The 104,733-nt window shown below is 42.0% G+C and overlaps 3 protein-coding genes across 4 annotated transcripts in view; 1 reads left to right on the forward strand and 2 right to left on the reverse strand.

Annotated features, from left to right (window-relative positions):
• Window positions 1–17,733: 17,733 nt before the first annotated feature.
• On the reverse strand, window positions 17,734–53,600 carry USP21 (ubiquitin specific peptidase 21). The gene is made up of 15 exons (XM_033924967.1): window positions 53,445–53,600; window positions 48,807–48,907; window positions 47,503–47,596; window positions 43,836–44,661; window positions 39,467–39,526; window positions 38,641–38,764; window positions 38,190–38,301; window positions 37,190–37,327; window positions 33,753–33,817; window positions 27,934–28,037; window positions 27,579–27,665; window positions 26,433–26,511; window positions 25,265–25,372; window positions 20,246–20,360; window positions 17,734–18,159 (listed from the first exon to the last, which is right to left on the reverse strand). Exons 4-15 carry the CDS (start codon window positions 44,634–44,636, stop codon window positions 18,069–18,071), a joined length of 1,884 nt encoding a protein of 627 aa, XP_033780858.1. The 5' UTR covers window positions 44,637–44,661; window positions 47,503–47,596; window positions 48,807–48,907; window positions 53,445–53,600; the 3' UTR covers window positions 17,734–18,068.
• A 6,746-nt stretch (window positions 53,601–60,346) lies between these two features.
• Window positions 60,347–71,328, reverse strand: UFC1 (ubiquitin-fold modifier conjugating enzyme 1). Its single transcript, XM_033925360.1, is given in 9 exon segments — window positions 60,347–60,649; window positions 64,104–64,195; window positions 65,825–65,899; window positions 68,846–68,909; window positions 69,543–69,610; window positions 71,203–71,232; window positions 71,234–71,272; window positions 71,274–71,303; window positions 71,305–71,328. Coding segments are annotated over 7 exon segments (291 nt in total). The 3' UTR covers window positions 60,347–60,649; window positions 64,104–64,195; window positions 65,825–65,863.
• Window positions 71,329–89,984: 18,656 nt separating this feature from the next.
• TOMM40L (translocase of outer mitochondrial membrane 40 like) overlaps window positions 89,985–104,733 on the forward strand; it is a 16,544-nt gene continuing 1,795 nt past the window's right edge. The window contains exons 1-9 of one of the 2 annotated variants that reach the window (XM_033924142.1): window positions 89,985–90,181; window positions 90,929–90,996; window positions 92,824–92,916; window positions 95,849–95,950; window positions 96,341–96,446; window positions 97,956–98,078; window positions 100,037–100,113; window positions 100,226–100,337; window positions 100,544–104,733. The exon at window positions 100,544–104,733 is cut by the window's right edge and continues 1,795 nt beyond it. In XM_033924142.1, the coding sequence (XP_033780033.1) occupies window positions 90,100–90,181; window positions 90,929–90,996; window positions 92,824–92,916; window positions 95,849–95,950; window positions 96,341–96,446; window positions 97,956–98,078; window positions 100,037–100,113; window positions 100,226–100,337; window positions 100,544–100,683 (903 nt within the window). In that variant the 5' untranslated portion in view covers window positions 89,985–90,099 and the 3' untranslated portion in view covers window positions 100,684–104,733. The remainder of the gene's footprint in view (window positions 90,182–90,928; window positions 90,997–92,823; window positions 92,917–95,848; window positions 95,951–96,340; window positions 96,447–97,955; window positions 98,079–100,036; window positions 100,114–100,225; window positions 100,338–100,543) is intronic. The other variant, XM_033924143.1, reaches the window with a different exon arrangement.

Below are 104,733 nucleotides of genomic sequence, written 5' to 3' on the forward strand. Positions count from 1 at the left end.
GATTCAATTTAAATTTTTTAGCTATTTCTGGGCAAGAATCCAAATAAATCAGTTAGCTTAGTGGGGTTTAAAAAAGGTTTGGATAACTTCCTAAAAGAGGTACTTGGGACCTGGGCTTGATGGACCTTCCCTTTCTCCCATATGGCAGTCCTTATGCCCTTATGGAAATTATTTATAAAAGCAATTATTGTAGAGTTTTATAAGCGCTTCACTTTTACGGTTCTCCATTTTCTTACAATACCGCCAGGTCTTTGATTGCATCTTTCTTATATTGATTCTAGAAGAGATCAAACTGGTTATGTCACTCTAAACTAAACTAAACTAAGCCTTAGGTTTATATACCGCATCTTCTCCACTGAAGTGGAGCTCGACACGGTTTACAGAGTTTAAAAAATATGGGAAGAGAGAAGAGAAAGAGTTTACAAAGCATAAAAAGAGGGGATGTAATCAGGAGAAGAGATTATTATATGCTAGAGAAAAGCCAGGTTTTCAGTTGTTTTCGGAATAGTTGGAGGGAGTCCAGGTTCCGCAGCGGGACAGTGAGGTCGTTCCAGAGGCCGGTGATTTTGGAGAGGAGGGATCTACCCAGTTTACCTGCGTGGAGGATGCCGTGTAGAGAGGCCCAAATGATGAAATTACGACCGTCTTATTTTGGTCACACCATCAGAAGAGAGAGATCACTGGAGAAGGACATCATGTTTGGGAACCAGGCGAAGAGGGCGACCTGCAATCACATGGGAGGGGCTTTAAGTGCCTGGGCCAATCAGGGCATTAGGCCCCTCTACGGTGCATCCCACGATGCACCGGGAAAGGGGAAGGCCCGCCATTCAGTGGAGGCGGGCCTGCTGGCCAGAGGAAGTAAACATCCCTTCAGCCGGCCAACTAAATAAGGTGCATGTGGAGTCCAGGTGGGCGGTTCTGGCAGGAGGGACTGGGCATCCCTACTGAAGGGAGGTGGGGGGGGGGGTGTTTTCAGCAGGAGGAATTGGGCACTGCTATGGACATTCAGGGGGTAGGAGGGTCAGTTTCAGGGGTTCTGGCAGGAGGGACTGGGCATCCCTCTTGCCGGGGATTATTTTGGGGTTTGCGGCAGGAGGGATTGGGCATCCCTACTGAAGGGAGGTGGGGGTGTTTTCAGCAGGAGGAATTGGGCACTGCCACGGACATTCAGGGGTGTGAGGTCAGTTTTGGGAGTTCCGGCAGGAGGTACTGGGCATCCCTCTTACTGGAGATTATTATGCGGTTTGCAGCAGGAAGGATTGGGCATCCCTACTGCTGGGAGGTGGGGGGGGGTGTTTTTGGCAGGAGAGACTGGGCATACTTCCTGCCAGTGGATGTTTTGGGGGGGTGGCAGCAGGAAGAATTGGATACTGCCATGGATATTCGGGGGGGGAGGGGTTGGGGGTTCTGGCAGGAGGGAATGGGCATCCCTCCTACCGGGGATTGTTTTGGGGTTTGCAGCAGGAGGGATTGGGCATCCCTCTTACTGGAGATTATTATGCGGTTTGCAGCAGGAAGGATTGGGCATCCCTACTGCTGGGAGGTGGGGGTGTTTTTGGCAGGAGAGACTGGGCATACTTCCTGCCAGTGGATGTTTTGGGGGGGTGGCAGCAGGAAGAATTGGACACTGCCATGGATATTCAGGGGGGGAGGGGTTGGGGGTTCTGGCAGGAGGAAATGGGCATCCCTCCTACCGGGGATTGTTTCGGGGTTTGCAGCAGGAGGGATTGGGCATCCCTGCTGCTGGGAGGTGGGAGGGGTGTTTATAACAGGAGAAATTGGGCACTGCCATGGACATTCAGGGATGGGGGGGTCAGTTTAAGGGGTTCTGGCAGGAGGGACTGGGCATCCCTCCTGCCGGGGATTATTTTGGGATTTGCGGCATGAAGGATTGGGCATCCCTCCTGCTGCCGACTTCGCGGTGGGATGGGTTCCCTGCTGTGGCCTAAGCTCGCCTAAGGCCACTTCCTGGCAAAACTACACCCACGCCTACCCTTGGGTGAGCTTAGGCAACCCTACGTGCCTCCCTAGGGATGGGAAAATGAGTTCCCACGGGGACTCATGTCATTCTGTAATACTACCCACCAGCAGATGTAATTAAGGGCCCTATTTACAAAGCCGTGGTATCGAATCCTGACGTAGCCCATAGGAATTTCATGTGCTGGAGTTGTTCAAGGTGAGTTACATTCAGAGGGCCTGTAATCTGAGTTTGTCTGAGGCCGCACTGGGATCTGAGCCCTGGCTTTTCTGGTTCTCAACTTGCTACTGTAACCATTAGGCTACTCCTCTGCTCCAAAACCTGATTAAATGATATTGGGGATCTAAATGAAGTATTGCATAACTGCTGCTCAGTAGGAGGTTACTCTGGCCTGGAGGAGAACCAGTTTCCCACCTATGAGATCATTCCGCCAACTCATCTGAGGAAACCAACAGGCTCCAGCGATTCAAGGCCATTTCACTGCCCAAAAGTCATGGCTGAATTGCACAGGGAGAGGGGGTTGTTTTCAGTTTCTTTGCCAATGCACTATGGGCCAAACAAAGTGTGTAAACATTTTAGCCTGTTCAGGTTTCAGCCTTTTGGTATCTGGAGCCTGAGGAACTCCTGCAAATGCAGAAACTGCAGGATGGTCCTGGGTAACCTTTGTTTTCTTTCACCTTTTTTTCTTACTTTTGATTCATCCAGCTCAGCTGAAATCAGAGCTGGGACACCACCTCTTCCATAGGGGATTGATTTCCCCAGTTATTTTGCCTATTTATATTTATTTTTGTAAAATAATTACATTGCTTGAGTACCTGATTGTAAAACCGTTTAGATAACTTTGATAGGCGATTTATAAAATCCTTTTAAAACTTAATAAACTTAAACATTAAAACCACCTCATTTTCCTTTTGCTATTGTCTGGTGTAATACAGCCTTTTTGTTTGTATTTTGCTTCATATGGTTCAATAAAGCTTATAAATTAAAAAATTAAAAACACCTACTCTGAAATACATTATAAAGTGAAGTTAGCTGAAAAATCTGGTTTACTTAAGAAACCTAATAAAGGTTCTCTTTTACTAAACCGCGGTGGAGGGCGTTAAGTGCTCCGATGCTCAGAGAATCCCTACCGCAGCCAAAGTTTGAAAAGCCTGTTGGTAGTAATAGCTGCAAATTGAATCAAGCTTTTGTAATATTATGACCTGTTATCTTTACTCAGAAGACTCATTCCACCCCCCCCCCCTTCACAAAGCTGTTATGCAGTTTTTAGCACTGGCCGCGGCAATAACAGCTTATAAAAACATGACAGCGGATAAAAGCCAAATGGCCCATCCAGTCTGCCCATCCACAGTAACCATTATCTTTTTCTCTCTCCGAGAGATCCCACGTGCCTATCCTACACTTTCTTGAATTCTTCAGACACAGTCTCTGTCTCCACCTCCACTGGGAGACTGTTCCACACATCTACCAGCCTTTCTGTAAAAAAGTATTTCCATAGATTACTCCGGAGCCTATCACCTCTTAACTTCATCCTATGCCCTCTCATTGCAGGGCTCCCTTTCAAATGAAAGAGACTATCATATCTCCCCTCTCCCGCCTTTCCTCCAAAGTAGACAGATTGAGATCTTTAAGTCTGTCCCCATACGCCTTATGATGAAGACCACCGACCAGTTTAGTAGCCTTCCTCTGGTCCAACTCCATCCTTTTTATATCTTTTTGAAAGTGCGGCCTCCAGAATTGTACACAATATTCTAAATGAGGTCTCACCAGAATCTTATACAGAGGCATCAATACCTCCTTTTTCCTACTGGCCATACCTAATCTAATCTTCCATTTGTGAGTCGCACAAACCTATACAGGCTCAAGGCAACAGATCAAGGAGGAAAGAGAAAGTAGTAGGGGAAGGGGGCATGGAGAAGCAAGAGGAGGGACCTAGAAGTAGGGGGTGCTATGGAGAAGCAAGAGGAGGGACCTAGAAGTAGGGGGTGCTATGGAGAAGCAAGAGGAGGGACCTAGAAGTAGGGGGTGCTATGGAGAAGCAAGAGGAGGGACCTAGAAGTAGGGGGTGCTATGGAGAAGCAAGAGGAGGGACCTAGAAGTAGGGGGTGCTATGGAGAAGCAAGAGGAGGGACCTAGAAGTAGGGGGTGCTATGGAGAAGCAAGAGGAGGGACCTAGAAGTAGGGGGTGCTATGGAGAAGCAAGAGGAGGGACCTAGAAGTAGGGGGTGCTATGGAGAAGCAAGAGGAGGGACCTAGAAGTAGGGGGTGCTATGGAGAAGCAAGAGGAGGGACCTAGAAGTAGGGGGTGCTATGGAGAAGCAAGAGGAGGGACCTAGAAGTAGGGGGTGCTATGGAGAAGCAAGAGGAGGGACCTAGAAGTAGGGGGTGCTATATAGAAACTAAGACAGTTAATTGTCAAAGAGGTGAGTCTTCAGGTTTTTTTCTGACTGTGGTGTAGTTTGTCTCTTCCCTGATAGCTTCTGGTAGGTCATTCCAGGTTTTTACACCCAGATAAGTTAGCATAGAGTGGAAGATTCGCTTGTAGTGGAGGTATTTTGTGGATGGCAGGTTTAGTTGGATTCTTTTTGATGTCGACCAAACAGTAGAGAATAGTTGGATGAGAGGGGTTGCTGAGTTTCTGTATAGAATCTGGTGTAGGATACATGATGATTTGACGATTATTCGGGATGATATTGGCAGCCAATGTAGTTGCCTGATGAAGGTTGTGATTGAATCAAATTTCTTTAATTTGTAGATTAGTCTAACGGCTGTGTAGTATCCTTCTAGCTTTCGCTGCCACCTTAAGATCATCACATACAATCCCACCCAAGTCCCGCTCTTCCATCGTGCACAGAAGTTCTTCACCGTTCCCTCAGGTTTTTGCAGCCCAAATGCACGACCTTGCATTTCTTAGCATTAAAATTTAGCTGCCATAGAAATTCTTTGAGTGTCAGAGCTGTTACCACTGTGGCTAGCACCATATTGGTTCCCTATGTTATTTCTCTACATGACCAACATAGACTGATTCGCCATTTCTGTCCAGTGTGTCTTTCATAATGAGATTGTAAGCTCTCTCGAGCAGGGACTGTCTCTTGCTGCCTGCATCTGGTAGTGCTGTAGAAATAATAAATAGCAGTAGTAATGTAAATCTACTGCGGAAAACTATGTGAATTATAAAAACGAGCGACGCAGACAGGAATAAACCGTTCAGATAGATGGACCAAGTTTCAAGTTTATTTAACACCCCACCCCCTATTTTTTTACAAAGCTTCACTAGTGGCTGCTGCTGCGGTAACTGCCACGAAGCCCATAGAGATTTAAAGGGGGGGAGTTGTGTTTCAGTTAAGACGCTGCCAGTCTTCTTATGCCGCGTTTGGATTGAGTCATTTAGTGCAGTTTTTACAAGCCGAAGCCATTCCCTTATATACACTTCTCCCTCCGTATTGGCGGGGGATGCGGGCAGAACATAGCCGTGAATACCGAAAAACCGCGAATAACGTTTTGCATGTTATTCACGGTTTTTCGGTAAAATAGACCTGAAAAAGATGAATAAACCGTGAATAACCCGACCCACGATTTGCTCCGTAAACTACCGGGAGCAGCGATTTCCAATGTGAAATGCTGGGTTCAGTGACGAAAATTAGGGAACGGAGTCAGCAGCCGAAAAATCGCGAATAAGCGAATCCGAGGATATGGAGGGAGAAGCGCCACCTACTGAGGAAAGCTTTCTAGTGGAAGCTGAAACATGGACCGTTTTGGGTCCAAAGATATGTGTGAAAGGATTCTATATAAGGCTTGGTGTTCTATATATGTGATATCTTTTTAAGATTATTTTTAGTAAATTGTTAGTGCCCTGAAATTTGATGTGTACAATCCGGTCCCTTCGCCACTTGTTTTTTGCTCTGTTCTGCTTTGCGTGGGGTTGAGTTTTCCTGTCTCGTGTGGAGGGTTTAGGGCTCCCTCTGACCAGGGGGGGCACTTGCCCTAGTTGCCCTCCCCAAACACTATTCCTGCCATGTGTGACTGAAATATTCTTTTAGCTTGATTTTTCTATGTAGCATTCTGTGGTAATTTGGCTTCAGCTTTCTCGACAGTGGAGGGGATATTTTTGAGGGGAAGGGAAGGGGAGACAGGGATTTTGTTGATCCTTGCTCTGTATTATTTGTGATTTACAGAATATTTCTTTTTATACTTTAATAAAATAAATTCAATATAAAATCATAACTATTCGAGGCATGTGTGGATGGGATAAGATGGTTTGTGTGGAGATGGGACAGGAAGGGGACCAAGCTCACGGAGATGGGGATGGAGCTCGCAGGGATGGGAACAAACTTTTTCCACGCATCCAGTCTGCTAGATTCTTAGAAGGGAACCGAAATATACTATAGTCTAATATTTCACTACCAGTCCTAGGGGACCTTAGGGTACATATTCCCATTCTCTTAGCAACTTAACAAAGAAATTGGCCCATCCAGTCCTTTGTACCAAGTTTTACAAGGCAATTATCTGCTAATTGTTGAGAAGTCATTTGAGTGTACTCGATGCAAATAGCTCCTAGCATTCAGAGAACAGGTCCAATCGCTTGAGGCTAGGGTGACAGACTTGGAAGAGCCGAGAGAGACAAAGGTACATAGAGGAGAAAGATTCTAGCTCCAGTCTGGCAACCTCTGTGCTGCCTTGTAGGAGAAATGTCTCCTACTATTATGAATTATTTCTATAGTGCTACCAGACGCATGCAACGCTGCACAGAGTCACAGAAAAGAAGAAAACAGTCCCTGCTCCAAAGAGCTTACAATCTAAACAGGATGTCATGGATACAGTTAAGGGGAACGGTTAATCAGCTGGCTGGGTTGGAGGGCAGAGGAGTAGATTGAAGGATTGAAAGCTACTGGTATATCAAAAAGGTGGGTTTTCAGTCTGCTTTTAAACAAGGGAAGGGACAGGGCTTGACAGTCTCCTAAAAGAAGAACATCGCCATGAAGAGGCAGGAACTGATCCTGTAGCAAGGATCTACTCTCCAGGGAGTGCAATATCCTCTTGCACTGGGGATGTGTCTCCAGAATCTTCTGCCCAGCAGGGAAGGTTTAGTATGGCCATTGTGGTAGGAAATTAGATCATTAGACTTGTAGATAGCTGGGTGGTTGGTGGACTTAAGGATCGCTTGGTCACTTGCCTGTCTGGTTAAAAGGTGGCAAACCTCATGCGTCACCTAGATAAGATTTAAACGGTGCTGGGGTTGAACCTGCGGTCTTGGCGTATGTGGCTAGTAATGACATAGGGAAATGTGATAGGGAGTTTCTGGAAACCAAATTTAGGCTCTTAGATAAGAAGCTAAATCCCAGAACTTTCAGAGTAGCTTTTCCGGAAGTGCCTCCCATTCCATGCACAGGATAGAGCTTCGGAGTCTCAATGCATGGATGAGGCAGGGATTATTGTAACCCTCTATACTGTAATCACCCTTAAGAGATTGCAATTGCTCCAGAACAGCAGCTAGACTGATTTTTCATATGACCCAGTTTCATAAATACAGTTAACTCAGTTGTCTAGCCCCCCCCTGGGGATTGCCAGATAACTGTAGTTTCTGGTTGCTTGAGAGTTACTCTACGAATAGTTTTGTCTCCCTTCCCAACTCACTCTCTTCCTCTCTCTATCATCCCCCCTCCCGCACCCCACCCCCAGACACTTGTAGGTCCAGCATCTGAAACTCCCTTCCCACCCTCTTTTCTGGTCTGGGTCACTTTCCAATCCAATCCTTAGTCATATATATCGGGTCATTCCCCAAACCGGTTAACGGAAGTTCATTCAAAGTAATATTAGGGAACAATAGTTGGACAGGAAAGTTCATCTATTACCATCTCTTATTTGTCTTCTAAAAATTTACTGAACAGACATGTCAGAGGAAAGAAGTCTGATTTCTGAAGGAAGATCATTCCAGATTTTCACCATGGTAAATGCCAGAGAATGGGAAAGTCAACCTAAAGTTTGAATCCCTCTAGTAGAAGTTTACATTTATGTTTCCAACACTTGCCATACTAGGTCACAAGTACCTGTAGGAGTAAAATAGATTTTATGCTGCTTATCCTAGGAATAAGCAGTGGATTTTCCCAAGTCCATCATAACTCTTTATGTGGCATTGTGGCTCAGAAACAATGTCTTCTATGGCTCTTATGGGAGGTTGGTAGCATGGAACATAGCTACTCTTTGGGTTTTGTCCAGGCACTAGTGACCTGGATTGGCCACTGTGAGAAAAGGCTACTGAGCTTGATGGACCATTGGTCTGACCCAGGAAGGCTATTCTTATCTGTATCTCCAAATGCCTGTTTCTTGGCATGTAAAGCAGGTATTTCACCATCTGCCAAGTAAAGGGTTAATATTGTAGTATCGTGCAGGAAGGCTGGATGGGGTGAGACATGGGGTAGGCTTTCTCTGCACAGGGAATAGAGCTGGACAGTGGGAGAGTCAAGGATGTTTCTCCTAGATGTTTGTGATGGGCACATGAATCAGGTTATGTCTATTTTTTTTAATTTCATTTGCTTTTTCCTTCTATTTTTCTTGATTATGGTGAAGGTAGTGGATGGGAGAGGGGAATAAGGGGCTTCTGAGGAGGTCTGGTGCTGCGTTGGAGTTGTTTTTAAACGGTTCTCTTTGATGTTGTTTCTTGATATTGTCATAGCAACATCCTCCAAATCAGCAAGGTGTTGCCCTCCGGATGAGTGCATTGATTCCACTCTGATCCTTGTACTTCTGAGGTCTTCTGTCTACTAACAGGTTCCTCTGTATGGCTGAAGTAGGCCGCTGTCTAGGCCTACCTCGTAATGGAGACTCCACACACTATATACTGGTTTCAATAGGTATACATTTATTAATAAATCAGTAACAGCTTACAAGAATAAATCATTCAGCATATAATGGAACAGATGTGATCCTCAGGCCTGAGGGTCCTCTGATGTCTGTTCTAATTACTTCTGCTTATAGGCCTGGTTTTATACATTTCTTGGTGGTCAATACCACGTTAGCCTAAATCACATGATACATCTTTATTGGTTATTTTTCTTATACGTCAATACATAAGTAGATTCATTTATTGGCTTATCTATTTGTGTCATCTTATACGTCTGTTCAGTTTGCCGTAAGGCCTAACCCTTTCCTGCAAATGTCCTTTTCCCCTTACCATATATGCAATTCCGAGTCCAAAATTCCTTCTCTGCTGTGGTAACACATGATATATCTTGCTAAATAATGTTCTTGAGTACTCTGTTTTTCTGACCATGAGCTGTGTTCCTCTTTGCATAATATCCGGCCAGGTGCCATGCATCGGAATTTAAGTCTTGTTTCTTACAAGTTTTTGCTTACCATAGCTAACTCAGAAACAGAACATTTCTCAATCACTATAGGCCAGCTGGCAAGTGGGTTATGAAATATCTTTTACAGTTCATATACTAATTTATTAGAGCAAGAGGGAGGGGAGGGGGTTTTTCTCTTATGAGGTCTGGTTACTTCACCTTTATCCAAAGGACTTGTTTTGCTTCACCTGTATCACACCAGGTCTTCTTCTTCTTCGTCTCATCCTCTTTTCCCTCTCATGGCTCAAGGTGTTGCCCTCCGGATGAGTGCATTGATTCCACTCTGATCCTTGTACTTCTGAGGTCTTCTGTCTACTAACAGGTTCCTCTGTATGGCTCAAGGTGTTGCCCTCCGGATGAGTGCATTGATTCCACTCTGATCCTTGTACTTCGGAGGTCTTCTGTCTACTAACAGGTTCCTCTGTATGGCTCAAGGTGTTGCCCTCCGGATGAGTGCATTGATTCCACTCTGATCCTTGTACTTCGGAGGTCTTCTGTCTACTAACAGGTTCCTCTGTATGGCTCAAGGTGTTGCCCTCCGGATGAGTGCATTGATTCCACTCTGATCCTTGTACTTCTGAGGTCTTCTGTCTACTAACAGGTTCCTCTGTATGGCTCAAGGTGTTGCCCTCCGGATGAGTGCATTGATTCCACTCTGATCCTTGTACTTCTGAGGTCTTCTGTCTACTAACAGGTTCCTCTGTATGGCTCAAGGTGTTGCCCTCCGGATGAGTGCATTGATTCCACTCTGATCCTTGTACTTCTGAGGTCTTCTGTCTACTAACAGGTTCCTCTGTATGGCTCAAGGACTTACCAGCAGTTAGGCAAGATGCTATCATTCCTCTCCCTGAAGGTTACCCATCCCTCTGCATACAACAGCACAGAAGGTCCTGATTTCTTCCTACTTTTTCAATCAGGGTGAGAGAAAGTAAAAATGATCAATTCATCAAACAGTCTACAACTTAACTTTTTCTCAATTTTCCTGGGAAACATTATCTCAGGACTGTAACGAGTATTCTTATATCCAAGCAACTGGTTGGCTGATTATGCAAATTTAGTCTTTTATGTAGATTTAGTTTGCAAGTTCACTCAGAGGCAAGCAGGGTTTGGCCAGAATAAGGCCAGACACCGTACTCAGATGAAAACTGTCACTCAGGTTGTAAGAATACACCTGACCATCCAAGCACGGAGTCTAAAGGGAAAAATTCACCACCCTCAGAACAACTGAAAGGTTCTCCTCCCCATACTCCCTTTTCTCTTTGGATTGTAATTCCTAGATTATGGATTGATTTCCATGTCCCATTCCTGACTTTCTCCCTTGCCTACCTCCATGGATGTTTCATGTTCATCAGTGGAGGTTCCCATACCATTTCCTCCTCCCCCCCTGGGTAAGCTTCTCTTCGCATTCTGGTTCCTTGCCCTTCAAGGGTTCTATTTTTGGCCCTCGGTGTTCCTTGGAATAGTTACACCTAAAGGGAGACCCTACATTCCTTGGGCTAGTGGACTTTCAGTAACTCTTTTGGCCCATGAGAAGTGTATGGGATAAAAGCTTGGGGATTTCCCGTGAGGTCTCTAGTAAAGAGGTGGGACTTCTTTTCTGTACCTTCTAGGGGTACCCTATCTCCTTCATCACAATGTTTATGTTTATGACCTGAAAACTTATAAAAAGTCCAAGAACTGGGGCAAACCTACTTATTGAACTTGGTTATACGTGAGGTCTCTGGGCTCCTGTAAATCTGTGACTATGGTCAGGTCCTGGAGGCTATAGCTGGCTGAGCTGCATGCTTAGGGTACAATCCCCCTCCGTATTGTTCTGCTGCCAGGACAGGTTGAGCAAGAATGCCTTGGGCTGGGTCCTGTTCCTTTTCTGTCTAGGACCAGGTTGTCACTTTAATAACACTGGCATCTATGACACCCTAACTCAACCCCTTTATATTCCAACCCCAAACCACCATAAAAGAATTGTGGAAAAACATTAATCAGTAAGGTACCTGACCCAGCATTCAGGCTCTTAAGAGCTATCAATAATAATACAGGCAGTCCCCGAGTTACAGACACCCAACTTAAATACGACTCGTACTTAAGAACGCAGTTGCGTCTTCATTTGATTTCACTGAGCACTTTTTCCAGTGGCCGAGACTCCTCCACTTCTCCTGCAGCAGATTCAGGAATGATGCATGGCCACATTAAGAACAGTGTGTGGTTGTGAAGCTGTACTTTAGAGGAAACACTGGTAGGGACAGTCGGCCCTTTTTGCAGCTGGGAGCAGAATCTTAAAATCTACAAGTTCTGAGTTACATACAAACCCGACTTAAGAACAGCTTTAAAAACGTAACTCGTTCTTAACCCAGGTGCTGTCTGTACTCCCGGACTGACCATCATTCAACACACAGGTCGTTGCCTGTCCAGTGGCTGGTGTGGCCACGCAAGATGCAAGGGAAGGACATTCTGTCCATCAGTTTCCCTCACTGTCACCAAAGTGGGCAGCATGAACAGTTGAGGACATGGGCACATTTGCCACCTACCAGGCTCTTACTTCTGCCATGCAGCAAAGGAGGGACCGACTGAAGTACGGGGGATGGAGCCCTCCCGCTCCTGCACACTCAGATTAGTATTAGAAGGGGGGGGGGGGAATTCAGCAGAAAGTAGGGTGTGAGAGAACTGGCTGTGAGATGCGATTCAGAGAATGACACAGGGACAAATTTGTCCCCATCCCCGCAGGAACTCAATTTCCCCGTGATTTTTCTTGCTGTCCCTGTCCCATTCCTGTAAGCTCTGCCTTAACCACACAAGCCTGGAACACTTGTGATTTTAAAGTGTTTGAGGTTTGTGCAGATGAGGACGGAGCTTGCAGGAATTGGGCAGGGACAGGAAAAGACCTCTCGGGGATGGAATGGGAAAATTAGTTCCTGCGGAGACTGGGAAAAATTTGTCCCAGTGTCATTCTCTGAAGGGATCAGATGAGAGTGGGAGTTGGGGATGAAAGGAACCTGGCCCAGGAGAGCAGCTCCAGGTGACGAGGGCTGGCGAGATATGTGCATCTGAAAAGGGAATATGCGTAACTAAAAAGATCAAAAATAAAATATGCAAATACTTAAGAAAATGACATGCATGCTATTTCATATGCAAATCTGTTCCAATTTATGTAAATTGTAGCAGCATATTCTTTTGAACTTTTGCTGCCTAATTTATCCCTGAGCTGATTACAGGGAATCTCTCTAGAAAACAGAAGAATTCAGCTGGAGTTCCCTAAATGTTTAGTGGTGAGTTGCCTTTCAAAGGATGCTTTTATTATGATCACTTCTATAGCAGTGACATTGCAGTGAACATTCAGATGAAATAAATGTTGGTTTTCATGGCATAAATTCAAAGACTTACTAACGCTGCAGAAACACTCTCTCCCACTCATTTCACGCCAAGAAATACAAAGGAGAGAGAGGGAGGGAGGAGGTGGAAGGACAAAAGAGAGGGGAGGGAGGGAGGGAGGGAAGGAAGGAAAGGCAGTGAAAACCTAAGCATCCGGAATCTGCTTTCACTAGACAGTAACACAGAAAAGCATTTCCTCTTACACTGTGCAAAATATATCAAAGATGCAGGTAGATGGATTTAAATGCTTCCCTTAGAATCAAGTAGTTCGCTGCCTCAGTTGCTGTGCTGGTATCCAGGACTGGAACCCTGGTGCAGGAAAGGGGAACCGGTCCACCCCGGGGCAGGCACCTCTCCTTGCCGCACGCCTGCACCTATTCCCTTCCCTCGGAGCTCTTTAATTTTTCCTGCATCAGCAGCATTATGAACTTGCTGCCCGCGTCGGAAGTGACGTCAGAGAGATAGCTGACACGATGTGGGCAGCAAGTTCATGCTTTTGCTCTTGCCTGGAAAATTAAAAAGAGAAGAGGATGCACTTGTGTGTGTGTGTGTGTGTGGGGGGGGGGGTGTCACCGCCCCGGCTGCCACTTACCCTCATGAAGTAAAAGCTGCTTTGTTTACCTCATTGAAATGACTACTAAACAGCATTGTATGTTCCAAAAACAGACAATATTTGTTTATTGTTAGTATAAAAACTTTTAAAATTACAGCAGCAAAGGCATAGCAGAAAAATATATTGTCAGTTCAGAATATGCAATGGAGAGAAGAACTTGCACCCATATGCTTAGCAGGGGGCTATCAGTTCCCCGTAGCATAAGTAAGTGAACTGGGTCTAGAATTGATTCACATCTTGTTGGTCCCTGAACTGTCTTTTTTCTTTATTTTTTTTTGCCCAAAGTTAGACAAGTTCCTGCTGGTAGGGCTAGTCTCAGCTGCTGGGCACGATGGACCACTGGTCTGACCCAGCAGCAGCAGCAATTCTTATGGTCTCTTTAGGTCTTCCCTTTTTCTTTGCTGTTTTGCTCCTGTCTCTTTCTTGTACAACAGCCTAAAACACATCTTCCCTTTGCCATCTCTTTCTCCTTTCCCCCTCCTCAAGTACCCACTTCCTGATCATTATTCAAAACGCTGACTCTGCGTTCCCTCTCTATTACACTTCTCCCTCCGTATTTGCGGTTTCTGTATCTGCGGTTTTGCTTATTCGCAATTTTTCGGCTGCTGACTCCGTCCCGTTCCCCCCCAAACATCATCACTAAAGTTTTTTCCTTTTACTGTACAGTACCGATGAAAAAGTTTATCACTTACCATTACTGTGTTCAATACTGGTCGCCGTACCTTAAGAAGGATATGGCAACACTCAAGAGGGTCCAGAGAAGAGCAACAAAAATGATAAAGGGCATGGAAAACCTTTCATATGCTGAGAGGCTGGGGGCTCTTTTCCCTGGAAAAACGGAGACTTAGAGGGGACATGATAGAAACTTGTACGATCATAAAGGGTATAGAGAAGATAGAGAGGGACAGATTCTTTAGACTGGCAGGGGAAACAAAAACGAGAGGGCACTCAAGAAAATTGAAGGGAGACAGATTCAGAACGAATGCTAGGAAGTTCTTCTTCACTCAGAGGGTGGTGGATACCTGGAACGCGCTTCCAGAGGAGGTGGTAGAGCAGAGTACGATTTTAGGCTTCAAAAAGGGGTTGGACAAGTTCCTGAAGGAAAGGGGGATTGAAGGGTATAGTTAGAGGGGTACTATATAGGACAAAATGTCTTAATAAAGGATCACTTACAGGTCACGGACCTGGGGGGCCGCCGCGGGTGCGGACTGCTGGGCATGATGGACCCATGGTCTGACTCGGCAGAGGCGATGCTTATGTTTTTATGTTCTTATGTTTAAAATGCTTTTCATACTGTACTGTAATTCATTTTCCCTAGAATGGGTGGAAGCTAACAAACATGGAGTCTTGCAAATCTCCTTTTTTGACACTGCTAAAACTTGAGAATCCATATTTAAATTTGAATCCAGGGTGCATTTTTGGATTGAGGTGTTTAAGAACATAAGACTAGCGATGTTCCATGAAGCCTAGTAGCCCGTTCTCATGGTGGCCAATCCAGGTCACCAGTACTTGGCCAAAACCCAAGGAGTAGCAAGATTCTGGAACCAGCGGCCTCCCCCATGTCCCTCTCAATAACAGACTCACCAGAGTCCTAGTTTCTTTTTTCTGACCCATAAAAATCTGTTTTATTTGGTTTCTTTTAAGTTCTCCCCTCCTTGTGCCCATAATTGCTTGTAAGCAATTTGTTTAGTCTCCATCCTGGTCTTTCTGGATCATTCCTTATTGCTGTATAGTTTTGATATCATTTGTAGCTATTGAATATTAACACCATCAATTCTTATTTATTAGATTTATATCCTGTCCTCCCCAAGAGCTCAGAACGGGTTACAGTTCACATTCAGACCCACTGAACAAAAATGTACTAAAAGGGGTTACAAATAATGAGGTAAAATCTCTAAAAGGGTAAATATTTTATGCAACTACTCTTGGCTGTCATTGTCATTCATTTCACTTCCTCTCTGATTAACAATGTTCTCTAAGGCTCATGTGGAACAGGGACAACAAGGATTCCTCTGGGACTCCTAATTAGAGGCCTGAACTTGAGCATCAATCGTCCAAATAACTCTTCTTTCATCAACTGAAAAAGAAGATTTTTGAACCATTGAACTGTCTTATGACTTGGTTCCAACCTCCAGTACGTACTCCTGAATAATATTACATGTCAAAGGCAGCTGGTGAACTGTTTGAGATAAGTGGTTTCCTGGTCCAGATCACTGCGCAGGTCATAGACTTCTGTCTCTGTGATGTGGCCTTGCCTAAAGCATGGATAATTCAATTTATCTAAGAACTCTAAGTTGGAGGGCCACATCAGTCTGCCTACCATTATAATTAGGCTCTTCATTTAATGAAGGTCATTTTTTCAAAATAAGATGACACTCTGCTATCTTTAATACTAAAAACCTCTCTTTTTCTTTCAAAGAAGGTGGAACGAATTGCATAATTGGATTTTATCAGCTATGATGGGCAAGGGTTGAGGTTAGCCAGCTCTGTGGGTGCTTGGCATCAGTGGCGCAGCGAGGTTAAGTGGCACCCTGGGTGGTGGTGCCCTACCTGCCACGCATGTGAATCCCCCCTTCCCTTCCCCCGTACCTTTTTAATTTTCCAGGCGAGAGCAAAAGCACACACCTGCTGCTGCATCCTGTCAGCTATCCCTCTGACGTCACTTCATAGCCGCAAGGCCCGGAAGTGACGTAAGATGCGGGCAGCAAGTTCATAACGCTGCCTGCGCTCAGAGTGGACCACCTCCTCCCACACACCCCTTACTATGCCAGTGCTTGGCATTCTTTACCAGTGACCATGAAGAAGTCATTTTGAAAAGATGGCTCCTATGAAATTGGGTATCCTGCTACGCAGGCCACGCAGATCAGCTCCAGTATTAACTGTCTTATTTGATTCTTTACCGTGACTTAGGTAGAAAGGAAAGGAGAGAGGGAAGAAAACATCAGGGCCCTAGATGCCATTTTCCCTTCCCATCCCATCCCCCTCAATCCAGTATTTTCTCTTCTCTTCTTCTCAAACCCTAAGGAGGATAAGCCTGCTCTGCTCTGACACTGAGGCCTTGATGTTCTAAACTTAACGTTAAAATCCTGTGGGTCGTTGTAGTGCCGATACATTTTCCGCTTAAAAAAAAAAAAGAGCGACGCTGCAAAAACCACATGCAAATGATCTCCATGGGAATTGCATCTGATCAGTTGTTGGAGAAAGCGACTAACACATGCGCAGAATAGTCCATGGGAAAAGGCACAAATGTGCGCATGCACCCATGAAGGTCAATCGTAGGAGTGCCTTCTTGTAGCCCCGTCACATGCGTCAACTGTCGTGAGGTGCTTGTGTTGCAAAAGCCATTTAAAAGGCCCAGGGCTTTGACGACGTTTTCCCTGTTGTTGCATTAGTCACAAAAGCAACTTAAAAGGGGGTCAATGGTATGGGCAGACTTGATGGGCTGTAGCCCTTATCTGCCGTCATCTTTCTATGTTTCTATGAAATGCAGTCCCAGAGTACTGTGGTCAAACCAAGAGAATGAGCTAGAGTTCTGGTGAATCGTATGTCTATGAGAATTTTTAATGACTTTTTAAAAAGTCGCAGCTTTCTGCGGGCCAGAGGAACCAGTGGTGCAGTAAGGGGCATGTGGGTGGGGGTAGCATGGAATGTTGCTACTTCTTGGGTTTTGGCCAGGTACTAGGGACCTGGATTGACCACCGTGAGATCCGGCTACTGGGCTTGATGGACCATTGGTCTGACCCAGTAAGGCTATTCTTAGGCTCAAGTTGAAGGACCTTACTCTGTCCAGTCTTTCTATTCACTTTATCATTCTTGTTGACCTTCAACGTTTTCCAGTTCTGCTTATCTTTTATCGAGATACGATAAACAGAAGCGCACACAATACTCAACAGACCAGAAGTGTGCAAGCTATTCAAGGTGCAGTTGCACCTGGATCTACAGAGAAACTTGATGAATAAAACCAAACATCATGCTGTGACTTTGGATCTCCAGCATGCTGGCAGAAGACGGGAACCCCTGGCCATGTAGTGTGCCGCCAGGGCTAAAGCTGGCTCTAGGTTCATCCTCCTTTTCTCGACTTTCTGACAGATAACTTTGCTCCGCACAGGTAGATATTTAGAATCTCCCTCTGATCCCTTTTGATTAGAACAGAGGTAGGCAATTCCAGACCTCACGAGCCGGAGCCAGGTCAGGTTTTCAGGATATCCACAATAAATATGCATGAGATAGATTTGCATCTCAAGGAGGCAGTGCATGCAAATCCATCTCATACATATTCATGGTGGATATCCTGAAAACCTGACCTGCCTGTGGCTCTCGAGGGCCGGAATTGCCTACCCCTGGATTAGAATACTCCAACTGTGGGACTTCATTGCCGACAATGTGTTTTGAAAGGACACAATAACAAAATCAGAAAGCACATGGTTATTTCTTTTCTAGTAAATTTAATCATAAAAGTTAGTTACAGCCTCTTTGCTATTCCATAATATTCCAAAAGAATTTTCGGAAGGTGGTTGGTTTATTTACAGATAATGTTCCTTTTCCTGGTCACGGACCTCACCAAGGCTGTCTTCACTGCAAGGGCAGGATCTCAGAAAAGATCTCTTAATCACTTTAAAAAAATACTTATATACAATCTATACAATACCCAGAAAGAGTTCCTCTTAAAAAAAACCCCCAAGCAAATATCATTATAAAGACATAAAAATAGATGTCTCTGAGGTAAAATTTCAGATACGCTCATGATTTAATACTTTTATTCATTCTATTATTGTTTCTTCCACTGAGAGTCATCCATCTCGTAGAAGAGAACATAGCCTTCGCAGGATTGCACCTGGTTCTCCCGGATTGGAGATACCCTGCCACAGAGGAAACCAGAGAAAAACAAATCACTATAGCATCAGATCTGACCATTTCTATCCCAGCCCTATCTCTTCCAAGACCCCAGTCATTTCATTTCTGTAACATATCTAGGCGGATTCCAGTATCAAACATTCCTAAAATTCCATAAAATCCAAAGACAGACAACATTCATTATCTAGGGGAATATGGCGGCCATATGACAAAGGAAGATGGGAATTTTTGTAAATCTTACATCTAAGCTTCAACATAGTTTCTTAAAGTTAACAGCGATACAAAACATTTTTGGTTTTGTAGTTACCTAGTGCACTCCCATTTCCTTAATTGCTGTTAATCTCATCCCCCCACTGATCTCAATGTCCTTCCAGATGTATTATTTCAACTTCTTTAGTTCCATGTGTACAGTGCTGTATTTCTTTACAAAAGCACTAGACCAGGGGTTTTGCTCCTTGAGGGCCGCAATCCAGTTGGGTTTTCAGGATTTTCCCAATGAATATGCATGAAATCTATGTGCATGCACTGCATATTCATTGGGGAAATCCTGAAAACTTGACTGGATTGCGGCTCTCAAGGAGGGACTTTGAGATCCCTGCACTAGACAAATAAAAACAGAGTTGCTTACTTGTAATGAGTGTCTCCTAAAGGAATTTACACGCACACACACACTTTGGCACAGTTAAAGCATGTTTGTATTTCTGAACTGCTGCTCCTAGACTTGCTTTGCATGCAAATGTGAATCGGTTCGGCTATCTACTTTGGAATCGATCATTTGATTTGATGTGAATGTTGTTGTGCCTTGATTTACTGATATTTTATATTGGGGGGATGTGTATGATGTTGTCCAGACATGTCTACGTTCTATGTGGAAATCGTAGGGAAACAAGATTTTTATGTATGTGATTTGGAAACCACATAGTTGGTTTTTTAATAAATAAATATGCTGCCTGCCTGTCCTGGGCTAAACTAGTATTACTGATTACCCTAGCCAAATGGAATTTAAACAAAGCCCAAGTCATATTAAGACAAGTGGCTCTTTCAGCTGGGCTTCATTTCACTGCAATTTTTAAGGGCTTGTCTCATATGGGAACGTGTCCTGGGGGTCCATGACTGCAGCAGTTCTTGCTGTAATAACCCTCAAGATCAGCCATTTCAGCTGAGTCATCTGCTGCTAAGATAGTTCACTTTCTTAATACCCCTGTTACATTTATGTTCTCATTTTGATTACAAGAATAGGAGAGATTAATTGTTCATGCCATTTACTTTGATTTCCTTTGGCTGGTTTGCTTCAGGAAGGTGGTGTCTTCAGCTCAGCATCAGGATATTAATTCAATTTCACCTACTCAAGTACCCTCACTTCCTCTCTGACAAAAGTGCTCATTACAGATTCCACTGCAACCAGCCATCTGTCAATAAGTGGAAGTTAAGGAGAGGGAGAAAATGCTGACTATTCCCTGTCAGGGCTGAGTAGTATTTGCTTATTGGAGTGATGGGCTTCAACTGGATTTGGGGTAGTTTCAGCATTCAGATGGATAAATGGAGGAGTGGCTTAGTGGTTCGAGCAGCTGCCTCAGCATTCAGAGGTTGTGAGTTCGATTCCTACTGTAGTTCCTTGTGACTAGGCATCGCTTTGATTGTGGAAAAGTTCCATCCCTTGCCTGAGATGTGCTGTTCTTGTATTTCCAACTAATGTTAGCCAAAGAGGAAATATGTGGTCCTGGAGGTGATGTTTTTCTCCATAATCAGTTTCTTTTTAGAATATTCAGAAAACTTTTCTACAGGTCTCTGGGAAACTAGCCATGGAGTGGAGTGGAGGAGTTGCCTAGTGGTTAGAGTAGCCACCTCCACACTTAACACTTCATTGCCCAGGTACAATAGAAGGAGCTGTCTAAAATATGTCCACAGAAAAGGCGGTATATCAAGTCTCATCAAATAATATTGCTCACTTGTGTAGCCAATAGATCCAGCTTGCTCTCACTATAGAATAATCACTATCGGGACAAAACTTTGCGGTTTACTGCCTTGTCCACAAGGCGATACTGTGATTCCATATTCAACTCAGATAACAGATTCCAGTAGCACCCTTACCTGGAGTCATTGTAGATGTACCAGTTGGATTGATCCCTGCAGTAGGCAGTATAGTGACCATAGTGGACACTGCCAGAGTGATTGCACAAGGCATAAAGGTTATATACCGGACTCCCTGCAAGAGAAAGAGGAAAAAAATCAGTTCTTCAGAACTAAACCTTGCTAGAGGCTGCGCGCAGTTCCTTCTTGATCCCTGTTCCTTCTAAGCTGTGTATGAGTGCATTTGCACACAGAAAAACATAGCATACAGAAGACCATGCTTATTTAGATTCAAGGCAACTTACAAATCAAAAGCTTTACAACAATTAAATATAAAGTAAGCAGTATTTGGCTCTCTGCTGCAGGCCACTGAGATCTTGCTCCTCTTTGAAGCTTTCCCACACTAGTTCTCCATTGTTGACCATCAGGGGTAATCCTTCGTTCAGGCCTGGTCAGGAGTCAGCTTCAGGACACCTTGTGGGCTCCTCTATCGCAAGGGAATAATGTGCACTTACCAACAACTAGTGCACAGATATGGACTTAGTTAATAATAATAATTCATTTTATTTTTATACCGCAGTGCCTCTCAGTTCTATGCGGTTAACAATAATGAAAAGCTGGACAAAAACAGCAATAGCTTTAAAATTTGTGATAGCATCAGACAAATTGATCAAAAAGATAAGTTTTAACATTTTTCCTTCAACTCCAACACTACATCTGTTCTCTGCAGGTGGAAACTAAAGAAACTCTTTATCTGGAAGCACAATCTGCGATACCTCTTCACTTCCACCATAAATTTCTATTGGAGTCATCACCAAGTATTGACTTTACTTCTTTGGGAATGAAGGGGGTCGGCTGACCGGTCCATACAGCGTCTCAGTCAGTATTACAATACAAGATGATATTGCTTTGATATATTTCACCAGCTAGGGCGCATCAAGCTGACTTGCCCCCAGGTTCCTGCGACGTTTATTCTTGTGCCGAGATATTGCACTTTTGGAAGCTTTTACACGCTTTGTGGAAGACTAAGTGTGGCTTCTTTTTTCACTTTCCATTTTGACGCATGCTATTCCTAAGGGCCTGAGGAGTTTTTTTGCAACAAGTGCTTTTGTTGGCCAAGAAATGGATTCTGTTACATCGGCTGGACTCTGCGCCTCCCTCAGTCTCTGAATGGCGTATGCTGATGCTCCATCAATTGAAAATGGAACGGATGGAAGTCACTGATATGGATTCTTTAAAGGGTTTTCAGATCCAAACAGTCTGGGAACCCTATTGGTCTTCTTTAACTATGTATGCTCGTAGCAATGTCCTGAATCTCTAATTGAGTGTTTCTATTTTGCCTTTTAGCATGGATGCCCCTCTCTCTCACTTCCTTATTTATAGGGGGGGGCGGGTTTAAAATACACCTTGTTCAAACACATTGCTTTACTATTTTTTTTTTTTTTATTTCTATTATTCAACAAAATTTTACAAGAATACATCTTGTTACATTAAATACAGGAAAGAAAAAACAATACAGAAGTATTACAGATTCATACTTATAAAAATAATTTTTCCTTTCTTAGACCACCATAATAGTGGGATGGTCAATCGGAACTTTTTGAGAGAAATTTAACGAGGAACTTAATTAAACGATTAGGCTTTATGTTCTAAACACCAGCTATTAATTTCTATTTCCCCTCAGTCCTTGATGATTTTCTTTACATCCAAGAATTCCTTCAGGTGATTAGGAGAAAAAAATGTATATTTAACTCCCAAATACCTAACTAAGCATTTACAGGGGTATGCTAACAAGAAAGTTGCTCCCAATTTTATAGTATCTTGACGCATAGAAAGAAATTCTTTCCTCCGTTCTTGTGTAGTCTTTGCGACATCAGGATATATCCAAACTTTTTGCTCCCCAAATAATTTCTGTGAATTTTTAAAGAATAGTTTCATAATCATGTTCACGTCTTGCTCAAAAACGAATGATACTAAGAGCGTAGCTCTAACTGTATCAGCAGTAATTGTTTGTTCAAGAAGAGCAGTCACATTAGCAAATTCTATTTCATTATTTTCCCTCCTTATCTCTTTCTCAATCTCGTTTTCTCCTTCTTGTCTTCCGGGTGTCTTCTTATTTGGTAAATAGTAGATTTTATTTATAGGGGGAATACAATTTGACGAAATCTTTAAATTTTCAATCAGGTATCTTTTTAATAAGTCCAAAGGCAATATACCCGGAATTTGAGGAAAATTTAAAATACGGAGGTTCAAACGCCTGTTGAAATTTTCAAATTGCTCCAATTTCTTATTTATAAGGAAACTATCTTTAATTGAAGCCATCTTGAATTGTTGTAAATGCAATATATCCTCCTGCATCTGCTTAGTTTGAGCACTAGAATCCCTTTTCATTATTTCCACAGTTTCAGTCAGCGAGTCCAATTTTTCAACTATTTTTGTTACCTTTTCAGATGATTTTTCCATTTTTGACTCCATCCGCTGAAGCAAAGACCAGATGCTTTGAAGAGAGACCTCCGTCGGAGAGGACAAATCCCCCTCTCTCTTGTTGGCTTCCATCAGCAAACTGTCTCCAGACGCTGTGCCCTCGTCGGGAGACCCCGCGCCTCCACTTCCGGGATCGGGTGTCTCTCGCCACATCGTTCCGGCAGTTGCTGGACACGGAGGAGTGTGGGAAACCGGAGGAGACAGCGATGTTTCTATGCCCGAAAGGGCAAGCGACTCCCTCTCTTCGCCGCCCAACGCCGGGCTCTCTACTCCGGATATTGCTGGTGCCGGAGGAGCCGAAAAGAAGCTTTCCATCGTTAGCTGCCGGGGGGTAGACGCCAGGGCCGGCGAGGAAGGTCCCCTGACCACCCCTTTTCTCTTCGGAGGCATAAAGAAAATGAGGTAAATAATTCAGGCAAAAGCTAAAGCTAAACGTGGAGAGATCTTAACGCGTCTCTCACTGCTCCTCACATCGCCGCCATCTTGACCTCCACCCATTCATGTCACATTTCAAACACTGTCTGGACATTAACCCTATGTAAATAGAGAAGGGAGTATAGTATATACTGTCCCACAGTTTTGTTTTCAGTCTCCACCTGCTGGTCATGATTGGATATACACCCATTCGTAAAGATTAACCTCTACTGGTCTGGAGAGTGCTAAAGAAAAGAGATTTGAAATAAAGTAAGTAGTATACTATGAGGTAGGAACATAGAATAGTCTTACTGGGTCAGCCCAATGGTCCATCAAGCCCAGTAGCCCATTCTCATGGTGGCCAATCCAGGTCACTAGTACCTGGCCAAAACCCAAAGAGTAGCAACATTCCATGCTACCAATCCAGGGGAAGAAGAGGCTTCCCCATATCTTAATAACAGCCTATGAACTTTTCCTTCAGGAATTTGTCCAAACCTTTCTTAAAACCAGCTACGCTTTCTACAACCTCTGGCAATGCGTTCCAGATTGTAACTATTCTCTGAGTGAAAAAATATTTCCTTCTATTGATTTTAAAAGTGTTTCCCTGCAATTTCATCGAGTGCCCCTACTCTTTGTAATTTTTGACAGAGAGAAAAACTGATCCACTTGTACCCATTCTATTCCACTCAGGATTTTGTAGACTTCAATCATATCTCCCCTCAGCCTTCTCGTTTCCAAGCTGAAGAGCCCTAACCTTTTTAGTCTTTCCTCATATAAGAGGAGTTCCATCCCCTTTATCATCTTGGTCGCTCTTCTTTGAATCTTTTCTAGTGCTACTATATCTTTCTTGAGATAAGGAGACATTACATTACATTAATGATTTCTATTGAGATAAGGAGACCAGAACTGAACGCAATACTCCAGATGAAGTCACACCATGGAGCGATACAGAAGCATTATAATATCTTTAGTCTTGTTAATCATCTTTTTTTTAATAATTCCTAGAATCTTGTTTGCTTTTTTTGCCACCGCCGCACATTGGACAGAAGGCTTCATCGTATTGTCTACAATAACACCCAGACCCTTTTCTTGGGTGCTAACCCCCAAGGTGGACCCTAGCATCTGGTAACTGTGATTTGGGTTAGTCTTCTCAATATGCATCACTTTGCATTTGTCCACATTAAATTTAATTTGCTACTTGGATGCCCGGTCTTCCAATTTCCTAAGGTCTGCCTGCAATGCTTCACAATCCGCATGCATTTTAACAACTTTGAACAGTTTAGTGTCATCTGCAAATTTAATTACCTCATTCGTCATTCCAATTTCCAGATCATTTATAAATAAGTAAAATAGCACCGGTCCCAGTACAGACCCTTGTGGCACTCCACTGTTTACTCTCTTTCATTGAGAAAAATGACCATTTAACCCTACCTTCTGTTTTCTATCCAATAACCAATTCCTAATCCACAACTGAACTTTGCCACCTATCCCATGTCACTTTGATTTTCTCAGGAGCCTCTCGTGAGGAACTTTATCAAAAGCTTTCTGAAAATCTAGATTCACTATATCAACCGGCTCACCTTTATGCTCATGTTTATTCACACCTTTAAAGAAGTCAAGCAAATTTGGGAGGCAACCCATGCTGACTCCGTCTCATTAAATCATGTTTGTCTACGTGTTCCACAATTTTATTTTTTCTAATCGTTTCCACCATTTTGCTCAGCATTGAAGTGAAGCTTAGCGGTCTGTAATTTCCCAGATCTCCCCTGGGGCCCTTTTTAAAAATCAGCGTAACATTGGCCACCCTCAAATCTTCAGGAACTACAGATAATTTTAGCAACAGGTTACAGATCACTAACAGCAGGTCAGCAATTTCATGTTTGAGTTCTTTTAGTACCCTGGGATGTATACCATCCAGTCCTGGCGATTTATCACTTTTTGACTTGTCAATTCACTGTGGGTATCCTGAAATTCTGACTGACACCAAAGTCATCAAATAGGATTGGGAAGTCCTGCTTTAATGGCTGGGCTAAAGGAGGAAGGGTATAAAGATGAAGAAAACCCCTAATATGTAAAGAACAGTTTAATAAAATACTTCAGCATCGAAAATCCATTTTTTAAGATGTGGGAATGTATACTTACCTGCCTTTTCACTTGCAAACTCTTTCAGATTTAGCTTCTGGAGGGGGAATTCTACATGGATGGAGCATTTTTTGATGGAGAACCTGGTTGTGAAAAACCTGTTCAAGTCTGCAGAGAAACAATGAGTTAAGGCCATAAGAACTTAATGATAAATATTATCCAGTATCCTACGGGATGTGTCATAGCAAGATATGCATGTTTCCCTGATGCCGTGCTCTTGAAAAGGGAGGGGAATAGTTCTATTAATCATATTATCCATTTTCAACTGGGTAAGCCTAAGCATAGGGACGTGTCATAGTCACATTTTGATTGCCAGCAGTTGATTTGAACAGGCCAAGTTTAACTTTAACTTAAGTTCTCCCGACCTTGATAAAGATATGCGAATCGCGTCGGGAAGGGGAATATTTGGCTATAAAGCTAAGTTATGAATTTATGCACTATAAAACCAAGGAATAGATTGTAGATAACTTAATTGGAAACAACAAGCTATAAAATATGAATCAGTAATGCTGTATTGGGAATAACATCAGCAGGAGTTTACCGATTCAGTCTTCAGCATTACATGTTCAAATATAAAAGTAAGAAAGTGAATGCATGGTAAATTCAGCGCCATTGTGACACAGTCACAGTGTGTCAGGGGCCAAACAGAAAAATAAAGTGACTCCTTCCCAGGTCACTTGGAGAATCCATTTCACCTAGGGGCATAAAATTCTTGTGAAAGTTGGAGAACTAAGAGAAACGCTTTCGGGCCTGGCAGCACAAACAGATCATATGATATCAATGGATTAGAAGGCTAGCTCCAGAAAACAACACTTGTAAGTAGTCAAGCCTCTTCCCTTTTACATAGGGTTTCCAGACGGCCGGGTTCCCGGATGGATTTCCAAAACCTTGCAATGTATCCAGGTTTTGTTAGTCCCCATGTCGACGCGATGATGTCATATACATATGCACATTAGTGTGTCATCGCGTCAATGTTTACACACGAGCAGAGGATCTCCAGGTGCAAGTAGAGCGGAGGTTTGTGTGCGTGTGGGGCTGGGGGTGGGGCCAAGTGTCTTTTTATTTTTTTTTTCAGAAGAAATCTAGCAACCCTACTTTTAGTCCCCTTTGCAGCCTAAGTTCCATGTAAAAAGCTAGAAATGCAGGTCAGTGACCTAGAAAAGGATACGTAGTACGAGGATGCGAGGGAAGCGCTGGATGGTTAATTTTTTAGTACTTTTCGTCCTCTGCTTGCATCGGTCACAGATCTGCTCCAGGAAAGAGTAAAGAAAACATTCTCAGTGTGTGGGACATGTCAGAACTTCTCAGTGAGCCTCCAAACCTTCCTTCGATTTATTGGATACCAGAAGCAGCAATCAAGCTTTGCACCCTTCAATCAACTTTCAGGGCCAGATTCTCCATAATCAGCGGCTGCTTACAAAAGTGGTGCCGATTATATGTTAATCGCACAATGACGCTGTTTGGAGAACATATAGGCCAGGATTTTAAATGCCTACATTGACGGTACCTAACCTTTGATGGCTTTAGGCACCTCCTTATTCAGGACAACAGCACCATTTTTAGAGGTGCCTTTTTTTACGGCATTTTAATCAGTGCAGTCAATTACTGCACCAATTAAACCAATTAAAACAAATTAGGTGGTTATGGCGCTATTATTAGAATCAGGGCCTTTAGTGTAACATGTAGTAACCTCCAAATCAGTGCATGTTAAGAAATTTTTATTATAACAAAATGGGAGATATGAACTGACAAAGTCTTGATTTCTTTCTTTTTAGTATTTATATACCTCTTAGAGCCTAAGTGGTTTACATTCAGGTATTCTGTCCCAGTGGGCTCACAATCTACCTGGGGTAATGGGAGGTTAAGTGACTTGTCGGGATTTGAATCCATAACCTCAGGGTGCTGAGGCTGTAACTCTAACCACAATGTCCTACACTCCCACAGGGAGAAAATTATTTTGTTTTATATACATATACAATGAGGGCAGTTTCCAAAAGCAATTTGCCTAGGTAAATTGACTATTTAAAAATTGCTTACCCCTCCTGTGTGTCTGTCAGGACCTATTGAAGTGCTTCCTAATCTTTTTGTGCCGTGACTCCAAGATTGAAGCCCCCCCAAATTATATGAGCCCCCTGAAAGTGCAGAATAACGATGGAGAGCCCATTTGGGGTCCTGACCCATAGTTTGAGAAGCTCTGACTTATTGTTTTGCTTTACAAAGGCCTTTAAAAGCAACCACAAGCCAGGTCGCTGCATCCAACAGTATCAAATAAATCCATTGCCGAGCCCCCTAACGTGCATCTGCTTGAACTTACTGGTGCATTTTCTGAATTCAGCTCCTCCTCTTTTGTGAAAAGGGTAAAGCAGTCCAGAAGCGACACCTTTCCACCTGTGAAACCTTTCTGCAAATAGAGGATGGAGAATGGTGATGGCATTTTTAGCATTCTACTACCTAAGATTTTTTCTCAAGACCCCGTCCTTCTCACATGCTTTGGCAGGGCTGTCACTGTCCTGGCACTTCACTTTTATGCTAGCACCTCTCAGAGAAGCTCAGCACTCCAGTGAGGTCTCCTGGCCTAGCTGGGCACGCAAAGAACAGTATCTGCACACCTCCTCAGACAATGACCTGTTCTGAAACTCTGCATACGCATGCATTAAAAGGCACTATACCTTTGGAATTGGAAGCGAGATATCACAGAAAACTTCAAAGGTGGGGGAACGATAGCCACAAGATTGACACTTGAGGCAGCTTTTCAACTGGCCAACAAAGAGATCTAAGTGGAAGGAAGAAGAAAAAGTAAATGGTCCATTTATTCTCTATTTAAAGATATAACTCTTGTTCTGATTTTCTTCCAACCTTCAACATTCACACTGCACTGCTGTACATAGTAGTAATTTGAAGAAGTTGGATTTAGGTACAGTGGATATTTTCCTGATCCCAGAGGGAACAAACTTTGTATCTGAAGCAATAGAGTGTTAAGTGATTGATCGAAGGATCTGAACCCTGCTTCCCTACTCTAAACATTAGATGTTGTTATCTTTTTGACCAATGGCTGATGAGTTTGAGGAAATAGACTGTTTTAAGTTTAAAGAGTCTGGAGAGACTATGTTTGAATTGGAGGGTGAAGAACCAATGGTGAAAAAGAAAGCATCTGTTTCAGAGACTATCCACTCATTCTACCTCTTTGCTATTTCCATTCACCACATTTTCAACAATTTTCCTACTTGCATCAAATTCATCAGACACATATATAAGGATCAATTTGTACCAAAACCCCCTTGCATTCTCCAATTAATCCGCTTACCAAGTCTCACATTCTCTGAACATATGAACAATCCCATCACTTATATATAGTTCATTTAAAAAATTAATCTACAATTACGTGAAACAAACAACTAGCCATAGGCCGGCCAGCAAAGATCATTTTGGGGATGAAAGGTATGTTCTAAAAAGGAGGCTAGCCTGTAGCAGTGGCTATGGCAGTATTGGAGGACTGGGCTACTGTTTCGGTTGAAACAGAGTGCAGATTTTGGTCTCCTCTGTTCTTGATTCTATTCACTGATATCATCAATCTCTTCTAGGTTTGATAAATCTGTGCCCATGCCTTCTCCCATTTTGCCACTGAAATCTAAATCCAGTGCCCTCATAGGTGGAAATAGGGAGTCCTTACCCTGCATAATCACTCTATAGTAATCATTTATTACCCTTTGCTGTGCCTTATATTTCAAAAGGGGTCTTCTCCTTCTTGAGGTGCTGGTAATACAGTATAATGCATTAGAGATCATTCTCATTAAGGCCAAACTTCCCTTTCCTAGTAATTGACTTCCTGTCTCCATTTCCCAAATGCCTCATACATTCCACCCAGTAGTAAATGATCATTCAACCGAACAGTTGCTTTTCTGCCATTTTCATTTCTTGTGAAGGGAATCTGAATTTCCTCCATTTTATTCTCTAGTCTGAGTATCCGGACTAACTCCTGGTCAGCAGCCAGTGACAATGATGTAAGCATGACTGAAATGGGCACTGCCAGAATGCCAACCGAAATGAAACAGTGCTTGTGAGAAGCCAAGTATTATGAAGCTTGAAAGGAAACTGTTTTATAGTTTGCCTTAAGAAAAACTGGCACTGGTTAAGGTTGTTTGTTGCCAAACAAGAAGAGCTGTGCAAGGCAATTAACTAATCAAGAAGTCTGAGACAGAGGCCAGAATAGTGTATGAACTCTGCAAGTAAGCCTAGAACTGTTGGAAAAAGGCAAACTAACTAAATGAAGTAACTCACTGCTGTAAAGTTCTAATGGGATACTAAAATACATCTTGGGAGGGATCTACAAGCAGATCAAAGGGTGGAATGATCCCATATGCTGGTTTAAACCAGTAGAGTGCTTCAGATGAATAGCTGAAGTGATGTAAGCCAGCAGGGCTTGTGAGCTTGAAAGTAAAGAGGCAGAGCTAAAGCAAGTGGTATAGCTCTGGGCAAGACTTGTTGTAGACAGGTCCAAGAACTGTACTTGTGAAGAGAAGTATTTGTTTTCTGTTTGGATAAAGATTAAACACAGTTGTGCTATGTTATGAACTGTACTGAAGCCAACAGCACAAGTCTGCAAGAGGAAAAGATCCTGTATTTTTGTTTGTTGCCTTGAAATGCTTCTGATGAACAACAGTGAATATTGCAAAGGCAAGAAAGTGAATAAAACTGTTTTGGTTTATTCATTTTGAGTATCTGCTTGTTTCAGACAGCCAGTTCTACCAACTCCATTATTGAACATACCGCTTGGTCAACAATCAGTGACCGGGTCAACCCCATTAGGTAATGCCAAGGGCCAGCACCCGGCCACAACTGGTATCTCTCCTATTGACCTTTGTTCTAGGTTAATCCACTGTTTGGGGTCCCCTTAAGCCCTCCACTGAAATACTCCTATTTGAGCACTGCTTATATCATCACTTATTAATTTCTTGACGCATTCAAATCTAAGGAGAAATTATGCTTACCTCTTAATTTTCTTTCCTGTAGTCCTACTAGATCAGTCCAGAAACTAATGGGTTATGCTCATCAACCAGCAGATGGAGACAAAGACCAAAGATCCATGGACTCTGCCCTGTAACAGCACAGTGTAGCCTTAGGTCTTCAGTATTTTGAATGATAAAACAATGGAAAGTAGAGTTTTCCATTTCTTCTGAAATTTATAGTTAATAATATACTTGGATCTAAAATACTAAACTTTGAAACAGAAGAAGAAACTGTTCATTTTACAACAATAACATAATGAGCAGAACCAATAAAATATGAACATAAGAGTATATATGTTTGGGTTGGGAGGATCTCTAACCTAGTCTGGAAGGACTATAGGAAAGAAAATCATTTAATGCCCCTCGTAATTTATCTACCTCAATATGGTCCCTTGATAGTTCCATACACTTCATCCACTCTTCCTGCAATGACTTTAACCCCTTTGAAAAGAATTATTCTGTTTGACCTTCAAACCAGGACGTCACAGCTTCATTGATGTTTGCATCACTTGAAAAATGCTGTCCACAGAGATTAAAAACTCTGAACAGGAAATACAAGGGGGTCAGGACTGTAGGGTAGATGGTTCAGCTGCTGAAACCCACATTCTCAGATGGCAGCCTGTGATTGTTGTGACATGTGCACTGGCGCATTGTTGTGAAGAAGCAGCACACCTGCTATGAGTTTTCTTCATATTTTCTCGTTGATTCCCGCAAAGCGATCACTGTGTTGGCATAACTCTCCCCGGTTATGGTTGTCTTGTGTTGCATGAACTGCTCGGATTCCATGTGACTAGGAGAGCCAAACCCATTTGCCAATGAAGGCAGTAAATGAAAGGCTCTCTGGTGGGACGCACCTCCTTGGAAGAGGTGGAGAAAGATCTGATATAATACCATAAGACTCATTCACAGATTCTTCAACCTCAGAAAAATGGAATGGGAGGTTTGAGTCCAAGGGCTCCTTTTGCTTCCGGGTAGATTGAGACGTCGAACATCAAGGAGAACGTCGAGTTGATCTGGAATGCCTCGATCAAGATGAGGAACGCTGGGAGGAGGCTTTGGATGAGTGTCTGAACGAGTGGTGAACGCCTGGAACTCTCTCCCGAAAGAGATGGTGGAGGAAACTACCATTCTAGGATTTAAGGGAAAACTGGACGCACATCTTCTTGCAGGACACATTGAGGGATACGAGTGACTAATGTATGCACCAGGGTACGCCTGGTTGAGCCTCCCCGTGTGCGGATCACCGGACTGGATGGACCCCAGGTCTGATCCGGTGCAGGAATTTCTTATGTTCTTAAGATCCGTGAAAAGAGCGACATCTGGAAGGAGTTCAATACTTTGATGTTGACAGACATATGGAAAATGGTCGATGTCGTGATGTGGATCAATGTAGATGGCTTAGGAGAAGTTCAGCAGGTTCTGGTAGCCTATTGTCAGACTGGGCTGAGGCTGTGGCCTGCTGCGTCAAAGGAGGCAATTATCTCGAAGAAGGTTGCCAATTCCTGCTGCAACAGCATTTTCAGCGTTTCCTGCAGCGAAGGTGCTGGTACCAAAGAGGTCAAAGTCAGCTTTGTTGGATGTCAAGGTGCTGGGGATTTGGGAGTAGAGGGGCGCCTCAATGGAGATAACACCTGTAAAGAAGGAAAGCGCTTTGGACACTTGAGGTGTTGATGCTGGAGATGCTTTATAGACTTTTTCCAGATATCATCGGTTCCTCGACGAGCCGAGGAGAAAGAACCAGAATCTCCTTGAGAACTGGTCAGCAGTTTCATCCCCGACACAGGAGTCGACATCAATGGAGCTTGAGATGTCAGTACCAACTCCAATGATGTAGCTGATGTGGAGCCAAAAAAGCTTCTCAAACTGAAGGTGTCGAGCCTTAAGCGCTCTTTTCTGCATACAACTGCAGAGGGTACAAGAAAGGTCCCGATGCTCTGGGCCTAGACACTGCATACACCAGTTGTGAGTCCGAGATGGTTCTATTGCGTCGACTACAATTTCTGAACTCACTAGGTGTTGGGGGACATGGATGGAAAAACCATAGATGCCAAGTCAAATGGGAGGTCAAATGAAATTATAGCTGAAAACGAGTTCACGCTCCCAGCACAGCTGCCGCCAGAAGGCCCAAAAACACAAAATTGTAATAAAAAGAAAAATACTGAAAGAAAAAAAAATATGTAGTAAAAAAGAACAGGAAGGCAAAAAAAGTACAAGAAATGTACCGCACCAGGGAGTGTGAAGAAACACTACTACTTTGCTCTGTGGAAGATGAAGAGCTGTCGGTCCTGTGCACACACATTTGGTTCAGGCAGTACTAAAGTTTAAAGTGACAGTACATTTTGGTATATGTCCGTGCTGGGCTCCGTGGATGACGCCACCTATATGTGAGAATATACTGCCTGCACATCCTTGGAGAATAATAACACCACATCATAAAAAAATTAAAACACAATGTCATACTTACAGCTATTTCCCCCCCAAAGCATACATAGAGCCAAGTTTCTAAGGCTTTGTATAACTAATTTCTTGTGGCATGGAATTCCACAAATAAGAACCAGAATAATCAAAACTGTTTCCTAACAGAAGAGTTTAACCTGAGAAAATGAAAGATTTTCCAACAAAACCTAACTGCTTTGCAGTATCCTATTTAATAACATTGGGACTCCCATAGGAAAAACTTTAAATAGCAGACAAAGTTTTGAGATGTATTCTCGCAAGCACTGGTAACCAATGGAGTTCCTTTGCTAATTTATCTGTATTTGACTCTAAATCGCTTAGATCTGTGATACGCTTAAGCGGTACATCAAATGTGAATAAAACATAAACAACGTAACTCAGCCAGAACCAGATTTTTATGATCAGTTTCTCTCTTTTTCTGAAATCATTTGGGCTGCAGTACTTTGAACCAGCTGCAATCTTTTTAAACTGCCTTGAAAAAGTGAATTACGGGACAGGAATCCAATCTACTTGTTATAAGAGCATGTGCAATTTTAAGTAAATCTGATCTGAAAATAAAAAGACGACCATATCATTAATCTGTAACTTGAATTTCATCTGAATTGCAAACTGTTTCCTCTGTAACATCAGCTTTGATGCCAATGGATTAGTTATGAAAAAACTACAGCTGCAGATTTTGCTATGTTTAAGACCAATTCTTGATTATTTAATCATTCTAATAGTCGAGCTGTTGGCTTTTGTGCTATACACAGTGGAGAATGATACGGGGACAAATTTATCTCTGTCCCTGCAGGAACTCAATTTCCCCGTCTCATCTCCGTGAGTTTTATCCCTGTCTCTACTCCATTCCTGTAAGCTCTGCCTTAACTGCAAAAGTCTCGAACACTTATGATTTTAAAGTGTTTGAGGCTTGTGCAGGAAGTGGGACGGGGAAAAATCTGCCCCTGTGTCATTCTCTAATACACAGTAAAGGAGGAGATCTGGCCACTGGTCCTTGACTCCACTATAAACACAAAAAGTCTTACCTACTATTTTGCTGTCTTCCCTCTCCAAGTAACGTTTCCACATGTGACTGGCTCTTTCATCATCGCTTTAAAAAGGAGAGAATAGTCAAGTCTATAAATTTATAAATGCAAAAAGTCATGTCGCAACTTTGAATCATTCGGAATTTATGGCCTTACTGTAGTCAAACTGAACTAGCAACTCTGATTCATGCTCTGATAATGAGACACCAAAATTTCTATTACTTTCTGCTTGGTTTTTTTTTTATTAAATCTTTATTCATTTTATTTTCAACATCAAGTGTACAAAAATTTCAACAATAAGATATCACATCACTTGAATATTTCAATAATTATTAAAATGAGCTTTATCCCCCCTCCCACCTATTTCATCTTATATCCCATATATTAAAATAGACAATAATAATATCCAATTTTTAATATTAAAGTATCCTAACCCACCCTCCCCCCCTTTCTTCCATTAATATCCCATAAGGAAAAGAAACAAGTAATCATTAATTATTATATCTTATTAATGGCCCCCACACATCCTTAAACTTATTAAAATAACCATTTTGTACTGCAAGCAATCTTTCCATTTTATATAAATGGCATACTGAATTCCACCAGAAACTATAATTTAATCTAGAACAATTCTTCCAATTATACGTTATTCCCGTAAGGATCATAAAAAGCTTATTGTTAGCAGCAGAAATTTGACACTTAGCCCTCGTACTCATTCCAAATAAAACCGTATCATAAGATAGTGCCACATGATTTTCCATCATAAGATTAACTTGGTCCCAAACTGAATACCAAAAGGCCTTAATGAATGCACAATGAAATAATAGATGATCTAAAGTTCCAATTTCAATATGACAATGCCAACATCTATTAGACTTAGAGCAATCCAATTTTTGTAAACGAACAGGGGTCCAGAGTGCTCTATGCAACAGGAAAAACCATGTTTGCCTCATAGATGCAGACATTGTACATTTCATTCTCCAAGACCAAATACGTGGCCATTGAGATGCATTAATCTGGAGATCGGAGGGCGGAGCTTACCTAAGATGGCGGCTTGAGGCAACGCGGAGACGCTGTTGGCAGGGGAAGCGTTTTTCCTTAATTTACCTGATGGTAAAAAGAAAATCCAAAACCCGGGTTTTCCTGGGTGAATCTTCATTACCTGCTGGGCCGATGGATGCCTTTGTGGAGCGCAGTGCCCGAACTCAGATACCGGAGGAATTCCTGGCAGGAGGAAACGCGCTGGCTGAGGCGTGTGGTCACTCCATTCAGGACACCACCTTATCCCCGGAGGAGCGGAGCCCACCAGTACGTCCCAGTTGGAGGCGGGGCCGGCCCGAGACGTTCCCCTGTTGCACCACCAGAGCGGGGAATCCAAATCTGAGTGGTCTCAGGAGAAAATTCCATCATTATTGGTGGGGGAAGTGGATACAACACATGGTGACGATTTTACAAAGATTTCAATGATAGCTGCTGCTCAAGGAAACGCGATTGCGTGGGAGCTCAAGATGGAAATTACTCCACTGCAGAGACCTAAAGTCTTCACTATAGAAACAATATGGGAAACGATCTCAAATCTTCAGTCTTCTTTGGGCAATCAAATACAGCAATTATCCAATCGGTGTACATCAGTGCTATCTGAACACTTGGAATTAAAAAATAAAATCTCAAGCTTGGAAAACAAGTCGTTGGACTGTGAGACCAGGCTGAAATCCTTGGAAGCGCAATCCCTGGTCTGGATTAAAGACAGTGGTAATGTATGAAATGCTAGAGAATGCAGTTAGAAGATGGAATCTTAGGGTTATAAATTTTCCCAAAGTTGTGTCTATCCCTGCACTGGACATGTTTTTGAAAGAAATTTTGAAAGTACCAGAGACATCATATCCGCCTATATCCAAAATTTATTACCTCCCTAGTAAGGCTAAATCTCAGAATCTTTCTGCTGATAGTTTAGACTTGACTAATTTATTGGAGAGGTCGGAAATGGATGTCCAGGTACCAGCAACATTGCTTGTTTCTTTTGCTATTGATTCGGACAGGGAATGGTTGCTAAAACTTTTCTTCAGATATAGAGAGGTTTCCTTTATGACTTATAAAGTGAGAATGTACCCAGATGTATCTAGGGCTACTCAGAAAAAGAGAAAACAGTTTTTGCTTTTAAGACCACAGGCTTTGCAGTTAGGAGCGACTTTTGTCCTGCGTTACCCTTGTAAATGTGTATTGGTATATCAGTAGAATAGATATGTTTTTTACGAATCACAGCAATTATCTAAGTTTATTGTTTCTAAAGGTCGGATAACATCATCACCGTGAGGATTGAATCTAATAAGTCTGCTCAATGATACATAGTTCTGGGACTATCAAGCTGAATCTTTGTTTTCCTTTTTTCTTTAGTTTTCTTTATAATGTTTCTCAGTCAATTCTTTAGCTCCGTTCTCTGTAATTGTGGACTAACCATACCTTGATAAGTTCTTATTATCCTTGAAGTAGGGATCATTTGTCTTTTGACCCTTTATGATGAATTTGTTTCAGTTTATTGTATTTTTTCTTTTGACTGATAATGTTGTCAAATGTTTGAAAATTATAAATAAAGAATTAAAAAAAAGAGATGCATTAATCTGATGCTTAATCTCAATGCTCCAAATATCCCTAAGTCCATTTTTGGGCTTCTGCTTGGTTTTAAAAAAGAAACAGCCGATTAAACTACAATACACACAAAATATGTTACCTTGCATTCTTATGGGCTTCAAATTACATGTATATAGAGTATAATATAGGTTTTATGTTATTATTTGTGTTGTTTATTGAATTTATTTGATTATTTTTGTCCTTTGTGAATTCAATATATAATTTGGATTTTCTCCCATGTTTTTCCAACAGTAAATCTCCACTGCTTTCCAATTAAAGCCAGAATGTATTTTAAACTGTTCAAAAAGAGCCTTAAAAATCAAAGGCCACAAAGTCTTAGCTAAGAAATAGGTTAAAAGCTTATATTCCCTTAATTCCTTAAGATCTCTGCAGGAACTACTCTTCTTTTTCATCAAAGGCAAGTTGACATTAGCCAACATTCTTTCATTAGAACATAAGAACAGCCTTACTGGGTCAGACCAACGGACTTTCTTTTCCTTAATTAGATGTTTATTGTACTTTGCTGTGATCCTAGTGGGCTAAGTGGTAGCCTTATTTATTTATTATAACAAAAATTGATTTGAGTTCTCACTGAACCAAACCCAATGGCATAAGTTCAGCTGACTTCCAGTGGGCCATGCTCTAGGTTTTGTGTCTTTACTAGTTAGGAACCAATCCAACTACTTTGGTTTGAAAATGCTCATGAGAAGGGAGATGCTGATGCAGAACTGGGTGTCAAGAAGCAACCAGGAAAGGAAAGCAAGATCATCAGCACAGAGCAAGCTCAGATCCATCTGAGTCTTAGTTACCTGGGGGCATCTGAGAACTCCAACAAGGAAAGGCGCTTTGTATCAGACAGAATGCTGGGAGTTCTTCGGCCTTTCCTGTTGATTTCCACATGCAGCCGGTCCATTAAAAACTTGAGAAATTCCTGAGCATCCTGTTGACTGCAAGGACAGAATCTCAATGTGATTATTGGCACACCTTCTAAGTTTTGTTCACACCACAAAGAATATGTGAGATAGAGCTCATTAAGTGTAAATTTGTGTGAGAACATTAGTGCATTATTAGGGGATCATTGTAGGATCCTATTTTATAAAGGCAAATAGGCACATTTTTGAAAAGATACTTTTATAAAAGCACTATATACACCAATGAAAATAACTACACACACATTTAGACCTGCTCTGACGCAGGTATAATTTATGTACAAGCTTGTGCCGTTATGAATCAGCACGTGTGTGTATTTTATAAAGTGTGCACATAAGTGCCAATCCCACTTCTGTTACCCTGGCCGCTCCTTGCCCCCATAACCCCCCACAAAGGAATGCATATGTTTGCCTAGGACAGTCAGGAGGCTTTGTTCCCTCCCAATCAAACTGCTTTGGACTAGAAGGAGCAAGGCCTCCCTCCTTCATACAGGGGCTGTCACTTTAATCCGTTTTCCTGCAAATGCATAAAGTTCTGGTAAGCAATTGCTCCTTTCTTCCATGTACTCATCTGGATTATATCGCTTCTCATGTTGCCAAAAGATAGGGTTACCTGGACATAGTCTCTTTTTAGAGGGCATGTCCGGGCATCCGGATGGCTTTTCAAAACCTGGCACTTAATACTGATATGATTATATAAATCATTTGTTGGACTCTAGTGACAATGTAATAATGAAGTCACTACTCCTCGTGTGCAGCACGGTGTAACAGTGAGTGGGAAGGTATGTATGTGATAGCTTCTCCTCTGATTTCTACAGCACCAAATCCCTGGTTACAAAGCATGTGGGCAAAGTAAATGCTTCTCTTCTTCATCCTCTACCTGTATCCTGTGAAGGAGGGAACATATCTCTGAAAGAGAGTCTTAAACCACCCGGGATTCACAGCTTCTGAAGTGTCAGCATTCCATAAAGCAGTAATAAGATCAGCAAATGCTAGGAGAGAAGAAACATACCACTGTGAGTCTCAAGTGCACTCCCCCATCCAATACACTCTTCTGAGCCTCAGTACTATCCCTCTGGCCATTTCACCCCCTGATATTGAGCAGAATGGATGGAAATGCTTCCCATGGCCAATCTGTTGCAAGACTTGGTGCTCTGTTCTAGAAAATATACCACACTAAGCATCTATAGCATTTTTTTCTGATATATTATACACATTCCCTCTTGACCTCTAATCCACATGCTTCCTGTTCTTGGCCAGAGTTCACGTGGAACCAGGTGTGCTTTATATTTCTAGATGCTGAGTGTCATACTCCTAAGAAGACATCCCACCTTCTGTGAGTTCCTGCTGCGAATGGGAGATGCCAGGTTGCTCATGACGGTATTCTCTCCGCAAGAAGTAATCTCGGAGGGCTTGAGTACTGCTCAGACACTGAATTACAGCATTCATGAAGCACTATCAGGAACAAAAGCAAAAATAAATATATATCTGAGATACATTCAGCCAGGCTTGGAGCTAACAAAGGTATCTTCCAATGCCCCAGCACCCACCCTGTGTTCAATGTTTGCCTTATTTGGTGGCAATTTTATGGTCCAGTGGTCTGTCTTTTTCCCATTTTAACATTGCCATTCCAAAACCCCAAATATGCCTGGTCCCAAGGATCTCGTACCTGGATTTGCACAGCTTTCTTCTGGAGTTTATAGCAAGTAATATATACCGGCAACATAACAAGCTCTTTTTAATCAGGCCAGGGGCATCCTAAACAATTGGAATTATTTCTCTATTATTCTGCCACATTTTCTTATCTCCGGTGCTTACTGCAGACATACTTTTTATTTTCAAACTCCCATCAGCAACTGTATAAACGTCCATAATTCAATATATAGCCAACATTTATCCATTAATGTTTAGAAAGGGCCAAAATTTATTTTTAGAGTGTCATATTCAGCAGATAAATGTATCTGGTTAGGGGTTATCTTCAAAAGGACAAGTTATCTATTAAAGTTTAGATTGCATATTCAGCAGTCTCATGGCGAATCACCTGCAGTGGCTATGACTTTGAATCTTGACATCTGACTTCCCAAGAACATTCACTTAAAAAACTACCCCAAGATGAAGGAAAGTGAAGTGTTAAGCAAGGAGACCAATCTTACTTACTGTGTTACCTAAGTTTCTAAGTCCTATTCGGCCCGTCCCCAAGACAAGAACTTGCTGTGTCTGGGAAAAGAGAGGAGAGCAAAGATTTGTCACAAGGCAAACATTCAGTGGAAGGACTCTGCAACTACCACCACTTTCATGACACAGGATCTGAACCTGTAGCCTTCTTTCTCCTAACCACTGCTGAGTAAAAAGGTTCAGCTCCTCTGACTGAGGTATTAAAGGATATCTACATCACAATCCCATTAAATGTCATACTGTCAGAGCGGATTTGTATACCTAGAATGGAGGTTCTCCACAGACAGCAATAAAATACAGCCATCCACGTGGGTGATATCACTTAGGGCAGCAGCCACTTCACTATATTTATACTTAAAAATGCTCGTCCCACATGCAAATGCCTTAATCTATATCTTAGTGCTCCTTTACCGAGCTGGAAAAGGGCTGATTTTCCATTTTCTCTACTAATGGCAATGTGCCAATGTTGCCATTAGTGTGCAGTCATTAGAATGAGTTAGCGCGTGAAACACTTACCTACTGTAAGTGCTCCTGTGCTAATCTGGTACTAATCAGTTAGACTACAGACATGCCCACACTCCACCCCTCAGGGAAAAATTCCAAAACTTTTTTAGCATGTGGTATGCACATGCAGTTGGAACTCCCCACAGGACGCCCGACTGTATGCCAAGGTAAGCCCTTTTAAGCTGCGGAAATCACGCACAGCTCAGTAAAAGAGCAACAACGGGTGGCAGGGAATGGCTGCATTTCCTGCTGTGTACAGTGAACTCCAATTATAGGCAAATGCAGCCAACAACATGGACGATTCCACAGCTGAAGCAAAACTGCAGCCCCGGGAAATTGCAAATTGTGTAGATAGCAGCTTTGAAAAATGTCCTGCACCAAAGAATGCACAATGCAATGATTTCAGTTGACCAGGGGTGAAAAGTCTGTGCTTGCTTGCACTTAAACCAAGACTAACAGACAATTTCCTAATAAAATTTGTTCTCCCTTAAAGAGACGGGGCACATGGGGCGGGTGAAGGGGGGATGGATTTCTGTTTTCCTTTTGGAAGGTGTTGGCTTCACTGTTGTATGCTGAGGAAGTACTTATGTTAGCTTGAATTCTCCCCCTTTTTGCGAAGGGTGGGGAGTTATGACTTTTGCGTTGTTTTCATTGTACTTATGCTGTAAAATGAAAATAAAACATTAAAACAAATTGTTGTCCCCTATGTTAGCAGAGATTTGGGGGAAACACTGTTCCACATAATAATCAAAGTGATTTATGTTAAATCTTTTGTATTAAAGTTCAAGAGCAGAGAACATTTGTAAAGTAAGCAGCATGCTATCATCCAGGGCCAAGTCTCTGCTCGGTGTTTGTCCTGAAGAAAAACTCCTGCTGGCATTCAAACTTGGCCTTCAGTTGGTTATTTCATTGTCTTCCTCTTTTACTTTTTCAGTTCAGTACTCTGCTTTTTCAGCAAAGTCAGTTTAGAGTCTCTATTAGGGTTTTATATAAAAAGTGTTTTAGGCTAGACTGATATTTTAAGTTGCATTTCAGATCATAAGATAAGATCAGATTAGAGCACAGATAGCAGCTGAGGAAAGTCTCTGTTTAATAATAGTTTATTTTTATATACCGCCATACCCGGGAGTTCTAGGCGGTTCATATCAATCAATCATAATACATACAGTACAAATAGATATATAAAATTGAAATCATCTAAAAATTCAGCAAAGTTAAAAGCTTACAGTAGGAAGATACAAACAATTTAAAATGAGATAAAAATTATTAAGTAAGTAATAAGATACATTAGGATGCCAGTCTGTTGAATAACTGGGTTTTTATCTGTTTTCCAAAATCAAGATAAGAGGAAGTTTCTAAAGCAATTTTGGCAAGCCTTGTATTCAGTTTGGCCACCTGAAAAGAAAAGGTTATGTCGAGGAACCTTTTGTAATGACAGGATTTTATTGAGAGATATGCAAACAAGTGTCCGCTTCGAGAGCTCTTATTAATGTAACTCAGGGTAAGAAGACTCTGGATTCCAATGGCAGCCAATGAAGCTTGTGATAGAACGTAGTCATATGCTGCCAGCCGTATTCTGAACTACTCTCAACTTTTTGAGAATTTTCTTAAAAGCACCCAAATATATGATGTTGTAGTAGTTCAGAATACTTAAAATGGAAGACTGAGTTAACAAGCGAAAAGAGGCTTCATCAAAGTACTTCTTAATGGTGCGCAGCTTCCAAAGCACCAAAATGCTTTTTTTAAATATTCAATCAGAATGTTTATCCAAAGTTACTCCCAATATTTCTAAAGATTGTTCGATAATGTAATCCATCCCATTTACATGTATCATTGATTCTTTGATTTTTTCATTGGGAGTTGCTAAAAAAATGTGTTTTTTTCTGAATTTAATTTGAGTTTGAAGGCAGCCATCCAGAGTTCAATCTGATTTAAAATAGTTGATAATGAATTTGTAAACTCAGATGACAGACAAGTTAGCGGGATGACTATAGTGATGTCATCCACATAAATATAGAATTTAAGCTTTAAGCTCTGTAAAAAATTTCCCAAAGAAACAAGATAGATGTTAAATAGGGTGGAACTCCGCAGGAATGAACCCAGCGGTAGGACAGAATATCGTCCTTAAGCACCTGATAAGATCTTTTGCCCAGTTCAGGACATTTCCCGAAATTCCAATGGATTCCAAGCATTAACTTAAAAATTACAGCTAGGAAAAGTTTCTGTTTAGCGCTTAACATTACGTAGTTTAAAAGTACAGCTAAAAAAAAAAAGAGTAGCCCTACAGAACACTTTTTTTAGAAAAGTGAAACCTAAAGCTATAACGATAAGCTCAAGGACTTATTTTATTTAAAGTACTCTGCAAGATATTGGGCTGTCGGGTCTAGTCCTTCAATATATTTCTTCATTTCTCCATTTACAGTCCTATCTGGCTGTTTACCATTGTCCTCTGAGCTGTGGTGTTCCCCTTCTTATTTAAAATCTTTTTCAGTCCATTGGCTACCATCATCCAAGATCTGGGATTCAGCACATTTTCTATGCAGAAGAAGTAGACAGAGATTTAATAGTAGACATTCAGAATATAGCTATAAAAGGGGAAGTATTACTAATAGACGATGTTAACACGCCAGATGTTGATTGGGATATCCCTATTGCGGGGTCTTCTAGAAGTAAAGAGATCCTGAATTCTCTTTAAGAAGATCTGTTCCAGCAATTGGTAATGGAACCCATGTGGGATGTAGCCATACTGGAATTAGGTCCCAGTGATCTCAACTCACTGTGCCTTCACTCCTTCCCTCCATCCCAGGCTCTCCACCCTGTCCCCCCTTCCCTGTCGTACCTCCTCTGCCACTGGAATTCCTGGTGGTCCAGGTGTGTAGCAGGCAGGAACAAGCTTTCCGTGCTCCTGCCCGCTGCTAATCCGGTCGGTTGCTGCCTACTGCGAGTTCTGGCCTCCAATCACTGAGCTGTACTGAGCAAGAGCATGCTTTGGCACTGCTGGTCGGCGCTAAGCGGCTTCCTGAATGGTTCCTGCAAATTCTCGAATTCCGGTCTCCAAACGCTGAGCCGTGCTGAGCAGGAGCGCGCTGGTCAATACTAAGTGGCTTCCTGAATGGCTCCCGCGAATTCTCACATCTAACCTCTAATCTCTTATTTTGTTTTGCAAGCCCTCCCTTCCATTCCTAATCTTACATTTACCCCTATCTGTGATTAATTCAGAAGAGTTCACAAGAGGTTTAGACAAGCTCTTGGAGGAAAATTAAAAAAATGATTTGCCAGGCAAAATAATACTCATCCTTGAAAATGAGCTATTGAGAAGTTAGAGCTATTTTTTGGGATCTGCCTTTGTCAAAGACTGGATGTTGGGATTGATCAACCTTTGGTTGACATTCTTATGTCCCCCCCATCTTCCTTTTCTCCTCACCTCAATGATAGAAATTCATCGGGACATATAATTTGCAGCCTCTGCTCCAGCCTTTTCCCTTGCATAGCTAAGCTCATGAGAAAGAAAGGACAGAACCCTACAGGGCCTATGAGTATGTGTCAGCTCACAGGTCCAAACTGCTGTTGCAAGACCTCTGCCATTGAAATTACCCTGAAACCGTTTCCTCTTTCTTCCATGTATGAGCCTAGAACGCTTAATAGTAAAACCAACCCTGCCAATGGATGCAAGCATTTCTCCTGCTTGTCTTCACAGAAGAGGAAAAGCTATTTCAAAACCTACAAAAAAGTATACAAATTGAAGAAAATGACCCTCTTATGCCACCTTATATTTGAGCCTTGTACTACACCTTCTCCTGTGCCTGCCTCACACAATTACACTGCAAGGACACTTTATCCTACTTACAGTGGCAGTCCTCTCTTCAGTTCTGCTCCCCTCAGGAACCAGGGGCTTGCTGGTTGGAGCACTGGTGGATGTATCATGATGTAGAACAGTGTGTTCAGCCTGGGGATCTGGGGTTTGTGTCCTACTGAAGCTGTCAGCTCGAGTAGCTAAGAGCGTGGCAACCATGTTCAGCTTGGTCCTTCCTTCCAATCCAGGCAACACATTAAGTCTCTTTAGCGAGGAGCTTCTTTTGAGAGAGGGGGCCTCAAAGATTCCCTTGCGACTGGAAGGAAAACTGAAGTCCTTCAAGGTGACCTTGTCAAAACCCCGACATAGGTCATCCCTTTTATCCAACAGCTGGCTCAGGTCCCCGTGGCTGACAGACTTTGAGCGGGTCAGGTTGCCTTTTCTCCTCTCTGACTCTTGGCTCCACCCGGAAATGGCAGTGTTTACAGGGTTTAAAGGCGTGCTCCCCAAAACCATGCCGTCCTGCGGTGGGCTGGGGACGCCAACTGTGTGATCTGCTTTCATGGGCCCTCGCCGCGAAGTTGTCGGGCCTCGTGATGGATTGCTGCGTTTTGAAGCACGTCCTCTTTCCTGTTTTCCCCGGTCGTCCAATGGGGTGGGCCTCGGCGGCAGAGGGCGGAGTTTCTGTGCAGATGAGACTCCATTGGTTAGGACAGTGGGAGTAAATACAGAGCCCTGGCGCTCTTGGCTCAAAGTTCGTTGGGCACCAGGGACCTTGCTGAGGGTTTTGGGCTGTGTAGAAATGACTGCTGTCTCTCTGGCACGAATGCCTCGGGACTCAGAGGCCTGAGGCATTGTAGGAGCAATATAGAGGAAGAACCTAGTAGGGAGACAAAAAGCAAGAAGCAAGCTTTCAAAGAAGGCCGAGCTCTTAAGGCCAACTGGGAATACACAATCTTGAACTCTCTGCTCTAAATATCACAGTTACTATAATCACTTCATTCTTCAACACAAATACTCTGGACAAAGATTCCCAAACTTTCCAATGGATGGCAAAGTATGCCCTCAGCACTCTGCCTCTAAGAAGTAGACCCTGCTCCGTGTCACTTACAATCTAGTTAAAATGTGTACTAATCAGGAGGCCAACATTTACTGGACAAAGATGTGTCACAATCTAAGAAAAGGTACAAGTTTTAGTGCATGCTTACTTGAGAAAGAAGCACGAAAATAAGAAAACAAATACCGTATTTTTCACTCCAAAAGGGGGTGGAAATCTCAGTTCATCTTATGAAGCGAAGGTACAATTTTGTTACCCCTCCGCACCACCTTTTTAAATCCACCCACCCGCTGCCACCGCCACTGCACCATCTTTTTTTAAAAACGCACCCCCCTGCCCACCCGTCGTCGTTGTCCTCCCCTGTTAACCTGGCGGTCCAGCGTGTATCCTTTGTCTTACTTCCCAGCCTGCGGCGCAAAGATCAGCAGCGCAGACGGCAGGAGCAAGTTTTACGCTCTCCCGCTCGGCACCGCACTACTTTCCGAATGGCTGCCGTAGGTTCTCGCAGGACTCATGAGAACTTACGGCAGCCATTCGGAAAGCAGCACGGAGCAAGTGGAAGAGCGTAAAGCTTGCTCCTGATGTCCGCGCTGCTGCGAGCACCGTCTTCAAGGTAGGTGCTGCGGCAGGGAGGGAGGGAAGCCAGCTGGAGCTGCTAGGCCCATGAGCAAGGGAGGTGGGCTGGATTTAAAAAGGTACTGGGGGGGGGGGGCTGGCTGGCCTGGGACTGCCTGGTTTGGGGCTGACTGGATGGGCTGGGGCTGGCTGGCTTGGGGCAGCCTACCATTAGAGGTGCCCACCACTAGATGTGCCCTGTACCCTGTCCCGGCCTACCACAAGAGGGGGGACAGGGTACACCATTTGGTTCAGAATTTTTTTTCTTGGTTTTAACTCCTCTAGAGGTGGGTGCATCTGATGGTCAGGTGCATCTTATGGAGCGAAAAATACGGTAGATCTATTACTAATGCAATCTATGTGTGTCATAATATGATAGGCTAAAAACATTTTTAGTTGTAAATAGAACCCAACTGACATTGTTGCCTCGTTTCTCAAGTAAGCGCACACTAAGACTTTGTACCTTTTCTTAGACTGCGACACAGATAACTGAATAATTCTACCCAATTATCTTTATGCAAATATTCAGCAGACCTTATTCTGCCAACCATTCAACTTAGAGCTGGTCAAAATGTATTTAACTTTACAAAAAAATAAAATTTAAACCTAAATGATCCTGTTAACTCTGAAAATCAGAGATACTTAAATTAAGGCTGATAGCATTCATGATTTCCCATGTTCAAATATTGTAAAGAGGCTCACCAAAGCAAAATGGGATCCCTGGCCTACCCCCCACCCCTCAAGACCCCCATACCAGCCCAATGAGCACAAAAAAGGTATCTTAAGATGAACCAGCTCTGTATACTTGGTTGCTTTGACAGTGCTAGAATCACAGCTGATAATGTCAGAGCAACCGGGTATGCTGAGCTGGCAGGAGGAAGAGTGAATCCTCCCAGCTCCCTAAATACTTTTTAGGGGCTCCAGAGGTTGGGAAGGACTTCAATAGGGAAAGAGAGGATCCCTGCAATATTTTCTTCAAAGTGTATGTTGGGGAGGGGGGTCTGGCTACTCACATATTGGACTAACATTGCAGCCCCTACATTTAATCAAGCACAGGTAGCACAACAAATCAGTGATAGCTTCTGAATTTTCTTCTCCTACTCCCATCCAGTTGGCCTTGTAAATTTGCAAAAGATTTGATCTAGTTAGCCAAGTTCTTTAACTGTCTAGATTTCTTTGAATACTGATATCTTAATACAATAAATACTGTATGTTAAAAATGAGAAGGCTAAGATCTGGGAGATCTGTGATGGCTTATTATGAATTTTGCAAATATATTTTGTAAAATATAAATATATTATGAAGAATCAGTGTATTTGGATTGAAAAGCAATCTTAAATTGGGTCTTTAGGCAGCATTTAATATAGCCAGAGAGAAAATAATTCAGAAAGGCTAATCTGGGTGGCACACACAAAGGAGGGATTTTATTATTATTATTTTTATTAAAGTATTTATTTATTTAAGACATCTGTATTCTCATATCATCATCACATCTATGTGGAATGTTCAGAAACATTTATGTGCCTTTATGAAACAGCATCAGAAGTGCATAAATCCTCAATCCACAATTTATACACAATTCAAAAGGTGTAAACATCTGCATTAGAGGATAAAGAAAATCAGTTCTTTTGGTTTCAGCCAACACCAAAACCTGTGGCCGAAACGGTAGACCGCTTTTTGGATTGTTAGAGCATAGATATTATAAGCCCAGAATGCAAATGAGGTTTCTCTACCTCAAATCTTGTGGGAAGGAATTGACTACCCTTGTGTTCAGGAATGATGTGCCAAGGATATTAGAGCGAGAAACCTGGAAGTGTAGCATGGATGCTAAACTCACCAAGGATAAGTGAAGGAGATTAGGGTTTGAGAAACAAGGAAAGCCAGGAGTCAAAGTCAGTGAGGCGTGGAGAGAGACTAATCAGGGGGTTGGTAAATGAGTGCTTCCCAGAGAGGTACAGGAGCAAATAGATGGATGGAGTGGACTTCAAAGGAGGTTACAGTGTGAACCTACCAAAATGAAATTTAAAAAAAACAAAAACCAAACCTTACCTCCCACAGAATGCCAGATCCTACTGTCAGTGAGACCTGGGCTCACATTGGATACGGTCAGTAGTTCTCCAGAGGCTTCCCAGTCACTATGTCCCTGAAGCAAGACAAAGGAAACAAGACATGCCACTTAAAGCAAAGAAAGAAAACCATACAACAAAGTTGTACTACTTGCACTATCCACTCTTCTGGGCAAGAATACACAATTACGTACATATTAAGGACAGACATTCCGTTACCAGATACCCTAGCAGGATTCTTCCATTATTACATTTAAAAATAACAGCATATTATATATTAAATACTTCTTTTTTTTCCAAAGTCTTTATTCATTTTTCATCTTACATCAAGTACACAATATTACATCATTGGTACTTGTACACATCACTTGAATTTCTTTCAGTTATTATCTTAAATACATGTAATTTATTCCCTCCCCACCCACCCTTCCCATAAATAATTAAACATAAATTTCGTATAAATATTACATTCTTATCTAATGATTAAACCTTAAATAGAACTTTATACCACCCCCCTTCCTCATATTATAAATGTACTTTCAGTGGAAAATGGCATCTAATCAATGCAATAAGTTGTCAATGGCCCCCATATCTTTTTAAAATTGTTATAATTTCCTTTTTGTAAGGCAATTGTTCTTTCCATTTTGTAAATATGGCACAACGAATTTCACCAAAAAGTATAGTTAAGTCTACTCTAATTTTTCCAATTTTTGGTGATATGTTGTATGGCGACTCCTGTCATAATTAATAAAAGTTTATTATTGCTTGATGAAATTTGACTTTTTATTCTCATTAAATATTTCTGAGAAAAAAACATTTCCGAAAGGTCTTTTACGTTTTCCTTGAAGTTATCTTTTCTCTGATGCATACTCTCGAGAATAACGAGTTGTGCTTTGGGGATCTTAGAAGACAGAAGAATTTCATTTTGTTTTTGGGTTTGTCTATATTGTGTATTTTAAATATGTTTTAGATTGTAAGCCACCTTGAAGGTTTTCCCTAGGGCAGGATAGAAAATTTTAAATAAACTTGGACTCAGTGTGTGTTGAAAGTTAAAATAGGTCCAGGAGAATCAGCAGACAATTCTTCCAAACCCAAAGAAACTTTAGTAATTCAGTCAGATATTCTGTTTACCATGATTAGACCTAACTGACAATCCTGCAATTTATGGCTGCAACCAAATGGTCATTCAGTTGACAGATACTCTCCTTTTCAATTTATTTACAATGGCTAATAACTAGAAACAGAAATACTGGCCTTATTCCTCCCCCCATTTCAAAATAGGCTTACCAACTGCATTCTACATCTGCTGAAGGAAGCTACCTTCTCTTAGAGACTCATTCACAATAGCAACAAGCTGAGGGATGTGATGCTCTCAGAAGCCTTTCACCCTAAGGAATAGAATGAATTAATTGAACAATTTACGATGCTAATATTGTCTCGATACCAATAAATTCATCTCAACACTGTGCTACAAGAGTCTGGATGCATGTCATAGAGAATTGCTGTGGCGTGATGTCACTGCTCCTTTATCTACCATACCTGAATATAACTCACCTTGAACTACTGAGAAATGCTTGAGTTAAATTTCAATTCAAATCATATTTATTCAGTCCTGAATAAATGAGTTAAAAACTGACAATTTTGTGAGATCAAAAATATTTATTTGGATGTTTCATTCTGGGCTTCAGATCCTACAGAAGAGCAAATATCCCAGTGAATGTGACACGTTCTACATCTTTAAAGCAGTATATTCATCATACAAGCAACACAGGGTGTTTCCCACAGATTTGTCCACTTGCAGAGCTGCTGAAAAATCACAAAAGATCTAAGAAATTTGGCCGGGGCACCGTAGTGCCTGCAACTAGGCAGATAGGTTCATTGCCCTGGAACACTTCCCATATTTAAAATCATAAGGCTGTATATTGAAATTTAAAATAAAACAATCTTTATTGAAACATATCCTCTACGTTTTACCTGCCTTTTTAATACAAGCAATCCCAGGTGAAAGCATGGAGACATCCTTCCAGTATGCATTATGGTTTAATTTTATTTAATACACTACCATTCCATAGGGAACAACTGCAGTTTACAAGAATAAAAATCATAAGATGAGAAAAGAAGAAAATTATCAGCTAAGACTAAGATGGTGGAAAATTGGAACTTAGGGAATTATAGATAGAGCCTAATACTATGTTAATGAGAATACTTCCAGTCTGCGCAACTCGCCACAAGGTCACTAGCAATTGGCCCTCTTTTTATATTTTACCTTCTTTATGGAATTCTCTTCCCAGTGTTGTTTGCCTGGAGTCACCTATTTTAAAATATTTTTTTTAAAGATAAGCTTTCAAAAGAGATCTGAATTTAACGTTGAGCTGGTTGATGCAGATGTCTTAGTAACATAGTAAATGACGGCAGATAAAGATCATCCAGTCTGCCCATTAGTTAAACCCATTAAAAAGACATGATTAAATGAACTTTTCTCTTCTTTGGTATTTCAGGATCATAGAAAGTCCACCTGGTATTGTCCAAGCTCACTCCAGCTTATCCAACCATCCTGTGTGCAGGATATCTACCATAAAGTCTGGCCAGTAACATCCTCATGTTCCAAGTTAGTGGAGTTCCCTTCGATGCCCTCCCCAGCCCAATCCTACACCAAATCATCGCAAACTGTGTGCTACCGCAAATTCCAGGTGTGCCAGGAGATGCCGGTGAGGAGGAGAGGTGCTGGATGGCAACGAAAGGCATGTCCTGTAGTCAGTCAGCTGGTGCCTGCACCTTTCCTCACCAGCGGCAATAGGAGGCTCAGGGCCGTGGCTAGAGGACATCTGCACATTTCCAGGTGCCCTCCAGCCGCAGCCCCGAGACTAGTGTGTTGCAAACTTTTTAAGGGTTTACTAGAGTTACAATCTGTTTGTTTTTATTTTACTTTTATGTGGGGTTTTCTGTCTATCCTTTGGACGCAGCAAATGAATCCAAAGACAAGTAGGTTGTGCCCATCTATCGGCAGATGGAAATAGAGTACTGATTTGCATTCTGGCTTATTGGATGGCAAGCTTCCTGGCCATTTAGCATTGCTCCTCCTCAAGCATGTGAGATCTACACTGTTATAGACTCCTTTCCCACACTAGCAATGGAAAACCCAATCACAACAAGGAAGGGACGATTTTCAATTTTAATATCTGGGTTTGATAAGACTTCAGAGTTTTTCTGCATAATCAGAATTAGAAGTGGTTGCCGAAGGATTTTTGATCTTGAATTGATGTCATTCTTCTCACAGATTGTCAGTTTGGTTTCTTTTTCCATAAGTTTGCTCATTTGTCTTTTCTTTATCAATATCTATCTGCAAAATCATGGGCACTGCTTTGGGCACCAGGATGACACCTCTTTATGGAAGAGCTGGAAAAGACATTTCTAGATATGTATCAGACTAAACCCCTAAAATACTACCGATATATTGATGACATTTTTATAATTTGGACTGAGGGAGAAGAGACTCAACAATTTTACAATTCCTTCAATACATACCATCCTTCTATCAAATTCAAAAGGAACTACACTTCAGAAAACATCAACTTTCTAGACACCACAGCTTCTATCAACAATGGCCATATACAGGAAACCTACAACATAGCACATCTGAAATAGTCAACCATTAGTGAATGCTAAGAGAAAGCACAAAGCAAAAGGAACATATACAAGTGCATTGTGCTACATAGGTGGTTTGTGGTTTACTTTAGCACACACTCATTAGGCATTCTGACAAATCATACTAACCACAGAAATGGGGAGTCAGTGGGAAAGTGGAACTGCAGGAAACCAGCTGAAGTTTTTGCTGGTCTTTTTTGCCTACTAGTCAATTTAATGTCTAGTATTGCACCCTGCTCTTAAGACATATACCTGCTTGAGATTCAATAAAGCACTTCTCCAAATTTTTATGTCAAACACTCTAACAAGCAATGATAAGATAACAGAACCAAAACAAATCCCAGTTCTCCTATAGGCAATGTGGTCTCATTTGAAGTTGAATGACTTGACAGTTTCCTTGGCGTACAGAGCAGACAAATGTTATTATAAAGACCTTTACTTAATAATAACAAATATATTTGTTACATGAATCTTCTGCTATAACTAATATTGTACAGATCCTAGAGGAAAATTTGTTTTCGGGGTCATTTTGTAAAGCAGAGAGATTAACTTGAACTCTTCTGACTTATACAGCAAAAGTGCATAAGAATATAAGATGTCCTATGTTAATCAAGCCAAAACTTCATTTAGACTAGTATCCTGTCTCCAACAGCAGTCAATTCAGGTCACTAGGAAATACCCAGCAAATCTCAAGAATAGATCCACTCCTTGCAAATCCCTCAGGACAATTTGTTCAAAGCCCTTTTAAATTCAATCCCAACTATGTTAGAACACGACAACTCAAAATGAACATGAATAAAAGAGTCCTATTATGCACATATATTTATGTTGTCCTTATACTGTAATAATCCTGTAGCTGACCCGACACGGTTCATGTTTCGGCCTCCTAATGGAGGCCTTCCTCGGGGGTGTGGTTGTTGTTCCGCTAGGTGTCACTCTGGTGCTGGAAATACACACTTTTAAAGCCTAGAGCTAGGAACGTGTATAGGACTTTGTGAGAAAAATGCAGCATATGCTTGAAAACAAGGTCCACAAAGTCTCCTAGGAGGATCGACAACCAGCCCCCTGAAGCAGGCCACCATTAGGAGGCCGAAACACAGACCGTGTTGGGTCATCTACAGCAGTGGTTCTCAACCCTGTCCTGGAGGAGCACCAGCCAGTCAGGTTTTCAGGATAGCCCTAATGAATATGCATGGAGCAGATTTGCAGGCCTGTCATCTTCATTATATGCAAATATCTTCCATGCATATTCATTAGGGCTATCTCTGCCTGACTACAGGATTATTACACTATAAGGATAATATACATTTATGTGCATAATAGGACTTTTTTATTCATGTTCATTTTGAGTTTATATAGATAAATATTGTTTATCTCAAGGTTGACGTCTTCTATCCCCACTTGCTTTCGTTTGTTTGTTGGATTTTAGGGGGGGGTTTTGTTCCCTTTCTTTTGATTTACGCTTGATCTCATCGGAAGAAGATAAGTCCCATAACAGTTTAGGGGGTGAAGAACTTATGTGTACGACAGAAGAGCGGGACTGGGGTGTGATTGTAGGTGATGATCTTCAGGTGGCCAAACAGGTTGAAAAGGTGACGGCGAAAGCTAGAAGGATGCTAGGTTGCATAGGGAGAGGTATGGCCAGTAGGAAAAAGGAGGTATTGATGGCCCTGTATAACAGTCGGGTGAGACCTCATTTAGAATATTGTGTACATTCAAAAAGATCGGTCCAGAGGAAGGCTACTAAAATGGTACCTGGTCTTCATCATAAGGCGTATGGGGACAGACTTAAAGATCTCGATACGTCTACTTTGGAGGAAAGGCGGGAGAGGGGTTTAAATTCCTACGTAATGTCTCTTTCATTTGAAAGGAAACTCTGCAATGAGAGGGCATAGGGTGAAGTGAAGAGGTGACTCTTTTAGGGAAAGGGCGGTAGGTGCATGGAAGAGTCTCCCGGAAGAGGTGGTGGATCTCTGAGGAGGAGATGGGACATTTGGCCTTTATCTGCCCCAGCCGCCACCTCAGAGCTGCTTCTACCCTAATGCATGGTGGCATTCCTCCCATGCAGCCATTCAGTGCCCCACTACAAGTCCCAGCATGCACCGGGGCAGCTCTAGCTTCTCCCCACAAAACCCCAAGATAAGAGAGAGCCCTGAAACTGGCCAAAGGAGTGTCATGAAAACAAATGCCCTCCCCCTCCCCCGGGTCTACCAGAGCTGCCCCCACAGACGCTCTTTCCGGTCCCCCCAAGTGGGGCGGGAGCTCCACGGACCCTCTTACCTTCATCCATCTGGGAAGCGGAGGCGGCGAGCACAGGGATTCAGGGCCTGCTCCTGCCGGGCGTCATGGCAACTACAGCCGCCGCCATCTTTGACGCTCCGCCCCGCCGGGCTTCAAGCGGCGGCAGTGCGCATGTGCGCACGGAGGGCGTGGTAGCCGCTTCCTCCGCCAGAGTCGTTTGTTTACGGCCGTCGCCTGGGAAACCCCGCAGGCCGCCCCTCCCACGTGCCTGTGGTGCGTAAGGGGAGGGGGGACGGCTTACGGCGGGGCAGGTGACGTACGGAATGAAGAAGGCCTAACTGGACTAGACTCCTGGGGTCTCCTGTTGCATAACCATCGCCTTCCTCGGCACCTATTGAGGAGGGACTTCTAACATTTTCTAATCTAAATAATCTTTGCAACAAACATTGAAGCAACTATGATCATGTCCTAAAAGAGAAGTCCATAGGCGGCTCTGGGAAATCCACTGCTTATTCCTAGGAGAAGCAGCATCAAATCTGTTTTGCTACTTAGCCACGGTTGGAAACAGGATACTGGCTTGATGGACCTTCGTTCTGTCCCTGTATGGCAGCTCTTATGCGAGCCAAATCTAGGACAATCAAGCCATTGTGACATCACTGCTGAGGTTGGCTCTTAGGCATTATGACATCACAATCTCAGCTCTGGAATGTTGCTTCTCTTTGGCTTTCTGGCAGGTACTTGGGACCTGTGTTGGCCTCTGTTGGAAACAGGATCCTGGGCTTGATGGACCTTCAGTTTGTCCCAGTATAGCAATTCTTACATTTTTGTATGAGCCATTTATAGGACAATTGAGCCATTGTGACATCACTGATTAAGTTGGCTCTTAGGCATTGGCGGAATGAGGCATTATGACATCACAATCCCAGCACTGAATTGTTGCTAATCTGGGTTTCTGGCAGGTACTTGGGACCTGGGTTGGTCACTGTTGGAAACAGGATACTGGACTTGATGGTCCTGTATGGCAATTCCTATGTTCTTAGTTTCAACAGTCCCAGAAAAACCCCCACGTTTGTCCCCAATCCCATACATAGATGTTCTATCTCTGAACTATCCCATTGCTCCTCTTCTCCCCTCCTTAATCTCACATTCCCTAGATAAGGCTGCCCTCTCCTCTAATCTAGAGGAAAATTCTATAAATGGCACTGAAACTTGGACATCGACAAAATTTGGCATCACTCACTATTCTGTAAAGGGTGCACCAGGCTGGAGTTGATTTAAATTATTTGGGTTTTGGCCAGGTACTAGGGACCTGGATTGGCCACCATGAGAATGGGCTACTGGGCTTGAAGGACCAATGGTCTGACCTAGGAAGTCTATTCTTATGTTCTTAAATCAATTTAAAGCACTAGTCGGAAAGACTTTATTTAAACCATGGCCCTGACATTATGAATAGATTAATAGAATTCATTTACAAAAATAAATTTTTTAAACATTACATGAATATACAGCATATCCTACATAAGTAAAATCCTTTATCCTTATTTCATGAATAACATAGTAAATGACGGCAGATAAAGACCTAAATGGTCCATCCAGGCTGCCCTTATATGCTCTATAAATTAATTTAATTTAAATGGTCCTTTTTCTTAGCTATTTTGGGGCCAGAAACCCTGAGTTCTGCCTGGTAGTGTTCTTAGGTTTTATCTACTGGAGTCTCCGTCAAAGCTCATTCCAGCTTATCTAAACCATCCCAGCTATTGAATACTTATTATTTTGTAATTAAAGATCCTGTGTTCATTCCATGCTTGTTTGAATTCTGTCACTGTTTTCCTCTCAACCATCTCTCTCAGGAGTGCATTCCAGGCATCAACCACCCTTTCCATAAAGAAGAATTTTCTAACATTACTTTTGAGTCTACCACTCCTCAACCTCAAATTATGTCCTCTGGTTTTACTATTTTCCATTCTCTGGAAAAGATTTTGTTCTCTGTTAATACCTTTCAAGTATTTGAACATCTGAATCATATCTCTCCTGTCCCTCCTTTCCTCTAGGGCTTCCGGTCTCTCCTCATACGTCTTTTGGTGCAAACCTCTTACCATTTTCGTCACCTTCCTTCAAGTTTTCTTATATCCTTTGCCAGATATAGTCTCCAAAATTGAACACAATACAACTTTTAGATTATAATGTATCTTAAATAGAAAATTATCTTTAGAGATTTTTCCTCAAAAAAAGCATTTTATTTTTTTTAAAAATTCCAATTTTCTTGATTTTTATCCACCCTGGCGTGCATGTCTTATATAGAATAGCACCCAATTTTGAACTCTGGCCTTACATCTGCTGAAACCAGGTGTCCCTGGCCAAGCTTCCTTTTCAGATACACACTAAGAAAGGCATTGAGCCTTATAGAATATGTAGCATGCAGCCAGTTGCACATGCTAATTCTAATTGATGCTAATTAACTGCAGTAATTAGTTAACTAGCAATTATTGGGGACTAAAAGCTCTATGTCCAATTAAAGTTGCACACACAACTTTGGACACCATATATAGAATTCTACCTCCTCCCTATATGCCCAAGTCCTTCCTCTACAGTATTTCTCATATTGTTCCAATATCTTAACTATGGTACCATTTTGTCTCTTTATAAATATAGTTTTACCATCACCCATTCCTATTCTAGTTTCAAGTTTATTTGTTCTTGATGAATCGCCTATTTAAATTACTAGGCGATGTACAATATAATAAAATTTACAAATAAAATGTTAGTATTAACATATAAAATAACTACACTTGGTCCCCATCCAAACCTGGAAATCGCCCAAACTGTTTCTTGACCTGTCCTCTCAATACTTCTTGTGGAAAGTGTACCACTCTATTCCAATATCCAGTCATCCCAGGGCAGTCCATACCATATATGCAAAAAGATCCCCCTCCTAACCACATCCCTACCATTCCAAAAAAATCTTGCCTAAACTGTCAGTAATGTAATGTAGGTGCATATAGATGTTTAAAATGGCTCTAAGAGAAGACCTTTTTTCCCTAAGTCTGCTGCTGGTAAGAGCGAAGAGGGAACAGAGCCACTGCTGCCCATTGAAAGACTGTGTTTTCCTCCATCCACTGTGTATTATCCTTCATTTGGGTAAGAAAAGCCCCATGAGTAGTACTTTCTGTTTCCTCCTCTGCAATCAGAGCTACAGGGGATCCAACTGGTAGGGTTTCTTAACCACTTGTTTATCAAAAGAATTAATCCTGAGCAAGCAGGAACAGCTTATATTATTCACCATTTGGTGAGTGCCAGGATTGGGGAATACCGGGTTTTAAAACATCAAATAATCCATACAAAGAGAAAATGAAATCCTACAGCAAAGCACCATTGCCAATGCTACGATACTCTGCTGCCAGGAGTCTTCATGCCCAGCATGCTTTCAGGGGAGCACTGGTACTTTCATGAATATGTAAGTGCCACCCAGCTAGGTGGAGGAAGGGCATGGATATGCTGAATCAGCGGAGGAAAGGCAGTGTCATCCTTCCTGCCGTTATCCTCTATCCTGGAACTCCCCAACCCCTACTTCCTCCAGATCCTCCCAAATTTTTAAACTATCCTTCCCTTCCATAAAAGGTATTTCCCATGTATGCAAACTTGGGTCATCCCTCCCCTTTAGAATCACTGAGATCTGGAATAACCTCCCCTCCCCTCTCCGAACCTCAAGCTCCCTCCAACTCTTCCGCAAACACCTAAAAACCTGGCTATTCTCAAAACTGTAACACTTCCCCCCTCTTAGGCCTCTCACCTTCCCCCTTTACACCTAACTCTTTAATCTCTCCACTGTAGTTCCTCTCTCATCTATTCTTCCTGTAAACCGTGCCGAGCTCCGCATTCGTGGAGATGGTGCGGTATATAAACCCAAGGTTTAGTTTAGTTTAGTCATCCCTACGCACTAAAATATTCAGGTTGCTTCTTCTGTTCAGCCAGTCCATCACACAGGGGAAGAAAATGTGCTGAGATCAAGCACAAACTTCTAACTTTCAATCAGAATTAGGCATTTTGTAGGGTCATTTATATACATTTAATATGCTTCATCTTTAATTTCCATTTCTTATAGGACTTTCTACCCCAAATAAAAAAAATACAATCAACTTCACTTCAGCAATGAGAAAATTACATCTGGACAGATTGTGCTCACCCCCGAAAAAACATAGAAAACATGACTTGCAGATTAAGGCCAAATAACCCATCTGCAGCTTCTACTATCTCCTCCTGTACGGGTATCTCTGGCATTACCCTTTGGAGGCTTGAAGTTTGGCTAGACTATCTTTTGTGAACCATCATTTCTCCACGAGGCATCATGGATTCCGTCTGATACTTGTCTACAAGTTTCATGCTCACAGTCAGTCATTCACTTATGATGGGCCTCAATAGCTCCTTTGAATATGTAAAGTGTGTTGCACAGGGTTTGTTATGAAGCCCTTCTTGTTCTGTTATCATCTTGGTGGGACTCTGTCTGGACAAGGGGGTTCAACAAGAATCTTATTTACCCTCATGTGTAACCGAGCATAACCTGCACCGATCCTGATTACCCATGTTGTCACCTGGGCACAAGTGGCATGAGTCTGCGCCAGGCTGGACTAGAAAGTTCAGGGAGAAAGATCTGCTAGTCAGAGAGGGGTGCATTTGTCTGTGAGGCTTATGAACTTTCTCTTTCTGTGCTAAGACCTGTCCAGGAAGATTCTGCAGGGGACTTTACTGACTGGACTGTTCCTTCCTGTCTTTCCAAAGTGGTTTCCACTTTCCACGTGAATCAGGAAGTCCGACTTCTGCTTTTGCTTTCTCTGGTTCGAGGAAACAGGACCTTGCGGATATTGTGGGATGTGCACTGGATCTTGTTGCAGTACCTGGAGATCACCGAGTTTTGTCTCTCTGACCATCTGTTTGTTCTGGCGGGTCCTGCCAGCAAGGATAGACCATTACCAGGTGGATTGGATTCATATGGCCATTTCTATGACTTATGTGACAGCTAGAAAGAAGCCCCCTCCTTGCGGTGTGGGCAGAGTCATTGGGTGTTTCTCTGGACGAGATTTGCAGGGCCGTTAACTGATCCTCCTTGCATATGTTCACCAAGTTTTACAGGATCAATGTGGCAGCCAAGCAGGATTTTGCTTTTGATTGCCTGTTTTGGCAGCGGGCTCATCAGTCCACCCTTAATTTGAGGGGCTGCTCTGTTACGTCCCACTGGTTCCGGAATAAAGTGGGGATTGTACAAAAAATGAAAGATTAGGTTCTTACCTTTGCTAATCTTCTTGTAAATCCACACTTATTCCGTGAACCCGCCCTATGCTGATTCGATAACTGTCTGCCTTTACATATACTGGTAAGGCCAGATTTTTGTTTCTGACCAGCCTTTCTAAGGGTGCCATTAGAATGGGTTTAGAACTTAGTTTTGGAGGTCCCTAGTTCAGGCGCCCCCTTCTGACAGCGCAGATTGTTTGCCTTGTAGCACAATTTTGTCGTTCAGGTTTCTAATGTTTCATTGTTAATTTTTCATTGTTGCATTTGTTGATATGAGCAGGAGTGACTTATTTGTCGGGGAGTGTCCATGTTTCCCTTTTCTCTTGTTCTTATCCTCTACAGATATTCCTGGCTGCTTTAAGACTAACTGATGTTCACAGGGACAGTGATAAGAGGAGGAAGGGTTCAAGCCTTCCTACAAAGTTCTGGTAGGTAGATAAAAATAAGCCAGTGTTCCTGGAACAAAGTGTGGATTTACAAGAAAGAAGATTAGCAAAGGTAAGAACCTAATTTTTCGTTACTTGTGAGGAATCTCTACATCCTTACAAGTATATATTAGCACCTCTCTACACTCCTCTCCCTATGAGATCACAGGCACCTGTTTGTTGAATTCAGACAGTCTTTTGTCTCCATCACCTCTACTATCCTTTCTGTAAAAAAGTATTTCCTAGATTACTCCTGAGCCTATCACCTCTTAACTTCATCCAGAGCCTTTCACTCCAGAGCTTCCTTTCAACTGAAAGAGACTCGCCTCATGTACATTTATGCCACGGAGGTATTTACATGTCTCTAGAGATAACTAATACTACAGCTGTATTAGCAACAATATGATTAAATAGTTCATCTGACAGTTATAATGACAAGAAATGTATGATCCACCTGTTCATTTTTAAACTTTATTTAATATATTGAGATACTAAGGCTCTTCTTATTGTAATGTTTCCACCATTATGAAGATAAATGAACTGGGGTGGGGAAGGACGACGCTGAGCTGATTATTATCAGTGCCGCATGCAAGCAGTAACCGAGGAGGACAGAGGGAAAGGAGCACTTAAATATCAGTGGTGTAGCTGTTAATAAAAACACAATCCTATTTTTAACTGAAAGACCCCCCCCCAAAAGTAGCAACAGAGCCAAGACTAGTAAGGATGACAGCATGGCAGTGCCCTTTTAGTCCAACTGACTACATAGAAATAAACCATTAAAACAGTAGCTATCGAGGATACCTTTCTATTTGGACTACCCCAGCTTATCTGATGGTGGATGTGGAAGAAAGGGAGGAAGAGAAGCAGCCACCTGGGTTACCATACTGCAACCGCTGTCATTAGGACAGCAGTGAAACTCAGCCTAAGCACAGCCCGGGGGGAGAAGGGGGCTCTTACCACTGATGACACAACTACTTGGACACTGTGAAGCCCCTGCTAGGTAAGTCAAAACTATTAAGTTAGTCCAATAAAAAGGGTTGCTGTTAGAAGTGTTTGTTGGCCTTTACTGTTCATGCTGCTGTCCGTTCCATGGCTGCAAGGCAGACAGCTCTGTTCTAAGTAAAACTGAAGCTAGACCAGCTGGGAAAACATGAATTATGAACACTTGTGAGAGAGAAACAACAAAACCACCTCTTCATAAAGGCAGTTAATATATCCCAATAAATAAAATAAAGCAAATTAACAGATTTTTTTGTCATGTTAAATTTCCATTCTGACATAACTTGAGGCAAGGCAGCTGTCAACATATTACATGGTCTAATAATCAAAGGAATGTTTCTGATGCTGGGAAGTGCCTGTTGATTTAACTACACAAGCAAAGAGGCACTGCCACGATATTCAGGCTGTGACATTGTTAGCTTTATTTCCCCAGGCCCTCCTGCCTGGCATCCGAAGAGCATTCATTATATCTTTGTGTTCGATCAGACCTTTGGCAATGAGGTCTGGGATCTCTACCGCCAACCATGGGCCCAGCTGTAGTAAGAAAAGAAAATAGTAAGGTTCACTATATGATAGCGCTTTAATCAAGGTAATGAGAGAGTAGGTTTTTACCTTGCTAATTTTCTTTCTTTAGAAGACATGGGATTCTGTACTTTAGCTGTTGCTTCCCACTAATCACAAATCTACAGAAGGGCATCACTTTATATCTCTGAACTCCTCCCCTTCTGCAGTGGAGCACAACTTCCTCTTCAGTTGGTACCAAAGCAATCAGAGTTCCACTGAAACAGAAGAAAAGGAGGGAGGGTATATAAACCAGCAGTTCTAATACTGGAGCAACAATTATGCACATGAGTAGCTAGGAACCAACCTGCTAAGTGCAACCAGTAGGGACTACAAAACCCTCCAAAAGAGAAAAAGGAATAGGGGCCCTCGTGTTCCTGTGGTAATGTCTCTGCTTAGTTTTAGGAAACAGAAGAAGAGGTCCCGAGACTGCCACTGACATCATCCAAGGCAGAAAATCAGGTGAAAAAAAAATCCGTACAAAGTGGGCCTTATGGAATCCCATGTCTTCTAAAAGAAAAGATTAGCAAGGTAAGAGACCTAATCTTTCATTCTTTAGTGAAGAACATGGGATTCCCTATTTAGCTAACATACCAAAGCAATGCCAGACTTCTAGGAAGGGACAGATAAGCCTGCTCGCAGAACTGAGGACACAAAAACGGCATCCAGCTCAGAGCTACCACAATCCACTCTGTAGAACTTCAGAGAAGTGTGGAGAGTAGACCATGTAGCTGCTCTACAAGGCTCATCAGTGAAACTGCCTGGACTCTGCCCAGAATGCAGTCACACTTCTAGTTGAAAGAGGCTTTGATGGAGATACAGGGCTGTTTAATAATAATAATAATTTTATTTTTGTATACCGCCATACCTAGGATTGCTAGGTGGTTCACAAGCAGGTTAAATGCAGTACAAAACAAGAGTAGTTGGAATTGAAGAACATAGCTAGGCAATCATAGAGTCAAACAATTTATACTGTCTAGCAATTTAAGTGAAGGGGAAAAAAAGGTACATACACGCTAATAGGAGGGAGCATACAATCTAAAAGAAGTGGGGAGGGATAGTGATGGAGAACGTAAGGATTTGGTCTGTTGATAAAGTGGAGTTTTAATCGTTTCTAAAAATTGAGATAAGAAGAGGCATCAAGCACAATTTGGGCGAGCCATGAGTTTAGTTTAGCTGCTTGAAGAAGAGAAGGTTCTTTCAAAGAATCTTTTAAGATGACACGATTTCAGTGAGGGAAAAGCGAACAGATTATTCTGCTTTACCACAGGCAATAGTAGAAAGATGAAAATTGCCATGAAAATCCATTTGGCAATTGAGGCCATTGGAGGCTGGCTTGCCACATCTCAAGAGGCTAAGTAGGCACAAAAAGATGATCAGAGAATCGTGGGAATTAGTCCTCTCCAAGTAGTGGAGAACTCTACATTCATCCAGCCTATGCAAAATCTTGTCCTGTTTTGCTGAACCTGTGGGATGATAAAGCAGGTAAATGATACCTCGATTGATATGGAAGGCAGAGACTGCCTTCGGAAGGGAAGGTAGGCACGGTCCGCAGAGAAAACACCCGACTCCATAAACCAGGGGAAGGGTTCCCTCAAGAAAGAAGCTCTGTAACTCTGGATATGTCTTGCCAAGACAATGGCAACCAAAAAACATAATCATAACAGTATTATTCGAAGGGACACATCTGCAGAGGGCTCATACAGAGCGCTGAGATAGGCCCTTCAGAACCAGCATTGGCCTGAGCAGTGGGGGGCACAATCTGAATGCCCCCCTCATAAACCGTAGGTGGATAGATGCTAATGACTGCATGCCTCTGAGGGCCTGAAGAACACAAAAAACAACCAGCTAAATTGCACCCTGACACACAAAACCGCAAGACCTTTTCAAGACTGGTCTGTAAAAAGGTTAGAATCACCGGAATAGGAGCCTTCTAATGTATTCCACCTGCTCCTTGGTGCACCATAACTGAAAAGCCTTCCAGATCCTCACATAAGCCACAAACGTTGCAGGTTCTTCACTCTAAGAAGAGATGTAATGATGACCTCTGAGTAACCTTTCTGAATTAGGGCCAAGCGCTCAAGGAGCCATGCCATAAGAATCAAAGCACTCTGGAGTTCTCCATGGGAAACTGGTTGCTGACTGAGGAGCCCCAGGTTGAACCGCAAACTTGAGAGACTTTCCTATCTGGAGAAACTGCCAGATCCGTATACCAAGGCTTGCAGAACCAGTCCGGAGCTATGGAATCGCCAGAACCTTGATGGGTTGCTACCTGAGGATGATTGACCCACCATAGCCCACAGAGGAAATACAGGAGAAGGAGATTGGGTGGTCAGAGCTGAACAAGGGTGTCCAGCCCTACAGTTTCCTTGCTTGGCTCTTGTATAAGTAGATCTGCCTTTGGTTGATATTTGTCTTTGATGCGACATATATGTTATATATAATTTGATTTGATATGCCGGTACATCTGTATAGTCCTGACATGGGGCAGCCATTACAGATGATCCCTCAGCAAAACGAGGGGGTTTTTGAGGCAGAAATAGGAAAAAAAAAAAAATCACTAAAAATCCAAGATGGGTGCTGTCAGAAAATATGCACATAAAAACGGCTCATTGAAGCCAAGGGCAAAGAGTGAAAAGAATAGCGATTATAGGGGTTTTGGAGGTGAAGGAATCTAACTCTAAACCCAGAAACCCTCAAAACTGGATTTTTTTACCCTTCCAACCCCTCCCCCAACCCTTGATTTTCCCCATAGGAATAATAGCAGTAATTTCTGGTGCCTGTCAGGTTAAATCAGTCTGCTCGCAGGGAAAGGATTTCTGCCTCAGAGATTTCTCAGCACAAGTCCATCGATGGAGATCTTCTGGCTGCTGGACCTCGACTACAGACTCTCACCTCCAAAATCCTTGCGACATGCCGGGGGGAGAAATTTTGCAGCCAGCTCCGATACCCAGAGGTCCCACAGTCTGCCCTCAAGCCTGAGTAAATCAGGTGAGCAGCTCCTAGAGGAATGGACCCCAAGCTCCTGAAGAGGCACAAAGCAGGCTGACTCCAAAGGTACTCGATGAGATTGGTCTGGCAGCTGCATTCCACCTACATGGGACTGCACCGTTTCCCCAGCGGAATAAGCCCAAGAAGGGGACCTCTGTGCATCGAAGCCACGCAGAAAACAATTTGAAGAGCTACAGCAAAATCACCTGTAAATAACAAATAGAAGTCAGATAAGTTCAGAACACACCTTCTGAGTTCACTTGCACAAGGAAAAACTGAAGAGGGAGCTGTCTTCTCACTGCAGAAGAGGGAGGTGTATCAGAGATTTAAAGTGATATCCTTTCTTCAGATTAGTGGGGAAGCTAACAGCTAACGTAACGGGATTCCCATGTCTTTGCTAAAGAAATCCATTAGTAGAGCTGCTGCTGCTACTCACCCCTAGTGCCCATGAGATGTGCCAGCCCAAACTTAGGGATATTTCTGGCCCAGAGGGGCTTAAAGTGATCCGTTAAGCAGATCTTCCCACCTCTGTCAAAAGAGGAGACAAAAGGGGAATTTAATATGGTCATTTGCACTTCACTTTAAGAGAGGTTAACTTACTCCTGTATTATAAATCCTCATTAGGTAGATAGATAGAAGCACAGCAGATCAGAAAAACACCTTCTGGCTCGCATGCAAAGGAAAAACGAAAGGAAGGAGAATTTGAAAAACCTGAGAGATAATGGCCACGTATTTGGTCTTGGAGAAATTAAAGATACGATGTCGGCATCTATTAGGCAAACAGGTTCTTTTGTTGCATAGAGCATTCTGGACCCCTACTAGATTACAAAAATTAGATTGCTCTAAGTCTAATAGATGCTGGCATTGTAAAATTGAAATTGGAACTTTAGACCATCTTTTATTTTATTGTCCATGTATTCAGGCATTTTGGATATCAATATGGGATCAAGTTAATATATTGATGGAAAATCATGTAGCATTATCCTACGACACAGTGATTTTTGGAATGTGTATGAGGGCCAAAAGTCAGATATCTGCAGCAAACAACAAATTATTGATGATTCTTACTGGAGTGGGAATTCAACAAATAACGACTAATTGGAAAGACTGTTCTAGATTGAATTGTAGTTTTGGTGGAACTCAGTTTGTCATTTATATAAGATGGAAAAATTTCTTGCAGTACAGAGGGGATATTTTAAAAGGTTTAAGGAGGTGTGGAGGGCCATTAATTGAATATTGTAATGATTAAGGTTATTCTTTTCCTTAGGGGATAATTTGTAAAAATGGGGGGGAGGGAGAGTCTAAATATGTATATGTTTGGATAAAAGATTTTGTTGATAGGGGAGGGGATGGGAGGTGGGTGGAGGGAATTAAAACATGTGTAATAATATTGCTTAAGAATGTCAAGTGAGTGATGTGAATTACTTGTAATAATATTGTACACTTGTTGAAAAGAAATAAAAAGGAATAAAGATGAAAAAAAAAAAAAAAGAAAACCTGAGATGGATTTCTTCTGCATGGCTCGTGGGCACATGGACATAACCCTATGGACACACCTATTGCACTAGAAAAGCACATTGTGAACCCACCTGTAAGTTTACATGCATATATGGCAGGAAATTTCCAAGCAGCTCTCTTTTACAGAGTTAACAATTTCCAAGTGAGAAGGATGAAGATCAATGCCAGAAGGAGTGAGCATTCAGACACAGATAGCATCACTTCTACAAAGGATGGCCATAGATGGCTAATGAATAGCAAACCTTTTTTATTAAGCAAAACTGAAATTTTTAAAACAAAGCTATTAAATGAGCAAATTGAGAAGTATACACTTAATAGCGTTTGAACAAAATGGTCTGGGGGAGAACAGGGTGTGAAGACAATTGGTAAGTGTTTCTCATGAGGGTAGGAGCTATAGACCTCCTCCGATTCCTGTGTATATTTGCTCCCCCTAAAAGTGGAGGAAGGGGTGCGTGTACAAACCAAACAGATAGATGAATGAGCTTCTCCCAAATAGGTGTTACAGTTGGGCAAAAATGTTCCGAAGAAGACAGCTATGTAAGAAGGGAAACCATTATCAAGGCATGTGAAAATCTGCCAAGGCTGGTACACATGCTGGGGACTGTTTGCCTTCATGGACAGAAGCTGCCTTTACTCTACCTGTACATTTTGGCTGTTTTTCATCCAGCTCTGGAATGGCTACCTCTGGAGCAGTTGATGGATAGGTGACTGTATCTGTGATTGAAAACAGCAGCACTGATTACTGTCTAATAGCATTTCTCATCTGTATCATCCTCTCCCCACCTTCAAAGAGCTTTCTTATTATTTATAGCAGCAGATCTGGTCTAAAGCAGTGTTCTCAACTCGTCCTGGAGCAACCCCTTGCCAATTCCGGTTTTCAGGATATTCACATTGAATTTGCATCAACTTGAGTTGCATACACTGCCTCCATTATATGCAAATGTCTTTCATGCATATTCATTGTGGATATCTTGGAAAATCGGAGACTGGCAAGGGGTGCTCCAGGACCGAGTTGGTCTAAAGCATTATTGAATAAATAATTGGATCCCCACTCCATTAGTAAAGTTAGTGTTGAGTAGACTTTGCTCCTGTTTCCCTACACTGCTGGGGGCAGCCATGATTCATGTCTTGTGATGAGTCCCATGAAATGAATGTGATGTCGTTTGCAATTTGCTAACATGGCTGCTTCCAGGAGCTCAAAGAAAACGCAGAAGAGCAACTCAGAGACTTGCAAAAATGAATTATGCTGGCAAAATTTACTTTAAATTATTCAGTCTCCACAAACTTTCTTTCCTGCTGATGTTTTTTTAGCTTGATGAGTTGATTCTTATAGCAAAGTTTTTTGTAACCATTTAATTTATGACTGTGGCTATGTAAACCGTATAAGTAATATGTGGTATATAAATGTTTACATAAATAAAGGTAATTTTTTCAGTTTCCCCCATTTAGAAACTTCTGCTGATAGCCAGTCAGGGGGGCTGTTGTGCTAATCAGAGTCTCTAGGCAGGTATCAGGTGTAACAGACAACTTAAGAGCAGATTTGGTTTCAGTACAAAGTTACAAAACTCTGGACACATGCAGAAAAATAGACATGATGCGTGTCATTATTTAAGAAGGTTTTTTTTCTTCCTTCCCCTCTCCTCCAAATTGCCAGGTCCATCGGCAGAAAGTCAAGCAGTCACTGCATTAAAGAACCTTTTCCTGCCTGCCCTTCCAAAGGGTAACTATAATCCTAGTTCCTTCCCTTTTCAAACACATACAGTGAGAGATTAGAGAAACTGGGCCTCTTCTCCCTTGAAAAGAGGAGACTGAGAGGGGACATGATAGAAACATTTAAGATACTGAAGGGAACAGACTTAGTAGATAAAGACAGGTTGTTCATCCTCTCCAAGGTACAGAGAACGAGAGGGCACTCTCTAAAGCTGAAAGGGGATAGATTCTGTACAAACGTAAGGAAGTTCTTCTTCACCCAGAGTGGTGGAAAACTGGAACGCTCTTCCGGAGGCTGTTATAGGGGAAAACACCCTCCAGGGATTTAAGACAAAGTTGGACGGGTTCCTGTTGAACCAGTAAGTAAGCAGGTAGGGCTGGTCTTTGACCCGGGGGCCACTGCGGGAGCGGACTGCTGGGCACGATGGACCACTGGTCTGACCCAGCAGCAGCAAATTCTTATGTTCTTACAGTTTAACAGCAAACTACATGCTCTTTGAGGGTATAGCTAGCTTCCCATACTGTTGTCCAAATGTATTTAAACGTCCGCGATGTGCATCGTGTCCTCCTCTTTACATCCAATCTGTCAAAAATGTCAACAATTGTTAAAGCTCATTTTTTCCATTGAATAATTGGGGGGGGGGGGGAGCCCCGACATCTCCAGTTCAATCAACAAGCATTTCCTTCTCTAAAGAAATGCCTTTTCCAAAGAAGTTGCTCTCGATTAGCCACTTCATCAGGCAATAATAGTTGCAGTTTTACAAAGAATCAGTGGTGTAAAATACTAATCAGTCATTCTTTACCCCAAACCTTGAATTTTCTCACACGTCTAAAACATTTGTGCCAACATAACTGGGGTAGGGCAAGGAGTTCAATTTTGCCAAATAAACTCCATGAGGAGAAATTAACAGTCAGCAAAAAAATGATACTGTACCTGCTGAAAAGATCTGAACAGGTAATCTGGTTTAGCTTTCATGAATTCAAAGTCCTTTGAAAGTAATCTGTCACCTGTTTTAAGTCTATTCCAAGCATAGTGTTGGTAGAAGGAGACTTTAAAACCATGGAGTAGGTATAAAACCATGACTAGCTTGCCACACAAGCGAACCTTAGTTTAACTGCATAAACAACTGGCCTTGAGCCGTCTGTTCATCCAATGCTTGCTGCACCACTCATCTTGTCCCTATTTAATATCTGCATTTGACCCCTCAAACATAGGATAAGCTGTATTGTAAAAAAAGCATTAGAGTCATATCCCTGTTATTTGAATGTTCTATTATGGTCTCCCTTTCAGTATGTATTATATCTCTCTTACTTGAATTTCACTGCTGTTAAATATATTTTTTAAACTGTTTCACGGTAAGATTCAGTTTGCCGATTTTGACTTTACCTCATTCATTGTACTCATGTTTATAATTGGTATTTTTACTACTGTTATGCTGTTAACAAAATAAATTGTAATTGGTATTTTTACTACTGTTATGCTGTTAACAAAATAAATTGTAAGTTTTATGTTGAATTATACCTGCTGTTCACCACCTTGGATGAATCTCTTCATAGAGGAGGTTAATAACTCCCAATAAATAGATAAAACAACTTAGCAGGGTCACATCAGACACTTCACAGGGTGTCCAGAAATGTCTAAAAATGAAAATACAGGCAGTTGGGGGGGGGGGTATTTGACCCAGCAATTTCTGCCTGCTTCTTTGGGCTTTACCCTCAGTATGCGTTAAGCCACTGCAGCAAATGTTCTAAGCACGAGGCCACAGGAGGCATAGCTCTGTTTGGAACACAGTAAAACGAGTTCAAATTCTGACCATAAAGGGCGACTGTTTTTAGGACCTAGCAGCCTCTCCTGAGCTGGATTTCAAACCTGCGCTTACTGAGCTTATGGGTCAGCTAGGCCAAGATTCTGAGTCTTGCTGTTAACGTAGGGAAAACAAACAAACTTACATCAAATTCAATGTCAAATTCATACTTGAGGAGCTCGTGAATGTACCAACACTTCCCGAACCACCTGCAAAAAGAGAAACAGAACAGGCCACTGCACTAACAAATTAGACAAACCCCGGCTGTATTTTTCCTCCCAAGTAACATGTAGTACCAGTTGATAAGAACACATTTGTTACCTTCTGCTGGCTCTATGCTGGCCGATGACAGCATAGAGCTGTCATCGGTTTACAGGGTTTATTATTTTTACAATTTGGCCCCCATTTGAGATCACAACACACAGTTTTGGGAATAGCCATACTATAGTGATTTAGCAGAGAACAGTTATAGCTGGCATATTTGGGTTACTTTGATCATGAAGGCTGATGAATGTGAAGGACTGGAATTTGCTTCGTTCTCTTCACACCCTTTTTATGCTATGCTCATACTACAGGCATCAGAGATGTGACCGATCACAATTTCTTCCCACAGCTTGACCCCTAGCATGTGTGTGTGTGTGGGGGGGACGGGGACGGGCACAAGTTAACTGCAGCAGCTCATCAGAAGAAGCCAGATCTCTACATTTACACAAATGATCCAAAGCAGTAAGACATCAACACCAGCCCTCTACCATCCTAATTTTTATGGGCTTTTTGATAAGAGTTGGATTAACAACCCATCCAGTCTCTTGGTAACACCATTCTACACATTGATCACATACCTGTTACCTTCCTTGTTGGATTCCAGTCTGAACCAGTCATTGTCTGCACTCTTGTTGTTTTCCACATACTGGGAAGAGAAGGTGTAGGCACAGTCAACCATTATCTAATCCTCTGCATCTGTACTGGGAACATATTACTCCTCTTTTGACTAGATTATACGGGTTACCTGTTCATATAGAAATTGGTTCAAAATTCTTACTTTCAGAGGCTGTGGCATTTGGGGTGTCCCATCTCGCCTTTCATCTATTACCATTCCACCACACCATCACAGACATTAAGAATCAATGGATTCTTCCATTTTCCAAGTAAGCTCATTACGAGTCTACCCATTCTATGCTTCTTTCTTCCGATCTCCCTCACTTTGGAATAATCCCCCCACCCTACCTGCGATCAGAAGGAGCATTTTCCAAAATTTAAAGATGTTATTCAAGGCTTACTTTTTTTTTAGTTGCATTGGTGTCCCTTTACCTTTCTTACCCGTGGGATCTGTGGGATGCTGGCGCTCAGGGTGACCGACATCATTAATCTTGGTTATGAATGCCTATACTCCTCTTGCGTGATTGGTTCTTTTGTCTCCTATAACTAATCGGTGTTCCTTTCTTTTAATAACATTATTTTATCCTAAGCTGTTATGTTGTCAGCATTGGCAAGATATATTAAGAATTTTAATAACCACAAACATATTGCCTAAGAGAATTGGCTGCTCCGCAGTGAGGTGAGAAGTTGTAACAACCGGCACAACGCGAAAGTTATCTTTAAAAAATGAAACTTTTCTGCAAGATAAGTCTATACCTGACACTGTTTTAGAAATTAAAACAGAGGTTGATAATAAGTGACATTGGAAAGATATTGCCTGTTTGTCTGAATTAGAATTATCTTTTTTGACGTATGCAAAGCCTTCTAGGAATTAAATAGCCCTCAAATGTGGACCTGGAATATGATTTGGTTTGTTTGAATTAGAATTTAGCTTTTTTGACTTAATGCAAAGCCTTCTATGGAACTAAAATAGCCCCAAATGTGGACTGGAATATGATTTGGTTGTTGTTGAAATAGAAATTTATCTTTTTGACTAAATAGCCCCCAAAAGTAGACTGGAATATATTTGGTTTGTTTGATTGATATTTGTTTCTAATAGTGTAACAAATTAAAAAAGGTATCTTTAAAGATGAAACTTTTCTTCAAGATATGTCTATACTTGACAACAGTTTAGAAATTAGAAACAGAGGTTGATATAAGTGACATTGGGAAAAGATATTGCCTGTTTGTTTGAATTAGAATTTATCTTTTTTAACTAAATAGCCCCCAAATGTGGTCGTGGAATATGATTTGGTTTGTTTGAATTAGAATTTATTTTTATTGACTTTTGCAAAGCCTTCTATGAAACTAAATAGCCCAATAATATGGAGCTGGAATATGATTTGGTTTGTTTGAATTAGAATTTATCTTTTTTAAGTAAATAGCCCCCAAAATGTGGACTGGGAATATGAATTGGTTGTTTGATTTTTGCTTCTAATTGTTATGAGCTGTAACTGGGCCAGACACTGCGCTCACCGCCCCCCCCTTCCTTCCTGTCAACCAACCCGGAAGTCCCGTCCCTCGAGACGCCCCGACCATTCGGTTCCCCCGGGGGACACATTTCAGCGTGACACTCAACGGACCCTTGATGAGCGCCTGGTATTCCTCCTTCAGCTCGCTGCACCCACAGCTCCCGGTCCCGCGGGCCGGCGTTGGGTCTTCAGCACCGGGATCTGGGACACGGCAACGCCGCGTCGCCTCGTCGGCCATGTCAGCTCCAGGGAAAAGCCGGCCCGGAAGCGGAAGTGACGAACGGGGCCGCTTTCAGGGTCGAACTCGGCGGGCCACGGTTTCCGCGCCGCCAATTGGGCTGGGTTGTGATGGAAAATGTGTGGAGCATGAGATGTTTTTAGTCCAGTGGCCTTGAAAATGCTCTTCATGTGTTAGATGTCATCTTTACACTTGATAGAGTAACTGCAATTCTCTTGAATTTGCTACTATTGACAATCCAATAAAGACGAGTTTTTAAAATATTTCCTAGAATCCATGCTAGTGTTAAATTTTATGTTTTTAATACCCAAGCTGAACAGGCAGGTTAAGGCAGTTGAAATCTTTTCATGGCCCTTTACATGAAAAATGGTTGGAGACCACCGTTTTAGTAGTCTTTGGCCTTGTGTATCCCTTACTACCTACAAACGGCCATCTTTGAGGAGGGAAGGAACATGGGTGGTGATTTGGTGGGCCTTTAAACTCCAATATCTAGGCATTATAATTTTTCACCTGCAGCACTTATTTTTAGTGAGGCCCCAGGTTGGAGTGATCTGCCCTGGACCCATAAGTTCAGCCCCTGTCTATAGGACTGACAAAGTCAGCACCACAGCCAGCTACCTACTTCCTGACTGAGGGAGTGGAATGGTCTTAGGGGGCTGGCTATATATATTTTTTCACTTTTTCAAGTCAACATCCCTGTTCACTTTGCCGTCTTCACCTCAGCTAAGTTCATTCACTGGATAAGTGATCCTGTCTTAGGGTTGCCAGTTGGGCTGCTTTAGGTCAGCTTGATGGATTTTAACTTAGGGGAACATTAACTGGTAAGGACTTTAGTGCAGCAAGAGAAAGGGGGATGGGATTTATATGCTGCCTTTCTGTGGTTACAAATAAGTTTACAGGTACTTAGTTTGTACCTGGGGCAGTGGAGGGTTAAGTGATTTACCCAGAGTCACAAGAAGCTGCACTGGGAATCAAACCAGGTTCTGGGCCACTGCATTAACCATTAGACTACTCCTCAACTGCCATTAATCTACACACCCTACCTGCAGGTTAGTAATAGCTTCAGATCAAAGGAAAGCGGTGATGTCAGTCATAATTTCTGATTTTCTACTTTGGGTACATGAACAACACATTCTAGCTAGGTACTTGGGACTTTGGTTGGCCATTGTTAGAAATAGGATACTTGGCTTGATGGACCTTCGGGCCTGTCCCAGTATGGCAATTCTTATGTGCTTTTCTCAGATATGTCAATCCTTTTCCTATCTCTTCCTTCAAATCCTCCTGTCCCGGCTCCCTTAAGTGCAGGAATTGTGAGCTAGTATGCACTTCCGAACCCAACAACACACCTCCTCCCTCTGCCTTTGTTTGTTAAGGACACTTGTGCCAAAGGAGAAGAACACAGCATTCACTGCAGTTGTTTGCATCCTGATTAGATATTGTTTTGCTGAAGAGGAACTCAGTTCATGGGAATTGTGCATAGTACTTCCCAATACATCAGAGCCCCTCAGGATCCAATGCAAGTGAGAAAGTAAAGATACAGAGGAGGAGAGGCTGGCTAACCAAGTTAGCAATCCTAACCCAGTTACCATCAAAATTCCTGTAGTTTCAGCTCCCGAATGGCCATACTAGAAATAGATCTTTTACTTTATGGCACCAAGATTATGAACTAGACTACCACAGGAATTGAAATTGGAGGGGAATTTTAAGGCTTTTAAAACCATGTTAAAATCTTTTTTTCTTTCAAGAGGTATTTGGAGAAGATTCTGTCATGACAAACAATTCACATATATGAATAATGGAACTAGGCTCTTCATTGGGACTTTGTTAAACATTGACAATATTTGTGGTGGGAATGAGAAATATTATGATTGATTCTATTGTTACTAGGAGTTCTTTTCTCTATACTTCTCCCTCTGTATTCGCGGTTTCAGCAATTGCGGTTTCGATTATTCACGGTTTTTAGCTTGCTGGCTCCTCCCCCAAAATTACATCAGCTTGCATAGAGAAAATTGCTGATTCCCAGCACTTTCTTCACCGTGTTTTGCCTCTCCTTCAGGAACAGACCAGGTCTCCCACCATGTTATTTGCGGGTTTTCTGTATTTGCGGTTCTGTTAATCCCCTATCACAGTGAATACGGAGGGAGAAGTGTATATATATCTTTTGTATTTTAATGATGTAAACTGCTTAGACCTGTCATAAGAACAAGCAGTATATCAAGTTTTAATAAAACTAAACTAAACTACTTCCTCAGACTAAAAGTCTGTCTTGCCCAGGGTGCCATCCCACCAGGGGCAAGAAATGAAGGATTGTCCATTCCCAGCCACACTGTAAATCCTATATTAGGAATATATAGAACCTAGGGTAATACCACTGATATGTTTAATTAAGGATTAATTCCTTTTCCATAAATATGTCTAGTCTCTTAGTAAATTATCATACGAAAGGAACAAATACCAAAATTTGTGTTGTTTATTTAAAATTTCCTATACTACCTAATCAAACTTCTAGGTAGTGTAATTCTTTTAATTTGTTGGTATTCTATGAGTAAAATGGTGTGGTAGTCATGTTAGTACATAGAAATAAACCAAGGATTCATTAGGCTACTGATAGTTTCTGACTTTTGATATTTGATATGTACAGGTCTAAGCGTGTGCTCTGCCTAGAGAAATTAAGCTTTTGGTGCTGGCTTTTCTGTTCCTTGTTGTTAGCAGCATGGAAAATAAAAAGATCTGCTGAATGTGAGTTAAAATATGTGTAGAAGAAAACAGAGGAGTGATGCAACTGTTCAAGCAACAGAGCCTCAAGTTACTAAGAAACCTGGAAACGGAGAAGATCACTTTAAGTCTGTGACGAGTGAGTGAGGTGGAAGAGTTTTTTTGCTTTCAGAATATTGAAGGACAAAAACTTACAAAAAACAAACAGAGAGGAATGCCGCTGAAGAATCCCCGGGAAACCTAAGAAGCCAGAGAAGTGGTTTAACTAAGCATCTTAGAGGTCTGAAAATCAACAATTAGTAGTTTTGACTTTGAGTTTGTGCATTAACAGAATGAATTGTATTCTAAGAGGAGCTACTCAATAAATTTTAATTCAAACCGCTGCGTACCAGGTTGTGAATCGGGACAGTGAGTGCTGCTTAACAGTTATTCTCCACCCCATGACCTTTGAGAGTGAGTCTTTCTTCTGCTCGTCAAGACTCTCCAAATTAAAATTTATTCTATAGCCCCACTAGCGGCACTAGGAAAGGTTAAAGAAAGAGCAACCAAGATGGTAAAGGGGATGGAGCTCCTCTCATGTGAAGAAAGACTAAAAAAGGTTAGGGCTCTTCAGCTTGGAAAAGAGATGGCTGAGGGGAGATAGGATTGAAGTCTATAAAATCCTGAGTGGAGTAGAATGGATTTTTCACTCTTTCAAAAATTACAAAGACTAGGGGACACTTGATGAAGTTACAGGGAAATACTTTGAAATAGGAGGAAATATTTTTTTCACTCAGAGAATAGTTAAGCTCCAGAACGTGTTGCCAGAAGTTGTGGTAAGAGCAGATAATGTAGCTGGACAATTTCCTGGAGGAAAAGTCCATAACCCAGGGGAAGCCACTGCTTGCCCTGGATCGGTGGCATGGAATATTACTACTCTTTGGGATTCTGAAATGTTGCTACTCCTTGGGTTTTGGCCACGTACTAGTGACCTGGATTGGTCACCGTGAGAACAGACTACTGGGCTTGATGGACCATTGGTCTGACCCAGTAAGGCTATTCTTATGTTCATGTATCTGCCACTTTACAAAGGGTTCACTGGGATTATCACTGCACAAATACAGTTTGTTCTTGCATCATTGAGTATTATAGTGTGAAGAGTTTCATTAAGTCATTATTGACTTGCATTTTCTCAGTGTAAGGTTTACTGTGCATTGAATAACACTGGATTGTACTATGTTTTATTGTATTTATTACAGATGTGGCCTGGATATTTTACACAGAGACAATATGCCCGAGAATCTGTGGCTGTATAATTTCCACATTTTATTGACATGGTAACTCATTTGTGTGGTACAGTAATAGTTCATAGTTTGTCTTTATTTTATGTACCATTTATCAAGTTAATACATGAGCAGTTTACACGTGTAAAAACTAGTTAAACGAGAAGATGGGGAAGGGAAAGGGTAGAATCAGGCAACAGGAACTAGAGTTACACAGGGTTGGAAAGGATCCTGTAGAACAGCAAACAAATCAGAACATTTATACTCAGGGGAGATGGGTATTTCAGTGCTTCCCACTGCAGAAGAACATCTACTGCTAGTCACTGTTATCGTTCTTCATACTTCTTATGAAATTATTCCACATTTTTTCTATTTCTGTTGTGACAGAATCGATATGTTTTTTGGACTCCGACAAGTAGGACCTGCAGAAAAAAAAATAAAATAAAATTGTTCTCTATGATCACATGAAGGTTGGTTAGGCCTAAAGCCTGCCTTAAATTTAGGACTATAACAAGCACACTGATTACAGCTGGGGAGTTACTAGTTGAGCCATCTTTTAGGCACAGCCTGAACTCCTTCCATCTTTGGAGGCTCCTGCAAGATTTCTGTCCCTCAGTCTCATCTTGTAATGACTATCCTAGTTTTGCACTGCTCATGGTGTTGGAATTACCACATTTTCAACAGATGCCAAGTTTCCCAGTTCCAGGCTGGGGATTTTTTGGGGCTAGTTATGGTACTGAATTTACATCCTATAGCTGTGTGGTATTTAGAGTTCCTGACCCTGCCCATTGAAATCAATGCTGCATGGCGCAGAATCAAGATGGTGTGGTCAGAAATCAGGACTGGCCCAGAATCCCCAGTCTGGAGCTGGGTAATTGGGCATCTCTGCACAAGAACACAGCCATGTCCGTTTTGCCAATCCACACTCATTCAGAGCTGAGATGTGCAGGGAAACAGAGATATACATCTATTATTTGGGTGCCACAGTCACAAGATGATCAGGGGAAGAATAGGCACTGAGAAAGTTATTCAGGATTTAGCTGAGCCTGCATTTTAAGCCATGGCCCACTCGGCTGTTTTGCGGTCACCACAAAACAGGAGGGAGATAGCAAGTGCCAGCACCATTGGCCAGACTGAACTCTCTGAGCTAAACTTTATAGAAACGGTGCTAACTTAAGGCTGTCAATTGGGACTTGTAGTCTGCTTGTCTTAGGGCAGTTTTGCCGGTCAGGTTTTCAGGATATCCACCATGAATATGTATGGAGACAGTGTATGCAAATCAAGTTTGTGCACATTCACTGGGGATATCCCGAAAACCTGACTGGCAAGGGGATACTCCAGGACCGAGTTGAGAAACACTGTCATAGGGAATACAAAGGGGATTCAGAACTGCAAGTCATTGAATGCAACGGGGTAAAACCAGGATTGGATCAACCCTGTCCTGCAAATCTAGATCCAGTTGGCAGCCTTATGCTAGCTAGACTAATAAAATGCTTGAGTTCCATGTTCATGTACCATAAGGCTTTTATCTTAGTATTCTTGGATTTGGTATCCGTACAGGAAAGCAATTAGTTGCTCTATGTAGGTAATCATAATCAGTAATCAATTACTTTCTTGAATGAGTAATCCCTGTAACTAATTACTTTAAGATGAGAAGTTACTGTTTGATGAGTAACTAGCACATAAGGATTCTACAGAGTCTTGGGCATTTCTGGGGTGACTAATGGGAGCCAAAGGTAGGGGAAAGTCTTACTGAGACTGTTGATGTATCTGTTGTTGTATCTGTGCAAAAAACTCTGGTATCTGGTCCACAGAGAAGGGTGAAGAAGATGTCTCCCGCTTTACTATTGCAGCTGTGTGAGACAGAAAGAGACACACATTTGAGAAACAATGTAATGATTCAGCAATTAAACATTCCCTGGCCCACCTCCATCCTCAAATGTAAGGAAAAAATCACTCAGACAAATAGCAGCATCCCAGGAATTAGAAGGGGAAACACTGTGGAATCCCTGCTGCTTTTGTGACATAGACCTAAGATGATGAGGTGGAGGATGGGCCTACATCTATCACTGGACAGTGGGTGTGCCTTGAAAGAGCTAAAGTGGAGCCGAGAAGTAACCTAATGGCTTGAGCAGCAGGTGGAAGGTTCAGGTTCAAATTCCACAACAGCTCTATATGGCCTTGGGCAAGTTACTTAACCTTCTACTGCCTTATCCCCAGTGCTGGGAAGGTTCTGGCAGCAAGATCAGTACAGATCATATCCCATCTGTGTTGAGAAGCAGCAACGTAGTGACATTTCACATTGCACAGGAGAAGACAAAGGCAAACGATTGCTGTATCCTTCCAAGAAACCGAAAAAGGGGGTGAAATTCTAGAACCCATCATTGCATGATTGCCAGGAGTTGTTCTGACTGGAGGGCAGCATCTCAGCACCTTCTTCACGTCCCATCTTTAAAAATCATTGGTACCCGTAGGGCTTCTTAATTCGCAACTACAATTTGGAACTCTTTATCTTCACATTGAAGATGTGAGATAAATTTAAGGGAAACCTTAAAAGTTTCCTGTTTAAAGATGCATATGAATGTTAAATGATCTCTGTGTCTACCCTTGATGATTTCTGTATTAATCACATTCCATGTTGATATGATTTCTTCCATTGCCTCTTGTTTTTAACCTTAATTGTACTCTTTGGGAATGGCTGATCTAGAAAGGAACCAACTTAAAGTGTGTGGGGCATAGTCAAACGTAATGTATCCCCGGGGAAGTCCATCCTGCATGTCAGTGACTGAAACCTAGCACTTGGAGCAGCATTTAATTTTAATATTCAAATGTAACTAGCCAGGTTTAGTATAAAGTCTGTAAAAATAGCTGTCCTGTATATATTCACTAACCCATGGCTAGTTAAGTCTGAATATTAACTGGTCATGCGCCAGATGGCTTTCAATAAAGTGGAAATTCAGTGTCAAAGCATTGAATATCCAGTTTTAGTACTGGTGGCGAATAAAAAATGTTGTTCACTGCCAGTTTCTAAGGAAACTGATCAGATTCCTATTTTGCTGCTCCTGGATCCGATTTAAATCTTGTCACTTGTCTCAAGGTGTCTCTAAATATATCACCTCCACCAGCACTTTTTGTTGACTGCCTTCCCCTCCAACCACCACCCCTCAAGGGTACAGGTTATCCTACCTTCCATGCTGCTGACTGTGATAAACACAAAAGCCAACACCAAAACCTTCATTTCTGCAGGTAGAGGACACACGGGTAGATCTGCAAAACATCAGATGTCAAAAACAGGAAACATTCATTTTATTTATCTTATTCTCATCTATTATTTATTATTATTCATTCTTTGTATCGTCTGTATTATCTTCGAACATTTAATATTTACTTTTCAGTTTGTTGAATGAAATTGTTCCTTATCATGAAGCACTGGAAGCGGGACCACAGAAGACAAACGCTTATAGGGATGGAGGTGTGGTAGACCCTGATTGATTTTCAGAGGAAAAAAGTTTCTTAGTGAATCTTACTCTTGGTTTTGCCACTTCTCGGTATAACTTCAGCTGGGTGACTGAATTTTCTTACACCTCTATGGACTCTGATGATTACAGCTTTTCAGAAGCAACCAGGCAGGTGAGAAGTGACCTAGTGGTGGAGCAGCTTTCTCAGCACCCTGAGGTTGTGGGATCAGTCCCAGCGCTGCTCCTTGTGACCCCGGGCAAGTCATTTCATCCTCCATTGTCCCAGGTACAAAATAAGGACCTGTATATTACCTGTATATATACCACCACTTATGAGGTATTCAGGAAACGCCTCAAAACCCACCTATTCCTGAAATACCTAGACAGTTAACCCACTTTCCTCTTTCCCCTCCCTTGCCCTTTCTCCCCATTGTTCCCCACATCCCTTAAGTTAATTCAACTTGTACCCCAATAATCTTTTGTAAACCGCATAGAACTTAACGGTATTGCAGTATATAAACTGTTATTATTATTCTATATGTAAACTGCTGTGAATGTGTCACCACAAAAAGGCAGTATACGAGGGTTACCATATGGCTCCAGAGAAAGAAGGACAGATTTGATTTATTACATTTTCTATACCGTTGTCCATTTGTTCAAGTAATCAAGCATAATTCCCTGTCTGTCTCGGCGGGCTCACAATTTATCTAATCTTCCTGGGGCAATGAGGGAGCAGATGACCTGCCTAGGGTCATAAGGAGCATCGTGGCTCTGCTCCCACAACTTTAGGGTGCCGAGGTTCTCAGACATAGCATGGCAAACATAGTATTGCATAGTATGGTTAATATGGGCTCCTTTTACAAAGCTGCGATAGCGTTTTTAGTGCACGCTAAACCCACGCTACGTGGCTAGAACTAACGCAAGCTCAATGCTGGCGTTAGCGCTTAGCGTGCGCTAAAACCGCTATTGCAGCTTAGTATGACATGGCAAAATGGTAAGACAAGCTTGCATGATAAAACGTAGCATGGAAGACCTGGAGCGGCCAACATGGCATGAGAGATTGCATACTCCCCCCCCCTCCCCTCTTTTACTAAGGCGTGCTAGCTGATTTAGCGCACTCTAACGCCTCCATAGAATATAATGGATGCATTAGCATGTGCCTTATTAAAAGACCCCCCCCCCCATAGTGTGGCAGACACAGTATGGCATTGTTGCAATTGGTAATAAATAAATATATAATAAATAAACTAAAATGTCTTAAATCTGTCCTCCTTTTCTGGAGACATATGATAAGACTGGAATTCATTGTTGCAATTGGTATTATAATGCAACAATTAATTCCAGTCATAAGAACATAAGAATTGCTGCTGCTGGGTCATGCGGCGGCCCCTAGGTCAAAGACCAGCGCTCTAAATGAGCCCAGCCTCACCTGCGTACTTTCCAGTTGAGCAGGAACTTGTCCAACTTTGTCTTGAATCCCTGGAGGGTGTTTCCCCCTAAAACAGCCTCCGGAAGAGCGTTCCAGTTTTCTACCACTCTCTGGGTGAAGAACTTCCTTACGTTTGTACGGAATCTATCCCCTTTTAACTTTAGAGAGTGCCCTCTCGTTCTCTCTACCTTGGAGAGGGTGAACAACCTGTCTTTTATCTACTTTGTCTTGAATCCCTGGAGGGTGTTTTCCCCTACAACAGCCTCCGAAAGAGTGTTCCAGTTTTCTACCACTCTCTGGGTGAAGAAGAACTTCTTTACATTTGTACGGAATCTATCCCCTTTTAACTTTAGAGAGTGCCCTGTCGTTCTCTCCACCTTGGAGAGGGTGAACAACCTGTCCTTATCTACTAAGTCTATTCCCTTCAGTACCTTGAATGTTTCAATCATGTCCCCTCTCAATCTCCTCTTATCATTGTAAAAAAACAAATTTAAAATAATGGGTCTTTAGATGTCTTTCAAAATTTATTAAAGACTCTTAACTCCAATGGTAAACTATTCCATAAAAATAGGACCAAATAAAAAATTGCACAATTTCTAATGTATACATTTATAGATCCTGTTACTAAGGTGCGCTAAACGTTAACGCATGTATTTAGCACAGCTCAGTACAAGAGGAGGTTAGATATTTATTATATAGGAATTGTATAGAAGTATTATAAAGTATGCATGTGTTATGATATTCTTTATTGATTTGAGAGTAATTTTCTTTCCTTTCCTATTTTTAATGGAGTTCTTTTCGTTATTTTAACTGGATTATTTTCTTAACTGCTTTGATCCTAGAAAGAAATTTAATAAACATAAACGGTAAGCCTATATGGAACTTACCTTGAGCTACAACTGATAGAAGACTTGAAACAACTAAAAAAAAAAAATCATACTAGAGTATTGATCAAAAGCTATCACAAGGTGCATCAATTTATACAAGTTTGGTCAAAAAGCAAGTGAAACAAATATAGTTTTTTTAAAAACAGTTATATTTCTCAAGTCTCCATCGAAGGCTGTACACTTAGGGCTCCTTTTACGAAGGTGCGCTAGTGTTTTTAACGCACGCACCGGATTAGCCAAAAAACTACCGCCTGCTCAATACATTTTTTTTTTTTTTTAATTTTTATTCATTTTCATATCTTACAACAAGTGTATAATATTCAATCAGAAAATTCTTACAGATCACTTGACATTCTTATCTATTATCAAAAGCATAAAAAAGAACCCCTCCCTCACCCATCCCTTCCATTAGGAATAAACCAATTAAAACCATCCCAATCCCACACTAATTATATTCTTATATAATAAAAAGGTGTTTAAGGTGTCTAATCATTAGAATATGTAATCAATGGCCCCCAAATCTTTTTAAAATTATGATAATTTCCTTGCTGTATAGCAAGCACTCTCTCCATTTTATAAATATGACAGACTGAATTCCACCAAAAGGTATAATCAAGTTTAGTATAATCCTTCCAATTTCCAGTACTATGTTGAATGGCAACCCCCGTCAGTATTAGCAAAAGTTTATTGTTATTTGCTGAAATTTGACTCTTGAATCTCATAGATGTACCAAATAAAATAGTATCATAGGATAGGGCAACATGATTTTCTAACAGTGAATTAATTTGGGACCAAATTAACTTCCAAGAGGCATTTATATAGGGACAGAAAAAAAGTAAATGATCTAAAGTCCCAGCATCTAAATTACAATGCCAGCATCTATTAGACCTAGAGCCATCCAACTTCTGCAAACGTACTGGGGTCCAAAAAGCTCTATGCAACAAAAAGAACCAAGTTTGTTTCCAAGACCAAAGTCGTGGCCACTGAGAAGCTGAAATTTGGTGCCCAATCTCAATGCTCCAAATATCTCTAAGACCAGTTTTGTGCTTTCAGAAAAATTGATTTTATAAAATTATGAAAAACACTTGTTTAACTTGCTTGCTTTTTTTTACCAAACTTTTCAAACCACCTTGGTAGATAAGGAATTCTGCCTTTTTTCTTTGCTGCAAACCAATCTCATTCTCTAATACTAACAGTAAAGCAGACAAAGATAGAGCCTGAAATGCCTCACCTGTAAGTAGGACTTGTTTCTCAGTGGTGAGTGACAGCCCTGCTGGACAGCTGAATATATACCCAGTAAGGACTCCAGTCACCTTGCCTCCGCAGCCAGTGGATTGGTTCCTGCTTTTCTCAAGGCTCATTCGACAGGGGATAAGGATTGATTATGCTGAACAGGTTGAAAAGCCCTCCTGGCCTTTGGTGTTTCATCTTGGCCTGATTTGTTTTGCTGATTCCATGTTACACAATCTTGAGATTTTTCAGACCCTATGAAATTTGGGCAGGGGAGGGGGTTAAAGCAAAAAAAAAAAAAAAAGGATAAACAAGTCTAAAGGTCAGCTTTTGTGTTTGAGACCACAAAACTGAAAGATTGGCTTGATAGTAAGGTCCTGGTAAAGCTTCTTTAGCTGAAAGTTTTTGCAGAGTTTAAATTATATCTGCCATATACCATGGGAGATTGCAACCAAACACACCATACTTAAACAAGCAAAGCGGTTCTACTTAATATAAACCTGCAACTTTATCGTAAAGTTATAGAGAAATAAGGCAACAGACAAGCTCTAAGTGAGACTTTCTCTCTGGGAGTGTCTGCACTCTTGGGAGCCCACCCAGCAGATTCCTGAATGTTTGACTCCTAAGCTCATGTATAGCAGGTTCGCTGTGTGCAGGAAAAATGTCTTGGTTTCAATTGCTCTCATACTTATGCTTGGCTTTTGCAAGGCAATTCAAAGCTACTTCCAGAGCTAAAGCAGAGCATTTATAATACTGACAGTGCATACATAAGGCAAAGAGAATACTTGACCTGGAAACAGATGAGCTCATCCCTAGAGGATATCTACCAGGTAACAACTCAGTCATCACTTCATTCTTCCATTCCTTTACAAAGCATTAATACAGTAGTTTGGATGTGTAATCAAACTCTGGAATTCATTGCCAGAGAATGTGGTAACATCAGTTAGCTTAGTGGGGTTTAAAAAAGTTTTGGCTAATTTCCTAAAAGAGAAGTCCATAGGCCATTAGTGAGATGGCTTGGGGAAATCCACTGCTTATTCCTAGGAGAAGCAGCATAAAATCTGTTTTATTACTTGGGATCTGGGTTGGCCACTGTTGAAAGCAGGATACTGAGCTTGATGGACCTTTAGTCAGTCCCAGTATGGCAAGTCTTATGTTCTAAAATGTCTCTATCATATCTGCTTCTCTTGCCTTTCCTCCAAAGTATATATATTGTGATCTTTATACATCTACAGGTTGAAAAGGCAATGGTGAAAGCTTGAAGGATGCTAGGGTGCATAGGGAGAGGTATGGCCAGTAGGAAAAAGGAGGTATTGATGTGGTGAGACCTCATTTAGAATATTGTGTACAATTCTGGAGACCTTCAAAAAGATATAAAAAGGATGGAGTCGGACCAGAGGAAGGCTACTAAAATGGTCAGTGGTCTTTGTCATTAGGTGTATGAGGACAGACTTAAAGATCTCAATCTGTCTACTTTGGAGGAAAGGTGGGAGAGGGGAGATATGATAGAGACATTTAAATACCTACGTGGCATAAATGCGCATGAGTCGAGTCTCTTTCATTTGAAAGGAAGCAATGAAATGAGAGGTAGAGGTGGAGACAAAGACTGTGAATTCAAGAAAGCATGGGAGAGGCAGGTGGGATCTCTTGGGGAGAGGAGGAGATAGTGGATGCTGCGGATGGGCCATTTCTCTTACACTATACTGTATAATCAGAGTAGGAATACAACAACCATGGCAAAGGTCACTCGAGTAAATTCAAGAGCGAGATGTGTGCCCCTGGGAGTTGTAGTTTTGCCTTCCCTAAGAAAAAAAAAAAGAAGGGGGGAGTAAGTTTGCATCTCCATACAAAGTTAACCTCTTCAACTTGGTCTTACATAATGAATTGTATTTCACTCTATCAAAGGATCTTCTTTTAATGGAAGATTTGTTATTTGACAAAACATTAACAGGCGGACTATCGAATACACCACCACTAGGGCGCCAATGGGATGGAACAGGAAATTTCGGATGACCCTGGCCTCTCCTCTGATCCTGCCCTCTTTAGTTCAAAACAAATTAGAAGTTTATTTGCTGATGAGCAAAGTGCATTTTCTGCTTCTGCCAGCTGGACAATATGTTCTTCATCAAATCCCTTTTGCACTGTGACCTGCCCCTGATAAATCTTTGGGTTGTTAATAGTAGGAACCAGAAAAACGAATGTTTCTTAATTTTGGAGGAGGAGAGAGGATCAAAGATGCATTTGAAGAACAGATAAAAAATATTTTTCCCTTAAGGGAATCTGAGTTTATTTTATTTAGTTTGGCTGACATTCTCTTTCTTCCACCTGGAGTTTTCAGCTCAGAAAAAAAACCCAGTTTGACGGCCTGCGTGGAAACTGCTTGGAAATCATTCCCAAAGTGGCACGCTACATTATATGCCGTGCTTTGATCCCAAAAGTGAGTGGACTCCCTTTACACACTAAGGGGTTGATTCTAGAAATGGCACCTAGATCGGGATGCCTACCGGTGTAGGAGGCTAACTTACCCCCCCCTCCCGCCCCCCCTCCCCCCTCCCCCCCACTTTTACAAAAGCACGGAAGAGCTTTTTAGCGTCGGCTGGCACGCTGAATGCTTTGCACCGCTCTGACACTCATATGAACTCGATGACTCGGAGCGGTGCAGAGCATTCAGCGTGCTGGCCGCACTAAAAACCTCGTCCGCACTTTTGTAAAAGGGGAGGTTAATTTTTTTACAATTGGTTTAAGCAGCGCTGTTAATTGAACAGCGTCATTAAAAACCAATTAAATTTCCAGTAGGTGCTACCTACATCGGTTGATGCCGCTGAGACACTTAGACATGGATAGGGGCTTGAATTGCTTGAGGTGCCAGTACACTAGGCCAGTGGTTCCCAACCCTGTCCTGGGGGACCATCAGGATAGCCTTAATGAATATGCATGGAGCAAATTTGCATGCCTGGCACCTCCATTATATACAGATCGCTCTCATGCATATTCAGTAGAGCGATCCTGAAAACCCGACTGGCCTGGTGATCCTCCAGGACAGGGTTGGGAACCACTGCACTAGGCCATGAAAACTATCCAGACTGCGCAGCGGGATGTTTGATCTTCGGCTTGAGAAAGGTTGACCACTTTAAAATTTGGTTGCATCTGTTTTAAGGCACTCTTTGGTTTATTACCATCACAATTGAAATGATTTATGTCAAGTAAGAATACAAGAAATTCTGCGATGTTTATGTCCCCTACCCCGAAAGCCTTCTGGATAAGACATTGGCTTTTCAAGCTGGGAAAATGAATTCTTGGTTGTGTTCCTTGATTGCTCAATCACTATCTTATTATGCATTTAGAAAGTCGATGAAAACTTACCTGTTTGATAAATTTGCACGATAATCTCTTTTATTGCATTTTATAGAATTTGTGTTTTCACTGAAATGTCTCAGTTCTCTTGATGTGAACCGCCCAGAACTATTGGTTGGACGGTATCCCAAAAAGAAAATTATTATTATTATTATTATTAAGGCACTAAATGTTAAGACACCCATAGAATATAATGGATGCCTTAGCATTTAGAGTGCGCTAATCTTTAGCGCGCCTTAATAAAAGGACCCCATTATGACACCTACCAGCGCCTGAGTTGAGTTAGACGCTGCTGCAGGCCCTAAGGGTCGCTATTCAAAGTGATTGAACCAGTCAGAATCACCTGTTCAGAGCTAAGCACTCATTTTCACTGGTGCCAAAATGATTTATTTAAAAAACTAGGTGGTTTTACAAAAAAACCAATCATAAAGTAGTAGTGATCTGTCATTAGACCTGAATCATTCAAGAGCAATATGATCAATTATTTACCGAATAGATCTTTATGTTCCGAAAATGCAGCCTTACCGAAAACAAATGCTAATCCAAAGTACGTTGAGACCAGTAAAATGACCTTTTGTTGTGCAGGGGTTAAACTATGGAATTTCCTTCTTAGCCAATCAGGAAAATGTGGTGAACAGGGCAGTTTCTGAAAATTATTTAAGACGCAATTATTTGTAGATGCCGCCTTCTAGACGATGATCCTTAATGAGTGTTGCTGGTTGTATAAGTTCTTTGGCTTTTATTTTATAGATGGTTCTCTGAGGATTATTGTTTGTCTGACTTTATTTATTTATTTTACAATTTTTGTGTATGTAAAATTAAGTAAACTGTTTAGTTCAAAGCGGTATAGAAATTTTTAAAATAAATAAAAATAAGAAACATACAGCACATATTATACAAACAATAACATTAATTCCTTCATATCAGCCATATTTTATGGCACTTGACAGCGTATCAATACAGAAAGACATTTATTGAAATGTTTCTACAAATAATGTAGTTTTTAGGAGTTTCTTAAACTTCTGAAAATCTGCAAGAGCTCTTAGTGGTCCAGTCAACCTATTCCACAGCGTTGCTCCCATGAAAGAGATAGCGGAGGACCTAGTACTCTCATAGTGCTCTCCTGCTGACATTACTTCCGGGTACCGCACATCGGATGTGACATCAGGGGAAGAGCCAAAGGGGGTCGCAAGGAGCATGTTGTTGACCTCCACGAGCAACGACTTCAACTAGAGGTGCAAGGGAAGGGAGGCAGGCAGGAGCAGGAGCAAGAGTCAGAGATGAGAGCGGAGGAGGGGCACCTCTCACCCTCGCTGCGCTACTGCAAGCAATGCTTCCATCGTGTGCAGATCTCTCTCACTCATACTCATTCTAGATATCTTGAAAACCAGACGACTACCACTACTGCTACTATGAATTATTTCCAGAGGGCTGTACTGGGTCAAAAAGGAGACAGTTCCTGCTCCAATGAGCTTACAATCTAATCAATCAAGACAGACAAACAGGATACCAGGTAGGGTTAAGCTGCTGGCTAGGGTGGTGAGCAGAGGGTTACGAGTTGAAGGCAATCTTGCAAAGGTGGGTTTCAGACTACTTTCGAACAAGGCAGCGTGATGAATGAACTCAGGTATATTCCAGGCATACGGGGCAGTGTGGTGAAAGGAACACAAATCTGATTTAATATTAAATACATGCCAATCTGGTTTTTGAGATATCCACAATGCATGCATTATCTCCATTTTAGGCAGATCTGTCTTTTGCACATTTATTGAGGTATTTTAAAAACTTGACTGGATGTGTGTGTCCCGAGAACCCCTGATCTGCAAGCTTTTTCTTTGTCATATCCTCAGACCTAGGCAGGCAGCTTTTCAGAATTACCACAATGAATTTATTATTTAATTTGTTTTCCATCCCAAATGTGCACAAGATAACATTTGCATATAGTGGGTCTCCAATTTATGTGATATATGTCATGCATATTCATTGTGGTAATCCTGACATCCTGACTGGATTGACAGATACTGTGTTACAAGTTTATTTAACACTCGATATACCGCAATGGAAATACATCTCTGCGGTTTACTTTTAAAACTAAAATAAAACTTAAGAGGGTCTGCTGAAAAGTTCTCAGCCCAACTGGATTTGGAGCCATGAAACTTTCATATCCCTGAAACTAAAAGTGTCAAGAAAAGTATGGAATAACTTGTAGGCTTCATGGCTCCAAATCATTCTCTTCTTGGTTGGGCTGATAACTTTTCAGCATTGTGATGTCATAATGCCTCATTCCACCAGTGCCTAAGAGTTAACCTCATAAGTGATGTCACAATGGCTTGGTTTCCCTATATTTGTGCCCATTTGCTAGATGCATTTGCCTCACTGAAATGAATAGTGTCAAGAAAAGTGCGGAATAACTTGTAAGTTTCATGGCTCCACATCATTCTCTTCTTGATTGGGCTAAGAACTTTTCAGCGGCCCCTCGTATACTAACAGGACAACTTCCTTTCATTTTGTAATAATGACCTTTCTTGTGATTGGGAAGTGTCAGAGTCTGGAAATACTCAAGATTTGTCAGACAAAAGGCATGTGGCGGAGCAAAGATCCAAGCTGTGACATCGTGTCTATTCCAACACTGGAGTAAAGTACTCTGCTTGATAAAACTCTTTGTTCCTTGGTGACATGGCAGCAGTTACAAGGAAAAATCAATTATATCTAGGAAGTAGAAAGGATGGATAGTGAGATGTACTCCAATAACCTCAGGTCCCATCAACCATCCATGTAGTGCAGTGACCGAGAATCATATTACTGAGGGAACAGTGTTGGTTAATGAATCAGAAAGCCAGGTCAGTGCCCAGTCACCCACCCAAGGCTATGAATCCTCCAGATAGATAACGGTTTCTGATTAGCTGCCTATGCAAACATAGGATTTGCTATTGACTACTGTTAACTTTTGAATTATCTTCTCCATCAATTCAGCCCGTCTAGATCCTAAAGCTTAATACTTTTTGTTTTACATGCATTTTCACCACAACAATGGTCTTTCTCTTTTAGTCCCCAACACAAAGCCCTCCTCCTGTGAACAGGACTACCTTAAAACACTGGTAGACTTTGGGTAAAGTATGAATCAATGGGTTCCCTTTCTAACATTTAAGAGTCAGAAAAATTATTAAAATCTTATTTATTGAAGAGAATTTTTTTAATCTTAAGTTTAATTAATGAATCTCTGTTTATTTGCTTGTATTTTTCATAAAATTTGTAATCAGGGAAGATTTTTTCCTTGACTTTAAATCCACTTAAAGGCACGGTAAGAACTTTGAGCCCCAGTCTGCTTTTCTCTCTCCCAGGAAAAAGTCCCAGTTTTCTCACAAATTACTTGTCAATGGATATTCTAGACATTCTGAGTTCATCAATGTTTTGTTATACCTTTTATAATAAAAATTTATAAAAACAAGAGTTCCAGTTGCCATCTTGAACACAACCTTTTCGCACAAAGGCCCCTCCCCGCTTTACTCCCTGCACATCATTTCCCAAGCTGTCTTTGTAGAAGAAGATTGGTAGCATTTTTTTTTTTCCTTTTAACTATATTTTATTATTTATTTCAATGACATCTCAGCCGCCTGTACTGCCCAAATTTGTCCCTGTCCCATTCAAGTTTAATAGTTTTTTTGATTAATCGCTTAATCATACTTCTAAGCGATGAACAGTTTAAAAATTACATTTGATGGGTAACAATACAATAAAAATTTAAAAAACAACACGGGATTGAAATTAAATTTTTAACATACTCATAACATTGGGTAAGGGGGGAGTGAAATACAAATCAATAAAGTAAAGAAGAAACCTCGAACACTTCTGATTTGAAAGTGTTTGAGGCGTGTGCAGATGAGGACAGAGTTTGCAGGAATGGGGCGGGGACGGGACGGGAAAATGATTTCCCGCGGGGACGGGGAAAATCTGCTGCCCTCTCCCCAAGTACCGTGTTTCCCCGAAAATAAGCCCTAGCATGATTTTCAGGGTAGGTCTTAATATAAGCCCTAGTCCGCGGATTTGACCCCCCCGCGGAGCGCGAGCACTCTAAACAGGCTGCTTACTGATGACATCATCAGCGATGGTGCTCAGGAGTGGGGGCTGCACATGTGGGGGGGAGAGATGATCATGTCCACGAAAAAAAATAAGAAGCGTTTTTTGGGCCCCCCAATGAATCTAAGGCACTGTCTTCTTTTCGGGGAGGGGCTAAAGTCATCGTTCGCGCGCTCCGATGACGTCAGAGGCAAGCGCTCTCTGGCTGGTCGGGACCCCGGAAGCGCAGGCTTGGGCGGAGGGAATGACGTCCATTGAGCGCCAAGGGCGTTGGGAAAGCCCGAAATGGCGCTTTAAAGCTTGCCACGGACGAGAGGGGGCTGGAGATGGGGGGCTGAGGGCACTGGCCGAAGTGGACCATGGGGAATGCTCTGGCAGCCGGGAGGGAGCTGTTGCTTCCCAACCCAGGCAGCTTTGACGAGCTGCACAAGAAATGCAAAGGTGGGTTCGAAAGTGTGGGCATCTGCAATCCCAGTGCATCATGCCAAGCTGAGAAAAACCAGATGGGCTATGCCAAGAAATTAGGCACATGCCCTTGTGCTCTTTATTTAGGACAGGGGTCTCAAAGTCCCTCCCTGAGGGCCGCAATCCAGTGGGGTTTTCAGGATTTCCCCAATGCATAGGCATGAGATCTATTTGCATGCACTGCTTTCAATGCATATGCATTGGGGAAATCCTGAAAAGGAGGGACTTTGAGATCCCTGATTTAGGGGGGAGAATTGGTCCAGTTTAGACGAAAGGGACGAAAATGGTATCTGGAAGGTGAGAAGAGACTTAAGGAAAGGGGGGGGGGGGGGGGGACAGGGCTAATGTTCGGCAGACTGGATGGACCAGGCACATCCTTATCTGCACTCATTAACTATGGGGTCCTTTTATTAACATAAGCATGATGGCAGATAGCGTGCGCAAAATCGGTTAGCACGCCTTAATAAAAGGAGCCCTATATTTGGTTATTTTCTTTGTTTATAACCCGCCTACAACTAAACAATTCACAAAAAGTTAAGACGCAAATTAAAATGTTACTATGAGTTGCAGCAACTGTAAGTGGGGAAAACAGTGCAACTAGTCTTTACACCATACCTTTTTTTTTTTTTTAAGAATTATAATGGGTATGTGAAAAGATCATAATAAAGTATGAATTGTGCCCAAACATTTCTCCTAACTTCTTTTCCATCTGTTTCCTTTCAGAAGTGTTCCCACAGCAGATAGAAGGTGTGAAATTAATAGTCAACAAAACCCTGAGCAGCCACTTCCAGGTGACGCATCAGTGTTTTTCTGGAGCGCAGTTAGAAAATAAGCTGGAAAGGGGAGGGGGAGAGATATCCATGCACTACCCGCCACAGCATGTAAATCTTTCTCATGAATATTCATTGTGGATATCCTGCAAACCTGACTGACTGCAATGTCTGCAGGACCAGATTTGGGAACCCTGCTCTATGGCCTAAAGACAAAGAAATAAAATCAGGTCATGTCCATAGCTGTGTATGTACAGATTAAAGTCTATTCAGGTGTTGCTTCTTTTTAGACGGCCTACTTTTATCCAAAGATGACTGTGCTCTGACTTGTTATAGGGCAGGGGCTCTCAACCCAGCCCTTGGGACACATCCAGGCAGTTGGGTTTTTAGGATCTCCCCAGTGAACAGACATTATGTACACATGGAGGCGATGTATTCAGATTATCTCACACTCACTGCGGAGCTCAACAACAAAGTAATCACCAATGATAATGTGATACAAAGTAATAAAAAAGAAACAATCACTGATTCCCAAACAATTATAAACAATATTGTCATTTTCACTAGTGCTAAAAAAAAAAAAAAAAAGTTTTATAAGATACCAGACTTAGAGCAGCAGCCCTGGCAGTAAACTTATCTCCTTTTTTCAATCACAGCACAGTTTGAATGATTTTTTTAAAAAGCAAAACCTCATGCTATTGAAAAAATGCTTATCAAAGATCGAAAAAGAACTTATATTTGTGGGACTTGAGCAACACTTGTTTGGGTTTTGATGCATTTCACGGCAAGCTGCTTCAGAAAACCTAATGTTAATTTTTACAGATGCTGGTCTCACTGTAATCTCATATTCTTCAATGCTTCAGTGATATCAGCTCCCGCAAAAATGGGCTCTGACTTAACCAGGGTGGGCCTAAGGGATTGGGCCAATCAGAATCTTAAGACTGACTCCCAGTGCATTCTGGGCTGAGGGTGGGGGTCAGATGAGCTATGTTGGCCGGGGGTGGGTGGGGTGTTTTGGGATGTCTGGCAAGAGGGATTGGGCATACCTCTTGCTGGCAATGCCTGGGGGGGTTTCAGGGGTATCTGGCAGGAGGGATTGGGCATCTCTTCTGCTGGCAATTCTTGCAGAAGGGTTCGGGGGTGTCCAGCAGGAGGGATTGGGCATTCCTCCTGCCGGGGTAGGTTGTGGGGTTCATGGCATGTTCGGGCAGGAGGGATTGGGCATCCTTCCTGCCGGTGATTGTTGGGGGGGGGGAACAGGTTGCCTGGGCCGCTGAACTGATCGCAGCAGCCGCAATCAACTCTGCGGCCCCATCTGGAACTTATGTCTGTTTTGATTTGGTCTAAGTCAAAATGTATAAGTTCCATCCAGGCAACCTGTTAAACTTTTCGATTATGGCTGCTGGATGACTAAGTCTAGGTTGGCCAGCATCCTGCCCACCTCCCGCCCATTCCTCCAAAAATGCCCCTTTTCGCTCTGGGTGCACAGAGGCAGTCAAAAGGCCTAAGATATGTCTAAAATCCCGTTCGATTATCGGTACTTGGATGACCTGTCTGTTTGATCGTCCAAGTGCCAATTTAGGCGGGTTTTTAGACGTAGTTTCGTTTCGATTATGTACCTCATTATCTTTAAGAGTGGACTAACACAGCTGCCACATCATTTCTCTCATGATTCAACATCCAAAATTGCATAACTTCAGAAAATGCTTAAAGCGAGTCTCGCCTACATCAAATCATAGCTGAAATATGTACAAATTAAGTAATATTTACTGGAACAAATAGTCTGAACTACATCTGCAGCAACATCATTGTCTTTAAATTAACTGGCTTCTAACTGATTCCTTCCAGGTTGGCCATACTATTCACATGAGCACTCTTGGGCTGTCTAGCTATCACTTCAACACCTCGTATGTGGGATCCAAGCAGCTGAGCCCTATGGAGGTATGCTGCAACTCTCTTGGTCTGTCCAAAGCAGTGAACTGAGAGACCTGTGAAAAACTCTTCGCCTAGAACTGTGGATAGTTGCAAGTAATGACTATTAATACATTTACTTTATGTATCCAGCAAAGATGTAATAAGATGAATACATTTATATACATCTCTGCCTATACTGTAAAGTTCAAGGCAAATTACAGATCAAGACCTAAAACAGTTATCCAGGAACTGCAAGAGTAAGTAATATTACAATTTCTGAGATAAAACATTCGTAGAACAAGGAAGTCTTTTATAGTTTTCTTAAAAACATGGTAGCTAGTCAAGGATCTTATCTTCACTTCAGAAACAGATATGAGCTGCCCCCAGAGTAGAGGGAGCTTCTTTCTAGTTGTCTAGATCAGTGGTTCCCAACCCTGTCCTGAAGAACCACTAGCCAGTCAGGTTTTTAGGATAGCCCTCATAAATATGCATGGGGCAGATTGCATGCCTGAAACCTCCATTAGATGCAAATCTCTCTCATGCATATTCATGAGGGCTATCCCAAAAACCTGACTGGCCGGTGGTCCTCCAAGACAGGATTGGGAACCAGTGGTCTAGATCGATCTGGGTTAAAAACCTGTTGAGCCAAGAGGAGTCCCAAAGTTTCAGTGTTGTACGTCTATGTCTGTGTGCAGAGATGGCAGCAGTGAATCTAGTTGTATGTTCAGTTAGCAGGTTAGGCAGTGGTTAAGTCAGCTTTTCTTTTTTCATTTATTCTCAAAGTCCCATTTCCCCAGAACCATCTTTTGCAGCAGTTGGATAGAAACAGAGAAATGTAGAACGTAACTGCATATAAAGACCATTGTACCTTCTGGTCTGCCCAGTCAAATTCCTGATGCAGTAGACCCTAGACTGCTTCTTCCCCTTCTCCCACCCAATCCATACATTCATCTCTTATTTTACAGCTCGCAGTCACTTTAGACTGCAAGCCCTGTAGCCCTGGTGTCAGTTCTGTTCTTCACAGATGGGTTATCCCTTCTTACCAGCAGGTGGGGGTAGAGAAAAGACTAAGTTCTGCCAGTGACATCACTGGATAAGCTGGTTCCCCCTGGAGGATTCCTGTATTTTCCTCTACCTTCAGCAGGCTGCTGTTTGATGCCCCTCTGTTTCCGGCCTAGCACCCTGCTTTGGTCACAACCGTGCAGCATGGTTGAACCATAGGGCCACTCCTAGGCATGCAGATTTGTTCTGTGCCTAGTTGAGTGCAGAGCTTGGCTTGGTAGTGCTACTGGCTGTGGTTTTGAGCTTGGTCCCCCCCCCCCTCCGTCTTGCCCAGCAACCCTGTTGGGGGACACACCCCTGAGCTAATCCATATCCTGATTTCTTATTTTAGAGCTTACAATCATTTATTAGACTGGAAGCCCTGTAGCAGAGGGAATCTAAACTTGTATCTAAGGCAGTGGAGGGTGAACTGACGTCCTCTGAATATAGGGGCTCATAATCCAAATAAAGACATCCAAAAACTGTCATAAGTCGGCACTTGGATGTCCTAATCACTGGGACATCCAAGTGCCAATTTCAATGTGACTTTCTGGACATCTAGTGAGGCGCTTTGCATGCTGTACGTCCAGGGGCGTGTTATAGGCGGGCTTTGGGCGGGTTAGACTTGGATGTCTTGTGAGAATAAAACCTTTCCTAGGATGTCCTAGATGGAATTTAGACGTTTTGAACTAGACCTGTTTTAGAAGCGTCTTAAGTGCCTCAAAGGTACCCAAACTTACCCGATGACCTCTGGAGGGGTAAAGTAATGACCCCCCACACTCCCCCAGTGGTCACTAACCCCCCCAGTACTTACCTGTCTCTAGAACAGCAGCACTTGGTATGGGAAAGCCTAGTAGAGGGTCTCGTAGGTGTCTTAAGTAACCTGATGGGTGGACTAGTGAACAATCGAGAGGAGGAGCCAGGTTCATAAGCCATTCGAACCACAACATTTATGGTGGAAAGTGTGAGCCCACCAAAACCCTACTATACTCCCATATATGTGCCACCTGTAGCCATAAGGGTTATTGAGTTGGGTATTGTAGGTTTTGGGGAGCTCACCATAAATTATAAGGGGGTAATGATGAGATGTATATCTGGCATCTTTTACGTGTCGTTCATACCAGTGCCCCATCGCTCTGTTGGCATGTCTGTCAAAATGCTGGTCCCTCCCATGTCCAGAATGTCTGGGTTTGGACGTTTTGGAATGAATGTTTCTGTGGTTGAAAATGAGGTATAAAGTTAGGCGTCCTAAGGTTGAACTTCTTTGAACATCCTGTCGGTCAAGAAGTCCCAAGTAGGATCTGGGTGGACCCTAGCATCCGGTAACTGTGATTTGGGTTATTCTCAATGTGCTTCACTTTGCATTTGTCAACATTAAATGTCATCTGCCGTGGTCTCCAGAGATTCTCCTGTAGGTTTCTCCTTCAAGTCCTTTGAAGGATTGCAGCTATTCCAGACTGCGTCATTCTGGTGGCTCCACAGTCCACGGTTCGCAGATTTGCTGTGCCTGCGCCGAGGTAATAGCCTTTGGCAGAGCCTTTCTCCAGACTTCCTCATGCAGGGTCCAGAATCCATGGGAGATCTCGGTCACTTTGCTCTTCTGGCTTGGCTTTTGAATGCGCAGCCTTAGAGCAACAGAATATTCTGCCCTGGTGGTTGATGCTTTTTGGAAGTCTACAAAGTTATCTGCAGTGTCGACGTATGCTACATGTGTGGAAGGCCTTCCCCAATTGGTGTGCACAGGTCCAGGTGGATCCTTCTTCAGCTATGATCTCGCTAATTCTCGCCTTTCTTCCCAATATACTTATATCATGCATCCTTTGTTATGTCTGATGTAATATTTGTACTTTAAGCCTTTTAGCTGCTGTTCTCAGCTTAGCTTTTTTTGAAACTAAATAAGATTTCTTTAATCTTGCAGGTGTTTCCCACAGTTACTGGGGACATGGACAATGCAGGGAGCCTCAATGCTCAGTTCCTGAACATCTTGTTTGATCGCATCCGAACCAAAGCTGTTTTCCAGGTAATTCTGAACTTCTTTCCCATAGTCTGAGAGGAAAGAGGCGTCGGAAGGTTGCACATGATGGTTGTCGAGGGGGGGTGATATTATATTATCGGATAATTGAGGCGCGCGGACACACACACTATGCATTTTTATTCAGTTACCCCCCTCTCCTTTTACGAAACCGTGAAAGCGGTTTTTAGCGCTGGTTGGCACGCTGAATGCTCTGGGCTGCTTCCGATGCTCATAGAGTTCCTATGAGCTTCAGGAGCAGTGCAGAGCATTCAGCGCACTAAAAACCACTTTTGCAGTTTTGTAAAAGGGGGAGAGGTTAGTGTATTTTTATGGGTATATTTTCTTTAATGATGGATTAACATTGAACCACCCCCACCCCCTGTTTTTGTTCATTAGACACAGCATTCAACTTTCTTGACGTGGCAGTTTGATTGCGAGTATCGGGGAGATGATTACACAGCCACCCTGACACTGGGGAATCCTGACCTCATCAGTGAGTCAGGTGAGACCTCACAAATAGGACAGCGAAGATTAGGAGTGCAGGAAAGAAGAGCCGTTTCTCTCTCTTGCTAAAAGGAAACGATTAGAACCGTGGCTTGAGAAGCCGCCATCTTACTTTAGCAAGAGGACATTAAGCTTTGAAAAGATGCAGGAAAGAAGAGCCGTTTCTCTCTCTTGCTAAAAGGAAACGATTAGAACCGTGGCTCGAGAAGCCGCCATCTTACTTTAGCAAGAGGACATTAAGCTTTGAAAAGATGCTTGTGTTTCTTGCTGTTGTATAATTTTTATGGCATTTTATAGCACTTTAGCCAGTTGCCAATTTGCAGCCATCTTCAATAAAATGACAAATATAGTAATAGGTGTAGCTCTCTTGAAAGCATGAATGAGAAACTGCCACAGCGACAGGACGCTGGTGAGAACGAGCAAGCAACTCGGTGAATATTTAAGACCGAGACTTTTAAGAAACACTGTGGTGAGTGAATTAGACACATGGTAGTATTTATTTATTTTCACAGAAACGTATTGGAGAGTGAAAGTTGACATGTCCGTGAAACGTTGGCTATTCCTTAAATATCGCTTGTTTCCACACAATATAGAGGCAGCAGCCATCTCAGTCCTGCACTAATAATCGAATGTGGTATTTGCACATTCTCCTTGGAAGTTTTTTGCCGATAATTTTTCCCTTTAATGTATATTTTCTTCTACAAATATATTGTAACTTTCCCCCTCTACCCTCATGGTTCATGTGTGTTAACCCAGTATGTTTTTTTTTATTTAAAGTCAGTGTATTTGTATTTCTATTTTACTTGAATTGTACATCGCTTAGATATTCAATAAGCGATTTATCAAGCACTAATAAAACTTGAAACTTGAAACATGATGTCGGTGGAGAAGGTTTGAGCATTTATGCTCTACCTAAAATAAAGACCTGAGGCTTTTTCTTCCATTGAGATAGTGCTCTCAATCCAGATAGAGGAGCATTTACACAAATTATTTATTATTTATAACCCACTTTCACTAAATTAAGTATAGTAATAAGAAATCATGCAGCAAAATAAAAAGTATAAAATGGTGATCAGAGTTCCAGATCTTTAGTTTAATCTCTTAATAGCTGTTTCATTTTGAGCTCTGCTAACGCTGCTCCAAACCTTGTAAAGTGTGCTGATGAGCACTTGCCAGTCGAATTTCTTCCTTTGAAGGAATTTTCAATTGACCATCTGCTAGATACGATGGCTTCTGTGCCTTTGTGCATTTTGGAAGAGAAGCTGGCCAGGATCATTTTAGGAGGCCATAGTTTTGAGCAGCACCCAAACAATTATTGCAGTAGGCCGAATGGCACAGGATCCTGACCTCCATTACTTGTTGCAGATTTAATTGTAACAAACAAAGGTTTGATTTATCTTTATTTTTACGATGACGTAACTCCCGCATCAACAATGAACCAGCTCGGCAGCATCTTGCTGGTTTCTCTCCTTCCATAACATCTTTCCAAAACCTGCTTCCTGTGCAGTGATTGTGGTGGCACACTTCCTACAGAGTATCACAGAAAGACTGGTGCTGGGAGGTGAGATGGTGTACCATCGGCGCCCTGGAGAAGAGGGAGCTATCGTGACCCTGGCAGGGAAGTATTCAGGTGAGTTTGGTCAGGGCTTTATGACAGCTCCTGATCTTCATGGACAGACTGAACCATTTTGCCCCCATTGCATCCATCCCTGTCAAGCAGGAGCTCTGAGAATTTAAATGAAAAGTAATGCCTCCACCTCCATAGCATTTGTTTACATGAAGTAAATGACGGCAGATAAAGACCTGAACGGTCCATCCAGTCTGCCCATTAGTTATACCCATTAAAAAGACATGATTAAATGAACTTGTCTCTTCTTTAATATTTCTGGGTCATAGATTGTAAAGTCCATCTGGTATTATCCAAGCTCACTCCAGCCTATCCAACCATCCTGTGTGCAGGATATCTGCCATAAAGTCTGTCCAGTAACATCCTCATGTTCCAAGGGAGTTCCCATCGATGCCCTCCCCAGCCCATCCTACACCAAATCACCACATATGGGATAGAGACCGTGCAAGTCTGTCTAGTATCGGCCTTAGCTCTTTAATTTACATTCTTTGTTTTCTAATTAGAGATCCTCTATGTATCTCACGCTTTTTTTAATTCCATCACCATTTGTAATATATAAAAAATGAAAATAATGCATGAAACTTACTCTTTTATTACACGTATTTCCTTTTCTACAAAAATCACCACACATTTCTGCCAACAATGGATATGTTTTTGAAAGACCTGCACATCTTGTCCTTTCCATCTCTTCATTCAAGTCAAACAAGTGCCCCCCCCCCCCCCAAAGGTATCCTTCAATTTGGGAAAAAGATGGAAATTGCATGGTGCCAAGTCTGGCTTGTATGGCAGACGGGGTCAGAGTCTGAAACTATCTTCCCAGTTGCCTCTATAGAATTTTGGGTTTGTGGTAAGGCCTAGCTTTGACATGTTACAACAAAATTTCTATCTTGTGCTTCTGAACTTTTCTCAATCACCAGTGGTCCATCGTGCCCAGCAGTCCGCTCCCACGACGGCCCCTAGGTCAAAAACCAGTGCCCTACCTGCGCACGTTCCAGTTCAGCAGGAACTTGTCTAACTTTGTCTTGAATCCTTGGAGGGTGTTTTCCCCTGTAATAGCCTCCGGAGAGTGTTCCAGTTTTCCACCACTCTCTGGGTGAAGAAGAACTTCCTTACGTTTGTACGGAATCTGTCCCCTTTTAACTTTAGAGAGTGTCCTCTCGTTCTCCCTACCTACACAAATCGGCCCTTCCCAGTACATAATCTTCTTACAGGTTTTGGCCCAACGACACATAGTGTTCGCATCAACAAAGTAATCACCACAAGCATGTGGCAGTGAATTTCAGTGGAGGGACTCCTTCAACAGTCATAGAAACATGATAGCAGATAAAGGCCAAATGGCCCGTCCAGTCTGCCCATCTGCAGCATCCACTATCTCCTCCTCTCCCATGCTTTCTTGAGTTCAGACACAGTCTGTCTCCGCCACTTCTGCCAGGAGACTATTCCACGCGTCTGCCACCCTTTCTGTAAAAAAATCCATTTCCTTAGATCACCTCTTAACTTCATCCTATGCCTTTTCATTCTGGAGCTTCTTTTCAAACGAAAGAGATTCGCCTCGTTCTAACATGGTATGTTGCTTAAATTGCACCGACACGTGTTCACTGCATTCTTCCATTTCACACAGACGTTTCTCGCTGGGGTGAAAGAAGAGATTTCAAAGAACACGTGAACACACGTAATGCATGAGTTCTGCCATCTGTTGATTTGAATTATGGCGATGGAGGCATTACTTTTCATTTAGATTTCTATAAATTCATAGTTGCATGGGGGAAGGGGAAATCGGACCTGGTTCTTTGTGCCGTGTTCCACCTTTGATCTCACTTTTGCATGGCTTGTCTCCCTCTTCTAGACTTCTCTCCCTTTTGCTTGCAGCCTGCTTCTCTTCTCTGCTCCCTTTCTCCCATGTCGCCTCCTTTCTTGGGAACAGTTTTTTACCCGCAGGAATTTTGCCTGTGTTCTTCCAGCTCTGGACTGGGTGGCAACTTGGAATGTCGGTTACGGGGGTATCCATGCCAGCTACTACCACAGAGCCAACGAGCAGGTGAGCCTCTGCCTGCCTGACATTCTCTTCTTCTTGCTCTGCTCGGTTGTTGGCAATCTGCATTTTTTTTCTCCATTTGGGTGATGTGTGCCAAGCTTTGTCTCTGTTGCAGATTCAGGTTGGAGTGGAGTTTGAGGCTAATACCAGATTACAAGACACCACTTTTGCCTTTGGATATCAGCTTAATGTCCCCAAAGCCAACATGGTTTTCCGAGGTGAGACGGGTGAGATACACTGTGTTTTGGTTTTGTATCTGTCTAGGAACAGCCATATTAAGAGACTTCACGTTATCTCAATCCATGCAAACTATAAGTGCTCTGAGTTGGTGATAGTGTTACAGCTGCATTAGTCTACTCAATCTTTGCTGCATGCAAAGTAGGCCAGAGGTTTGTAGATGGCCCAAGTGTAATGTTTGTTTTTCCCTTTTCAGGTTCACTGGACAGTAACTGGTGTGTTGGGGGTGTACTGGAGAAGAAACTGGCCCCACTGCCTGTCACTCTGGCCCTGGGGGCATTCATGAACCACTGGAAGAACAAGTTTCACTGTGGATTCAGTGTGTTAATTGGGTGATGCCAACACCACTGGACAAATGTGTGCTATTCAGACATGGAAAGAGACAGAAGGAAAGACAGAAACCCTGTCTTGGAACATTCAGCAGTGTGACAACATAATAACTGCTCTGGAAGTTGATTCTTCAGAGGCTGGTGGATTATTCAGTATTAAATTCCTTTAACACTTAAAATAAAGAACCAGGGTCACGGATAGGAGCCTGAATGGTCTAGTAGAAGTAGCTGCCTTCCTGTCTCAGGGATCATTTGAACTGCTGAAGACTTCTTGTTCACTGTTTACGGCCCTTTATTTATTTTTCCCTATTTATGATTCCTTGTTCCTCACGGTTGCCTTTTGGTTACTGAGATTTGTGGTTACTGTACTTAGTGGGCTGAGAAAAATAATGTCAACTGTAATAATATGTGAAGACTTGCATAGATTTCTTTCCTGTCAGGGGATGCCAGGTTCTTTCTCTTTCCGTTATCTTGGTGACTATAGGAAAAGTTTTAAAAAGAGGTAACTTTATTTTTCTATCAGTGTACAACTGTTTTTGTAGATTTAGGAGAATGTGTGTAGGTGGGGGGGGGGGTTCCTTGTCATTTTTGTGCCAGAAGTTGGTTGGATATTTGGCGGCTGGTCAAGACTAAAGACGAAATCTGTCTTCAATTAGTTCAGAAAACTGTCTTGAGCCTTTTTGAACCATACTTCTACTGATAGTTGGCTAAGATTCAGAGGGGGACATGAGAACTGGCAAAGCTCCATCCTTCCACTCGGCCTGATAAGATGTAAATGGCACCACGAAGCTTCATTTGTAATTGCCCAGGGATTTGAATAAACCCCATTGGCAGAAGGGATGCCAGGCCTCGGGCCAAAATCTGCTACGGCCTTTAGTCTTCAGCTTATTCAGACTCTTGATTATTTAAACTTTGAAAGTATATAACAAAGTTAATTTCCAAATGTAAAAACAGGTAGAAAGTAAGAAATACAATAGTCAATAAGGAATTTAGCAAAATGCCAGATTGACACTCCACAGTTATCCAAAGGCTAAGCCAAACAGGTAAGTCTTCAGTGCCAACTTAAAATAGACACAGTTTGGCTCGTTGCTTAAGTGAGGAGGAAGGGAATTCCATTTTATCAGTGTTTTCTGGTGGAGGGGGAAGTGCTAACTAATATAGGCCATCCAAAAGATTGAGGAATGAAGTCGGAAAGATCAAATGGGAAGCCGTGATAGTCAGCAGGATGGACCAATCCGGTTTGTTTAGTTTTTACATATGTTTTGCTGCTACACCACTCTGGCGGATATAAATTTGCAAAAGTGATTCACTCACTATAAAGGTTCAATTAAAGCAAGTTAAATTTCTGGGCACATTCTGTGAAATAGGACAGAACGTTGCAGGTGGAAGGTCTTTTTAAGCCTCCAGGGGTGCAGAAGGAAGTAACAGGCAGGAACCTTCTGCTCCTGTGAGTATGTCTTTAATTTGTGTTATGTGCTCCTGCACCATGGGTGTCTAATTCCCTCTCTTCTTAGCTGCGTTTTATTGAAGTCAGGCTGGAAGCAGGGCGTAGATGCAATCCAGGCAGAAACTGTAAGATTTTTCATTTACTATAATTTGGGCTATAATCATGTGAGTTATGGAAGCCACGAACAAAATGAACCATGTAGTCTAATGATGGAGGGAGTGCTTTGGTTATGGTCGTGGTGTCATTAGGGACACTCATTGGACTGTTTGCTCAGAGAAATGGGGCCCCATTATGTCTCCAGTTGATCTTTACCGTTTCCATTCTTGGTGCTTTGTTTGAACTGTAAACCCACCAGGCAAATGCAAATGAAGCTCTGAAGTGAGATGTGACATCACTAGCGGGGAAAATGACTGCTGCCCTTGTTTGTATATTAAATGTTGGATAAATTCTGGAAAGATTGAAAATGCCAGCTTTAGGATTGCATGATCTTTCTATTTAAAGTTTCAGGCTGCAGCAATTATCCTTAGACTTTTCAATTAGTAGATGAGAGTTGGGGGTTTTTGTAAGTCTTGTAACCTGACTGTGAAGGGGGATCACAAAGGCTGTTTTGAAATGCCCATCCCAACTTTGGCTTCCTCACCAAGTAAAATGGTCCTTATATTGACTGTTGTTTATCTCTCTCTCACACGTCACGTACCAAACTTCTAGATGACGTACAGTAGAAAACCAATGACAAGTAATCCCATTAAAACATTAATGATATAAAACTGAAATCAGAAAATAAAAAACCATTGAAAAAAGAACCCTAAATATGCAACATGTAAAGTTCTGCTCAAGATTAATTTTAGTTCACTTCATTTATAAACCACTTTATTTTAAAGCTGTTTACATCAATACATAATACTTAGTTAAAATAGACACAATCAAAGAACAGAGAACTTCCTGATATGGTCAAAACTATGCTGTCTTGGGGTTTACAAGCAGGATAGCTGAGCTAGCGAATGACACAGGGACAAAGTTTGTCCCTGTCCCTGCGGGCTCTGTCCTCATTTGCACAAGCCGCGAAAACTTAGGATTTTATATTGAAATCTTTTTATTAAAGTATAAAAAGGGACATAATTCTGCACAGCGGTTTATAAATCACAAATAGGGCCTTCCATTTTGATCTGATTTTGGTATAACCTTCCCCAAAATTCAGTTGCCTGTGTTTCTACATCAGACATGGGTGTAGAAGAGAACCTACGCTGTGTAGTGGATGAACGGGAAAATAAGGATCGATTAAATTTTGGAAATACTTCTTGATGCCATCAACGAGGTTGAATCTGTTGCAATAACAGTAAGACGCTAGAGCAGCTGGGCACATGATGGAAGGACATTACAGAAATGTTGTCTTTTAACAGTAATTCATTTAAATCCAAAAGCAGCTTCTGCAGGTTTTTTTAATCATTGAATTCAGTTCTCAATTGTCTAAGATGTGTTAAGTTTTGACATATTGATACTAATCTAAAGTTTTTAGAGACTGACACGGGGGCAAAGTTTGTCCCCGACACATCTCTCTCTAAGAAACCAGTGAATCTGCTGCTTTTTCTGGTTACCTTGAGATCAAGTTGCCCACCTGTGTTAACCAATAAGTCAGCTTTCTTAATTTCTTCATCTGTCTGTTCATACTCCTCTTCACACTTGGAATTTCTATCCATAAGGATTCCACGCTACTATCTATTTCCTGTAGATCGTTTGTTCTGCTTGACTCAATTTTTTCTTTAACATATAGTGCAACCCCTGTTTAGTGACAAAATAGCGTCTTCTTGTATCATAGTGATAATCATTAGGAGGTGGTCACATCATTCAGGTGAAGTGGCTGGCATGAGTGAAGGCTTAGTACAAATTGATTCAGGATGATGAAGCCAATCCAACCCAACCCAACCCAACTCTACCCCCCTTCCTTTGCATCCCTCCCTCTTAATGGGGGGTTTTTTTTCATCTCGATCTACTTACTCACTTACCTGTTCCCTCCTCTCCCTTATCGGTTCCAGTAAGTCAGTTTATACTGTTCTCCCCTCTAATTTTCTTTTTCTTTTTTTAAAATAATTTTTTACTTAACATTGATAATTGTAAACCGTTTAAGTATATATTTGATAAATGGTTTATCAAAAATTAGATAGACTTGGAAACTTGGTATTAAAATCAGTCAAGTTTCGATAGAATTATGCAGAAAATAAGCTTTGCCTAGTGTTTTTTTGAAACGGAAGATCTCGGAACAACAAAGCTGCTGGCTTGATTCTTCATGCTTTGAACTTTGCCCTTTTCTAGTCTCTAATGCTATTTTGAATCTTTTACTTCTAATCATTTTTTCAGTAGTGTTCATTATATTTGTGTATTACGGGATAAAGTATATCTGTATAAGACTTTCCAGGGACTTGAAAGCATGGCTGCCTTTCACTTTGATGCTTATGCAGGGCTGTCATGAAAATGCGTTCTTCATCTGGATCAGGGCGCCTGTGAAGTTTTGCTTTTCGGCCGTCTTATGTTCCTGCTTCCCAAGTATTGCAATGCTCCTGTTAAATTCTAATAAGATTCAGCACAGCAGTAGCTGCAATTTCCTTTAGAGAC

The sequence above is a fragment of the Geotrypetes seraphini genome, chromosome 16, assembly GCF_902459505.1.
Source record: "Geotrypetes seraphini chromosome 16, aGeoSer1.1, whole genome shotgun sequence".
Classification (NCBI taxonomy): domain Eukaryota; kingdom Metazoa; phylum Chordata; class Amphibia; order Gymnophiona; family Dermophiidae; genus Geotrypetes; species Geotrypetes seraphini.

Excerpts from the sequence above, each read along its gene's own strand:
- USP21 (XM_033924967.1), bottom strand. The coding sequence starts at position 44,636 with ATGCCTCAGGCCTCTGAGTCCCGAGGCATTCGTGCCAGAGAGACAGCA. Across the intron at positions 38,302-38,640 it reads GCAGCAGGAACTCACAGAAG|CATTTGCTGATCTTATTACT; the intron begins GTGGGATGTCTT and ends CTTCTCTCCTAG. Across the intron at positions 37,328-38,189 it reads CCCTCCTTCACAGGATACAG|TCAACAGGATGCTCAGGAAT; the intron begins GTAGAGGATGAA and ends CTGTCCTTGCAG.